Consider the following 144179-nt stretch of genomic DNA (forward strand, 5'->3'; position numbering starts at 1 on the left):
TACCCAACATAAAGTTTTATAACTCGGTGCCCCGCACACGCTGGCCTACCTCTTGTTTTGTCTCAGACCAAGTTAATGCAGTCTATGGACAAAAAGGATATAATTGACTTTAAACATGTGAGAATCAGGTGCTTTAGTCGCCTACAAAGTCTTGGATGGGGACCTATAAATAATATAGGTCAAAGTTTGCGAAAAACAAACGAGAAAATTGTTTTTTGTATAGGGACAATCCACCATGCGGAACCAGAATTGGGTGACCACACCGAAGCAAGACACGCCCCTGTGAGTCATAGAGCATGCACGACAGTGGTTAAAAAAACAGGTTGGTAAATTAACTAAGTAATGAACGCCATAACCTATACTTAATATCCATTTGCGTTGTTGGGTGAGTTCAAGGAATACTTTTGGGAGTTCAAAGGGGACTTTTGGGAGTTCAAGGGGTACTTTTGGGAGTTTAAGGGGTACTTTTGGGAGTTCAAGGGGTAATTTTGGGAGTTCAAGGGATACTTTTGGGAGTTCAAGGGGTACTTTTGGGAGTTCAAGGGGTACTTTTGGGAGTTCAAGGGGTACTTTTGGGAGTTCAAGGGGTACTTTTGGGAGTTCAGGGGTACTTTTGGATCCAGAATGATTTTAGGGGGCCGTAATTTTTCTAAGGAGTCCGGGAACTGGAAGGAAACCATCTCGTACTTTTTGGGTAAAGTTGGTTTTTCTAAGAAGTGTTTCGATTTCAGCCCCATGGATCTCATTAGTACCTGGGCCAAATTATTTTCTCAACGGGTCTAACATTAACAATATCTATCTGATAGTGAACAATATCTATCTGATAGAGAACAATATCTCATTAATAGTGAACAATATCTCCTTATAGTGAACAATATCTCATTCTTCATCTCATATGATCTCATGTAATCTTTGTCTGCGATTGCTTCACTCCTATTTTTATGTTTAGATTTTGGGAAAAACTTCTACGGTTACCACAGCGCTCCGGGATTACACGCAAAGTACACCAGGACAGCCAATGACATCGAAACATCTCTGGAGTGAGTAAAACCCATGTCATTGTCGCCTTGGTTTGGTTTTGAATCTTTATTCTCGGACAGACAAAGCCTTGATAGGTTATTCCTGGTAGTTTCGCATACTTGTAGAGGCTCTTGACACAGGGCCAGTTATCGAAATTGGCAGAGGGAAGTTTTTCGATTGTTGAAGTGTTGTTGCCGGGGAATTATTCCATTCACTAGGTGCCGCTGAATGGAGAGCAGTTCTAAGAATGCTTTGCTCAAGCGCACACCCCGAGAGTCGAACCAGCGCCGCGTAACCTTGAGCCAGGCGCGTAACCACTGAGCTAACGGGGCGGCCTATTAAGTGGTTAACCGGATTAACCCATAGATCATACGAATGGACTTGGTTGGTTTGAATCTTTATTGTCGGACTGACAAAGACTTTGATAGCTATAGGTCAGTGGTTCTTAAACTTTTTGAGACACGCCTCCCTCTTACAATTATTCTAAATTCATTTCCAGTTAAGTTGCATTAATGCGAAGGATGTAACTTTTTAGTAGATACCAAATGTTTAATTTGGAGAATAGTAGCAGATAATGCACATCTCAGATCGGCTTCACATTTAAGTTTATTTCTAGATTTTGTCTTTATGTCTACGAGAGTAGAAAAACCATTTTCGCACAAGTAGGCTAAGTGGATGAAAATGGAAGAAGTGTGCGTACAGCCACAGCACCCACACTCTTGTAAATGTGCACATATTTCTCCCAAAACTCTGTTAGTGGCATTGCTTCAAGGTTGTCCCTTGCAGTAGAATTTCATTTTAGCTTCAAGAATTCCTCTTGTAAATTGTCGGCAAGAATTTTCTCATTTAGACGAAAGGGATTCCTTGTCATCTGCCATTTTGGAAGTTTAGTGTCATTCAAGTCTGGAAAATAGCGTTCAAATTCTTGTTTCCAAAGTTGAAGGTGGCAGTCCACGTCGAACTTAAGCTCGCCCTTCAGTTCAATTTGGTTTTTCTCAAGGACAGTATCAAGGTTGGAAAATGAAGCTGCGATTACTTTTTGAACTCGACGATGCCACAGCCCCAGTTTTGCCATGATAGCCTGGATGGCATCATAATCTTTGATGCGATCAGTATTCTTGCCCTGAGGAGCAGATTTAAATTATTAAGGGCTTCGAAAATGTCCACGAGGTAGGCCAACTCGACGATGCCAAATTCCGAAAGACGCTTCTACAACTTCCGCCGACGACAATTGGCGAAAGCACTTTCTACTTGCAATCTTCGTTTTTTTTAAGAGTATTTCATACATTGGAAAAAAGCTAAAAGTTTACTTTCGAGGTCAAGGTTTTTTTTTTTCAACATGACGCTGCGAACGAGTTGGTCTCAAATTGTCGTTGCTCAGATTTTAAAAACATATGACGCATTGTGATACAACTTGGTTATTTACTATGACATCTATAAAGCCAAACTTCAGATAACTTTTGTCATACTTTCTCTTTTTCCCGCTCATTTTTTGTCAATAGAACTGATTAATTAAAAATAAACCTAATTAAATCAATGCTAAAATTAAAAAAATAGTTTACGCATGGTACTATAGTAGAATTGGGGATACTGTTGTACTTCTAGCCTTTGTCACTTGTTGGTCAGTCGTTGCCATAAAGTTACTATTACAACTAAAGCTCGAGGCTGCTGTGTCAGTAAGCCGTTGTGTTACGAGAGTTAAGGTGTCGCGCAAACATTTAGCGACGTCTAAAACATCACAAAGAATGCGAGATGTGACAACACGCCCTACAAACACTGTGCCACTGTAACACAAAGTTTCATCCTCAACAATCGACTGTCCAGCGTAGTTGTGAAGACATGTTTAGTCATAATTCATGCAGAGTTTTTCAATTTATTGCCCCCCCCCCCCCTTGTGAGCCTAACACGCCCCCCAGTTTAAGAACCACTGCTATAGGTTATTTCTGGCAGTTTCGCATACGGCACTCCTAGAAGCTTTGAACCACTGACCTAGGGCAGTTCCCGAGATTGGCAGAGTAAAATTTCGGATAGTTGTTGAAGTGTTCTTTTCTATGAATTAAGCTTAAATTAGGCTAGGCCTATTTAATAAGTTAGTAGCCTACATTTTTTCACATGATAAAGTTGCACTCTGTATCATACTTTTTGATGTTATTAAATTTTCAAACATTATTTTTCAACCGGAACTTATTTTGCAATTTATTTCGAAATTTCCGAACTTATTTCACAACTTCTCCGACTAGGCACAATTTTACTTTGGTTAGCTAAACTCTTTTGATTGGTGTAACATTTATACGCAGAGATTACTTTCATAAACTTGATGACAAATTGCAAGCGGAAAAAACGTCTCGGCAATTACACGAGCAAAAGAAAAGAAATGATGAAGTGGAAAAAAGTGTAGAGACTTGGAAAACTAAAAATCCCTCAGGAACAAGACGAAAATGTAAGTAGGCTTAGGGTATCTGGTAGAGTGTGTACGGTCGTTTGGTCGACAGGACGTTTGGTTGACAAGACATTTGGTCGACAGGACGTTAGGTAGACAGAACGATTCATTTTAGGGTTAGGGTTAGAGTTACGGTTAATTACCTAAAATGAATCGTTCTGTCGACCTAACGTCCTGTCGACCAAACGTCCAGTCGACCAAATGTCTGTCGACCAAACGTCCTGTCGACCAAATGATTGGGTACCCTGGTAGAGGTAGTTATAATATTTTAAACTGCAGTTTTACTGGCAACGAAACCAACGCGTAGTTAAGATATACTTGAATTTTTTAGACTTTTATTTCTAATGGTAGGCCTACCGTTATTTATTTGCAAAGTTTCCAGGTCATAATTTTTCAATTTTTAAACTACTGTATGACTAGTATCTTCTTGGTTTTGTCCAGATTAAAAAAATTTGTGTGTGAGGTAACTTTATCACTTATCCATCAAAGTTGATAGTTTATGTGGCAAATGAAAGATGTGTATTAATTTGAGACTTTTTTGTGTACTAAATTTGCTTAATTAAAAAAGTTGATAGTTTATCTCCCTAAAGTTCCGATACTCCCGTACTCTCGTGGTTTACTTTGCTTTTTTTTTACCTAGAAAGCAAAAATTGAGCAAATAAACAGTTGACTTGTCAGGAAGGGAATTGCAAGCTTGGAGTCTGGGCACTTCTGCATATAGCCTAATTGTAAAAGTTTTGAATTAGGCCTACTAATAAAACGTTTGTCGCCAATACGATAGGGTTTTTTGAAGCAAAGTTTTCGTTTTCCTCTGTAACAACAAAAACTTTTTTAATGAAACCTGATGAGATTTTTGCTTCAATAAAGCGAAATAAATTTAAACAACAAATTGAATCGAAGTAGGCTATAGGATATTTTCGCTTTTAATTTCTCTGTGAAAGATTGTGATTTCTCTTTGTGGATCAGAAACACGTTAGTTTATAGCCTAATTCATTTTTATCCAATATGGAATTTTTCATCTTTTTTTGTTCCCAAAAATATCTGTCAAAATTATTGGTAAAATTTATTTTCTTTTCAGTTTCAATAACTGAGCCTCCAAACCTCCGTCATCTTGCTCTTCTTCGTGATGAGTTAATGCATAAGGAGCATGAACTAGGTGATAAAGAAGTCAGCTCCATATCTGCAGAAAAACAACAACGTTCAACCCCATCTTCCAGCAAGAATGTTACTGTTCTTCCTCCAGATGATAACGCGCTGGCAATAGATGCAATTGATCTTAAAGACAACGACTGTAAAGAGGATACAAAATCTAAAGCGCAAATTTCAGATCAACAAGCGACTAACAAAGAAGTAAATAAACTTAGGTCTACTTTGCAATTAAAATTAAGCTACTTTGTGCCACGCAGTTTGGGCTATCGTGGAAATAACTTACATTATTTGAAAACCATTGTCGTTGAAACCTCACCAACAAATCTAATAGTAGGCCTACAGTTCGCTCTTCAAGCTGTGGACTACCGCTTGTATGCAATAGGACACTTGCTTGTTTGCTGACAAGGACTTTGAGAGGTCAAGTTGAGACAGATAGACTATCAATGACATTCCTGTAACCCCAAATAGTCAGGAGCATTGAAAGGATATTTTGGGCCCGGTACCAATTAGATCCTTCGGCCCCAAATCAAGTCATTTATAAAGAAACGCTCTATATCCAAAGAATATGCGGTGGTGTCTTAATGGCTCCGAGCCTCTAAAATTATTCCGAGCTCGGGTCTAAAGGTACCCCCTTGACCCCCCTGTCAACTCTACTAGACATTCCCGTGACCCCAAATAGGAAGGATAGTTGAGAGGATGATTTGGGTGCGGTTCCTTTTGCCCCACATCACGGGACTTCCAAGAAAAACACACTATGTCCAATGAATACGGGGTGGTTTCGCTATGTTTCGACCCACTTGGAAAGGTTAATACCATCTCCTAAAATAATTCAGGGTCCGGGTATAAAAGTAGCTATGCCCTGTCAATGCTACTGCAAATAGGTAAAACATCCATCAAGGAAATAAATAGCCCATAGTTTAAGAAAAAAATAAAAACAAAATACAAACAAATTTCTAGAATTCCTAGAAAGGTTTCTGGGCTGCAAAATCATCTCGTACAGGGTCCGAACATTTTCCCAAAGGACAACAATCAACAATGAGAAAGGACAACAATCAACAGCTGTTTTGTGACAATTTTGACTTAAAAATGTCTCACTTAATTGTGATAGGCTAAACTTAGGCTACCATTCAAGATTGATGAAAACCTTTATTGACAAACACTTTAGCAATGAAATAGCCTACTGTCCACTATCAATATTTAAAACCAGAATAAAAACAATCAATTGCTTGCTAAACCCCAAACAAATTATAGGCTATTTGGTACCAATAAGTGTAGCCTACTCAAGGTGCAAATCAGGTGCTATTGTTCTTTTTGTTTTAGAACAAGCAAGCTTCAATTCCTGTATTTAAATATCAAAGCAATGACTTGGTTTTCGACGCCGAATTGTACGCTCCAGATGGAAGGTGGAACTTGTTTGTAAAATAGACCTACCGGTATTATACAAACTACACTAGACCAAGATTAAACTTACAGTAGTTTATGTTACGCCACAATTCACACATAAACCCTTTTTACATGTGGCTTTTGTAACCTTAAACTAAATAAAAACAAAACTAGTAGTAAACCTATTTCCAAGGCTGCCATCGATCCTATGTAAGCTATTATTTTTTCAACATAGATTGAATAAAAAATGCTGCATTTTAAAGCAAATCCTTTTGTTGAGACGTGTTTTGCATTGCAGTGTACGAATGGCTCACAGGCTGCCTGACTTTGAAACGGCATTCAACGAAGCTAGAAAAGCAAAATACGTGAGGACTAAAGAAAAACGACCATTTGAAAGACACATGTCCATAAGCGAAGTTTTCAAATAAGGATCATATTGTGGTGTTTCTGAAGATAGAGAAACCTTTGTTCACACCAGAATACGAAAACAATCGGATACCTCGACCTTTCAAGTTTCTCAATGGATAGGCTATTTCTCATTGTAACATTTTTCGAATGACTTCTGACAACTCCATAAAATACTGAAATCTTTTTGTTCTCAATTTCATCTTATTTAAATGAATCCATATTTACAGATTCTGCTCCTTTTTGTAGAAAGTATTAGCCTATTAGCCTAGTGATATCAGAAAACAAAGTTTAAATACACTGATTTTGCACTGTTTGCATGTTAATTTCTGCTACTTAGTAATTTTGTATTCCAGCTTGTGTTCCGATGATGTTTGTTTTTGTACAAGAATTAAAGCTCTAAAATTCAATTTTGGTCAAATGGTCGTTTCACAATTCACATAACCTGCTCAATAGCGATTTCTAAGGTTCTAGAATCTAGAGCAGTGTTAGCCTACTCAATTTTTTCAATACACCGTATAGGCTACCGGCAGATGTTTTATTGTCATTCATTAGCAGCATACAGGTCACAAATTCCAAAAAAATGATAATAACATGTCTAATCTTGATTTTACAAGTTTACAATGAACAAGTTCACAGTTTTCACCAACATTGCATTAATGTTTTGTGGTTTTCTTGCTTTTATAACTCTTTGCGCTACTTCATAGAATGCATGTAAAGATTTGATATTTATATGAGAGTGTCTGTTTTTGTGCAGCTTTTATTTCGTTTCGTCTCAAAAAAATCTTTTGGCTTCCGTCTAATTTCTTTATGTTTTGAATATAATGTTTCTTTAAATTTGAAAGTTTCATTGAGTCATTGCTGGGTACAAACTACGCATTGCGGTTTCAGCCAGGCCAGGATTAAGGTCAAATGGGGCTCCTGTGCTAATGAATTTTATGGGGGCCCTTACCAGCTTACGTGGAGCGTAATGGAAGTAAGCTGGTTTCGCTTGCAGAGGAAACCGAGCCTTGCTTAGGTAAGTTAGATAACTTTGAAATAGCACGTGATCGATGATTAAATAAGCATGTGCAAATTAAGTCAACAATGTTTACGTTATAATGGATGCAAAATCACACACATTAAATCAACGAAACCGTGCAAGGGAAAACATTGTAGCAAGCGACCACTATTAGTAGGCTACTGCACACTACACTGCAAATTGCAATGAAAGGTTATTGTGAATTTCTATTCTAAACTGCTCTTTCATTCACTACTAACTACCAATAGGATTTAGAAAACTAACATAAAATTCAGTCGAACGACTTTTTTCTGGCTTTCTTTGCTGGAAGTCTGTAAGGATAGCATCAAAATTAAGAAGTCGCAGTTTATCACACTCTATGCTGAGAAGGCTCAGATTAGCCAACCGCTCTTGTGTCATTGTAGACCGAAGTACGTTTTTGATTCTTTTCAGCTTAGAGAATGATCTTTCTCCAGAACAGTTAGTGACCATCATACAAGAAAAAATACAAGAACCATATTTTATTTCACGTGAAGGGGGAGATATATTGATAAATGTGTTACTTTTTTTAGACAGAGGAGCCCCACTTTTCTTAATTTTTTTTCTTGAAAATTTTTTTCAGGAAAAATTTGTTATTTTATTTTATTTATTTCATTTTTAGGAAAAGTGGGGCCCTCTGTCTGCGGGGCCCCTGTGCTTTAGCACACCCTAGCACAATGGTTAATCCAGGCCTGGTTTCAGCACACTAGCATCATTTGTTGCAATCAGGGCTGTGTGAGCACCATCTTGCCACTTTCCCGAAATCTACTAGTGGGCCCCTATGTTTAGCGACAGCTCTTAAAGATAAGACAAGAAAGCTTTAGGTTATGGTGGCGAACTATTCCAATGTAGGGAAAAAACTCACATTTATCATTTCAGCAAAGAGTAAACAACTCTAAGATTTTCTTGAAAAAAAATAATAAAAACGCCAACAATACAATAGCGGTTTTTCGAAAAAGTTAGAGAAAGACCATAGTTTTAATAAAGCAAAATGTAGGCTATGAGATAAATGGACAACACAATGAAATGTTATGCATGCTCGAACGAATTGGAATTGACGACAAAGATCTAAGAATCATTCAAAATTTATATTACGAACAATCAGCTGCTATCAGGATTAATGATTCCTGCAGTGACTACAAGCCCATTCAGAAAGGAGTAGGACAAGGTTGTGTGCTATCACCCGACCTTTTCTCATTATACAATGAAATAATTTTAAGACATATTGAAGATGAAAGACGTATTAGTATTGGAGGAAACAACATTAACCACATACGATATGCTGACGACACTGTTTTGATAGCCTACTCGGACGTAAAACTGCAGAACATCTTAAATATTGTGTCTACGAAAAGCAAGATATTTGGCATGGAATTAAATAAAAAGAAAACAGAAACAATTGTCATAACAAAGAAAAAAGCAGCCGAAACTCCTATATGTAATTTAGCCTATCAGTTAATGGAACAATTCTTAAACAGGTCCAAAAATGCAAATACCTCGGTACAGTGGTGAATTGGAATGCAAGAGACGAAACACAGCTCAACATAAGAACAGCCCAAGCAAAAGCAAGCTTCCAACAAATGAAACCAATCTTTGCAATAAAAATATCTCCTTTAAGACAAGGTCTCTAGAGTTTTAAAATGCTACATTTATCCTGTTTTTCATTACAACTCTGAAACCTGGAATACCTCAACAAAAATGGCTGAAAAATTAATGCTTTTGAAATGTGGTGTTTCCGTAAAATGCAACGCACTTCATGGCTGGCAAACGCATTTCATGGCTGGCAAAGAAAACAAATAAAGAACTTTTACACCAAGTGAACCAAACCAGAACTCTGCTAAAAAGTATGAAAACCAGACAATATAAATTTCTCGACCATGTAATAAGAAAGCAAAAAGTGGAGCATCTCTCTTTAACTGGTAAAATTTTTGGAAAGCGGGCATCTGGCCGACAAAGACAAACACATCTGAAACAATTTAACGACAAGACAGAAACACTCATCCATGCAACATACTATAGGAATATTTGGTCTAATTATTCATCTGAGGCCGCCGATGGCTGGTTCAGGCAAGGCAATTGATGACGATGAAAGATGGACAGGGGTGCCGGGTAGGCTGGCGCAAAATCTCGAAAAAAATTTTTTTTTCTTTTAAATTTTTCGTCAGTTTGGAATATTGTTCCTTTTGGTAAATGTATCTCCTACACCAAATTTCACAAAAAAATATTAATGTTTGACCCTGGTTCACCTGGTTTGAATTTTTTCAAATTATCGAATTTTCGCTTATCCCTGAAACTGCTCACCCGCTATCTTCTAATGCACTCTAGCATCTTAATGGACACAATAAGAGGCAGTAACACAAACTTGTAGCAAGCTAAGTGGTTTAATTAGCAACTCCATGAACACTGACACATGTATTACTCTCAAAATGTCGAATTCTACCACATTTCAGACATGATTTTCTTTGTGCACTCTTCACGTAGTAAATATCTACTGCTTTCAGTTTCTCGAATCATTTGACGATGTTTATCGATTTTCACAGGCCAACAAAACTTTTTTTATATAAAGACATGTGAGAGTCATTTTAAGGTATTTCGAGGCCCCTGATTCTAAAAATGCACTAAGTTTTCTCGAATTGGCTTTAGTTTTTGAGTTATAGCAAAAATATTTTTTTCGCAATTTTGAGCCCCTATAGATTTAACGTCGTGTCGTTTACTACATAGACAAAACTGGAAGTAATCCCAGGCACATTTCTGAGTTGTATAAACGCTATTTGGAACCAATCACGTTGATTACAACCCAAACAAACAGCTATTTAACGTTTACTGGCCTAGTAACAATCAAAATATGATGTGAAGTAGCCTAAGCCTGAGGAAGTGAGGATACAAGATGTAGAATATATAACTTGCGTTTTGCATTAATATATTTGTTGATTTCAACAGTCTCAGACTTACTAAGTAAGCTACTAAGTACAAACAAAATGCATACATTGTTTTGCTTAACAACTAGACAAATAAACAAAACAAAGCTATCGATGAACAAACGCAACTCTTTATTATGATTGGCCTACTGAGCAACACCCATCAAGGTACGAAGGCCATTTATATAATTACAGAATACAAAGTTATGTTCTTCAGTAAAGTAGCTGCTTAGAGTTTTATCCTTGCTGCGGAAGAACGTAATCTTGGCCTTGGAGTCAAGAATGCCATGTTGATCGAGATGAGGAGCCAAGATTGCAGCTACCACTTTTGATAACTAAATCTTTAACTACTACAGTAGGTGGTAGAAATGGTTTTGAGAAAAAAACTTGACCTTGCTCCAAAACATTACTGAAGGTATTGAGGTTACTCTCAGTCATGCCCGTTTTCCTATTGTTTCAAGCAAATCACCACTTGAAACTAGAGAGGGCAAACAAAAAACAGAAATAGCAACGTCCATGCAATGACTGGCTTGCACACTCCATGTAAACATGATGTTCCAACTTCCTTCGAACATCCTCACCGTGCAGAAGTATCAATTTTCATGGTGATTCCACTGCTCTCTTTGTGCCATGGCACTCTGAACTTCTTAGCCTTGAGCCCAAAAACGGGTTTGAGTGCAATGTTTGCATACTTTAGGAGGAACCCAGGACTTATCTTGATCACCCAGCTTCATGTCAAAGTAATAATAATAATGCCTGTTTTTACATAGCGCTGTATCTATCGCAAAATGTGTTGGTCCTCTGCGTTGCCTCATGCAGCAAAATATATCTGGGTTGTTTGCAGGGGCGGCGCCAGCCAAAAATGAGTGGGGTGGACAAAAATATTTTGAGGTAATATGAACAAAAGAATAGAATGGGACCAAACGCTCCCATACATTTCCTCTGCGGTCCATAGAATTGCCAACTACGATCTTTATGTTAGCAAGCTTGTCGTTATTTTATGTCATGGAGCTGCTGCAATGATAGGCGGCCTCATAAAAATTTATTGGGTGGCCCCTTAAACAGAATTTTAAAAAACCTGGCTATTACCGGTACCTAATAATACCCATTGCCATAGGTTAAGAACAGAGATGTAGCCTACGTATACGCCGCAAATTCTACGCGCAAGTATGCGGCGTAGACTTTTTGTTTACGCTAACGCTTGCGGCCACATTTTTTTGGATAGTTGCGCTTGAGGCTACGCCGTAAAGTTTTCGCGGTTTTTTAGCGCATAGCGTCAACGCATAGGCTACTTTTTAATGTCTTTTTTTCGCTACAACACGCCAACACCTTCCAGCGCTGCAGTTGAAAGAACGTTTTCAATGGGCAAAGACATATTGGAACCAAAACACAGCAAAATATCTGATGAACACTTTCAGATGCTTGTGTTTCTTCGTGGAAATTCAAAATAAAACTTGTTTGTTTCGAGTGGTTTATACCGTGTGAATGTTTGGCACCTAGCAAACAAAATTAGTTTACGCTAATGTATGCGCTGACGCCGCCAACTTTTTTTACAAGTTACGTTGACGCATACGGCGCATGGTTTTTCAAACGTTTGCGTTAACGCTGACGGCGTCAATATTTTTTGTATGCGCGTACATTACTGGTTAAGAATCACTGCACTAAAGTTTTATTTTGCGCTCGCAGGTCAGTTGAAAAGCTTTCACCATTTTTGAGGACCAGTGTTGTCGGCAATGTCTCGCTTACTGCTGATCTGCACCAGATGTTCAAGTCTTTGTAATGATGGCAGGTCGCAGATAATAGTTTATTGTCTTATTTTGCTGTGGATACGTTCACAACTCACAAGATGCCACAGTCATGGGCAAAGTAGCAACAGTAGCAATAATTTGAAACAAATCGCTGTACAAATGATTTAAGATCGTTTTGTCCACCCAATTTCAAAAGTGAAGGCAGACACAACCACACGGTCCACTTTGGTGCTTTTCAATTTCTAGTTTCCACTTGTGACAATTAGCTGACCCCAAAAAAGAAGATCCTATTGCTGCCCAACCTGATTTTCATGGAAATTATAGAATTTGACTAAATATTCAACTTTAGGCAAATTTGATGGAGACATGTGCGTGTAATAAAATGCAGCTGCATTTGACATTAATTCACATGTTTGATCCGAGTAGCCTAACGCTTTTTAAGTTCATTCAGCATTCTGTCAAGGGATAAAGAAAAATCTCGTCTTAACTATTCTGTAATGGATTCAGATTCACTCCACGGAAGACTGTTGCAACCTATCAATAATATCTGACCATCTCGGAAATGGCTTGGTGGGTAGCGGCATCGCTTAGCCGGCGTAGTGGTTTCACTGGTAATTTGATTTCTATCCGCAAACAGCGATGTGTTGAAAACCAATTTGGTAAAATCTTCCTCTGAACGCAGTGAGTCAAATGCTCTTGTCAAGTCATTGATAGCAGCAACCCCAGTGGTGAGATCCATTTCTTCACTTTTTAAATAATCTGAAGCCTGTTTACTTAACGAAAAGCATTTATGAAGAATTAGACTAGCAGTAACAACTTCAGTTTGCTTGATGCGGAACAAACATCCAGTAGATACACCATTACCTTCGTTTGGCATTTGTTGGAACATTGACAGCAGTGCTGGATATAGGCTACATTAATAACAACATCCAGATCATCTGAACGTGCAGACCAATGAGACCATCTAGTAGCCTATCAGATAACGAGTGCAATGCAATTTTTCCAGACGTGATTCCATCCTTTTTAAAATGCTCTTTATACAAAAAAATGTCTCTTGAGAGAACAGTCCATAAAGTTGTAGATGTTACCAATTGTTTTGACTGTCGCTACGTTTTCAACACTGTGCCCAAGCGCAAGATTTAGTCGGTGTGCAAAACAATGAAAATATACCGATGGTTTGGCACCCGCTGCAATTAAGTGTTGCTGTGCACCTTCATCCTTGCCTGACATGTTGGTGGCCCCATCAAAACCTTTGCCTATTAGGTCTTACAAAGCTTGTGTCTCAGCTGTGATAAAAGCCATCACCTCAAAATGATAAAATTAGACTAGGCCTACAATCAATCAATACAATAGAGCGATAACCATGAAGATTCTTTATTTCTTCGTATGTCAATGCTGCAACAGTAATTCATAAGTAAGAAGTTGAAATTAATTTATGACGCAGTATCTAGGCCCCCCTAACCCCCTGCATACACCCCCCAAGTTTTCTCATCGGATCTCGACGAATTACAAAATTGACCATAAATAGAAGTGGGGTGGACATGTCCACCCCAGTCCCCCCCCGTGGCGCCGCTACTGGTTGTTTGTACAGCATCCTACTTGTCAAAGGCATATTTTATTAGCCTATATGCCATTTATTTAGCCTATAGACCAGAAAGAAACTTTTTGCAGCAAAGACTTGGCCTTAGCAAAGGCTTGGAATAAAACTTCATTTGTACAAGTATCCATTTCAGTAGGCCTACCTTTTCAATATAAAGCTGCATTCATAAACACATGACTTTCGGGATATTTTTCTTGTGATGTAGGCCTACTGATTCACAACTGTTTTCATTGAGTATTTATGTCTCCCTTACGTTAAACACAGTTCATTTCAACCTTTGCTTGCGTTTTGAACTTTCGTGCAATATGAACCAATTGAACTAGACAAGTGCAATTATGACATCATAATGGTAAACAGGGCTGAAAATAAGTAATTTGCTAATTGAAAGCTTTTGAGAAACGATTTCAAAAATATTTTCATTGTCGAATATCTCGAAAACTAGAGCCAATTCGAAAAAACTAAGTGCATTTTCGGAATCAGGGGCCCTGAAATACTCTAAAATGACTCTCATCTTTTGTGCCAAAATTTTTTTGTTGGTCTATGTTATAGATTCACTGACTGCAAAAAGGCTGTAAATCAACTAAAATGACACTAAAAGCATGCACTATTAGTGACTCTCAGACTTGGAGTAGGGTGAAGATGTTCCACGTGGAAGTTAACAGAGGAAGTGACGTCAAAATCACGTGGTCAAATTTTGAGAAATCCTCTCTTCAGATACTGCTAAACCACTTCGAAATTTACTAATTTTTCAGAAAAATTCAGAATTTCTCCTTGGGTGAACCAGGGTCAAAGGTCAAAACCCAACAAAAATTTTTGGTTTACAAATATCAGTGAGCAAAATGGAACATTATTCCAAACTGACAAAAATTTTAAAGAACATCAAGGAAAATGAGCCACCCTAGTGCCGGGCTTGTCCCATGTAAAATTTTGACGTTATAATCTTCTTTTGGTCACTTTTAAAGGGATACTAAAGGAAAAACCTGACTTGGCGATTTTGTATGTTCTTTGTGTTTAACTACCGGTACCATAAAACGATTTTCAATAAAATTTTGCCCCATTGCGGTCTGATCAGCATTCCGCGCGTACTTTTGTCAGAGCTTTCAAAACCAGAATGGGCCTGAGCAGCGAAGCGTGCGACTGTACAGTCTACGTCACAAAAGACGAGCAATCAGCTGATCACGCAACAGTTGTTACTGCCGGCGATTTAACTGTAGGCTATGTATGTAGGCTATGTACTGCACATCAAAACATCAGATTTCAACATCAAAACATCAGACAGTTTGCTCAAAACCTCAGATCTGATGTTAAACATCAGATGTGGTAACGTGGCTTTTGTTATTGCTGTTTTTTGTGACGTAGGCTATTCTCTAGCAGTGTTTGCACTTTTTGGTCATTTGGAAAAAAAATGAAAATGAATGAAGCATTAGACTTTGGGCCTTGCCAGCGCCATTGAAAACAAATTTTTTTCGGTAATTTTTTTTTGAAATGTATTCTTGAATGTTCAGTTTACGCATTTTAATGCTTAATTCCCGTTTGAAAATTTCATTTAGTATGCCTTTAAAGCATGTTTAGCTCAACAATGTTCTTTTTTTTTTCTTCTTTATCAAAATGCACACATTGTATGTAACCATGTCCATTGTATTGTAACCATGTATGTCCATTAATTGGTCACTTCGTACGTAACCAAATTCGTCAAATTAAAACTGGATGTGGGTAGAAGGTTTGGCTCCTCATTAATAACGTTGAAAAGCAACCAAGACTGTGCTCAAAATAAGTGTTTCAGCTGCGTGAAAAATGTAATGGCAGGCATCTGCTGCTCAGCACTTTTTGAAGAAGATTCTTTGCTGTATCTCTTCATGGTCCTAGCCATACTTTGCTTTTGTTGCACACCAGCGTTACTGAAAAGAGAAAAGCCGACCAAACGTTCTGTCAGATACCAAAAGTGGTTTTCAAATTTGCTAGCCATGGCTTGGCTGAATTGTCGAAATCTCCCAGATTTATGTTCTTCCTACATTAGTGTGCAACATTTTGTATAAATTCAAATCCTCGACAGGAGCTTGAAAGGGTAAAGCTGCTCTTGACGATGCCTTGACATAGAACAGGCATTGAAACTTAGCTAGGTCCACAATTTTCATCAGTTGAGACTGTGGAACATCTTCTTTCAACTGGTGCTGCAGCATGGCAATCTTAGTGGTGTAGAATGTAGATTACCTTCGCCATCCAGCGTGCATGATGGCTTGCACCAGATGCCTTCTTTCTAAATACCTTTCCGTGTGACAACACCCCCCTGCCATATCATCATCATCCGTGAGCTAATTAGGCTACCACAGAAACGTGCTTTTCCACAATAATGTAGAGGCTACAAAGTAAAAACAGGATACTTACCAAAAAAATGATAGTCAGCTCCAAAATTTCTTGATAAGCTTTTCTATTAATATCTTCGAGTAATGCAGCTTGAAAAAAGAAATGGTGTTTTCGCAGTTAGTCTTTTCCTTACTGCATTTTACTTCACACACTTGGAAGTCATGTTTTTCAAGGGAAGGCCAGCGGTCGAGAAGAACTTTAAAGGCTGCCTCATTTGGTGATTTTGTGGTGCTATACACCAAAGCAGCAGCCGCTCCACACAAAAGTTCCAGCACATGATGTCGACAAGCTATTTGCAATAGGCTACTTCCAAATGCTCTTTCCAGGCACACAGTTACTCCTTTATGAATTCCTGTGTTAACTGATGTTGCATCAAACACTAAACCGATGATTACTTGTCTATCAATATTAAACTTGTCCAAACTGTCCAGAATTACAGTATCTCATTTAGCTCTGCAGCTGTGCTATGACCATTATCTACTTTTTAAATGTTAAGCAGAATTTCGCTGTTTTCATGCGTTGCAGTCAAGAGAATGGCAATGACTTCTTGGGGTGCCATTGATGTGATGTGAGGGCTACAGCCTCTCACGAAATCGATTTCAAATAGAATATTAAGACTTTTGACTCATCCTTTGGTGCTGATGCAATGCAGACAGACTTCAAGCTTTTCAATAGCCGTGGCCGAGCAGCCGGCAGCCGTGGCCGAGTGGTTAGCGCGTTGGGCTCGCAGTCGAGAGCCTGCATGTTCGACTCCAGCCACTCGCACTTGCTGTTGTTTCTCTGGACAAGAAACTTTACGATAATTGCCTCTACCTAGTGATCGATTTCGAGTAATGGGTACTAGTACCAAATTTAAGTCATAAGTAAAGTAGACATAAGTAAGTAAAGTAACCGGAAACAGACATTGCTGTCGGCTGCAGCGTGGGTCAGGTGTATGTCGGAAGGCGTACGCCGATGCATAGCGCTCAAGTCCGCTTTCCCGCAATGCAGGATAAAGATAAACAAACAAACAAACAATACCGTACTTATAATGAATGGTTTCTTTTTCCAGTTTTGTATTTAAAGATAAAACGAGTGTCTTGTGTCATTTTCTGGACAAAAAGTCCTAACAGATAGCCTAAATATAATGTGCATTTTCTTCAAGACATAGGCTATCAGCTAAGTCTATAAATTTCTTATTCACCTAACCCGCAGAACCACCATCTACCACCTTGTGACTATAGCTACTAACTCCTCGTACAAAACCACAATACTTCACTATGGCCGCGAAATAGCTGTAAAATCAACTAAAATGACACTAAAAGCATGTACTAATAGTGACTCTCAGACTTGGAGCAGGGTAAAGATGTTCCACGTGGAAGTTAACAAAGGAAATAACGTCAAAATCACGTGGTCAAATTTTGGGAAATCCCCTGATCAGATATTGCTAAACCACTTTGAAATTGACTAATTTTTTGAAAAAATTCAGAATTTCTCCTTGGGTGAACCAGGGTCAAAGGTCAAAACCCAACAAAAATGTTTGGTTTGCAAATATCAGTAAGCAAAATGGAACATTATTCCAAACTGACAAAATTTTTAAAGAACATCAAGGAAAATGAGCCACCCTAATGCACACCCATTCAATCTCGGCATCAGTTGGAGATTGTTTTTGTTTGTATCCAGGCTTAGCCTACACCTGGTGGTTGAAGATTTAGATTAAGTGGACGGGAAGGCAAGGAAGCCAATCTTCATGTCCACCTTCAGGCATGCCTTAAAGTGTCCTGCCAAAGACACAGCCGCATGCTCAAGAGCGGTGTCGAACCAGCGCCCTTTCGATTGCCGTTCCAGCGCTCTCACCAGTCGGCTATGCAGCCGACAAAGTGTTGCAGTTCGAGATTGGTCGACAAAGGTCCACTTCAGGCTCTCATGCACAAACGTGGCAATGCCGTGTTTCCTGCTTAAGGTAGACCCGGCTGCGAAATTTTTTTTCCCACGACATTTCTGTCTCATTTACATATTTTGGTAAAAGTTTGTATTAAAACCGTGTGAATGCAACATTTTCTCGTTGGCACGGTTGGTTCAGTGGTTTCAATTTCATCGTCTGCCTTGTGATCGTGTCAAACTTTTTTTTTCTTTAATTTAATTTTTGCGCTGCACAAGAGCTTTTCAAAAAAAAGTAGGGTTAGAGAAAACTTATATTTAATTATCATTGCAAGATTTCATTGGCAAATAGTTATTTCGCAATCTGAATCAACCAATCTCTCAAAACACTTTCGGAAAATCTTACTTTTAGAGTGACTAGAATCAATGAGACAGAAATGTCGTGGGAAAAAAAATTTCGCGACCCGGCTAGCGTGTCTAGCCTATCTGCAGAGGTGCAGTGGGTCTCTTGGAGGAGGATGACGAGTGCCAGGTTGGTATGGGCAAGCTGCTCCACAACTTTGATCTTGCTTGTTGTGCAGCCTTCTATGTTGAGCTGCAGAATGGTGGGGCGTCTGAACTAGTCCATTGCCCTTTGCAGCTGTGCCGTCCGGGTGGAGGCTCTTGGTTGACAAGTTTCGTTTGGCATCTGCTTGGGTGCAGATGTTACTCACAGGATGGGGCACGAGGAACCACTTGTCGTCCATCCCGTTTGTCACATTAAGAACAGGAAAGCAGCTGATTCGATGACTGATAAAGTCTTTCGCTGCATACTGTCTGTAGTGGTATCTAGATTGCTATGGTGCTATTCTGTTTATATTATTTATAATTGTAGCTTACCGTGCTATTCTCGCAACAGACGAAATAAAAGTTTTTTCTCTCTCTTTGACTGTTCAGCGGCAACTAATGGATGGAATAGTTCCCCGGCAACAAGACTTCAACAATCGGAAACTTCACTCTGTCAATCTCGGTGACCGGGCCTGCGTCAGTGATTCAAAGCCTCTACAAGTATGCGAAACTGCCAGGATTAAGCTCTGCAAGAAGCTTTCCCAGTCCGAGGATAAAGATTCAATCAATCAATCTCTACCGTCAAGAAGTGCAGTATTTTTGTGAACTTGTCAATTTTTTTACTGCATCTCACAAAAGCAAAGCACCAATATTGGTGGCTGCTGGCTGGGCCTGCGTCAGTACTTCAAAGCACATGCAAGTAGTCTTGTTTGTTTGTTTGTTTGTTTATCTTTATCCTGCATTGCGGGAAAGCGGACTTGAGCGCTATGCATCGGTGTACGCCTTCCGACGTACACCTGACCCACGCTGCAGCCGACGGCAATGTCTGTTTCCGGTTGTCTACTCTATTTATGACTTAAATTTAGTACTACCCATTACTCGAAATCGATCACTGGGTAGAGGCAATTATCGTAAAGTTTCTTGCCCAGAGAAACAACAGCAAGTGCGTGTGGCTGGAGTCGAACACGCAGGCTCTCGACTGCGAGCCCAACGCGCTAACCACTCGGCCATTGCTGCCGATGTCTATAGTCTATAAGATACTGCCAGGATTAAGCTCTCAAGAAGCTTTCTATGTCCGAAGGGGTAGATTCCAGCAATAAATGTTGACCAGACATTTTCTATCTGGCAACCTCAACACGTTTTGTTTTGAAATCGCGCCAAATTCAATTCAATTCAATTTATTTTTCTTTGTCAGAATGCAATGATACTGTATTGTGAAAAAGAAATACAGTAACAAAACCAACAAAAGGTCATGGGTGGCTGGTTTGTCATGGGTGGCTGCAGCCTGCAATGTTGGAAATCTCTGCCCTTCTTCTTCTTCTTTCGTTTGAGACTAGATCAAATTTCAGGGCAGGTGGTGGAGAGCCAGGTGAGTGTAGCTTCGTCCAGCGTTGCTATACCATGCGCTCCATTTGGTGCCTTGTAGATGGGACATTCGAGAACGACATGGTCAGCAGTTTGTTCCTCTGCGCCGCATTCGCAGGCCGATGAAGGAGCCAGACCCCACTTGTGCATGTTGGAGTGGAAGCGACCGACTCCGGTTCGGATTCTGTTGAGCTTGACCCAAGTCGGCCGAGGAAGGTCCATACCAGGGGGGCGCGCCACCGGGTGGGGCATAAAACCATGTAGTTTGGTGTCGGTGGCGCACCATGCTGCATTCCAAGTGTCTTCCATGCAGTGTGCTGCGCTGATGGCACAATCGCTGAATGGTTGCAGTAATTCAACAGCAGCTGACACAAAGGAGTGTCTTGACTTTAGTTGCCGGGGAGATTCCTTAGGTGGGATGTTGAGTTTTGCATGGAGCAAGTGGTCAGGATCCCCCGCCCGGCGAGCCAGGTGTATAATGGCTCCCTTTCGGCGAAGCTCAGCAGGTTGTATGCCTGCAAGGATTGGTAAATACTCTGTTGGAGTTGGGCGCAGGCATCCAGTCACAATTCGCAATGCGTCGTTGATTGGGCTGTCGATGAGGCGGGTGTGGGCACTGCGGCACCAGGAAGGGGCGCAGTATTCAGCAGTGGAGTGAACCAAAGCCAGGGTTGCAGTGCGCAAGGTGTCAGCACTTGCGCCCCAAGTTGTGGCTGCCAAACGTCTCAGCAGGGCGACGCGAGATGTCAGCTTTTTGCGTAGTGACTGTAAATGGTGACGGTATGTGAGTGACCTGTCAAGTGTAACCCCAAGGTATATTGATTTTGGGCAGGGCGGCAGAATTTTGCCGTTAACGGTCACTTTCAAATCACGTTTTGCCTCCCTGTTGTTGAGATGGAAGGCTGCCGTCACAGTTTTACTTTCGCTGAGCTTCAGTTTCTATTGATGGAGGTATCCAGATATGGTCGTCATGTCTTGGCTCAACGTCGTTTGTAATGATTGCCAGTCTTTCGCAGAGTGCAAGATGGCCAAGTCATCAGCATATGCATATTTGTGAGATGTTGTTGATGGTAGGTCATGCGTATAGACGTTGAAAAGGAGGGGAGCCAAGACTGATCCCTGTGGGACACCGTTTTTGAGTCGCCGCAGTCTACTTGGTTTTCCGCTTCCGGTGGTAAGGGTAAAACTCCTGTTGTGGATGAGTTCCATGATCATTTTGACCATGTGCCTGTCAGGGAGTACGCGGAGTAGCTTGTAGACTAGGCCACGGTGCCAAACAGTGTCATAGGCTGCTGTTAGGTCGATAAAAACAGCCCCCGCTTTCTTTTTTGCCGAGAAACTCTCCTCAATATCCTGAGTTAGTAGTGTGACTTGGTCTACAGTTGACTTCCCGTGTCGGAATCCAGCTTGTTCGTTGGGGAGCAGTGGGTCGATTATTGGTTCGACACGGGCGTAGATCAGTCTCTTAAGGATCTTGAAAGGGATGCAGAGCAAGGAGATGGGGCGATAGCTCTTTGCATCGTCTAGTGGTTTGTTTGGCTTAGGGATCGCGACGACCAGAGATCTTCTCCATACTTTAGAAATCTTGAGGCGGCGCAGGCAGGACGACAGGAAATCGCATAACCAGGACTTTAGAACATAACCAGCGTGGATGATAAGCTCTGGACATATCCTATCTGGACCAGGGGCCTTACCAGGTTTTAGGTGCTTGAGGGCAGCATTGAATTCGCTCCGTGAGAAGGAGCTAGAAATGCTCTCCTGGTCAGGTGTGTTGATCTTCCAGAGCTTTGTCACTTCTTTGGTAACAAACCGATCGGAGGTACGATCACACGGCTTATATATCCCATTTTTTATTACCTGTGATGCGATCTCATTAGCAGGAATGGGACATTGTCGGGGTGATTGTCTTGATCGTCCCGTAAGGTTATTGAGTGTGCTCCACGCTGTACGGCTTGAGTGCGAGAGATCGGATGGTCTCTGTCCAGCGTTCTTTTCTTTTTGCATCGAGTCTTTCCAGAAGAGCCTTGGCGGCTGAGGGTGTTGTTTGACCATCTGAAGAGCTAACAAAAGATTGATAGAGGCGCTCGCACTCTGCATCCCAGCACGGAGTGTAGTTACTTCTACGACCGCGAGGGATGGCTTGTTTGGCACATGTTAAGATGGTGTTGCAAAAGTCCTGGTAGGCCTCGTCCACGTTGTGACAGTTAGGTGGAGGTAACTCATTTGTGAACTTGTTGGTAAGGAGGCTAAAGCGACTCCAGTCGGCTTCACGGAAGTTCCACCGCTTGACTGGTTCACTCGGAATTGGTGTCTTGAGCGGTATTGCGGTAATGAGAGAAGGTCGGTGTTGGGACCGAGGAAACTTCTGTAGCACACGTCTGTCCGGAAGCTGATTGTCGTTGCCAGTGCTAGCAAAGGCCATGTCTGGGTTTGTTCCAGTGCCCCATCGTCCGGATGTGAAGCTGGCTTCGTCTTTGGGGTTGTACAGTGGGGCATAGCTGTTATTTGATGCCCAGTTAGCCAGACATGCACCAGAAGGACTGGTGATGCGGTATCCCCAGTCGACGTGCTGGCAATTAAAATCGCCAGCATAGAGGCAGGGGTGGGGGTACACTGGGATGGCCGTCGGAGTGAATGGCGAGGGAGGTGGCTTGTAGATGTGTACGATTTTGTAGCTGTTGACGTCCACACTTAGCCATTCAATCTCTGAGTCTGAGGGGGATTGTTCAACCAGTCTCCAGTTCAGCTTCTCGTGGACAAACGTGGCTAGGCCGTGTGTCCTGCTTAGGATTGACCCAGCTAGTGAGTAATTTGGGATCACTAGCCTGTCTGCGCTGTGGCAGTGGGTCTCCTGGAGGATGATGACAACCCCATAAACATTGGCTCGTGAAAAACACGAGAAAGATACGTGTTTTTTTACCCCAGTTTCTCGTGTAAAACCCGTGTATGACACGGGTGTTTGCACAAACACAACCCGTGTTTTTCACGACTTCTAAACCCGTGTTTTACACGGCATCTAACCCGTGTTTTACACGGGTGTTTGCACAAACGCAACCCGTGTTTTTACACGACTTCTAAACCCGTGTTTTACACATCAAACCCGTATTTAATATGGCAATTTATTTGGTACCAAAATCACACATGCCAAAAAACACAGATATAACTGAAGACAGTACAGCTGTTTCACACATCATTAGTTGGGCGAACCGTGCTGGATGAAGATGTCCTTGCAACTGACTGTCTTCTTATTCTCTTTTCAGCTGATTTGAGGAATTCTTGCACAACAGCTTTAACATCGCCCATGGTTGCGTCTTTTGTGTAACTGTATGTTCGAACTGATGCTGTAAGCAAAAAAGAGTTAGTGCTTAGTCACAAAAGCAATAGGCTACCAATAGATATACACTATACAGAATTCTTCACGGATCAAATATATTAAAAATAGATTGCAACATACGTTCATTAAGCACTTAAGCAGGGTATACGTGCAAAATCTAAAGTTTAGGACACATACCATAAATTACAAAAATAAGTTTGCAATCTTTAATTGGACGCTTGGAACCGCGTTGACCCATCCAATTAAACTTCGTCATAAGCTTATCCGTAAATACTCCAAAAAGAAGTTGCTTTACGTTCTTTTTGTAGTCCGTCGAAAAATACCGACTAAAATAAGAAATCTGCAAAACAACATTTATCATATAAAACTTGGACTTCACGGTTATATTCCATAGAATAAACGTAGAGCGCACTCATATTGCAAGCTGTTAAATTTCATTGTTAACAGTCAGGGCCGTGGATTCAGAGCCGTAACAATGTTTATTGTTTAGCCAAAGGAGTCGGAGTTTTAAAAATTGCACTGACTCCTACCCCTATATAAAATTGAGGAATGCTCTACATTGCGAGGAATTTTAAAATTATCCATTGTCAGAGTGTCAAAAACTTTGGGAAATGTATATTTTGTTGTTTTGCTGCAAATCAATGAATCGTTGTTTTGCTGCAATCAATGCTGGTTGAAACTTTCAAGAAATTTGCAGCAGTACGACATTGCAAAACTGTTTTAAAGAGGGTGAAAATAACCAGTATTTCTTGTATGTCTATTCTATGAGGAGAGTCGGAGTTGTGATACCGATTCCACAGCCATGTTAACAGTAAAAAAAAATTACCAGTTTATTTTGAACAGTGCTGTTTCCCAGGTTGTGTTCAAGCTGATCAAAATCCTCCAGGCTGTTGATGGGAAAAGATGGAATGTCCGAAGGGGGTTCCTCTATTTGTTGAGCTGGGGCGCTTCTTTCGTTTGTCATTATTATATCCAATTATTCGTTGACAGAATTTAAAATTCCCTTAATTTCCAGTTGAGCAATTCGAATTCGTCGAACTGTGTGAAAAATAAATAGTTGCTTTAACATGATTTGGTGTTAGCAAAGGTACTTTGCTTTGACAATACAAAAAGAATAGCTCCCACGCTAGGGCAGTTGTGATTTAAGCAGCTGCCAAACAAGAAAAACGAGTGGTAAATAATACTGCCAATTAAGAACAATGCTCTTGTAGGGGCGCTCACGTGAGAGACTCAACAGATCTTCCAAAATTCGAGAAACTGAATTTTCAAAATGCGCTGCTTGTGAGTAAAGATGGGAGTTACGAAGGATAAAAAAGAGAGTAAACATAAATAAACGAAGTGAACAATTATAGCTAAAACTATATCATCACACCGATGCAGCTGAGCAATTGTTGAGCGAAGTTAATCGAACAAGTTTCAAGATTTTAATTTAACCAGGTGCAAACCTTCACTTTGCAGCGCAACAAATTCGTCACAAGATATGTTCTTGGTCACTTCAGGCGTAGTGTCGATTGCAACATTCAACTGATTGTCATCCAAGTGAAAATCAAGGATTGATTGTTCGCGCTCTGGACTTGATTGCTGTGGTGCCCTCACAGAGGAAGATTGTGGAAATTCCGGAACTTGTGGCAGTTGCTGCAAGGTTGTAGCAACCTCAGCTGCTCGTACAGGAGTAGAAACCTATGGAAGATTTAGTGACCGTCAGAGTGAACATTAACAAAATATATTTAGTGATATGCTTGGCTCCCTCTACACCCTCAAGTGTCGCAAACGAAAACAAACTGACAACTATGTTATTCAGGACTGTCCAATCTATCGCGTTCCAACTGGGGCACATGCTGGTCTCAAAATCCTGGATGACGACAGCATATTTAGGCAACGTTCGAAAAGTTCTGATTGAACACCTTAATCCGTGCTATTAACCTTAAAAATGAGATTGCAATATTTTTTTACAATCATACCACTTTTAGAAACCGCTCAATTTCCCTAAAAAACAACACCTAAAAATCGTCAAATTTTGGGATTATTATAATTAATAAGTGATTAAAGTATTTGTTTACTTACAGTAATGATATTTTCTGACTCCGGTGAGTCGCTTTCATCTGTATATGCAATCCTCATAGGCAACCGGCAATTCCTGCATTTATAATTTGAAAACAGTTACTTCAGCTAGATGTCATGCTTGCCCTTGCTTATTGGTACATTACCTACTGATATCTTGTCAACATCAACATATTTTGCATATATACAACCAATCATCATGCAATAAACGTAGAAATGCATGGGTGTAAGGTATCTTAAAGGATTAGCTTATATTTGCATCACGGTGTTGTCAGGTACAATGTAACAAGCCAAAATGTACTTACATTAGATACAATTGCCACGTTAGTGTAACTGTAACTTCAATGCAATAAGTTACTATAATGCGAAGTACTAGCATGCACCCATGTATTATAATTAAGTTAAGAAAGGGTAAAATTAGTTTTGAGCAGTTAAAATCAAAATGGAATGAACAAATATCAGGGAAAAATGAATGCATTGTTATACCGCTTTCTTCTTTTCGATTTAGGTTGTCTACTATCATTTACTTCTTCTTCACTAGCTGCTGTTGAAGCCAAATCAGAAGTATTTTCAGCATGTTGTAACTTTATCAGTGCTTTGGCCAAATCATCTGTTGCAAAATATTAACAGGTCATCTTCCGATAACAGTGATCAAGATTAGGAAAAACAATACACTGGAGAATAAGATCTCATGCATATTGCATATGGAATAATAACAATCTGCTAAAGCGGTTAAATGGAAATTACACACCTTTTTACAGTAATATTCATACCCAAATTTTTGTTGAACATGCTCAAAGAATGCCCCAAATTCAACGTAATTTTTCAAAGTTTTCTGGGGGAGGACTCCCAGATCCCCCGCCGCTGGGTGTCGCCTTCGGCAATTACGCTGCCAGGCTTCGCCCGCCGACCGTCAAACCACCCGTCCTCCCCTTTCAAAATACCTAGCTACGCTACTGAATTGTATCATTGTCATTGGGACCCACAAAGCATATTCCGCACAGGGCCCAAAATACCCTAAGACCGGCACTGTACTGGGGCGTTTCTTTCGTTTGTCATCATTACTGCATAAGCGTAGCCAGGGGGCGAAAGGGGCCATGCCCCCCCCCAAATTTTCAAAGTTTGGATTCCGAAGTTGAACCCTTTGTTGAAAATATAATATAATTTGTATAAATTTAAATCGTTTTCCAAGACATCTGGCTATTAACACCCCCAGGATTTGTTTTAGACACACAGAAAGACACCGATAAATTTTGCAAATCGTAAATCGGGCAAAGTTTACGCGATTTACGCTTCTTTAAACTAATCTGTGGAAGCAATTTCAGAATCGCTTACTCTGTTGGGTTTTTGTGTAGCTGAGTTTTTTGTGTTCTCTAATTTTAGCCGCAGTTTTTGCCCATTCGTGTGTAACAGCTACCTTTAATAAGTTAATAGCTGTTTATCTGCCTATAAATTTCATAAATTATTACCCTGAAAGTGTTTCCAGAAAGCGCTATAATCCATAATTTGAGTGTAATTTTGCAAATTTTTTACGGGGGAGCATGGCCCCGGACCCCCTAGAATATGCGTGCTTTTGGCACGCTCTAACCCCCCGCCAGCCTTATTGCTTCCCTCGCTTAAACAAAATATATTTAGTGATATGCTTGGCTCACTCTACACCTACAAGTGTCGCACACAAAAACAAACTGACGACTATGTTATTCTGGACTGTCCAATGTATCGCGCTCCAACTGGGGCACATGCTGGTCTCGAAGTATTTTCAGCATGTTGTAACTTTATCAGTGCTTTAGCCAAATTATGTGTTGCAAAATGTTAACATGTCATCTTCCCATAACAGTGATCAAGCTTAGTAAAAACGATACACTGAAAAATAAGATCTCACGCATATTGCATATGGAATAATAACAACCTGCTAAAGCGGTTAAATGGAAATTACATACCAAAAAATTGACAGCTAATTAAGACAAGCAGCTGTGCTGCAACAGAAACAACAGAGCAAACATAAATTTTGTTGCACAAAACTCCATATATTGGAAAACATATTATATACATATTAGGCAGATCGATTTTATGCTTTTTTTGGAATATTAAAGTGAATAATGTACCGGTAGTTAGATTTAGCTGAAAAACTCACTTCTGTGAAATATCAGCCATACCGGATGAGAAACGGCTTGCGGAAATTGATTTGAATTTTTTTCGATTTATGAAAGAAAATTGCATTACCGCTAGATGGCGCAAAACCAACTTCGAAAATGGCTGCTTATTTTTCGTTTAAACTGCTTTGACTCAATCCTTCGGGAACTCAAAATGAAAACTTTTATGTTCAGGCGTACTCTTCGAAGTAAAAAATTAATAAAAATGAAACAAATATTCAGTATACGCGAACTACAGTAAGTGAAAGTTGGTTAGCTAAGCCACAGCTCGGACTGCAATTCGTCGTAGGAGTGACGATAATGACCTTAAGACGGAAACGGCCGGCGCATATTTCTACTGAGAGCTTTGGCAACAATCGTTTTGTGACGATTTTCGAAACCGTAGGAAACTTGCGAAGCTTCCGAAACCAGTTTTACGCATCTCTCCACACTTTGCGAATGTGAGGTACATCAGAAATGTTCAGTTTCCGATCGTTGTCAACGAATGATTGAAGGTCCTAATTTGAAACTTCCTGTGTCAGTAGTGGGTTTGGGCTTTCAAGATCGCTGATATTTACTAACTCTTGCCACTCGTTTGCATTCCAGTTGACTAACGGATTTTTTTTTGCTGCCCTGTGCTCGCTAGAAAAATACAAAAATAAGTTAGCGACTGCTACAATTTTTACTATCGACGCCAAGAAAAAAACAGTTCAGATTTTGCTGCTGTGTTTAATTTTTCGCCCATAACTTTGGTTTCTGCTTTGGCTCGATCCAGTTTGGGCTTATTCATAATAATGTGACGGAGATCAATTTCCGGTCTCAAAAGATGTTTTATGTCATGTAATAATGCATTGCCAAGCGATGATACAGTCACTCCTCTCTAAACGGAAAAAAGGAAATTTTACGATGCTGTATTCGCAGGCCGGCACTCTTGCTTGTTCTAAAATAAAACATGATGACATTTAAAAAAAGTAACTTATGGTAATAATAAATCTGTGATACAAATCAAATGTTACCGGCCTAAATTATAAACATTCAAACATCAGGGATTTATGGCAAACAAAGGTAAAATAGTTTCGGTATATAAATTTTTAGGTTACTTATACTCTTTGTGCACTGAGCTTATTAAATAACATCAATATGATGCACGTGTTGATTTTTTCATTGTGGTACCAATTCATATGTAGCCTATCACTTTCAATCGACTAAATAAATCGTGCTTACCTTGTCTGACGCCGAACTTGACGTGCTTGAGCTACTTATCCATTCGGGTAATTCTGATGGTCCAGGTATGTCGCCTTCCTCCTTGTGGAAGTCATGGGGAAGTTTTTGTAACCGTTTTTCATTATTTTGTGCTTTTGAAACTGCTGATCGATCAACCAATAACACTTGAAAGATAGCCTACCTTTAGGACCAATTTTTAGCGTTTGATCCATCAGATAAGCTCTTTCTTCCAATGGAATTTTGGCATTTGCAGAGAATACACAGAGAATGTGCTCTTTCTTGCAATCAAAAAGCTTGCAGTTGACTCGAGTATCCCTGCGACCCTGCATGCCACAACTTCCAGCGAACAAATACATTCCCAGATTAGCTTTTGCTCGGCCTTTTGCGTGTATGCAGTTTATATTCTTAACCAATTTCAATAAATCTTTAATTTTTCTGTTGATCGCTTTGTCAGAAATCAAACATAGGCGATGATTTAGCTTACTGCCTGCCAGATACTAATTAAATCCTCGCTGATGCGCAAAACAATACCCCAAATATTTCTTTTAATTTTAGCAGTGTTAAGGTGGTAATAATATTGAATTAGTTGTTGAAAGTGCTAGGCTCCGTTTTGGCAAGCTCGCAAGGGCCTCCTCCATGATGCTGTTCACTTTGTCGTGTTAAACACGGATTTTCTTTTGGCATGTTTTAATAAGAGTTTGTAAACAAGAAAGTTTATCACAAAGGCTACTAGCTGAAATTAAATAAAATTTAAAAAAAACTTTATATAGATCACAGGCCTTAAAACTCGTGTTTTTTTCCGGCAGCCATCGTGGCCTACCGAGAGCTCCTTCTCGGCGGCCATATCTGCGTGCTTGGAGGCCAAAATACAATAACGATAGCACAAGTAAATAGCATTAAACTTGCAACAATGTTAAAATGATCACTTAGCGTTGTTGCAGTCTGGGCGACGTCCTGCAAAATAATAGAATCGTTGTACCACGCATTAAATGCTTTATCGGGATTGTAATCCGGCATTGCGGGACCATCTAACGACCCTAAATTGTTTTAACTGCTCGCAGCTCAGTAAATTGTTTCAACTGCATACCGCCTTTCATAAAACCTGATCATTTATTCCGTTATGATGTCACCATTGAGGGTGTGAAGTCACTAACCCACAGCGTTTTCAACTATGAAGACACGTGTTTTACCCACGGATGTCAACTAACCTAGTTCTCCTTTTTAACAACGATTCAATGTCCGACAACATTGAATCGATATAAAAACAACAATATTGCCAGCCGATGTAAATTAGCAGTTCAGATTAACACTTGGTTAAAATAAACATCGGGAATTGCAAACAAGACTTACAGCGCTGGTGATCGCAGCTGGATATATTCAATACAGTACAACAGTAGTGACTATGATGCGCTGACCTAATTCTGCGCCACTCTTTGATACTACATATTTTCGACATTTAATCCACGATCATTCTATTGCGAAATTAAATAATTGGCTAGAAGAAACCGGCGGCCAAACTTGGCCGACGAAGGAGATAGCACAGGCGGTCATTCAAGCACTACTTAGCGGCCATGGCCGCGATGGCCGCCGGCTGCTTTAAGGCTTGGATCAACTGATTCACTGGCTTGTCAAATCATTGCTCATAACGATCTATTATTATATTCATAAGAAGCACATCTCCAATGATGTATATAATGATAAGCTGATTAGGCTACTCAATCTAATGAATAGCCTAAGTATATAGAGACGCGTCAGGCTTATAACAAGCACTAGGCCTACAGTCTATCACTGAATTAAGTGCTTAATTTGCATTCGAGCTAAACAACAACTTTTTCACTGTTCAGGTCTCCTATTCTTATAAAATTCCGCTAACTTACTGTGATTAGGTAGGCCTACATCATCTATAAAGTATGGAGAAAGTCATCGCGCGTTTGCGGCTGTTATGACGACTTCCGCTAACGGCGCTACATATTAGCGCTTTTTAAAGAAAACGCGGGGAGCAACTTTTAAGAATTTAATCGTATTTCCGGAAGCGATCGTTGCACTTTACTTATTTTTTTTTACTTGCGAAAGATGTTTTTCACTTATTGGCAACTACCGGTACTTTATTATATTCCATATCAAATTTTAAAATCAACCTGCCCTAATACATATACATGTTGATTGTTGAATGAAACAACCTTGACACTTGGCAATGTAAGTTAGTAAGAGAAAATCATAAGGCCAGTGAATTCCAACTCTTAAGTCACCATAATTATATATATGTATAATATAGCCGGCCATTGGGTACTCTACTGGCAAAACCCTACCTCTGATTGTTTCCAACTTTTATTTAGGTACCATATGTATTATAACTTAATGGGTAGTATAAATTAATATTAATGTTTACCTGTTTTGTACATAATTCGTACATGATACTTTTTCCAATTTGGATTGACATCTGAATTTTGTAGGCATAACTGGCGAACCTTGTAACCGGGAAGCTCAGGCCAATAACATTCCAAAACATCATTATCATGAAATATCCATTTCTCTAGGACAAGATCAACTTCACCTCTTGATATAAAGTCTACGACTGCAAATGCTCTCAGTCATAGTCTTCATATTTTTAATCTACAGTAGCACAAAATAGACTGGACTTACTTAACATAGACAGTAAAGTATTTTCAATCAGTGTTGTTTCTCAAGACTGCACATTAAATGATAGGCTAATCGAGTAAAACTATTCATACAATAGAAATAAATGCACTGTCTACACTCTACAGCAAGCCCTGTAGCCTGTAGGTAGGTACCATACTTCGATAGATGACCAACAACAGGCACAGCTTTTCGCTACCTTTCTGAACAGCACTGCAGTGTTACCAGATTTTTTGAAAAAAAAGAGCCCAAAAATGCGCCAAAGCGATTTAAAAGTAGCCCAATTTGCCGCCGCGACGTTGATTATCGAGCGACGAAGGCGCAAGCTTTCTAGGGGGTTTTGGGGCATGCCCCCAAGAGTCATGGACAAAGCAACATCTTTGTCCATCATGCTGATTGTGTAGATACAAAATGCATACACTGTTACAACATACAAGAAGTAGAATGTTCAATATTGAATCAAGCATTGTTCAATAGAAAAAAACTTAGACAGGACAACGCTATACAGACTTCATACAAATTCCTATTTTCAAATTCAAGATACAAATGGTTCCATAGTAGATGCTAATTGCTAACGCATAGCATAAGCCCGTCAACTCAGATGAACTACTAAGAACCAAGACCCGACAAAATTCTATCATCAACTGCTGAAGCTTCATTTTCATAAATAGAGCTGTCATACTTCAGCACTGATGACCGGGGATCAAACAGCATTTTTCCAATTGTTGCAGCAGAGTTCTGATCCTCAAAATCGCTGACAAAAGTTGAAGTCCCATACGATTTCGCAGTTTGGTTTTGATTGCAGAAACTCTCAAAAAGGCTCGCTCAACCAATGCATTGCTGATTGGTATACATTGTTAGTGCCAATTGAGCAACTTCTCTAAATTTATACTCCCCTGCACTGCAGCATTTCTAAACTCGTACACCTTGGTACAAAAAGTAGCCTACAAGCTACAACAGTCTATCATTGTTTTTTCATCATACCAGGAAGACCAGTTTACATTCAGTAAATTTCTCCACTGACATTCAATTTTTCCAACTTTAATTTATAGCTTACACACCAATAAAAGCTTCAAAAATTATGGCACTAAACCAAGATCATAACTATAATTTCCGATATTCGATACAAGTGCAATTTCGCTTTCGCCATTCAGTCCTTCCGTTTTCCCGGATGAAAATGAATACAGCATTAATGTAACAACAGTCAAAGCTGCTCATGGTCAGCGGTAAAATCAATCCTCATGCCGAATCATAAAAATAACGTAGTTTTTTCCGTAACAAACCAAAAATTTACCAACATTTTCAAAGGCTTGTGGGATTCTACCAATTATTCAATTCTGCCAACTCAAAATTCACTGCCAAATAACTTAAAATTCTGCCAAATTTAAGCGCCGTATCGCGCCAAATAAGAGACTGAAAGTAGCCCAAAAAAGCGCAAGTCGCAAACCAACATTTTTTGGCGCCAAGCCCAACTAAAAGTACCCCAATTGCAGATAAATCGCCCAATCTGACAACACTGCAGCACTGCACCATTTCGGTATGTTCACCGCGATTCGTGCACAATCTTTTGGTAAAAAGAAAGATTGAACCTTTTATCTTCAGGCGCTTTTCGGTAGATTTAAATCAGTTAATGATTTCTAAATATAAATGGAAGATTAATTAACACAAACCTTGTAGCCTACTTAACAGTCACTCTAGAACAGGGGTGGGGAACCTTTTTAGTATTGCGAGCCACATAAAATGAGAAATAACACAGGCGGGCCACTAAAAATTTCGAAATGTTATTTACAGATAAAAAATGTAGCGAAGAAGACAATGATTTATTTCACTTTCACAGTTAGTAGAATGGCTGAAAGTTTTTATTTTTGGTGAGTCGTGTGATGTCTGCTGACACAGAAGATGTTGCAACTCTTAACTGCATCTCCACGTTTTTATCAGTCAGTCTGGAGCGAAGACGACTTTTTGTTAGATTCAATTTGGAAAAAAAACTGCTCGCAACGGTAGGTGCTTCCAATCCAAACAGACACATATTTCAAATCATATTTCCGCATGACTGGAAAATCATCAGCATTTATGTAGCGTTGATAAAAGTTCAGCAGTGGAATGTTTTGGTACATCGCTTTCAACGTACCGTCACTCTGGATCTCTACTATTTCATGTTGCAAGTTACTAGGAACATCAGTTGCAATCACATTGAAAGGAGAGACAAAAATATCAAACTCCATTTCTTTACTCTTTATGTCCAAAAATCTTGCATTAAATGTCTCCATAAGATTGACACATTCATGGGCATATTTGGCTGTTGCATATTTGGCTGTAGAAGGCTTTTGCTCTTGCAAGATAGGGAAATGTGCGGTGTCATTGTTTTCAAGTTGCACTTTCCACAGATGTAGTTTAGCTTCAAATGAGTTCACTTTTGCAAACAAGAAGTTCAAAAGCTGACTCGGTCCCTGCAACTTGAAGAAATTTTGACATTAACAACGGTAAAAAAATTTTGACGCGGGCCACATGGAACAGTCACGCGGGCCGCATTCGGCCCGCGGGCCGCAGGTTCCCCACCCCTGCTCTAGAAAGTCCTCTCCTAAGCTGATAAGCAAATACTTAGTGAAATTCTGTGCCATTTTTTTATGTCACAGACTCACAGGGATATTTAATCAGGTGACCGCTGGTAACCGCGATATAAGGTTTACGAATAATAAAGGGGAGAAATTCGGTTTTAATGAAAATTACATAATACTGTATTTCTGAGTTGCACAATTCCTATTGTAAAGATATTAACATAAAACATAACAAATAGCCTACTAGAGTTGAAAATTTATTTTAAATGAGAGAAACAAGATGAAACAAACTTGCTACTGCACAAATGCCTGCAGTTAGCATGCTTCCTTGATTACTTCTGCACTCCTTTTGTCACGTGTACTCCGCGAGGCAGTACTCTGTTTTATTCGTATCATTTCATTCTGGCAGGCTAGCGAACAACAGCTTCTTTTGTTCTAGTTCTAGTGTTGAGTTTAACAATCTTACGTTGTGTATTTTGTTGCAGAAATTGCGATTCGATCATTTTTCTTTTGTTAATACATTTAAGAAAAATAACCGTCTTTGTTCATGATCGAATCGCAATAGGATAAGGTTAATTTAAAGAAATTTGTGGAATGGTGGTGATAACATGCGCCTTTCCCAACTGTAATTTTGAAACAGCCGACGTGCCCGAAGCGGTTGCTTGTGTGGTGCTGCAAAGTCACACGTACAGTCATGCTGCTACGACGCGCAACGCTCCAGCGCCCGTAAACCTTGGCCCGAAGCTAAATCGACCTACTGTAGATATTGGAGTTTCTCCAGAAGAATGGAGCGTGTTCACCAGAAGATGGAAGGCTTTTAAAGAAGGTTGCAGCATTCCTGATGAAGCAGCTTCAGTCCAGTTATTTCAATGTACCGGCCAAGCCCTAGGGGACAGCCTTCTCCAAGCTGACGCTGAGACAGTGAGCAAACCTGTAGATGAACTTTTGCTTGCAATGCGACAACTGGCCGTTATACCTGTCGCCACAGGGGTGTTACGGTCGGAGTTTATGGCGATGCACCAAATGCGCGACGAAAAATTTCGCGCTTTTGCAGCTCGTGCTCGAGGAAAAGCGGATATATGTGCGTTCACTACGAAATGTTCCTGCGGGCTGAAAGTTAGTTATACAGATCACATGATCCGCGACACACTACTCAGTGGAATTTCGGACAGTGAGATTCGTCGCGAAATGATGGGAATGGACAAAGTATTGTCGATTCCCATCAACGATATCATCGCCCTTGTCGAGATTAAAGAAATGGCTCGCAATGCGGTACCATCTCATGACGTTTCGGCAGTGTCGACGTTCAAGCGCAAGAAAAGCCAAAGCCCTATTCCAAGAGACCGTGGACACATCCAGGCAGCACCTTCCTCTCCCAATTGGTCACAAAAAACTCACTGCCCTAAATGCAATAGATTATTCAATCGTTACAGAGAAGGCCCCAGAGGTTGGAACACTACGCCTTATTCCCTTTGTCTCGAATGCTTTCGGTCATCTCGTCATAAAAACAAATGGGGCGCTCCTCCTAAAGATGCATCAGTCGGAGCACTCTGTGTAGCACCTACTGTACCTCAAATAGGCACATTTGCCTCAACACAAACTGACATCGCAGCCCGAGACCCAATGTTCTCAACAATTCGTGGTCCTCACCACACATTCCAAAAAGGGCATTGGACACCATCCCGCATGCGAGAACATCCCACAGTTCGGGTAGACATATCTATGGATGACTCATGTCATCAAGGCAGGTACACTAGCGTGATAGCACAAGTAACAGCAATCGCAGATACTGGTGCCCAAATAAATGTATGGTCACTGAAGAACTTTGTGCAATCCGGCTTTGGACAAGAGACCCTTGTACCCGCACCAAACCTAATAGCTGCAAATCGCTCTACTATTTCCATTACAGGAGCATTTCGTGCCATCATTCGGGGTACAGCGCACGGCTGCAATGTTGAACGTCGGTGCATGATTTACATCAGTCCAGACGTTGACAAGTTATACTTATCTCATGACACACTATTGCATTTAGGTGCCCTATCCCCGAAGTTCCCAACTCTAGGGGAACATCAGATCAAGCAAGAAATGGCGCACAATCTTATCGAACCAGAAATCAACGTCGTCAGACTTGTCAACGGTGGATGCACAGTACCCAGCAAGCAACTGGAGTCGTGCACTTGCCCTCAACGTGGTGCAGTTCCAGCTCCCCCAACCAAGCTTCCGTTCCCATGCACACCTGAAAACAATGACAAGATGGCAAACTGGCTACTCCAGAGGTACGCCGCATCCACTTTCAACACTTGCCCGCACCGCGCGCTACATTGTATGGCTGGTCCTCCCATAGAAATACATGTTGACCCCAACGCGAAACCAGTGGCCGTTCATACACCAGCGTCTATCCCCTTGCATTGGCAAGAAAAAGTACACGCTGATCTCCTCCGCGACGAGGCTCTGGGAATCCTTGAAAAAGTCCCCCACGGCGAACCCACCACATGGTGTCATCGCATGGTTATCACACGCAAAAATGATGGCTCACCACGCCGTACTGTCGACCTGTCCCCCTTAAACAAATTCTGCCAGAGAGAAACCTTCGCCTCCGAAGCTCCATTCCAGCTGTCCCGTCGTGTCCCCGGAAACACTTGGAAATCGGTGACTGACGCATGGAACGGCTATCACAGTGTTCCACTGCGTCCTTCTGATCGGCATCTCACAACTTTCATCACTCCCTTTGGAAGATGGCGCTACACTAGGGCACCGCAAGGATTCCTATCCTCTGGGGATGGCTACAATCGCCGTTTCAATACCATATTAACCGATTTTGTGCGCAAAGAACGCTGTGTCGACGACACAGTGTTCTATGATAGCCAACTGGAGGAACATTGGTGGCGAACCATAAAATTCCTCACTTTAGTGGGACGGGCGGGCATTGTCCTTAACCCGGACAAGTTTCAATTTGCCCAACGCACCGTAGATTTCGCTGGATTCCGTATCTCAGAAGCAATGGTCGAGCCCCTCCCTAAATACTTGCTCGCCATCCAAGAATTTCCAGTCCCGAATAATATCACAGACATACGCAGCTGGTTCGGATTAATCAACCAAGTAGGAAACTATGCTCAACTGCGTGACCTAATGGCACCGTTCAAGCCGTTCCTTAGCCCAAAGCATAAGTTCGAATGGTCTCAGGAGCTGGATTCCGCATTTGCCGCCTCCAAATCGGCAATCGTTGATGCTATTCGCCATGGGGTAGAAATCTTTGACCCCTGCCGTCGAACATGTTTGCGCCCTGACTGGTCCAACAAAGGCATCGGATATTTCCTTCTCCAAAAACATTGCGTATGTGCTTCCACTATACCGGACTGCTGCTCATCAGGTTGGAAAGTGACTCTTGCAGGATCCCGATTCCTCTCATCGGCCGAACGACGTTATGCTCCCATAGAAGGCGAAGCCCTAGCAGTTGCGTGGGGCCTAGAACAGACAAAGTATTTTACGCAAGGCTGTGATAATTTGGTTATTGTAACGGATCATAAGCCATTGGTAAAAATATTCGGTGACCGTACGTTGGACGAAATCACTAACACTCGCCTGTTTCGTTTAAAACAGCGTACACTAATGTGGCGCTTTGATATCGCACACTTACCTGGCACAACCAACTGCGCAGCCGATGCTGCCTCACGTCACCCAGTATCATGCGATCTCATTGCTGTAGCGTCGTGTGCAGAAAATAATGTAGCAGAAATGGCGCTGGTTACTGCCATACAGGCAGATGCCGCCCATGCCTTTTGCTTGCAATGGCCTGAAATCGTTCGGGAAACAGCCGCCGATCCAAACCTTAGCAAGTTAATGGTAGCTATTGAAACGGGATTCACCTTTCCCAACACCGGCGACATTCGCCCATATCTCCCCTATCGTGACGGGTTCTTTGTTGAAGACGACGTTATTCTATATCATGATCGTATTGTTGTACCACCATCGCTTAGGCCTAGAGTACTCTCAACGTTGCATGCTGGTCATCAAGGTGTGTCTGCCATGGAACGCCGGGCACGTGCTATAGTATTTTGGCCCGGTATGACTAATGATATCCATGCTATTCGTGACTCGTGTACTTCATGTAATCGTAATGCTCCATCTCAAGCAGCTCCTCCCCCGACGCCATGTGATCCCCCAGCTACACCATTTGAGAAAATTTTTGCAGATTATTTTGACTATGGGGGCCGTCACTTTTTGGTCATTGGGGACAGATTCTCTGGGTGGTCGGATGTATTTGCCACGCCATCAGGATCGAGTGCCGCAGGAGCAGCTGCTTTGACTCAACTCTTGCGCTCGTACTTTGCCACGTTTGGTGTTCCTGAGGAAATATCTACAGATGGGGGTCCCGAATTTACGGCTGCCGTCACTGAACTCTTTCTTAAAAATTGGGGTGTGCAGCACCGCATATCGTCATCTTACTTCCCTCAATCTAATGGTCGAGCTGAGGTGGCTGTCAAAACTGTAAAACGCTTGCTCATGACTAATGTGAGCCCAAACGGAGACCTGAACAACGATTCCTTCTTACGTGCATTGTTACAGTTGCGAAACACACCTGATCCTGACTGTGACATCTCTCCAGCAGAGATCGTGTTCGGTCACCCTCTGCGCGACGCATTCGGTTTTGTAAACCGCCTAGTCAAGTTCTCCAATCGTCACATTCGTCGTACATGGCGGGATACATGGAAGGCAAAGGAAGACGCCCTTCGCCTGCGAGCTGGTCGAACCGATAAGGCGCTGTTTCAGCATACTCGTCCTTTACGTACCTTACAATGTGGAAAACGCGTATTTATCCAAAACCAAAACGGCAACTATCCTCGAAAATGGGACAAAGTGGGAATGGTTGTCGAAACGTTGCCGCATGACAAATATGTAGTGAAAGTTGACGGGTCGGGCAGAATCACAAAACGGAATCGACGTTTCTTGCGAGTAATTCCACATACTAAAGCATGTGCCGATCCCATCCCTCCTCAACCAAACATCATTGCTCACCCACAGAGCCTCCCATCATCTTCTTTTGCCCAGCCTCCTGAAACGGACTACTGCCCTCCCCACCCTCCGCATCACGAAATAGGCCCTAGCCCAGAAATTGGAGAATCTCCGATGTTGCTTCTCGATGCAGATCACAGTCCGCCCGCACTCACCTGCCCGACACCAGCCTCAAGCCCGAAGCTTTGTGAGCCACAGCACTCACCTGAACCTCCAAAGCAGCCGCTACCTTTCGATTCAGTGGAACCAACCGAACCTACAAGTGGAGTCCCTCACATTGAAAAATCGCCTGTTTTGCGCCGTTCCACGCGGTCCCGACGGCCGGCATTGGATTTAGACGCATCCTCTGGTCAATGGGTAATCAAGGGGTCGAGCTCGTAAGTCTACAGTTTCGCCTTACGAGCTGGGGGGGATGCACAAATGCCTGCAGTTAGCATGCTTCCTTGATTACTTCTGCACTCCTTTTGTCACGTGTACTCCGCGAGGCAGTACTCTGTTTTATTCGTATCATTTCATTCTGGCAGGCTAGCGAACAACAGCTTCTTTTGTTCTAGTTCTAGTGTTGAGTTTAACAATCTTACGTTGTGTATTTTGTTGCAGAAATTGCGATTCGATCATTTTTCTTTTGTTAATACATTTAAGAAAAATAACCGTCTTTGTTCAGCTACTAGCGTGAAAAAAACACGTGTATAACACGTTAAAAACACGTGAGTGTACAGAAAAAAAGTAAATATGCAACTGCAGAGATTTTTTAAAGATATTAACATAAAACGCATCAAATACCCTACTAGAGTTGAAAAATTACTTTAAACAAGAAAAACAACATGAAACAAACCTGCTTCTGGCGTGTAAAAAACACGTGTATAACACGATAAAAACACGTGAGTATACAAAAAAAGTGAATATGCAACTGCCGAATTTTTTTAAAGATATTAACATAAAACACATCAAATAGCCTACTAGAGTTGAAATATTACTTTAAACGAGAGAAACAAGATAAAACAAACTTGGTACTGGCGTGTAAAAACACGTGTATAACACGTTAAAAACACGTGAGTATACAAAAAAAAGTGAATGTGCAACTGCAGAGATTTTTTAAAGATATTAACATAAAACGCATCAAATAGAAAATAGCCTACTAGAATTTAAAAATTACTTTAAACGAGAAAAACAAGATGAAACGAACTTGCTACTGGCGTGTAAAAAACACGTGTATAACACGTTAAAAACACGTGAGTATGCAGAAAAAAATGAATACGCAATTGGAGAATTTTTTTAAACATATTAACATAAAACGTATCAAAAAGCCTACTAGAGTTGAAAAATTATTTTAAACGAGAAAAACAAGATGAAACAAACTTGGTACTGGCGTGTAGAAAACACGTGAGTATGCATAAAAAAATGGATACGCAATTGGAGAAATTTTTTAAAAGTATTAACATAAAACGTATCAAATAGCCTACTAGAGTAGAAAAATTATTTTAAATGAGAAAAACAAGATGAAACAAACTTGGTACTGGCGTGTAAAAAACACGTGTATAACACGTTAAAAACACGTGAGTATGCAGAAAAAAATGAGTATGCAATTGGAGAGATTTTTTAAAGATATTAACATAATACGTATCAAATAGCCTACTAGAGTTGAAAAATTATTTTAAACGAAAAAAACAAGATGAAACAAACTTGGTACTGGCGTGTAAAAAACACGTGTATAACACGTTAAAAACACGTGAGTATGCAGAAACAAGTGAATATGCAACTGCAGAAATTTTTCAAAGATATTAACATAAAACGTATCAATTGATATTCTAGAGTTGAAAAACTTACTTCAAATATGATATAAAGCATTATTGCAATTGATGACATGTGCAAAAAAACTCGTGTTAATCACGTGTTAAAGAGGTGTAAAAAGAATGTACCCCAGTATTACACGAGTTCCCCCAGAAATTCACGTGTTTTTCACGAGCCAATGTTTATGGGGAAAGGCCTTTTGTTGTTGAGCTACTCTTTGTACGACATCGATTTTAGCAGTCGTAAGGCCTTCAACGTTAAGCTGTAGAATGTTGGGACTTTTTCTGGCTTCTTTCTTCGTTCTCTGGGGCCGAGGGTTTATCCTTTTACCACCCCAGAGACGCCCTGATGTGTCTCTGTTTGTTGTCATTAGCCTGTTTTGTGCAGTTACCAGGACTCACCGCGAGGAGGTTGACAACTTGAGTCTTCTTCACTACCTGTTGCAACGTGACTGCTGTCTGTACAGCCAAATTGCCAGAGTAGCTTTTTTGCCGTTTGAAAAGAATGGTCTCTTCAATGATCCAAAAGTATTTTAGTTTGTAATACTTTACGGACCCTTTCTGTTGTCTCTGCTTCTAAAAACTTCTAAAACCAGCCACGCAGCACATTGCAGATAAATTTGCTCAAATCAAGCGGCGCTGGTTCGACTCTCGGGGTGTTCGCTTGAGCAACGCACATTAAGAACTGCTCTCCATTCAGCGGCATCTAATGGATGGAATAGTTCCCCGGCAACAAGACTTCAACAATCGGAAACTTCACTAGCTGTTAATCTCGGTGACCGGGCCTGCGTCAGTGATTCAAAGCCCCTACAAGTATGCGAAACTGCCAGGAATAAGCTCTGCAAGAAGCTTTCCCTGTCCGAGGATAAAGATTCAATCAATCAATTGTGAGAATTCTAGCAGAAATTCTGTTTTCAAAAGTAGCTTGTGTGGCAAGGAGTTTGATGCGGATGCAACCTAGTTCGTACCCTGAACAGTTCATACCCTCAGTTCGTACCCTGAAAAGATCGAGAGAAAAAATAAAAAAAAAGCCGAAGTCGCTGATCGCAGTTTCCGCAAACAAACAAAAACTCTTAGGATCATTACCCGAAATTTTAAAATGTTTGCGAAAACTCCGATCAACCCTAACCCTTTTAAAATGTTTGCGGAAACTGCGGAAAAACGGTTCTATTTTTTCTCTCGATCTTTTCAGTTTGTTTGTTTGCGGAAACTCCGATAAGCGACTTCGGCTTTTTTTAATTTTTTTCTCTCGATCGGTTCCTAACCCTAACCCCTTTTAAAATGTTTGCGGAAACTGCGATCAGCGACTTCGGCAAACTCTCCTAACCCCTTTTAAAATGTTTGCGGAAACTGCGATCAGCGACTTCGGCAAACTCTTAGGATCATTACCAGAAATTTAAAAATGTTTGCGGAAACTGCGGAAAAACTGAAACTGCGATCAGCGACTTCGGCTTTGTTTTATTTTTTCTCTCAATCTTTTCAGTTTGTTTGTTTGCCGATCAGTGACTTCGGCTATTTTTAATTTTTTCTTCTCAATCTTTTCCTAACCCTAACCCCTTTAAAATGTTTGCTGAAACTGCGATCAGGACTTCGGCAAATTCTTAGGATCATTACCGGAAATTTTAAAATGTTTGCGAAAAAACGGAAACTCCGATCAGCGACTTCGACTTTGTTCTATTTTTTTCTCTCGATCTTTTCAGTTTGTTTGTTTGCGAAAACTGCGATCAACGACTTCGGCTTTGTGCTATTTTTTCTCTCGATCTTTTCAGGGGGAAAATTAAAAAAATTTGTGGAAACTGCGATCAGCGACTTCGGCTTTTATTAATTTTTTCTCTTGATCTTTTCAGGGTACGAACTGTTCAGGGTGCAAAGATTTGCATCTGATATTGTGTTGTGTAGGCTAGGACAGTGGCGTAGCCAGAAAAAAAATTTGGGGGGGGCCAAATATTTGATGAATTGAAGAGAACGACAAAGTGTTTGATTTAAGACATCGCCACTTGATGTGCAGTGGCGTATCCTGGTGGATTAAGCAAGGGAAGCAATAAAGCTGGCGGGGGGTTAGAGCGTGCCGAAGGCACGCGTATTCTAGGGGGGTCCGGGGGCATGCTCCCCCGGAAAATTTTTGCAAAATTACACTCAAATAATGGATTATAGCGCTTTCTGGAAACACTTTTAGAGTAATATTTGTATGAAATTTATAGCAGATAAACAGCTATTAACTTATTTAAAAGTAGCTGTTACACACGAACGGGCAAAAACTGCGGCTAAAATTAGAGAACACAAAAAACTCAGCTACACAAAAACCCAACAGAGTAAGCGATTCTGAAATTGCTTCCACAGATTAGTTAAAAGAAGCATAAATCGCGTAAACTTTGCGCGATTTACGATTTGCAAAATTTATTGGTGTCTTTTTGTGTGTCTAAAACAAGTCCTGGGGGTTGTTAATAGCCAGATGTCTTGGAAAACGATATAAATTTATACAAATTATATTATATTTTCAACAAAGAGTTCAACTTCGGAATCCAAACTTTGAAAATTTGGGGGGGGCCATGGCCCCTTTTGCCCCCCCTGGCTACGCCTATGGGCTAGGATATGCATCATATGATGAGACCTCTTTATTTATTGATGCAAACTCTGCAAAAAAAGCTTAAAACTATTTTTGTTGTGGAGAGTTCGGTTTGTCTTCACGATTCTGTAAAATGTTTGTTTTTACAAGATGGCCTCCACAAATGTTTCCTCACCGATTTGTCTTTAGCTGTTCTCAATATCATTTTTGTGTTATCATAATAATAGCTAATAAATACAGTGGAGTTGCTTTGTTCTGGTTAGCCTAATTATGATTCTTGTATAAATTTATCAGTTATGATGTCGCTTGTTGAGTCAGCAGAACTAAAATAATGCAAAAGTTTCAGAACAAATAAAAATCTGTCATAGCTATGTTTTTTACATAGACTCCTTAAGTAAAGGACTGGAAACTGACGATCTCGGGGTTTTTAACTTGAGTCTGAATGATTAACTTGAGTCCTGGCTTAAATGACTTCTAGAGAAGCTAGAAACACTATCTTGGATTTCATATTAGGGTTTTTGAGGATGGCGAGTTCAATAGTGTTATTTTCAACACCGTTTGAGGTCATTTTCAAGGTCAAAATATTATATTTTGAGGTCAAATTACAGAATTTTGGTCATTTTTGCCCAGTTTTGCGTCTAAATCGTAAAGCAAAACTGTTTCAAAGAAGTCTGTGACGAAATATGCTATTACATAAACATCATATGTATTTCTCAACACTGTGGCTATTATCTAAAAGAGTCAATGATTACAATATAATACACAAATTGACAATACATAACAAGATGACACTATAATAGACAATGTCTATCACTAGTTGGAAAGCTTTTCTTGCCCCCTGAGGCATCCCAAAGGCTTTTCTTTGTTACTTACATTGAGGACATAAGCTTTCAATTGAATGTTAGCTAAAGTAGTACAAGCAGCATTATACTACTAGCTAAAGGTGCATCTACAAAGGATAACAACTCAGCAAAATGAAACCAGCAACGCATTTCAGTCTTGCCATGCAAATTACAGCTTTGATTTCAATAAATTGTTACGTCACAAAGGCTTGGAACCGCAATGTTTTGCTAGGGCATATGAAATCACCAAAATATTTCCAAAAATAAATAAAAAGAACTTCAAAGAACTTACGCAGTGTAGAGAAAATATCTTACACAATAGATGCGGTAGGTGCACAATATCATATTTCGTCACAGACTTCTTTGAAACAGTTTTGCTTTACGATTTAGACGCAAAAGTGGGCGAAAATGACCAAAATTCTGTAATTTGACCTTAAAATATGATATTTTGACCTTGAAAATGACCTCAGGTATTGTTGAAAGTAACACTATTGAACTTGCCATCCTCAAAAACCCTAATATAGAATCCAAGATTGTGTTTCTAGCTTCTCTAGAAGTCATTTAAGCCAGGACTCAAGTTAATCATTCGGACTCAAGTTACAAACCCCGAGCATGGGAGGCTCCAGTCCTTTACTTAAGGAGTCTATGGTTTTTTATATCTGTTTTCACTTGATTTGAATGTTGCTCAAGTTGCAAAGGTTGATTTAATATTTGTCTTTATACCGTAGTCCTTCAACTGCTTTTTATGAGACAAAAGATGGCCACGAATGAACCCTTTGGTTTTCTTTTGCGGAAGAGCAAAAGCGATCTCAGCTTGGACAGAATTGGAATGTCTATTCACAGAAAGGAATGTCTCATTTCGGTACTAAAGGATATTATTGTCGTGGTTGACAAAATGGATACAGACAAGTTTGGTCATTCTAGAGCAGCAGAAAATGAAGTTCAACTTCTGGATGGTAATGCAGATAAAAGGTTAGGAAAACATTAGCATGATGATTTATAAAAACACTTTACTATGGGTAAAAAGCAATGGGTTGCAATTAGAGATGTAAAAAAACGTTTTTTTTTGTTTTTAAAAAAAGGAGCTCGTTTTATCGTTTTTTTGTAGGGTGTGGCACTGTGGCTGGTGCCGTTATGTTATTCAAATCAGCTTTTCTTTTAGCATACTCTGTGGATGGGTGATACAAACTCACCTGCAAAATTTCAGCTGATTTCGACAACATTTAGGTGTAGCACACGGGATTTAAAGATTGCGCAATCACACGGCACCGAAAATAGTTAAAAATCGCTTGTTTTTTAAACATTTTTCAATAATACAAGCATATTTTCAACTATAAAATGTATTATTGGCCTATGTCAAATAGGGTGGTCCTTAGTTGTACACTAAAAAAAATTATTTTGGAAAATTGTTGGTCTGACCCTGCCAAAATGTTCCTTTTGGTTAAAAAACACCATGTGTAAAATTTCATTGATATTGATTAATGTTTAGAGGTGGCTCAATGGATCCGAAATTCCACCCAGATGAGGTAATGAGGTATACTGTAGAACACATATATATATAAGTATTTCCATAGTTGCTCTTTGCCCAACGCCCGCATGCCTGTGTCCCCCCATTTTATTGTGTTCCTTAACAGTGGATATTAGGTGCTCAATGCTCATCGGCAGGGGTGTCATGATGACAAATATCACTTGTTGTTGCCCAGTAAGGTCTGCTTCATGCTTCATTGGATGTTAGAGAACTTTTTACGGTGGTCAGCAACAACTCTCAATGCAAACTGCAGTTGCTCCTCGTCCTTTGTGAGAGGGCCAGAGAAATCCTTAACTAAGGCAACGCCACGTTCAACATGGTCATTGGTGACAGCCAATGTGCTGATGAAGCTTTTTGCAGCAATGAAGCTAGGCTGTGATCATTCCACTGAGCTGCCGGATATTCAAGGAAACCAACCAAAAGCCCAAGTTCTTGAAAAGAAGTGTTGAATTCCTAATCGTAAAGTCGATTACAGTCTTCTCTTGAATGAGTCTTAAGTCGATAGTTGCACGCTTAAATGGCTCTTCTTCCGCTTCTTTCTCTTTCTTAGCCACAACCATCTTGCCCAAGCCATTGTCCAAAACGTCATCAAACAACGCCAAGCCAACCAACTGCTCAGAAAGGAACCACAGTTGGGTTGCAATCTTTTTCACTGTAGCGTTGGATATGTCAGCATTAATCGTTTGATACTTCTGCAATTGCTTCATCAGCTTTAGGTCCTTTCTTGGGGCCTGCCCTTTACAACAATGCTCGCTGTTTCCCATGCTTCAACGACATCAACGTAGATGTGGGAAAAGAATATGCAGAGTTTCTGCAATCCTCATTGCTGGCATGCTGTCAATTTAAACTGTGAAAGAATAATCCAGACTTTGAAAGTGTAGATCACTTTTGCCATCCATTGGTGCATGGCTCCGGGAGCTACAAAGTGGATGCCTTGAGGAATGACAGCTCAAAGAAAAATAATGGCCAGCTCCAGTAGTTCTATGTAGTCATCTCTTGGCTGAGTGACTTTCACAGCCGTCTCCAAGACCTTCACCATCTCATTGTGGATGTCAACCACAGCATTGGCTGTATAATCATCAGTTGACGAGTCTTCAAATGCAGTCTGGTCAATAAACTGCCATCTTGTTTTGAAGTGCTTGAACAAGAGAACGTCAGGAGCTGATGAAGTCCCCATGGCTTCAGAAAAGGCTAAAGCAGCAATCAGAAGCATCCAGAGGACCAAATTACACTTTATTTAATCGCTTTAGAACAAACTGGGACAGTATTACAAATCAGGCTTTTGCGGAATTGAATGTTTTCAATTGGAATGATGTTAATAATGCAGAGTTTTTATATGACTGTAAAGCACAACCAATTGAAACAGCTACCTCTATGATGGCTGCAAATACGAGATTTCGGTGCAGGGATGACTAATTGACTACAGAGATATGTTGCATCTTTCATTGAAATACGCTGGCTCAAACTTAGTGGAACTTGATAATTACACGATGCTAAAGCTTGGTGCACTCTATAAGGCACGGTGGATGGGGCATGAGTTTTGTAAGCAATTAAGATTGTTCTTTTTGAAAACAAGATTAGAACTGAATTGAAAAAAAAATGTAATTTTGTTATCATCACAATTTTTAAAGTTGAAACGATTTGTAAATTTCATAGTGTTTGTGTATGTGCCATGGTGGTTTACTTGTCAAATTGCAGTTGATGCACCTTACAATGACCTGGAAACTAATAAGTAAATTTTTCGCATATAGAGATGTTGATGAAGAAATTTCCACTATCGCAATCGCTTCATTTGCAAAGCATCACTGGTACCTTGTAACAGAAGATTTGATACCATTTCCCCTGTTTAGTTCAAAGGTTAACTTGTCCTCAAAGAAAAAAATTGCAACAAAACTTTAAGAGATTTGATAAAGGTACAAAATTTATCAACCGAATTGGTTTCGCTGCTGAAAAAGGTTATGGAAAACCCCAGTTTCTCAAGGAGGTATCATCGTCATCTTCTTTAGATCAATTTGTCGGCACTGCTTCATGGATGTTTTTTTATTTGTTTAAAATTGATACAGCATTCCTTGAACTACCTGTTGAAAGTTGGGAGTCTGATGCTTCTTATCAACAAAGCGGCTGCATAGCCGAGTGGTGAGAGCCCTGGAACGGCAGTCGAATGGGCGTGGGCGCCGGTTTGACACCACTCAAGAGCATGCGGCTGTGTCTTTGGCAGGACACTTAAAGGCATGCCTGAAGGTGGACATGAAGATTGGCTTCCTTGCCTTCCCGTCCACTTAATCTAAATCTTCATCCACCAGGTGTAAGCCTGGATACGACAAAAAGTATAAAAAGCTATTATCAACAGTGAATGTTTCAAATGAAACTGCTGAAAGAGGAGTGAAGCTTGCTTCTGATTTCTTACATCACTCCAAAACTGAAGAAAAGTATCAGAACATTCTCCAAGTTGTTGAAAACGATCGAAAGGTTCTTCCTAACCAGCGTGAACGTTCCTCTGGGGACAGTTTAAAAACCTGGTTTCTGTATACATCATAAACATTGTTGCTATGCTAATGTGTATTATGTTTTAACTGTGTTTGTGTAGTACTGTGTCTGTATGAAATGACAAATTTTCAAAAATCAAAGTTTTTTGTTGCTCCGACGAAAAAAAATACCAAAAGTTTATGGAAATTAGGAGAAAAAGCAAATAAATTATCACAATAATACCCAAATATTATAATGCAAACAATACTTACTTTGACATAGGCCAATAATACATTTTATAGTTGAAAATATGCTTGTATCATTGAAAAATGCTAAAAAAATAAGCGATTTTTGACTATTTTTGATGCCGTGTGATTGCGCAATCTTTAAATCCCATGTGCTACACCTAAATGTTGTCGAAATCAGCTGAAATTTTGCAGGTGAGTTTGTATCACCCATCCACAGAGTATACCAAAAGAAGAGCTGATTTAGTAAAGTATTTAATTTTTGGTAGGCACCAGCCACACCCTAATGTGTATTGTATTTAATATTGGTTTTAACTGTGTTTGTGTAGTACTGTGTCTGTATGAAATGATAAATTTTCAAAAATCAAAGTTTTTCGTTGCTTCGACGAAAAAAGAATACCAAAAATTTATGGAAATTAGGAGAAAAAGCAAATAAATTATCACAATAATACCCAAATATTATAATGCAAACAATACTTACTTTGACATAGGCCAATAATACATTTTATAGTTGAAAATATGCTTGTATTATTGAAAAATGCTAAAAAAACAAGCGATTTTTGACTATTTTTGGTGGCGTGTGATTGCACAATCTTTAAATCCCGTGTGCTACACCTAAATGTCGAAATCAGCTGAAATTTTGCAGGTGAGTTTGTATCACCCATCCACAGAGTATACCAAAAGAAGAGCTGGTTTAGTAAAGTATTTAATTTTTGGTAGGCACCAGCCACACCCTAATATGCAGCAATTAGGGTAAACTCATTGCAATACTGCAATAGCGTCTCTTTCAACAACAGTATCATAACTTGTATAAACTATAACTTACTTCAAATCAGACCATATGTCTGGTAGGCTATATTTTTTCATTGCAATTTTGTAGATCTCAAGTCTCAACACACAAGCCATAAAGATTTCTCATCATCTCAAATAGTAGTAACACTGTCCTATGGTTAGCACATCTCAAGTATAGTCTATTATTTGGTCCAGCCAGTTGTTAAATGCAGTACCACACTCGTGTACAGTTTCGAAGCCACCTGGGATTCTGGTTAATGGGCATGTTAGGACCAGGTGCTCAGTGTCCTGTTTCTCTGCTTCACAATGTGAGCATTCAAATGTCTCAAATAATATTGAATCAAAACTACATCAGATTTTTGTTTGTTTCATTAAATTTGTTCTTGTTCCCAAATAAAATATGTTTTCATCTTTGACGTTTGTTTTGTATCTTTATCCTGCATTGCGGGAATATGGGTAAAACATTATATATACTTGTCAGGAAAAGTATAATGAAGCATTTATTCACCATGTGAACACTGAGCAGTGCTGAAAAACTCCACTTTAAAGGGAAAATTTCTTCATTCAGGGTTGGTATTTACTAACAATAGTCAACATGGGTGGTGGGCATTTGAAAGGAACATTAACCTTTTCTGACAAATGCACTTACTTTTGACAGCTAAAAATGTCAGTGATAAGATCACACATTATCTGCAAGTAGCATCAATGACAAAGTGTCTAAGACCTTACATCACACGAAAGGAATATACTTCTGTTTCAACACTTATAAAGCATAGCCTATACATCTTTGCTAAGCTATCAGTTAAAAAACATGTTTAAACAATCGTTGCTAAGCTATCAGTTAAAAAACATGTTTAAACAAGCTATTGGCAATAGCTTGCATTAGTAAATTACCACAAACAAGATAATGTGTGTTCTGAATACTGCTATCTTGTTTTTACCAAAATTTGATCAACCCATTGAGTGTGTACAAGCATAGGCGCCGACTTTTATTTTTGCACGGGGTGGCGGATAGCACAATATGGTAACCTAAAAACTTTCAAACTGCATGTTTTTGTTTGATTTTTACTAAGCGTGTTTCGTAGATGCAATTGTTTTTTCACACCTGATTTGTAGCTTGATAATTTACAAAGCAACTTTAAAACAAAGTCTAAATTATCTCGGACGAACTCTCAAAAGCAAACAGATAACTTTATTTGAATCTCAACATGTACTCAGACTTCAACATAAACTAGCAACGTAAACGCCCACATAACTGCGCACTAAAACGATTGAACTTATTATTGGAACTCGAGTTTTGAAATGACGCAACGCTGTCAGGAAAGTGTATTTAACAGCAGCCAATCAAGAGATCATGGAAAAGGCGTAAGGCAAAATGCGAAACACAAGGTACAAACTTAAAAGGCAAGTTCTTAAACGAATTAAAAGTTTAAAGGCACGTTTCCAATGTTACAGTATGTCGTGAATTTTATTGTTACGTTGCTGCTCTGACACTTAACATTTGGCAAAAGTATTTTTGCGAACAGCAGCTCTGTCAATCCAATTGTTAATCAACTGGTCAAGTTGTAACCGTGAAGCTTCAGTTTGATAAACATTTAAAATTAGGATGTGGTTCAATCGCTGTTGCGTCATGGTAGATCGCAAGTAGGCTTTTATGCGCCTGAGTGCACTAAACGATCGCTCCGCCTCGCAGGTGGTGGAAGGCAACGATAAGTATATTTTCACAATGCAGACCACGTTTGGAAGCATTAATGAAATTGTTTCATTGCTTGCAAATAGATCAAGCAGTTGCGACATAGTTGAAACAAAAATCTGTTTTTGCTGTTGAAAACTTTCCAGCTGTTGCAATTCCAGACGCAGAAGCGTTGGGTTTATGTCATCTTTATATGTGGCAGTGACATTTTCAAAAGCCGCTCTGTTCTCTTCCGATGCTTGATCCTTGGCAAGCAGAACTGTTTCCATGTCATTGATCGTTTTCATGTCCTGCTGTGAATAACGTGACAAAAGTGAAGAAGAACACTGTTTAAATACGTCTAAATAAATGCTTTGGTAGTAAGCATCTACGGTAGAAAAAAACGGTTGCTGTTGCTGGTCATCGAAAGATCTTGCAGTACGTCTACCACGGCCACGCGGCAAAGATGGCAACTGCAAACCCATATCAACAGCTGATTTTTTACATGCGTCGATCAACGCAGATGCCTCACTTTCTGTTGTTGCATTCCAAGAAACTGTTGATGATACGGCTTCCAATAATTCACGTACCTTTCCGACATTGATCCCGCGTTTCTGAACAGCGATATGTACAGGGCTTAAAATAAGCAAAAGCTTTTGCAGGACACGCAAGGAAAAGTAAACGTCAAAATTCTCCATGGATAAAACATGGCTAATGGCATTGTTTCGAGTGACAGCATCCATGCCATCTTCTTTCGATGCTGTGTCAAGCCAATCTAGTATGACCTCATACTGGTCAAGAAAAGCATTTACGGCTGGGAGCTGCATTACCCAGCGTGTGGTACAGAGAAGGCGCAATGAAGGCGAGGAAGAAGATTCATTTATCTTCATGAAATCATTAAATTTCGCTAGTCTTTTCGGAGATGCTTTTATAAAATTAACAACAGCACCTAACACTGATATTGCATGCAGTCCTTGTTTAGTGGATTTGAAGCAATCTTGTGCGATCAGATTTACTTGATGACCTGCGCAATGCAAATAAAGCATAGCTGGGCGAGTTTCTTTAAAGCGAGCTTGCACACCTGAAAGTCTTCCTGCCATGGCAGCAGCTCCATCATACCCTTGACCTCGACAGAGGGAAAGGTCAAGGCCAAGAAAAGTCAATCCATCAGATATTAGCTTATGAAGAGTCGCCGCATCAGTGCATGGACACTCGATTAAACCGAGAAGTGATTCATGAACTTTCCATTTTTCATCTGTATACCGAACACATTAACAAAGTTGTTCTTTAGTAGTAACATCGGTTGTTTCATCGGCCATGATACAATAATACTTTGCTTGTTTGACATTAGCAGTTTCATTACGAAGCACGTTGTGAGCAAGCATTTCCAAAATTTCGTTGCATATTTCATGGCTTAACCATTTGTACCGTTGACAGTTGAGCCACTCCGCTACATTTGAATTGTATTCTCCCAGGAGTTTCATTAATTCGCAAAAATTTGAGCGATTGTCAGTGTGACCACGAACAGCAATGCCTTGCCGACCAAGAAACAAAAGACAATTGAATACTGCTTTGATAGCATCACGATTTTGTTGCATTTTTTTACATGTCTTTTCGGATAAAGCAATTGTCGGCTGCATTGCCGAGTGGTGAGAGCAATGGAACGGCAATCGAAAGGGCGCCGGTTCGACACCGCTCATGAGCATTCAGCTGTGTCTTTGGCAGGACACTTAAAGGCATGCTTGAAGGTGGACATGAAGATTGGCTTCCTTGCCTTCCCGTCCACTTAATCTAAATCTTCAACCACCAGGTGTAAACCTGGATACGACAAACAAACAAACAGCTTGGAGACCTTGCTCAGAGACTAATTTCGCTTGTGTGCTATCCTTGTGAATACCACTATCCCTATGTTTTTTGATACCTTGTTTTTCTTTCTTCCAGTTACCATACCCAGTTTCTGTTCAAACTTTTACAGAGTTCTGAATTAATGGAGTTAACGACGCCACATTTACTTTGTTGTGCGAAATTGCTCATTTGCAAATCGGACAGAATGCTCTATCTTTGCATCTATCGTATTCTAGCCACGGGAATTCGCTCTCCCACGATTTTTGATAGCTTCTCCCTTCAACAGCGATTATCCTGCTCGTGCTCGGTTCTTCTACCTCCCTGATCGTGCTAATGCCTTCTGGCAGTGGCACACTTTCGTTTCGTTCAGGCGTTTGGTCACTTTCATGCTGGCTGAAATCCTGACTAGACGCAACAAAAAATGACTCAATGGAGGGCTGCAATTTTGAACGCTTTTTCGGTTGCATCTTTAAGCTGAATAAAACTGGAATGTCGGCGAAAACTTTTACTGGACGACTTTTCGTAATTTTTTCTATGATGTAACAAGCAACTCCTATGTTAGGCCAATAAATTCCCGCATCAGACTTTTACAAGACGGCTTTTTCGTAATTTTTTCTATGATGTAACAAGCAACTCCTATGTCAGGCCAATAAACTCCCGCATCAGACTTTTACAAGACGAGTTTTCGTAATTTTTTCTATGATGTAACAAGCAACTCCTATGTCAGACCAATAAATTCCCGCCTCACAGTTTGTCACGCATTGACACGCAATATTATTGCATTAAGTAGATAACAAAGTAGAAATTAAAGCATGAAGTAGATGACAGTACACTCCAATTGAAATCGGAAAATAATTCAAAATGCAAAATCTTGATTAATTGAAAAAGGTTGCTTTCATTATTGGAAATTGGCAGGGGGTGTAGCCTTCCTCGAATAGAATTATGCAGTCTTCGAAATTAGCCTCGGCAATCGGCAATTGCCGAGGTGATTGCCGAGGCAGATGCATGAATGGCACATTGGCCTCGGCAATAAACATGCCGAGGCCACACGAGCGCTTGTAAGGACCACAAGATTACAAAAACAACCCTAATTTTCTTAGACCACACCAGACTAGGAGGTTGATTCAATCTTACTAATTGCTTGATGTTTTTATTTGGGTTACTTTCTACTTCGCCGGCGCTTAGACACGTGCTCAGCTGGGAGAATTGAATCTTTTATAGAAATATCACCCTATTTGCATTGATTCAACGCCAGTAGACGTCAAATTATTGTAAGCATTTACTCCTTATCGCGCTTCGCCTTCCGTTATCTCGTCCAGCTGTATCAGAAACGATCGTGCCGCTTTCACAACGAACCACACAGCATCAACAGACGTCGAATACATGTAAGTAATAGGTTAACGCGTTAACCTTTATAGGGAGCTTTGTTAATTGCGGTTTGTGATAGATGTCTGGTTGCGTAACAACAACAAGTGCAATTTTATGCGCTGACAATGCTCATGTGAACTATACAAAAAGTTTGCAACTTGATACTGGCTTAATTGTTACGCAATAAGTTATTCTTTCATCGAATGCTTGTTCTTTACCAGTGTCATTGCCAATATAAATCATGGTAAAGGAAGATACAGTTAAAAAGTGGAACTTACTTGCTATAGGTTATGAAACAGAGGGTACAGAAGGAAAAGTTAGTGTAGTATTTTGCAAAATTTGTAAAGAATTTTATGACGGAAACAAATCGGAATTAGAAAAGCTACGGGGCCCAGTTAAAAAAGTAGTATGATACAAAATTGGATAAATGGTACTTCGGCAGTAAAGAAAAGTAATGCTTCCGATCATATGACATCACGCGTTCATGAACGGGCAGTTTTGCGTCTTCAAGCTTAAGCTTCAAGCGTCTAAGAAATAACGTCGTCGTCATTTCTTATTGGGCATTGTTGTTACACAATACAACCGGTCGGGAAAATTAAATCGATTTGTGCTGACTCGAACGTTGAATCAAACCAAAATTAACATACCCCCCTCCGTGAGTTTCAAGTGCAAGGTCTTCATCTCTCCCTCCTGTCACTGACACTATTTCAGGCAGATTTTTTTGAGCACTGAGTTTGTACGCGAATAACTTTGTTTCAGAAATCGGAACAAATCTATGGAATTTTAGTGTTCCTTTTATTGTCTTTGCCAACGAGAATCTTTTTTTCAATTTTTCTTTGCAAGCTTCATACCGGTCAGGCTTGACATTGAAAAATTGAATTCCTTGTATGTTAGCGTTGCAAAATGTCATAATTGACTCGGTAGTAAGGATAGCATCACTGTAAGGCCTTTGCAAACTTGCCTTGGTCAAGAGGCGCTTCACTGTCCCCCTATACCATCACATGCACTCTTTCCATGCGAAGTAGCAAAAAAGTACCATTCTGCCCTGATGCCAAAATCTTTGACATGATTACATAAACTGATGAAATTTGACTTGATCTTGTATTGGCCAGCACAGCCGTCTGTAAAATAATATATTTTTTCAAGTTCAGGAAATTCAGCTTTCAAATAATCAATAAATACTTGTAAAAAAGCATAAACTGTGTAGGTGTTGTGTTCCATGATATCGCTTATGATGCATACATTTCTGTGTTCAAGTGATCCATCTGCCAGTCAACGATATGCAATAAACGGATGTAAAGTGGCCTGCCTATTATCCCAGTGGAAGCTTTGCACTTCATCTTGTACTACATATGAGTAATTTTCTGCAAAGTCACCTTGAACAATGATTTCAGTTTTCGGTTTTATGGTTGTCTTCAAATTGTTCATATACTTATGTTGTGCCTTAGCAGTGTAACTATGTCTTGTCAATTTCATAATCTGATATGAAAGCTTTTCTGTGAATTCAGTTTTTGATTCAACTAATGTGATCAATTGAGCCCGATCTGTACTAATCCATTGCTGGTATGTTACATCTTCTGGTATTTCATCACAGCTAAGGAGATGCTGCATAAGCACATCTTGTCCAGGACACTCTTTGCAACTTCCCATCATACATGCTTCATTCTCTGTTGAACACACACAAACTGCCTTCAAGTCATCTAATGAACATTTCAAACAAGATTCAACCATTAATTTAGGATTTTGGTGATACACACATACACATACTGAATGTGTACCAGTTGCACCGGCAAGTACACACCATTGTGGTCTCAGTTTGGCAAAGGTAGAGAATCCAATCTTTTCTTCTAGATGCAACTCTTTCCATGAAGCATAGAGTTCCTTCAAATTTGATAGTACTAAACGCTTTTGGTGATTTTCCTTTAGGCCATCTTTATTTCGATTAGTTATTGTGTCTTTTATACCAGGGCACATAGGCGTCGATTTTTTCTTACAAGAGAGGAATTCTTGGTGGGCGAGAGTTTTCAAGCAGATTTTATTGAATGTGTATGTTCGCAAATTCGCAATGGTTAGTGTTTCTCACAAAGACTGCGTTTAGCGTCGCTACAGCAATTAAGCTGTTATAGCAATGCTGCCACAGCAAATTTGGAAAAAGCACAAGATTTAATAAAAAAAAGCACAAGATTTGGATACAAAAAAAGCACAAGATTGCAAAATTGAATCTTTGCGACCCATTTTGTGCCAATTTGAAGAATAACATGACTCTGAAATCAACAGTTTAGAGAAGATGCTTACTAATCACTGTTTTCTTTCGATTTGTGGTCTTTAATTTAATATCACAAAAGGCTACATAATCAGTTTTGTCTTCTTGTATCGAACTTTTAAAATCAGGATCATTCAACCATTGACGATTAAAAGGCTGTTTATACCACTTTTTCGTTTTGGGGCTTGGTGAATGATTGTCACTATTTGATGCTGATGTTTAAGGTAGGCTACTCTTTTCGCTGCTCTTGTTATCTAGTATCGAGCAACACAACCTCTGAGTCTGACGACGAGCACATACGTACTCTCTTCAGATAAACTTTTAGCTAATCTTGTCAGGCTTGATAACTCAATGAGTAAAATTGGTCAATATGACTAAGTACGGTACCAGAAACCTAGTTACCAAAACCTTTTAGTTCCAGTCCTTAATTCTCTACCAAATTCAAACCATTAACTAATAAAACTTTTCTGCTTTTAGTGAACCACCCAGCAAACTGTCACTGCTTTAAAAGCGAAATCGATATTTGATTAAAAAAATGAGGCTGGTACACTGTTTGTTGTGTTGAGCAACAGGACTATAGAAATTCAAACCATGGTAGCATTAGCAACGATTAATTTGACTTTGATCAAAAAACACAAGATTTAGCCAAAAATTGATCGGAAAGCACAAGAACACAAGATCAAAAGTAAAAACACAAGAGCTTGTGCTAAAACACAAGTAGTGGCACCATTGTTTGATAGGTTTGATGTTTGCTTTCTTGCGCCTTTGACTTTGCTTCATGTTTAACTTTTCAATAATGAAATAACATCACACGGTGCTCCAATTGGGTCTGCTACTATTCGGCGAGTCCGATTCGGCGAGTCCGATTCGACTAGTCCGATTCGGCGAGTTCCCTATTCGGCGAGAGCCCTTTTCGGCGAGTGCCCTATTCGGCGAGTTTTTGAAATTTTTGAAAGGAAATTATCGGGTACCATAGCCTAATTATAATTGCCGTTTTTACATCGTTTTAACGTCGCTAAACGTTGAAATCGTGCAGAAAGGAATAAAAATAAAATGTTTGAACTATTAAATTAAAATTCGTCATGTCAGTTCAGTTGTTTTTATTTCTGACCATCATATGAAAAACAATACACGTCAACATAGCAAAGGTAGAAGCGACAAAACGCGAACGTTAAAACGTGCTTGAATTTGTCATGTCAGTTCAGTTGTTTTTCTTTCTGATCATGATATCAAAAACAATACACGTCAACATAGCAAAGGTGTAGAAAAAGGTAGAAGCGACAAAACGCAAACGTTAAAACGTGCTTGAATTCGTCATGTCAGTTCAGTTGTTTTTCTTTCTGATCATGATATCAAAAACAATACACGTCAACATGGCAAAGGTGTAGAAAAAGGTAGAAGCGACAAAACGCGAACGTTAAAACGTGCTTGTGACCGAAGCAAGTTATTGAGTTGAAAGAAATTTGGCACGGTTGCAACACTTTCAGAAAAATTTAAGATATGAAGGAAAAATAAAACAAAGAAAATGTTACAAAAAAAAAATAAAATAGATCATGTTTATGTCTATAAGTTAGTACTTTTGAATAGTTAAAATGATTAGTTTGGACCAACAAATGTGTGGCCTACAGCTTGGATTAAAAGGAAATTATCGGGTACCGTAGCCTAGTTATCCCGACCAGCAAAAATTTGTTCCAAGAACACAGTTCATTTTTACATTGTAGTAACAGAATGAAAAGGCTAAACAAATGTGTGGCCTATCGTGTTAACGTCGCTAAACGTTGAAATCGTGTAGAAAAGGGAGCTTTTGCTGACTAGGATACTTTGAAACTGAGAAACATTCACAGAAGCCCTACGATTTGTTCCAAGAACCCATTTAGCATAACATTTCATTTGTACATTGATTCAACGTCTGAATACATTATCTTAAAAATGCAACGTATCGTAGGGCTTCTGTGAATGTTTCTTAGTTTCAACGTATCCTAGTCAGCAAAAGCACCCTTTTCTACACGATTTCAACGTTTAGCGACGTTAAAACGATAAGCCACACATTTGGTTAGCCTTTTTATTCTGTTACTACAATGTAACCTACCGATTCGAGGAAACGAAAAATGGCGTACACACAAACTTTTGGGATCATTATTGTGCAGCACTGCCGATGTCAAATCCCGCTGCAATTTAGGCAATGTCGCTTTCAGATCACACTGGAAACTATGGAGCAAGAGATCGAGAATCCCATTACAGTTGCGACTAAGATTGTACAACGCGTACTGCATCCCAATTATGATCTACAACTGTAATAGCTGGTCTGTTACCAAAGCAAGTCTTGAAAGATTGGATGCCTGTCATCGAAGACATTTACGTGTCATAACTGGTCATACTTGGCCAAACAGTCTTATCTCGAACAAAAATCTCTACAAAATATGCAACAGTGAACCATTGTCTTGCAAGATCTCCACCATGAGATGGAACATGTTTGGACACATTCTGAGACTTCACCAGGACTCACCTCCTCAGAAAGCCCTTGAATTTGCAATAATTGGCAGCAAAAAGTACCAAGGCCGAACCGGACGTCACCGTACCAATTTATTACAACTGCTGAGATTTGACATCAGAAGAGCTGGCCTGGGATCCTTGCTCAGCACACCACATCTCCATCGATTGCAAAACATCGCAAAGGACAAAACAGAATGGAGATCCTATCAACCTTGTTGAAAGACTGATCGAAGCCAGCGGATGCCAAACGATTTGGCTACACTGGCGGCGGAGACAGTTACAATAATAATAATACTACAATGTAAAAATGAACTGTTAGGCTAACTGGGTTCTTGGAACAAATTTTTGCTGGTCGGGATAACTAGGCTACGGTAGCCTACCCGATAATTTCTATTCAATCTAAGCTGTAGGAGTGTAGGTCACACATTTGTTGATCCAAACTATTCATTTTAACCATAGGCGCCTAAGCCGTGGGGGGCAGGCCTCCGCGCATATTTCCGCGTGGGAGCAACTTTTTATGCGGCATTGATACATAAAACAATAGATGAACTAGTGATCGGCAGCAGGAAAACATTTTTAAATGCAAACCGCAACAGCTTCGCAGTAAATAATCACTAGAACGAGTAGCGATGCTACAATCCCACCCCAGACAAAAAAATCTGTCAGTTTTACGTTGATTTAACGTCTGCAGACGTTGAATCAATGTAAAAATGACTAATTTTGCTGCCTGTGACATAGCAAAAATCTACCATTTTGCGTCGATTCAATGTCATCAGATGTTGAATGCACCCAAAAACAACATAATTTGCTACGTTGACGCAGCGTGCGTTTAACTGCGCTTGCAAACTGCCTGGCTGTCGCTTTCGAAAGTCGAAACCTCTGCAGAGAATTGTTGCGGCAGTGAATCGGTTGCTGTGAAAATGAACTTGAAGTCTCGGCCCGAGGAAACCACTAACCAACGTAACAAGGGCTGGTACAAACCGCATTGCGCACAGTCGCACAAGCGGCATAATCAACACAACAACGGACTCGCGCAAACTGCATGGCGCACACACGTCCGTTGCCATAGAAACCCGATCAAAGGCGGGGAATATGCGCATCTTTTGCTTCATCTGCAACACGAAAACGGGCGTATTACAGCGAATTGAAACTTGAAAGCTGGTCAGCCATAAGTTGCGATATTGTAGTGAAAAGGGAGCAATGTCAAGTCGAAAACTTAATCAAACGTCTCTCTGTAACTATTTTTCAAGGGTTGTTTACGGATGTCAGCAACTTTTAAATTTATTAAAGGTGACGTGCTGTTGAATTGATGTAAACATGAATGATTTTGCTTTCAACAGGTATATTTTCAAGCATATGATCAAGTTAGTATTTTCATTCCATTTACAGTATACCTTTTAGTAAACCTTTTCGTCTCTTGTTTCATGCTAATAAATCTAGTTCGTTGCTAAACTTTATGTTGCGCTTAGCTTAAAGAGTCGCAGTCCATCAACCGCTAGCCAACGCAGACGCATAGCATGTGTTTTGGTCGAGCTTTGTTTATAATAATTAACGGTAGGTCGAACGTAGCGATAACTCCGAGTGTGGCAATAAAAGCAATCCTAGTGTGACGACATAATTACGTCATCCATCTGCGTGACATTTCGCTGAATTTACGTTGCTGCTGATGAAACACGCTTTCGCCCCCATGGCCAAAAAAATAGTTAGGCGCCTATGATTTTAACTATTCAAAAGTACTAACTTATAGACAAAAACATTATTTTTTTTGTAACATTTTCTTTGTTTTATTTTTCCTTCATATCTTAAATTTTTCTGAAGGTGATGCAACCTTGCCAAATTTCTTTCAACTCAATAACTTACTTCGGTCACAAGCACGTTTTAACGTTTGCGTTTTGTCGCTTCTACCTTTTTCTACACCTTTGCTATGTTGACGTGAATTGTTTTTGATATCATGATCAGAAATAAAAACAACTGAACTGACATGACGAATTTTAATTTAATAGTTCAAACATTTTATTTTTATTCCTTTCTGCACGATTTCAACGTTTAGCGACGTTAAAACGATGTAAAAACGGCAATTGCAATTAGGCTACGGTACCCGATAATTTCCTTTCAAAAATTTCAAAAACTCGCCGAAAAAGGCTCTCGCCGAATAGGGAACTCGCCGAATCGGACTAGTCGAATCGGACTCGCCGAAACGGGCCATTCCGGCTCCAATTGATACCCAGCAATAAGTTTGTGAGGAAAGATTTGTAAAAAGCGATTGTTTCAGTATCATACGTCTTTAATTTGTATCGGTTATTTTATTGTCATGTTTATTGTCATGTCATATTCATATTCCCTTACGCTGACCCGGAACAGAGGTTTGATTGTGACGTAACGAAAGTGAGACCATTCGGAGAAAAGATCAAGCGTGGCTTTCTCTCACCAGGAATTGCCAGCGTGTGGCAGTTGCGGTACACACTGCATTGTTGTTGTATGGCATTTTTTTCAATGCTGCGTTGTTGCAGAATTGCTTTATTCTGTCGGATACCTAGCGAGAGACATAGCGTAAAACAAGAAGTTGCGCTGCAGTTGGTTGGATAATTCAGTGTTAAACAAAAACGGAACTAATTGTAACGAACACTTCATAAGTGTCGTGAAAACAGGGTGGGCGAAACATATTGTGCCCACCCTTGTTTCACGGCAGGGTGAGCGCCGCCCACCCTATTTCGACGCCTATGCCAGGGCACATATGACTATTATCATCATTTTGGTAGACGACGTGACAGTATGTGTTTGCCCGCCAAGCTATTTTGAAAACTCGGCGCCTATGGATAACGATATACCTTATCAGACTGACCATGCTATAACAGTATGGCGAAATCGATTTCTGATTATTAAAAATGAAGCTCGGCCACCCCCACTAGTGGGGAACAAACCGACAATGGATTATGATGATGATGATGAAGCTGGTACACTGTTGTTGCAAGAGCAGCAAGACTTATTCTACAATATAAGGTTTTTAAAAGCTAACCGGATTTTATGAAAATTTCACAGATATCGTCCTCTTTGAATGAAAACTATGGCTAAACTAAAAATATTACCTCTCCCATTTTTTCATATGTTATAGAGATGGTATCAAGGAATATTTTTCATGTAGACAAGTTTTTTGTATCACGTGATCCACAGGGTTAAAGTCAAGGTCAAAGCAAAGGTCAAAAGGTCATTACCCCCAAACATGCTTATTTTTGAAAATTAACCACAGAAATGAAATCCTTGACCAATTTCCTGCAAAATGACACCAATTTCACTAAAATACACCCATTGGTTGCTGAGAAATGGCATTTTGAAATAAGCCGGGTACCCCATTTTCCCCCAAAATACGAAATTTCACAGGGTTATATCTCCAAAACCACCAGCCGGATTTTGATAAAATTTATGCGTTTTTGCCCAAAACCTAACCACAAACCAAATTTGATGTAAATCGGTGATGGTGGTGTTAACAGCACTGGGTGAATTGAGCTGGAATGACCCTATATCCAGAAATCCAGGCCATGTGGTGCATAAGTAGCTGAAATACACCCACAAACTACAAATTTGATACCAATTTGTTTTCTCAGCAACATTATTAACCATGCAGTAATAACAAGCTAAAAGTATAACTGACCCCCTCCCCCGTCCATGTTTTGCATGAAACCACAAAGATTTAAGCAGGCCTGTAGCGATGCTTGTTCAGTAATCTTATTTAAGCTGTTTTGGCCTGTCTAACACTAACCTTTCGCTATAGCACTGCATATGTTGGTGTTGGTAGTAAACGCAATGCCAAATCTTTCACTTTTGGCAAAAATAAAGTATTTTTGTTATCATATACTGTATCTCAAAAAATTGATGTGATAGTAAAAATCTGAGTTCAGGTTCGGATTCAGCACCCCAAAATTACCTGAAATCAGTTTTCAAAGTCCAAACCGCAGAAAAAAAACCTTTTTTGTATACCAGTGTTATCATATATATTGCATTGCTCTAACGCATATTGTTCGCCTTTTGAAGTATTTTGTTCCAATTTTTTGACTTTCAGACAAGAAGATAATCTTCCTGGTTTTCAAGGAATAAAAACACATGATACTGCATCAACCAGCACAGCGTCTCAAAATGATTTCGATCGTCAGAAACTGGTGGAAGTAAGCTGTTTAGTGCTTGCTGAGTACATGATTTTAGTTGCTTGTTTGTTATTATGGTATATTGTTAGCAAAAGGAGAACTTGTCAACTGCACAAGGTACAGGCAAAAGTAGCGACTACAACACAAACAGAAAACACGACGCCTACCAATTATGAAGTCAGCACAGTTCGTGCTGGTACTTTCGGAAGTTTAAGTTCAACCGTTAACATCCTTAAGGAAATTGAATTACATTTTCAAATTCAAATGCGGTGTGCAAGCAGTACAAAAGAAACGCAACATCAATATTCAATAGTGTCCATGGTCGGAGAATCTTGCAGAAAGTTTCTAGTTTCTCCAAGAACGTTCCCGGTCAGGTTCTCCTTCTTGTGGCTTACAAGACTTATTATTTTGGCTGGTTTGGACCGTCAACATATATGTTATTTGTATGTAGTAAATTTTGAATGAATTTCGTTTACACTCTGTTTATGAAACTGTTGTCAGATGTCAGACTGAGAGTCTTTAAGCGTAATAATAAACACATTTTTATTGCTTTTTAAATAATAGTGTAAAACTTGTACAGTGAAATTCTAAGGATTATTTTATTTATTAACAAGAATTTGATTCCTTTATAAGTGGGTAAGTGAAACATGCTTTCCAAGTTAATGACATGTCAAAATTTATAGTGTATTCAGTATATCAGAGTGTACTGTATACAGTGCCCGCAAATGAAATGTTTACATAACTTGCGCAAATAAAATGTTGTTATGAAGATTCGCGTACAGTATTTTGTTGTTCTATCTCGCGCAGAACCTTTACATTTCGATTGCCTTATTTTTATGTTTTTAGTGAGACCTTTGTGAGTGTGCCAATGTCAAACTTTGGCCACTTTTTTGATTGTGCGATTGAATTAAATTTGTAAAAAGCCTTCATTATGTTTACTTACAGAGGGCACCACTTTGTGTGTTCTAACCAGGGCTATGGAATCGGAGGGATTTTGGCCTTGTCCGGAATCATTAAAAAAATAGGCTGTCTCCGGCTTCTTACAAAACAATGAACAATAAACTTTTTGTTTGCAATCTTTTTTCAAAATATTGTTTCTTGTTCTCCCTATTGTGCTCTAAATCTTTCCCAGGAAATGGAAGTGTTTGTTCTTGTCAGATTTAGTAAAAGTTGTCGTTTTAATTTCGATTACAACTTGAATGTAATTAAATTAAAAAAAAAAATTGGCAATCCTCAAAAATCTGGCAACACTGATGTCGGAATCGGCCAGTTATCAAACGAGGTGTCGGAGTCGTACATTCTTGCCCAACTCCTCAGCCCTAATTCTAACCAAAGATCATCTTTCTTTCTTCCGCCATGCAATTTTTCTGCGAATGAAAAGTTGTGATTCTAGAACAAATTAACAAACCTGGGACCATTCCCCCTTTCTTTTGATACAAGATGGCAGATGTCGTTGTAAAATTCTTGATTTGTTTTTTGCAGTCTCGCCGGTACAAGCAGAAGTATCTGAACATAAGCAAAGATTATCAAAAAATACTACATGAAAACACTCAATTGTTAGCTCATCTTAATGAGAGGATTTCGGGCGGTGTAAGTATTTTTCTAGATTAGTACATTTAAGAGTAGGTAGTGTGGCTAGTTGGGGCATTCTAGAAGTTTTAGTCAAAAAATTTCATACTCTGGTGCCTGGTGCTTAAAAATCTATAGTTGACAACCCATTTATTTTTGCTTGATTAGGAGATTATTTACCCTCGAACAGAGAAAACTTTTAAAAGCTTGATCCTGACAGTTTCACACTCTTCGAGAGGCTTTGACCAAGGGCCCATCACCGAGATGGGCAAAATAAAGATTTCGTTTTTCTGATTAATGTTTTTATTAACCGAAGTATTTCATCCACTGGACTAGATGCTCCTGCATGGAAAGTTGTTCTTGAAGTACGCTGCTCAAGCGCACATTCCCAAAGTCAAACTAGCACCTCTTGATCACGCCATTTATTTGTTCACAATTTTCACTCTGACTTTTCTCTAGCTGACCGAGATGAATCTTCGATGGCAAAAGTTTAACCAGAAAAGAGATATCCAAGTTAAAAAATATTTAAAAGAAATTGAGGAATTACAAGTGCAAATAAGAAACTCTACAGATTCAAGGGGAGTAATCACTTTTACAGAAGCACAACAGGTAGTTTTTTTTTCAAACTGTATTTTGCACATGTAATTCTACCAGTATTTCATCCACTGGACTAGATGCTCCTGCATGGAAAGTTGTTCTTGAAGTACGCTGCTCAAGCGCACATTCCCAAAGTCAAACTAGCACCTCTTGATCACGCCATTTATTTGTTCACAATTTATTGAGAGTTTTACCAGCTGAGCTATAGGGATTTCTTTTTTGATTCCGGGAAGCTCAATAAATTTATCTCAATTTTTTGTAATGTTGTACTTGATTAAGCTTTGTTTTGTGATAGAAGGTTACACCAGTGGCGGCTCGTGGTCTCAAAACATGGGGGGGGGGCTGCATCAACCAGTAGGCTAACCTACTGGTTGATATAAGTAGGCTAACCTACTGGTGTATAAGTAGTACATAAGTACACAAGTAGGCTAACCTACTGGTGTATATAAATAATTATAAACCTGTACCGGACTGGGTTACAAATGCACTGAGTTAGGGTTAGTAGCACAGTGTACAGTAACATGTTCTTTTAATTGGCTGTCGTTTAATGTTTTTATCATTTAAAGTAAACTTTTGATAATGGCTTGAATTTGGTTAAGTTTAGGTGGCCACCAGATGGAGCTAGTACTATTATGGGACTTGGTATTAACTTAGTTGGTTAGATCTATGCTTGTGCTTTCCAACGATAGCAAATTTGTTGAAATTGAACAACAAATGAATAAATGGGAGACAATTTCCATCAGGTGATTTTCAGTGCATTTCCACCCGTACTTCCTCCTTTATAATAGTCCATTCCAACCAGTGTGACGTATCATGACGTCATCATCCAGAGGGCGAATTGTGAAAGAGCACCAATAATTACAGTATTTGGCTTTACTTCACATCAAAACTAGTCTGTCTCAGTGACTTCTCAAAACACAGATCAAGTAAAGTAACCTACGATCCCTTCACCTAATCACCGATAGCTTACACACGCTTACCCTAAAGATTTACGAGAACCAAAGTTGGAATCCCTGACCAGGGTCTGTTCTATTTGCAGTCCCTGCAGCGCTTGTTCAGTAATGCTAGAAAACTTTTTTCTGAAAAACCTACGTCATAAAAAAAAGAACAAGCAACACCGGACCTGCAAAATTTGCAGACCCAGAGTTGCCAATTAATTTTTGATGTTATTTTGAGTGAAAATAGTCATAGTTAATTTTGACAAATACACTTCTTTTGTTAATTGCATACAGTAGTTCTTTACAAACCACCAACATCAAGTCTGTGATTGTAATTACTTCCAATACAGTAGTAGCTCTTAACCCACACAGCAAATCCATTGAACCAACATAAAAAATAACAGATTTGCTGTCTGGGAAGTCCAATTGCTTTGTCCAAAAAAAAACAAGTTTTGGATTAAATTCATTTTAATATTTGTTGAGATTATTCATTGTATTTTTATCAGAACATAGTTTCAATAACCAAGTAGTGGTCAAACACGTAACACAAAATTGGGCTTGTGGTATCTGAAATGGAAAAAAAAGTTGGGCTCATCATGATAGTGTATTAACATAGGCCACAGTATTAGGCTATTCATATATTTTTTTGAAATGCTGTTGAAAGAAGTATTATATTATTCTGTACTATAAAATGTTTATTGTGGAACTGCTAATTTTAAGACATAAGTTTTCCTTACTATAAAGTAAAGAACAAAATTCTTGAATTTTAGATGGCAACAGTTTTTGTTTGCAATCTGTATACAAAATATTGTGTCTTGCTCTCTGTGTTGCGCTCTAAAACTATATATATTATATCAGTAACATAGAAGTGTTTGTTCTTGTCAGTTCTTGTGCAATTTTCCATTTCGATTTTGATCACAACATAAAACAAAATTAAATTAAATTTTAGAAGAGGACAAAAATTAAAAAGATCTGGCAACACTGAAGCGGAGTCGGCCTGTTATGAACTGAGAAGTCGAAATCGTATATTTTTCGCCCGACTCCACAGCCCTGCTTGAAGGAGACATTTATAACCAATAGTATTATATATCATATCCAGGCCTTAAAACTCGCATTTTTTTCCGGCAGCCATCGTGGCCTGCCGGGAGCTCCGTTTCGGCGGCCAAATCTGCGCGCTTGGAGGCCAAAATACAAATAACGATAGAATTAAACTTGCTACAATGCTATAATGATTACTTAGCGTTTGTTAAAGTCTGGGCGACGTCCTCCAATAGAATCGTTGTACCACGCAATAACTGCTTTATCGGGATTGTAATCCGGTATTGCGGGACCATCGAACGGCACTAAATTGTTTCAGCTGCTCAGTAAATTGTTCAACTGCATTACCGTTTACCGAATACCGCCTTTCTTACAATCTGACCATTTATACCGTTATGATGTCACCATTAAGGGTGTGAAGTCACTAACCCATAGCGGAAACATTTCTCAACTATGAAGACACGTGTTTTCCCCTTGCATGTCAACCTAGTTCTCCTTTTTAACAATGATTCAATGCCCGACAACAACATTGCATCAAACATAAAAACGACAATATTGCCAGCCGATGTAAATTAGCACTTCGGATTAAGACTTTGTCAAAATAAACATCGGGGAATTACAGTACAAACAAGACTTAGTCAAACAGGCAAATGCGCGAAGGTTTTTTAGAAAATTATTCTAGAATCTAGATCATTAAATAAGCGGAAAAATCGTATTGTTTTTGTTCAATTATGTTCGTCTAGTACTGCTCTAGAATCGTGCACAAAATTGCAAACCTGCGACCTGTGGTTTCGCATCACGGCAATTAACGACTCGCGTCGGTTGTCGGCTGCATAGCCGAGTGGTGAGAGCCCTGGAACGGGCGCCGGTTCGACACCGCTCAAGAGCATGCAGCTGTGTCTTTAGCAGGACACTTAAAGGCATGCCTGAAGGTGGACATGAAGATTGGCTTTCTTGCTTTCTCGTCCACTTAATCTAAATCTTCAACCATCAGGTGTAAGCCTGGATACGACAAACAACAACAAACAAACAAAAGACTCGCGCATTCGCCCTCAATGAATGAATGCGCGTCGCGCGTTGGCGTAATGCGCTCACGCATTTGCGAATGCGCGGGTACAGCTGTTGCATATATCCATATATCCAGATCAAAGAGACTCCTGATGGCGATCCTCAACCGGACAGCGTCCGTAGGAAGTCTGATTGTGATCTCGGTAAGAATACTTTTCCTTTTGGTTTGGTTGTTCTTCTGGTACAAACTAAGTTGAACTACCACAAGATATATAGGATAATTTGCTTTTTATTCCGACGGAATAAAGACAGTTTCAGACGTTTCATCATCTTATATATCTTGTGATAGTTGAGCTTAGTTTGCACCAGAAGAACGTATATTGTTATTTATCACTAGTTGTTACGTTTTTTGTTCCAATGACACAATCTAAATGTGAAGGATGCTGTCTTATTGTTTATTGTTTTGGCTGTTCGATTTTTTCAAGCAGATTTTGTTGGAATGCAAAAATGGGGCGGGCAATTTAACGTATTAGAGAACAGCTACACGCCCAGTCAAGCCGGTGCAAGAGAGAAGCCCAATTACGGATCCAAGGGATGCGATGCCAGGAAATTCAATGTTCAAAATAAATGTATGACATAGTCCAATTTGAAGTTCTTATGTTGCAGATCGCGATTTCGGATATTGAACCCTCTTCAGTATAACTTTATAAACAGCGTAGTACAGTAAAATTTACAGCAGTTCACTTTAGAAGATTACTAAAATTGTTATGTGTTTGCCAAGAAACAAATTAGTCTGCGAAATTAGTCTGTAAGCAGTCATAATGACAATTTTTATGCAAATTATGAAGGTAATTAGGCCATGCATTATAAAAGCAAAGTGACAAACATTAGGTTTGATTTTTTTGGATTTGAAATTTCTTACTTATTGAAAAACAAGAAGCCAAGTTTGTTTCGCTGAATGTTATTAAACAAGCAGAGCATTTCTAGCTGATGAGTTTTTGATCTCTAACTAACAGTAACTTCATAGTTTAAAATCTTTTTTTTTGCATTTAGTTATTACTTTTGCAATATATTACATAGTTACTCGGAAAACTTCTAGATTTATTTTTGTACGTATTTTAATTAATATTTAAGAACACCCCATTTTCATCATATCACCTCCTGTACGTCTGAATCTTAGCCTGGATCATTAATTATTTGACAAGTCTATCTCAACATCCCCCACCCTTCATGACTTCCTTCAACTCAGCAATGTTCAACGTGTTGCTGTTTTTATTGTATTCACAAGTCTTGGACGTGTACACGACATTCTGGTACGGTCAACTTCACGCGAGCCGACAGTTGGTCGCGGTCGATTTATCGTTGAGACATCACACCGCGAAACTACTTGGTGTAAACTCTATCTATGCCGTTCGTTGAGCATTTTTTGTCTTGAGTTTTGTTTAGCTGTTTTTGTTGACCATTGTTCTCATCACACTTTTTTCACTGGACACTTGTTGTGACAAAAAAATTACCCAATATTTAAACAAAAACTACAAGCTACGAACAACAATTTTCAGTGCCATACCATGGCTACCTAAAGATACGGCCTGGTTTGTTACATTTTGCAGAAATTTCCAGTTTTTGCCAACTTTGGGCGACTGTTTAAAATAGATGAATTTTTTCGCCTTCTTTACTGTTTTCCCCAGATGACACAATAGGTTTTAACATCATCAGATATTGAAAAACAAAGGCAATTTGATTCGAAGATTTTAGTCAAACTGTTAATTTTTCAATAACAGTCTGATTGAGCGTTTTTCAACTTATTTTTTCTCATTTGCTACTGCTTCTCCAAGCCAGCAAAAAGCATTTATATCATTAAGAGAGAGCAAAAAGTAAAAACATCTCAGAAAATGTCAGTCAAACACTTGCAGTAGCGGTAATCAAAATCTGCAAAATGTGACAAATCAGGCCGCATCTCCAGGTGGCCATGGCCATACATAGAAAGTACTGCAGATTACTTTGAAGCAAACATAGTAATGTAAATGTAAACGTGATAGGCAGTATTGTTTGAAACAAAAGTATCTAAAAAAAAGATTTGATTTTATCAAAACTTCCCTATATTTCGTTATAACATTCACACCAATTCATTCAATTGTATTGTGATTGTGACTCATCTTACTTCCAGTTGTAGGTTAGCTTTTTGTTTGTTCGTAGCTTGTATTTTCCTCTTCCAAATGTATTGAATCACACTTTTGCGTTACAAGTGTTTGTTGAAAATAAATGCGTCAAGAATTCAACATTGATATACAAAAATATCAATACTTGGCAAGATATGCCCATTGCCCAATGGATGAAATAGAATTTATCCCAAGTAGTCTCGAGACTGGATTAGCTGGCAGCAAAATGTCCCTGCGATAGGTCGACCGTGATCAAATGTCAAGTTTGCTGCGCCACAGTGTCGTGTACCTGTCCAAGATTTTATGAGATGTATACATTGAAAACAACAGTGTGTTGAACAAACAAGTTATGCCAAATGAATGAAATATGCTCTATGTAAAATAGTCTTGCTGTGAAATGTCCCTGCGACAGGTTGGCCGCACCACAATGTCTCGCGTGAAGTCGGTTGCGCTAGAATGTCATCTTCCCGTCTTGGACGACCCCGCCTGATACGTTATTCTGTTTCATGTATTTATAATTCTTTTGCACAGCACAAGGAGAAATATCTTCCGGGTCTCTGAGGAAAGATGCTAAGCGCCGTAGATGGCTTAACCATGGTATTTATCGCTTTCTTGTTTTGTTATATGTTGGTTTATTTTGATCCATACGCATGTCCCTCGTTTGTGCAAATGCTGATTTGTGTCAAACATCAAATGCTTAGGTTTGCCGGAACCAGCCACTTCTTTGAGAAACTTTTTCTAATGATTTTTTCCACAAAATTGACATCTAACTCTTTAATAACGTTACTTTTTATTGCAATACCGAATAAGCTGATTGAAGACATAGCTAAAATATGGTTATGTGAAAAATATGTAAATATGTTTAGTTTACAATAAAAGCAAAATACTTTTCAATCTTTGCATATTTTGCTTTAATTTTTTCTGAAGGATAAGTTCTTTTTTAACAATGGTGTTTACAGTTTTGTAGTTTTAACCATCATACCAGTGGTCAAGCAGCGTGTTCTTCAATTGCAATGAACCAATCTTAATTTCTTTACGTTATTTAGCGTGTCGCATCATTGAAGAAAAGCTGAGCACCAACGAACACAAATTTATGAGGCATGGCTTGCGACTGGAACCTCAGGAAATTGATAAGTTGGACCATGGCTGTAAGTGATAATATAATCATTATTATGGTGGCTAATGGTAAAAAAGTTTATCTGAAAGCGCATCTTGTCTTGACAGATTGAAGTTTTTGCCTGTTTGAAAAATATTCCATGCGCTTGATGATGTTATAGGGATAGAAAATTATCTTTGACGCGTGTTGCTTCATTGCAAACGGTGAGAACCGAAGCTTGAAATTAATAGTTATATGTTTTGTTTGTCCCAATATTTGCAGATTTAGCTTTTAAACATTTTTCTTTGAGCAATTTTCCACATTTTCTTGCATGGTTGCTGAAGCTATGATGGCTCTTTCTGCGGGGTCACGTGACTAACCATTGGAATCTTTACGTTTTGTGGTTTGGCTGATTTTTTACTAAATTGCTTCCTTCCACCGACCATCTCTTCTCTCTAACCTAACTCAATGCAACACAGCATTTCTCAAACTTAACCTTAGTCTCTCTCTGTCGCCATTCACTTCAAAAACCATTGAGTTGTTGGCCCAGTACTTATTTCCTGCAACACATGCCATACCCCCTCAACTTCCCAAAGCAGATGTTGTAACATCCATCAATTCCGCCACCACTATCAGCATCATCTCCCTAACTTTCCATCACTCATCCATCGCTTCTTTTCTGAGTTTTTTTTATGTCTTTTATGGTTGCTTATGTCGGCTGCATAGCTAACTGGTGAGAGCCCTGATACGACACTCGAAAGCGCGCCGGTTCGACACAGCTAATGAGTATGCAGCTGTGTTTTCGGCAACACACTTAAATACAATACATGCCTGAAGGTAGATACAAGGATTGACTTCTTTCCCGTGCACTAAATCTAAACCTTTAACTACCTGGCGTAAGCCTGGATACAAAAAAAGGTCAAAGCTTCAAACACTCTTTCACTTTGTTTCTGTTGGAATGTTTTTTGTATCTTGTAATTATTTTTCTTAGTTATTACGTTCTTTAGAAAAGGCATTTCTTTTCAAAAAGTTCAATTCATTGTGCAATTTTTAGCTAAATACAGTAATTTATTTTACACCGGTTCGGTGCAAGTTTGCGTCAATAAAAAGTCTCCATAATTGCCAATTTTCTGCCATCTGTCGCAGTTCTTGGCTGTGCTTTGTAAGAGATCGAACCCTTCGCATGAAAGTTTGTGCTGGTCTTCCTTGGTTTCATTTGCCTGTGATTAATTGATAACAGGAGGATGTCATCATAAACTGAGTTTGTTGACCATGCCATATTCTATTTATAGTTTCGGTAGAGAGTTTGCTTTCTTGTACCAAAGACAGGCAAGACACAACAATACAATAGGGTTGAGCATTATAACAATATATTTTACATACTTACAAATAAAATAGTCGGCTGCATTGCTAAAAATAGTCGGCTGCATTGCCAAGTGGTGAGAGCCCTGGAACGACGTTCGAAAGGGCGCCGGTTCGACACCGTTTAAGAGCATGCGGCTGTGTCTTTGGCAAGACACTTAAAGGCACGCCTGAAAGTGGTCACGAAGATTGGCTTCCTTGCCTTCCCGTCCACTTAATCTAAATCTTCAATCACCGGGCGTAAGCCTGGATACGACAAACAAAAAACAAACTTACAAATAGTTTTAACAATCGAACGTTTTCGGCTTAACTTAAGCCCTCATCAGGAATCTGAAAATATTTATAAAAATGCAATAAATTTCAACTTCTTAAAGGTAGCACCAGAGAAGTTGACGTTTATTGAAGCAGGAGAGTTCTTCCTACAGCACCACATAACAAGACTTTGTGAATATGTTCAGTCTATAAAATTTCCAAATACGCATTTCACTGCCGATTGACTCAAACGTGCCTTGTTGAAGTTTTCAGAAGGTTCCATCAAATTAAAAAGATATTTATTTTGAAAAATAATTCCATTGTTTTCTTTGATGACATTTCCTTTTTATTCGATTTAGTTCGCAGCTCAGTGGAGAAGAAAGTGATGCACGCCTTGGAAATTTGGAAGAATAGGGAAGGCAAGGGAGCTACTGCAGACAAGCTGTTGGATATACTGGAAGATGTTGGCCGCAAGGACATCAAGGAGACCATCCAAGAGATTTTTGATTCCGCTCCCGAAGAGGGATGGTGCTAGCAGAGAGGACGGAGTGATCTTTTGCGGTTTTGGTTAACAGAAGAGTCAAACATTTTACTCTACTAAAATCAAAGCTAACTGACATGACAGCCAACAAACTCATATCATGCAGTGAAAGATATACTCGCGTGTCTACTCGCGTGTTGTGTACAGACAAACAATATGCCGGTTTCTCTTTTTATCGGCGTGTCTTACGCTGCAGTTTACGCCTTTATGCCCAGTTTTTTATGAAAATTATTTGTGAATTTAGTGGTGGGGTGGCTTAGCAGATCAGGCGCTCGCTTTCTAATAACGCAAACCTGGTTCGACTCCCGGCTTAGCCTGGTTGTTGCACCGCTTACCCAAAATGTAATAAATTAAGTGGATGTCGTAACCAAAAAGTGGCCGAAAAAAAGAAACTGGCAACCCTACTTTCGTTATACCGAAGGTTGAGGGTGATGGGATCTTTAGCTTCTCATTCGCCAAAGCTCCGTAACTGAGTCTGGGACCTTTACTCTACTTGTGAATTACATTGTTTCTGTGAGGCGGCATCTTCTGCTTCAATTCTCCATTGTTTCTCTCCGACTAAGACTTGAATTGCTTTGCGATGGTGAACCGTTGTGTGATGTTTAACTCTTCCTGACTTCTTACGTGATTTTATTGTGATTTAATTCGAAAGGTCGCATCTAGAATATTCTATTGACGCGTCATTGGTCCTATTGTGTTTTTTTATCGTGTGCTGAATTACTTTCATTGTATCAATGAATATTTACGTCAAATATCAACGATGTTTTTCAATGTATTTTGCACTATTAATTAGTTTTATTTCGACTTATCACAACAACTCATACTGTTGCAATCCGTTTCCACTCAATCTATTCTGCTGTTTTCATTAGCCTCTTCGCCATTTGTACTTAAATTGATATAAAACGGGGCACTTATGTTTTACCCCAAGATGCACCTTTTACGTACGACAAGATCACCTGTTCTGTAACTTACCAGGTTTCTCTTTTGATCGGTGCCTGATATTTTGTTTTTCTCAAATTGCATGATTTACATAAAAATATAACCGAGCCACTTGTTTGCATTGTGCCTCGCAGCAAACTCTTCTTGTTGCAATGTCTTTCTGTCGAGTTATGTGCCGTGGGTGCCCGTACGTTGTTATAGTATAAAAAGATGGTTACCAATTACTTAAACCCAACTACTATCAAGCAATCAGGAGGCAGCAAAACGCGTCTTAACTCTAGCGATGTCAATTTGAAAAGAAATTCTGAAGTAGTCGCAAGATGACGTCACGGAACTAATTGATCAACAATCGATGAAAATTGAAGATTTAACGTTTGCAAGCAAAGGATTGGAAATGAAGGGGAATCCGTAACAACCTTGTTATTTCCATTTACCTGTATCACCAGCTGTAGCTACTTTAAAACTCCGCTTACTCACTGATGCCGTCAGCGGCCTGTTTCGTTTCTTAATACCTATAAGCTGTGGGCGCCATTTCATTGTTTTGGTTGGAATCAGTGTATACAGTTTTCGAATCTTGAAAAGTAATATTTTGCTTACTTCTTCTTCAACGGTAGGCTACTTTTTCCATTTTTTATGCTTTTTGGTTTCCTGTCAAGAATTAACTGCGCCAGGCTTATTTCTATTGCAAGGTGCGTTTTTATTCATGTCAAGTTGCCATTCCCTGTCTCATTCCAAGTGCCAATGATTGTGATGGCACATTGACCATACGGTCGCAAGTCAATACCTGAAGTTTTCAAGTCGCTTTCCAAAAGTTATAAACCTCATTTTTGCTTCATAACATTTAAAGTATCTTCATTTTCAACGCTTCTTGGTGTACTTTGCTATCCTGTCCACTTTATCTTCAAACTGCCTGGTTTGACCTAGTTAGCAAAACTTTCTCTTTTTGCATCGTTTCTATATAGGGCCACAGGAAAAAGAGAAGGGAACGTTTGCTAGTTTGGAAGCCTGAGTACGATGTAAAATAGTTTATCAATTAAAAAAATAAACTGCAAAAGCGCGAAACTTCATTTGCTCAACATTGTTTTTCACTTGTAGCCTAGTAGCCAACTTATGCAATTTCTAAATTTTCATTGTAATTTTTTCCTAATTGTAATTTTGTTTTTGAGCCAAGGATATAGATTATAGATATCTCTGTTTTGAGTTGTTGACCAGAGTCTACATCACGTGTTGAAACTCCATTAATATTTTGTGTAGGTTTTATTGGTGTGTTTTGTACGTCGGCAAATACTTTGTTCCAGCTGTAAATCCTATCTTGTGGAGCAGTGGATGACTTAGTGCGTTGCGTTGTGTTAAATACAATTTTGATAAAAACATCATGTCTTTCGTTAGTAAGCCCAGTCAAACTACCGAGGGCAGCACTATTCTGCATCGTCGTTTCAACCATGCCTGTTCCCTGAGACAATGAAATGAATCATCGATGGTTGAGTTCACTGCTTTTGTAGTTGTAGACCTACCACGCTTTATTGACAACTTTTTTTGCTGCAGTGGATGAAACCGTCTGAAGGCGATTTTCATGAGTGTCTGCTCAACATTGCAAGGATCTCTGTTCAACTCCCGTCGTAACTGTTTAAGCGAAACGTTTACAAAAATTATTTTTCTTATTTTTAGTCTATCCTATGAAGCCTTTTGGCTCTGTGTTGCTCTCCCAACTTTCCACTTTTATAGAGAGAAAGAAACCTTTTATTTTGTCTGTTGCGAAAAATAGTATAGCCTACGGTACAAATATAAACCGGTACAAATATATGCAGAGATGTAGCCTACGTATACGCCGCAAATTCTACGCCGTAGACTTTTTGTTTACGCTAACGCTTACGGCCATATTTTTTTGGATAGTTGTTGCTTTAGGCTACGCCGTAAAGTTTTCGCGGTTTTTTAGCGCATAGCGTCAACGTATACTTTTTAATGTATTTTTTCGCCACAACACGCCAATACCTTCCAGCGCTGCAGTTGAAAGAATGTTTTCAATGGGCAAAGACATATTGAAACCAAAACGCAGCAAAATGTCAGATAAACACTTTCAGATGCTTGTGTTTCTTTGTGGAAATTCAAAATAAAGCTTGTTTGTTTCGAGTGGTTTATACCGTGTGAATGTTTGGCACCAAGCAAACAAAATGAGTTTACGCTAGTGTATGCGCTGACGCCGCCATTTCTTTTACAAGTTACGTTGACGCATACGGCGTATGGTTTTTCAAACGTTTGCGTTTACGCTGACGGCGTCAATATTTTTGTATACGCGCAGGCCTACATCACTGAATATATTCAACAACAGACAGGAAGCAGCCAAAGACTAACTTATATTAGTCATCGAGTCAGCTGCTTCCCGTGTTTTTAATATAGCATCGTCGACTAAATGAAAAAGTGCCTGTACCATGGCAACTTTGTCTCAAACTTGACCAAAACTGCTGAGTTGAGTAAGCGTAGGCTAATTAACAAAATAAACGTAAAACATTGGCAGGAAAAACTTTTCTTCCAAAAAATATATGTGTTGCAGCCAACGTAAGTTTGAAAGCTTTTTTGCACAAATTAATTTTTATTGATGAAAATTTTCATCCAATTTAAGGTTATATTGGGTATTCGAAGCGTAGTTTCTTTAGATTACATTGATATTTTCCGTTTGTTTCCAGTGTGTTATTTTGTCCTATTTGTCTGAATAGGAATCAATCGGACAAAGCTTGAAGTTTATACGGAACAATCAATCAGCTGATTATTCATCAAAACATGAAGAAGACACAACAAAAATACATGCAAATTTTAGGTTTTACAGTCAAACTTCGATACTATGCCACCTTGCTATTATGCCACCCTCGCTACTATACACTTTTGACGTCACCAGCTAAATTCAATAGAAAATATATTTACTATGCCACCCCTTACCCTCGCTAGTAGCCTATGCCACATGAGAGTACAGCATTACTGTATTAACGAAACAATTAACGTACGAACGAAACGATTAAACGGTTGTAAAACGGCAAAAGTATATGTATGTGCATGTAATGTGTTCTCTCAAGTTATCTACTGTAGCTCAGCCCAAACCTATGAGGAATCATCAGCTGGCGCATGTTCTTTCGGCGAATTTCGCACACCTCGTTGTCTAGCTAGCCGATCGCATCACACTGGGCTTTCCGCTTCTCTGCTGCATGAACTTCCAGACAGTGCTCCATGCCCGCTGGGCATCCTCGAACGAATCGATTTCCTCCTCAACAGTTATCTCATCATCTTCGCTTTCAACCGGCTCCTCGCTGCGCAACATTTCCTTCGCAATTTCATCCAGTGTGAAAGATCCACCAGTCTCGAGGCGCTCATCAGCTTCAAGAAAGTCAGACAGCTCGATCTCTTTGTTCTGGTGCATCTTTTCCTCAGCAGGCAGAGCTTCCCAGATCTCGAGCAGACTAACATCATCTGGCTCAGATTGGATTTCCTCGTATCGTACAACACATTGTGGCATTACATGGTCACGTCACAAGGCTGTTTTTCCAAACTCTCGCTACTATACCTTATTCCCTCGGTCCCAAAGGGTGGCATAGTATTAGTATCGAAGTTTGACTGTATTTGTGATGAGGAGATAGCAAAACGACCTTACGGTCTACTAGTCAGTTGCGACCAGAGAAAGAACAATTTGAGTTATGAAACGATTCAGCAATTTAACCAAATCAGTTGTTGCACTTAAATTAGCAAAGTTTCAGGTATTTTTGATTATATTGTAGCCTATTGCTTCATCGCAATGACAATGGCGTGCCCCGTAAAAGTCAAAACTTTTGTGAAATATCAAAAGTCTTCCACAGAACGCTGCTTTTGCGAAGAACACCGTTTGAAAAAACATGCCATACATTGAGAATAATGATGTCTGCAAAGCTGGAAACTAGTAGGCCTACACAATTTTGTTTTTGAATAGGTGGCAGTAAAGAGTTTGAAAAACACAAGTTTGCTTTTTTTCTTATTTTGCATCGATCTCTCACCTTTCGCCGATAATAATATCGTGCTTCAGATGCAGTTGGGAAGTAGCCCGTTTGACAAACTACAAGCACTGGCAGGTCTCTCAGAAGTTCAAGCTGTTTCCTATGTTTAATAATTGTTTTTTAAATGTAGCTAAACAACTTCAACCAGCCTCAAGTTGTGTAACTTTTGCGTAGACCCAATCATAATTTGAGTGGAGTTGAATTCAAAGGTTTAGCAAAATGTAAAACCCATTCTTAATTAATTAATCAATTGATCATTCTTAATCAATTGAATGAACAGTTCCCTATCGTACGGTATAACTACATGAAGTATAACATTGGCTTATTTTATTTAAATTTTAAACAGTTGTTGATGCGTTGTATTGGATTAGTAGCCTATAGTGAAAGATTTCTAAAATATGAAGCTAATGTCTTCATCTTCACTTGTAGACTATTTAGCTGAAAAGTAGATGTAAAGTTTTAAGCTTTGAGAAAGCAGTTGATTAACTAGTGTAAAAAAAGTTTAAAGAAAGCAGTTAGTTTAAAAAAGATTATTATAGCTAAATCTAGGCTAGCCGATATGCTGAAGAACAAAGCAGATGCCCAAGTTGTCAGGACAACAAAGTAACAGCTAAAAAGTGAAAGATTCTGACCTAACTGAAATCAAGTTTAACTTTGCTTCAAAATACGGTATCTTACTTTCTGCATGTTAGGTGAAGAAAGCACAATTTTGATCAAAATTGCGATATTTCTTCGACACGATGGAATACGCTTAAAGTCTACTAACTGTTTACTTAACTGTTTATGCGAGAGTTATTTTACTGCTTTCAGGCGAAGGGGTTGTACTTCCTGCGTGATTGTTATAAAATTAATTTTCTTAATCTAGCTTGGTAGCCTACAAGTTGAGACCACCACTATTACAATGTCTACAGGTGTTTACCACGAACAGTTTGACAAAGCCGGGAAAAAGGAAGGGTTGCAAATATGGAGAATAGAGGTAAGTTAATCAAAAAATAGAGACAAAAATTTAGATACCAAACTCATGTTTAGTAAACGTTTCAAAAACTATACTGTCTGCATTTTCAGTGTTATAAATTAATTTAAATTAGATTAACCTGCAGTTCTGACCATTTTGCTCATTTTTAATGGCGAAAACTTTTCTTCTATGTTTTCTTTACATTATAGAAAAAATCAACCAAAGAATTTTGATAGTTTTTTTCAATAGGGTCGGGCATCATTGTTCATTGGTTCACGTTTACCATTCTCTCGTTTTAATGATTAATCTGCTATGTGCGGCCTGTCTTGATTGTGCAAACACACAAGAAAAAAGAATCCAACACCTCGACTATATAATGCTTTGTCACTAATTTAGTTCACGACTAATACATTCAACTCATTGTGTATTTAACGTCCATCATGTCTGGAGCTTTAAGTGCAACTTAAGCAGGCGGCTCTTAATAAAATGTAGCCTATACTTCGACCAGTGCAATTATCTTCGGGTACGATGTCTATTCCATATGTAGGCCTACGCATTTATTGTTTCAAAAAATCTGCACAAGAAACACTCTCAACACGTTACTAACACAACTAGCCTAGATAAAGCCATAATAATAGGATAGCAGAACAAGTACGTAGACTAATGAAAATCAACCAGGTTGGGAAACTTATATAATTTATTGATGGGGCTTTTGCCACCGTAAAGGCGACTACTTCAGTATCTTGAAAAACACAAGCAAATGAAAATAAAAAAATTAATTAATCAGTGAAATTTACTGTAAAAACCATTTAAAACAACAACTTCCTAACAGTTGTAAGCTGCATAAGATCCATTTCGCAACATCAACAAGAATAGAAGCCTCGCTAAATGCTGTGAAACCAATACACAAAATAATAAAATATACTAAGGATACACAAGTAGCAGTCGATATAAAGTACATTGCTTTGTTAGATGTTATGAAAACCCTATGATCATTAGACCAAACACTCAAACAGCCTTCAGATAAATTCTCACTAACATCAGACATCAACGATTTCCACTTCATTGGGCAAAGTGAAGGAAATTATCATTTGACATTTTCGCTTCAGTTGTCTGTGTTTTAGAAATGTAGTTTAGTTTCCTATGTTACTAATATACTTGTCATTGCATTGCGTGGCCATTTTTCTTTTCGATACTATAGCTCTAACGTATCCAAGGTTTTTACTTTTGTTTACCCTTGCCAATGATTCAAAGATAAATTTTGCTCCATCAGCTACTTTTGCATCAGAATTTAGATATTTGTCATCCAGTTAAATGTCCTGTTTTAGTGAATTTACTTTCTTGTTAAATTACATTCATTCCCAGTCGTGAAGTCTTGATATGGCTGATACAGTGTTTTCTATTTCGTCACAGGCATTCAACAACGAGATATAAAACTAAATGTCAATAGTGTTTAATTATGATTTTTTTTAGAATATGGAAGTTGTACCTATTCCACCAAAGACATATGGAAACTTTTTTACCGGTGATTCCTATATTATTCTGCAGGTAAAATCCGATGTTTAGTTTCAACAGAATCGGTAAAAAGATTCATAAGTAGACCAAGTTTTTATGTAACAAAACTGTTTATTGTATTCACAGAAGTTCGTTGCAATTTAACTTGTTCAACGCATTTGTTGGTCGTGCATACTTTTTGTGCTTGGTAACATTAATTCTATAGGTTTGTCCCTTTTAAAGTGTCATGCTAATCTACATATGGCCAGTATCTTTGTACACTAACTTGTTTGCGGCTTGTGTATTTATACCTTAATTTGTTGTGTATGTTTCGTTATACAAAGCACAGGGTATACTCGGCTAGCAAGTTACTAATTTACGTCTTACTGTACCACCGGTGCAATTGTCGTAATGTTTGCCAGCTGCTTGATATCCTTTCAATTACTTAGCAAAGATGACGGATGAAAAGATGATTATCATGACGTCACCCATCAATATTATACAAAACAATATAGGCTGTAGGTTAGGCCGTCTCGTAATATAAGATAGGGTAACATTACTGGTTCAACCACGTACAGTAAGCTACGTAGTTGCTTTTTTGCACTGGTTTCACCAATACGTAATTGGCCTGTTCTTTCATACTTTGCGAAGTCGCTCCTCTGTGTCATATACATTTTTGGTGAAGATGCTCAAATCGTTTATTGCAGTGTAATTACTCGAACACCATCTGAAACGCTATTTCAGCTGGACAACAAAAAAATTGAACCATGCCTTCAGCAAGCTTAACTAACAGTTATTTATTTGAGTAGTGCGCTGTTAGCACACAACTCGCTGTTAGCACTCAACTGTATGACATCACTAAACCTGGTTTCGACCCCTCCATCTGGTTAAAGCTTTTTTAGAAAATGATAACAATATTTGGTTGTTTCTTGAAAGGTTATTGTCTCGATTTTCACTGAGAGCAAACGTCTACGTTTCGACAAAACTCTACATACTGGAGCTTGGACACAAAGGTTTACGTCCTTAATTTGATGTCCACAGTTTGACACTGACAGCAGTCTGAAATTTAAGAGATACATACAAGTCCTAAAATCAGGGTGTGGTTTATTTTTTATTTTTTGGCACTGGTCTATGACGTTTCTTTGTAGACAAAGAGATTTGGAAGCGGACATTCTTGGAACCTCCATTTTTGGCTCGGAGAAGAGTCAAGCCAAGACGAAAGAGGCAAGGAACAAATTATGCCTTTGTGTATTTTGTTGCTCAATAACGTTGTTATGATGTTTTATAACCCAATCAAATCAACACATTCTTTCCAACAGAAGAAAACAATAAAACGTTATTCATGTTGCAATGATAAAACCTTTTTTTCTATATGACTGTAACGTCTGTAAGCACAACTATTTTAACCTAAATAGTTGCAAGAGATGGTGATTTTTTCGTCTCAAAACAACTTCAGTCTTCAACATCAAATTTAACGTTTAAGCGAATGAAATGAACACTTTTAAATAAAAGGAATCCACTCTGGTGGATCCCTTTGTAAAGCGTATCAGTTCATTCTTTTCTAAACTAAAATTATCTTGCTTATTGTATCAATGAATTGAATTATTTATAAGATACTTCATCAGTATACAACAACAGGAAGAAGACCAAGTAAAAACAAACTAAGGTGTGGATTATTAGCCTACCTTTGTTAAAATTATGGCTTCAATTCTAAACCGATCTACAGGATCTACATGTAAATTCGCTTCTTGTAACGCTTGATCAAGGCATACTTAAAATAAATGTAGGTTTTCTTGATCTTTCAATGAATTTAAAACCAATGATCAACTATCCGTACAGGAGCTGCTGCTATGCTTGCTGTGCAGTTGGACGACTATCTTGGTGGGGACCCTGTGCAATATCGTGAAGTCCAGGGAAACGAGTCGGAGATGTTCAAAGGCTATTTCAAAAATGGAGTTGTGTAGGTTGCTTTACCATTTTGTTGTGAAACTATATCAGAAATTTTCACAAACGCGATTTCCGTTGTTCCTGAATTTTTCTTTTCAACAGAATAAATTTAACAAAACAAAAAGTAGCCTACAACTTGTGTTAAATACATGCGTGCCCTACGCTTTGATTCCAACAAAGCAGATTTTACTAAGACTATTTCAATTTAAATTATATAGCATTATTTCATATTATTAAGACCATTTTCCTCAGTTTCGGAAAGCCGGTGAAGTGTAACTAGGATTAGCTTGCATAGGCTACATCATAGACTTCCTTCACTAAAGATTGATTCTTTTATAATTAAAAACAATGTTTTTCTAGTTTTCCAAAGAACTTATCACTTGTGTAACAACTTCGATTTTTCACAAAGTAAAATTATTTCAAACAGGCCTGTGTAAAATAAATGCTATTTTGAAAAATTGGTAAAGTGTTTCATTTATTTAAGCGTCATACGCTTCAATGAAGCATGCTCACAAGTCATTGATATTCATGCTCATTACTCACGAGGGTTAGTTGTAAAAGTAAGGCAAAGTCAATGAAAACCTAATCGGAGTTTAACATCTATTTCTTCATCATCTTCATCTAACATCTTTTTTTTTGGTGATATGTTTTTATAATGCTACTAAATAATCTTTCTTCAGCTACAAGAAAGGAGGCGTCGCTTCCGGTTTCTCTCACGTCGAGACCAACCAGTATGACGTCAGAAGACTCCTCCACGTCAAAGGGAAGAAGAGAGTGACTGCTACGGAAGTTGATCTAGCTTGGTCTTCTTTTAACGAAGGAGACGTTTTCCTCGTTGACCTTGGAAAGGTGATCTTGCAATGGAACGGGCCGGAAAGCAATAGGCTGGAACGATTAAAGGTATCTCTTATTTAATACCAGTAGTTTATATTTCTTTAATAAGCAGACAGACCAGAAGAACAGAACTCAGTGCTATGACACAAAACTGATATGAACATAATTCGAGAACAGAACTCCATACCAAGCAGAGAATATTTTTCCAAATAAAATCACAGTTGTATAAAACACACAAATGGCCTGCATCACTTTTGGTAAGATCATAGGAAGAATCTTGTGGAGAAGCCAAAAAAAAACGTACTAAGGGTTGGAAGTTTTGAAGGTGCCCACCGAGAGTAATTGCAATAGGCTGTTTTTTAACAATAGTGATTGTATTTGCTTAAGTTACGGTTTACATGTCACTGTCAGCATTGTCACACGGCAGCACAAAAGACAAGGTAAAAGAAACACATCCACGAATGACGCATCACCAATTCACCCATAATAGTACACTTTACTTGTAACCATTATGGGCACACCTGTTAGTCACACATTAAAATTCTTGGGCTCTAGAAAAAATTTATACGCTACACTGCAGAAATATCAATATACTGTAGCAAAAAGAGTTCCTACTGCAAAGCAGAGCTGTAACCTAAGTAAGCTATAGGCTACAATACATGTGTGTCTTAAGTAATTTAAATTATAATCGAACAGTGGGTTTCACAATAATGGGATCGGTGGGCGGCTTTTTAAAATACATGTTTGAAATGATTCGTTCTCAATTAAGTAGACTACAGTTTCAAATTAATTTTGGAATCTTTTACAAGAATCACTTGATGCTTTTGACTTTTATCAAATTGGACGAGTAGCTCCATTGATGGTTAAACATTGGTGATAAATTCATTGATCTTCGCTTTGGCATTTACAGGGAACCATGCTAGCAAAGGACATCCGGGATCGGGAGCGAGGAGGAAGAGCTCAAGTGCTCGTCGTTGATGGAGAAAATGAAAAGAGAGACGCTAAAGGATTTGCTGTGAGTTAAAAAAATGAACACATTCATCTTTCCAGATTAAATTTCTGTTTGCGTCATAATTAACCGCCATGATGGGTGTTCGGAGAAATCAAACTTTCTACACTATGATTGCACTTAAGACTTTTAAAGAAGACACACTCAATCAAACAGGGAAGTCTCCGACCTTTTACCGTTTGTTTATCTTTGACTAGCGTTACGAAGCAGGGTTGCCAGGTAATCCTGGAGGATCTTGGAGAGTATTAGTCTGAAATTCGGACATTTTATGACAAGTGATAAAAACTGTTTTATATCTAGTCCAGCACTTCACTGATTTTACAGGAAACTAAATATTGGCACAAATAAATGTCCAAATGATTTACTGGCTGTCGGACACAGCATATAAAATTAGGCCAATTTATTATTGTTTGTCCCAATTGTAGGCCACATGGCAACCCTGTTACGAGGGTATAAGTAACTACAGCAGCCATTTTTGAAGTTGAGTCTTTATCATCCTGTTTCTGTCTGGGTAAACTTTTTCTGTTGAAAGGTATGACTTACTCCCAAGAATTAAACTTTTTCTCGTTGCTCTAAATCTAAAAAAACGTGAAGGTTGGTCTGATTCATAGTTTTTTTGTACCGATTTTATTTAGAAATTTAGCAGTGAAGAAATATAAACCGGTATCTTCGCCTGCATTATCAAAAGTTCTTTAAATTTAATTTTGGTGAGAAAAAGCTTTCAAGTTTCATAAGGCTAGAAGTATTGATTAATACAACTGTATTTCGACATGTCATATTGCATCATATTTATGACATCATTTCATCTTTCAGGCTCTGGTTAAGTTACTAGGAAACAAACCAGCCAAGATAAACCCAGCGACTCCTGATGTTGGTTCCACGCGCGCAGCTCTCAGCCAACTCAAGTTATTCCAGTGAGTTTTTTTTACACTTTTATAACTATCTAGTGTAAATGCCACTATAAATCCTTTTCACTAAGGTCTTCCGAGTTTGAAATTATCTTTTTTACGATAGGCTAAGCATAAGCACACCCCAAGCACCAAAATACTTATTTGTTACGGACAAATAAAAGAAATAAATTTTAGCAGTAAAAGGATAACGTTAAATACACAAACTAGAAAACTAGTTTCACTCTGCAAGTTAAAATCAAATCAGGGTAGTTTATAAAAAGTACATTAGCACATTTATTCTATACAAGTGTGTATTATTAGAAGGTTGAATTTTCAATAGGTTTTGTTCGAAGCTAGCACTCATTGTGAAGGAATAGGTATCGTCTTATCACTTATTAACAGCAAGGTGTTTTTTACCTGTGGAATGTGAAACGCTTTCTTTGCCTCGATAAAACGTTTTCGTGTATAGAAACAATGCAATTGGCAAACGTGCACCTCCTTGACGCCTGTGAAATCCTTTTGCTAGTCAACAGTTCAAAGTTAATTATTAAATCATGCGCTAATAAATTATGTACCGGTAACCCTCGTAGGCTGCAAGCAGTTAAGATAACCGATGAGCTTTGTCATTGTCTTGACATTAATCAACGTTGATATGTTGAAAATGTAATGATTGTGAATTGTTGCTAAACGAGCCGTCGATTTTTAATTGAGAAGGTTGTTTTTGCTGAGGTGGTGTATTTTCTATTTATCTTTTGCTTACTCAAGACGCAATAAAAAACACACGCGAAGATTTGCCAATTCTTTTTCGTCGTGGGTCACACTCACACCGCCGTAGCCCAGAGCATCACGCAAGGTCTTGCTCTGTCGTTGAAGTCGGCTAAATCATGTGCAGAGCATCTTACTTTTCGGACAGAGCATTCGAGGAGATGTTGCATCGTTTGATCCTGTCCACATTTACAACTTGTGCTTTCCAAGGAATACTCCCAGTGTTGCATCAACGTCTTACTTACAGCATCTTCCAATTATTCAGAAAAACAAACAAGGAAAAAATGCGCAAAATTTTCAAAATTCTTTTTTTTAAAACTTGTTGTTTTAGCCTTATGTGTATTTCTCTTCCTTGGTATCATTATTCATTTTGTATCTTAGCGTCGTTTATAAATTCAATTAGTGGCATCTATGGAACCAATTAGTGATCATTAAAATGCCACGATTTGTGTAAACAATAATTAACATTTCTGTTTGGTCGTAGTATTAGTGCAGATGCATAATCCCAGCAGGTGGGGCTTGTTGTAAGTTGTGTTGTTCTTGGCCGTTTGTGTCATTTGATAAATCTAATGCGTAACCACAAGGCAATCGCATTGTGTTGCTTCTACATAAAAATATGCATTTCAAACCTTACACTTCTGCAAACAACTCACTTGTCGAAACTCGGAAGGTTATTGAGATATGACTGCACCGCTTCGTTGGTTGGTTTTCATATTGTACATTAATTCAACATAACATGACATTAAGTTGATAGTGGATATAATTGAAGCTCAATGTTTGGTTATTGTTTGAATAATTTGCGACTGTTTGTTCAGTGAATGGCAGAACAGCTCACAGCCAGACAGTAAATCAACCGTTTTTTACATTGAATCAACGTCTGCAGACGTTAATCAAATGTAAAAAATGGTTGATTTGATGTTTAGAGGATGCAGGGTGAATAGGTAATTTGTTGTAAACCACATGGTTAGCACAATTAATCTTTAGTCATCAATTCAACGTTAATCAACGTTTAAAACGATGTACCGGTGCTTTAGGGTTTAAAACGATGTACCGGTTCGCCAAAAGAGGAACATTTCAAATCTTATGCAATTTTCCAATTTAAAACATACAACAACAATGAAGTGCTACAAGCGCATTGAATTATTTGAAACACGAGAATTTTTATGAGCTTAAGACGAAAAAAAAAACACGAATGAAGCTTAAAGGCGACTGAAATGCATTTGCAATGATTTGTCTGTTATTTGAGCAGGTGACTTGTGACATAGTTATCAGGGTGAAGACATCATTCTCATCTTGACAATTGTTAGGGTGACTAGGGTCTACTCTCACTGATGTTAGGAGATACCAGGAAAAAAAGCGATCTTTCAGGTCCTGCACCCGATCTATACTCTTAACACCTTTGATGTAAAAAATGTCTGAAGTTCACTGCTTTACTTAGCCATGCTAAGTTAAAAAATTAGGAAATTTTCAAAATTGTTTTATAGATTTTTAAATAGACATTTAATAGAGAGTTTACTTGTTGTACCACAAGCGTGCAAAGCCAAGTAACACTGTCAGATCCAGTATGTTTATTTTGAACATACAAAAACTAGGTGAAACAAACGAACGATTTTGCCACATAATTTTTCCCTCGCCAAGAATAACAGTAACAAATTTTGGACATTTATCACAAAGCTTTTGAAATTTTAGTTTTTAAACAACACATTACGCAGTTATTCAACTGGTTTATATTATTTTAAGCAAGAAACCTTTAAAATAGACAACAGTTTATCAGGAACACTTTGTAACTATAGCTACGGTTACCAGTCGAGCAGCTTTTTACCCAAGTCGATAACCTTTTGGCGACATTTGGCCGCCATTCACAATAATTTCACATGAGAATTGTTATCGTCAAACTGGCCAAGCTTTTCTTGTAATCCGCAGCTAACGAGTCTCAGAACTAGTTTGACCTTTAAAGCTTTTTCTTCAACTAAAAAATAGAACAAATTGTAATCTCTGGTAACATCATGAATAAATCACACCTCACTCAAATACATCATCTTGATGTTGCTGTGATGCAATATTACATCCAAAAATTAATCCAAATGCTCATGTTACTTTAAAAACAAAACAAACAGATGCAGTAAGATTTATTGTTTCGTGTAATTTTCTTTTGCTTTTAAATTGATTTAGCGTGATTTTGATGCCTAAAGTTTGATATCTCATTGCAAAACTGTCATAACGCTTTCTTCTTATCTTTGCATTTAATCTTGGATTCGTATTCTTTAAAACACTTTTTACAAAAGTTTTGATAATGCAGAGGAACGTCATGAATTTCAGGCTTAAGCAAACCAGAAAAAAATAACGTCTGTAAATGTTGAATCAATGTAGAAATGACCAGTTTTTCGAGCTCGATATTGTTCGCACAGTAAAGATATTTCTCAACCCTCTCAACAGCAACTCTTCATTCATCTCTGGAGTAGCTTTCAAGTGTTTACTTATCCGTTTTCTTACTTTTAAATATGAGGTTTTTCCATAACAAAAATTCAACACTTCATTACGTTTTTGTGACATTCGACTGCATTATTCTCACACCACTTCAAACGTTTTTTAGACAGTACTGCAGATAAATTTTTATGAATTGATAACGACAACTGCTGTTCAACTTCTTGCAATTAGACGGCATTGGGTCTACCAGTAAACTTGGTCGACAGTAAAACGAATACTCTAAGACAGGGGTCACCAAACTTTTTTCTCTGAGAGCCGGATTGCTGGTAGATTAACAGCTGCGGCCGGATGCAAATTGCGAAACGATATACAACTATTTAGAATCTCCATCGACTTGAATTGAGCACAATAAATAACAAAGTCAGGGGTGGAATAGCAAAGTTGTGATGAAAATCGAAATGTTGCTGGAAAAGTTATCCCCTGCTGTGATACACTACAGGGCCTCGTGCTCTTGAAAAAAACATTACATATTTCCAAGTTTGGCCTAAGCTGTCCCCATTTGTGGTGGCCTAATGATAAAAACAGAACACCAACATGTAGGCTGCCTGGTGGAAAAATATACAAATTATTTCCGCAGGACGTGGCGGGCCGTTTTCGGCCCGCGGGCCGTAGTTTAGTGACCCCTGCTCTAAGAAATGTTGAGTTGTTCACTTTCTGAGTAGATTTTTTATTTTGAGGGCTAGTGCTGTAATAAGATATTTTATTACAGCAGAGCCACGAGTCATGCACAAGTGGATTAGAAAAATATGTAGGTCGACTGTTAGGAAATGTCACTCAACTTGACTCGGTGTTCATGTTGCGGCAAAGATAGATTTCTCCATCTGCCTCCACGGAATCTTTCGTTTTTGATAATTTGAATTGACCAACGAACGTTACATGTCAACAAACTTGAACTACTGAGATAATAGACAATCTGTTTTGACCTGACTGATTCAGATAAACGTGATGCGTTCAGGTAGAAAAATCAGCATTTTAACATGGATTTAACGTTTGTATGAGTTGAATCAATGCAAAAAATGATGGCCTTTGTGAAATGGGCGGTTTGTTCGGGTATAGACAAACAAAGCGTTAGCACATGCGAGTAAAACATAGTGGTCTATTCAAAACACAATGGTTATAACAATGTTTGCTTTAGTTGAAGGTACTTGGTATAAGCTTAGGCTCTAATTCAACCATAAACCTGTTTCAATCTACGTCTATTCAACATCACTTTAGATCAAAATTGCAACTTCAGTGTTTGGTTTTGAATCGCACATTAGCTGGTTGAATTGTTCACCGGCTCTTGGTAGGTCGGTTGCTTTTCTTCTTCCACGTTACAACAAAACAGATGTATTAGTGCTTACATATGAGCGACTGTTCTCCAAATCTTACTTACATTACTGATAACAACGTAAACTGAACATTGTCTTGTTATACCATGTCCCACCACAGCATTTCATATAGCAAGGAATGGATCCAGTCGGCTAATAATGTGGTGGTATCATAAATGTGATGCAAATGAATTAAACCTTTTTGCTTTAACAAAAAAGAGATCTGAAATTCTGTTTAGTTTGAGCAAGCCAACTTATCGTAGTTTAAAGATACCTAAGATCTTATCTCAGTGACAAATTCAAAAGTAAAAATTATTACTACAAGAATTATGACTGACAAATACTCCAGCAAAGTGCTTGAAATGCCCTTCAGCTTCTTCTAACATAGTTAAGTGCTGCTATTCGCTATCTCAGGCCATAACACTGTGGCAAGCTCTTTTTAAAACATCTTCCTGCTGGCTGTAACCCAGTAAATGTAAATGAAGTCTCCTGAAGGGAGAATTGAGAAAGCCAAGATGGGAATTTAAAAATTTGATCTACTATTTTAACTATCCCTGATTTCAACGTGTAAGCATTTTCTTTTTTTGCATTGTGTTTGGCCTTTAAAGCATGGTAAGGTAAGTTTTGGTATTGCATGCTATTAGTAAAAGAGATGTACACGTTTTGTCGTCAAAATACATCTTTGCATTGTTTCATTTCGTCTCAGAGATAAAAGATGGCTCGCATTCACCTTGTTATACGTGATTGAACAAAGAAAGTAATATGCAACATCTTTGGTTCAAAACATCTTGTTCTGTGTTCGCGCATGCATTTGCACAAAACGAACGTGAAATTACGTTTTCCCATTGTGCAAAAGTGATAGGTATCAAAATTTTGTTGTTGGTGGCAAATATATGACATTTGCACATTAGTTGATCTTCTGCAGATGTCACAAATCCATTGTTGCTATGTAGTGCGTCTACGTGGGTTATGTCTTCGTGTTTGTGATAAACATAATTGAAGCGGTTGCACCCTTTCAAGCAGTAGTTGCTTGCCCAGATTGACAAAAACGTTGTGAGTCAGAAAGACGAGGAATCTATGTGAAAGGACGTAAACTTTGTACATGCGGTGTATAAATCCTGTAAAAAGCAGTATAAATAATTAACCTGTCTTTGAGAACGGCACTGACTATTTTATGCCTCTTTTAACTTCCATTGAAAACCGGCCTTAGTTTACACAATAATTCTCTGAAGCCCCAGCGGCCTTCGCTTGTCTTGGAAGGATAGGCCCATCAACTGTCTCTCATCATTGCCCGGGCATATATTTACACAATTTTTAACCCACACAGCAAATCAATCATTTTTACATTGATTCAACGTCTGAAGACGCTGAATCAATGTAAAAACGATTGATTTGTTGTCTGGAAAATGGTCTTTACTCACCGTTGGTCTTGAAACACCGAACAATGGAATAAAGTAAATTTGAATTGGAACTGCTGACAATCAGAAAAGTCCATCACAATGTTGTTGGTGGTAGTTTCAACCCTGTTCGCAATAGACGTTGAAAGAGTGTGAAGAGTTAGCTCTTTTTAGATGTGAAGTAGCCTATACATCCCGGTTCGGTTATAGGAATCATTTTGTTTACCTCGTGTTTCTTAGTGGAAAAAACATCCAAAAAATTTAAAGAGTTTTACCTTAAATCTCATTTGAAGCAAAATTGGTTGAGGCTTTACGTTTTGACTTTGATCAATCCACTGTGAAATGATGAGGTTTTTAGTTAAAAAAATATTCAAAAAACATCATTAACTTTTTCAGCGTTTCTGATGTTTCCGGTCAACTTACAGTTCAAGAAATTGCAACAAAACCGCTTACTCAAGACCTACTCAACCATGACGTGAGTTAATGACGTCACGTTTTGTTATCCGTTTGATCTATTGAAAAATTTGACTTCTGAATTAAAATCAAAATTTTATAATTTTGAGTAAGCTAAAATTGTGTCGTTTAATGGTGTAAGCATCTTTCCATATGTGTAGTTCTGTTCACAACCTAGTTGATTTGCTTGTAGTAGTCCGTACTTAATTGCTTCATGCGTGATTGGTCAAAGCGTTGCAAATATTTAACCACTATTTTCTAAAAAGCTCTTTTGTAACTTCAACATTACCACAACGATCAATCGTTTATTGTTTTCACTAAATTTACAAAGTTCTTATTAGTCCTGTTTTTGTTTGTTACTGAAGTAGTTCTTGAACTGAAATCGCCAATTTACGAAAAATAAGAATAAAATCCTCATCAAGAGATATTGAGATGATCTTTCCTTATAGTTTCTTTCAAGCAATTTAAATTAATATTTTTCCGATTTTATTTGTACATAAACTTGTACAGTTTCAATCACTTTATAAAAAAAGTGAACAGTAAACATTCTGGATATCCAGATTATTGAGAAAAATCATTTATTTTCTAACTTTACTTTGCTTGTAGGATTGCTACATCTTGGATCAAGGAGGCAGCAAGATCTTTGTCTGGAAAGGAAAGAAGGCAAGCAAGGAAGAAAGGTCTGGAGCCATGAACCGTGCAGAGGTGAATATGCTGCTATAGATCACCGAGGATGTTGAAAACATAAGTTGGGAACTTTAACTTTAGACCAACCCAAAGCAAAAATGCACATTCAAAACGAAAAAAACGAAAAGAAAGTTTGCCTATGCCTGTGCAGACCAAATATGCACACAAACACTATAAGTATACATTAACTAACATACAGTATACTTGTGAAAATCCACGTACAAAAACTTTAACAACAACTCCTTTAAAATATCTGTGCACCAATAAAGGTACCAGAAACTGTTACCAAAAGTATCTCCGAGGCCCCGTATCAATGCTACTGTATTTAAATATACAGTCCCCTGGGTTAGTTTTGATATCTTATAAATTTCTTTAAAATGCTGATCAAGTTTAATAACAATAGTAATCAGAATAATTGCTGTTTTAAATAATAATGAATGAAGTAGAAATCGATGACTAGAAGCTAAAAAACAATCAATTTCAATTCGACTTGTTTCTAGGGTTATATACAAGCGAAAGGGTACCCCTCGAACACCCAAGTCGAGACCGTACCGGATGGGGGAGAGTCAGCCATGTTCAAACAGCTTTTTAAGGGCTGGAAATCAAAAGGAGAGGTTGTGGGCCGAGGATCAACATACACAAGAGGGCGCATTGGTGAGAATTTTTTATTTAATTTGTTTATTTATTTTAGTTAAATATTTTACACATTTATCACCTTGTAGGCTACTAGTCTTAGGTTTATTGCTCATTAGTTTGTTTATTCATATTGCAATTTATCATTGTTGATATTATCTGTGTTGATAATGTCCAGAATGATAAATTATAGTATGTTGTATCATTGTTGATTATTATCATTGTTTATCATTGTATCATTTTTTCAATTTATATTGTTGACCGATCACACCATTACCGGAAAATGCCTTGACTTTGTTCATTATTTTGGGATTTGAAGACTAACCACGTTGGTTCAGTGTTGGTTTGTGAGTACCTGCAACTTGATTAAGTAGCAGGACCATAAGGCAGATGGTCAGGGTCACAACTTACGTGCAGCAGATCTAATGAGATGATCTTTTTTATTTCTTTTATTTCTACGCTTTTGATTTTTTTTTACTTTGTTTACTTGCCCAAAATAAAAAGACCCTATTGCTTTTATTACCACGTTTGACATTCGTGTAAGTGATTTGAAGCAAAAAATATATCAATAAGTACCTGCACTACTATTATTATCATTCCTCGGTTTCCTATCACTTGTTTCCCCACCTTGTAAGGGTTGAATGTTAGACCTGCAGAAGATAGTATTTCTAGATATCTTGGACATAAATTCCCTAAAACAAACAGAGTGATTGAAACCAGGTTTTTTGGTATTGCATTAGATGACCTCCGCTGACTTGAAATACGCCTTACAACTTAGAACATAATTCTGCTTTTAATTACAACCTTTTCTTTTTGATTGTCACTGTAGTTTTTCTGTTAATTATTCAATCTCTCCAAAAAGGAACAATGTCTTACTTGCTAATCTGATCTATACAGTAAGAACAAGTATTATTTCTAAAGTATGTCTAGGATATTTTAACGTTGATCTGACACCTTGCAGTATGTTATTGATGTAAAAAGATAAACCTGTGAAAAAATTATACATGGCTTTGGCTGCTACTTCAAATTAGGAAGATTTTCTTTCCCGCCGGTTGTAGCCATGGCAACCACATAGTAGCCATAAATATTTTATTTAAACCGGATTTCGAGTCCAGATTTTCAAGGTCGACTTAATGAAAATGAACCGGTCAAACCGTTTTTCTTGTTGCATTGATTCAAAAGACAAATATCGAAGCAGCGAGAAGAAAAACAGATTTTTTATTTTCGATTGACGTCTGGTTTCGTGAATATTCGTACATGTTTGTGCAAGTCGCATTTTTAACGGTATCTCTCCTGTCATAATCGAGTTGCTTTGACGAAAAACTATTTCTTTAAACCAACATAAACAAGAAACTGTAGTAGATATTTTCCCCCATAGTGATATTTCAAATAAGCTATAACTAGTTTTACTTTTCTAGTTATAACTAGTATATAACTAGTTATAACTAGCTATAACTAGTTTTACTTTTCTAAACTTCTTTTTAATTTCTTTAAATAAACAACAAAAAGTTTTGTTTTGTTACTTTCTAGCACATTTCAGTTATGTGGCAACAACAAAATCTTTACTTATTGATACACGCTTTTATGCTTTATGATACATTGTATGCCATAAAACTGCCAATGTTAGTCAAACCAACATCACTTGTTCAGTCCAAGTCATAGAAAAGTCTAACTTTACCGCAAACGTGCTTTTTAGTCTGAATCAAACTGGACTAGCAATATTCTAATTAATACTGTTGATCAGTTGGTATTCAGTTAACGGTTAACTAATTTCTAACATTCAACTCTTGTTTATAGTAGGCTACAGTATTACTTACCACAATAAACAATACAAAATTGTAGACTATCTACTAATTTATGGTGTGCACATCAAATATTTAATCACTCATAAGTTTTTGTTACCAAAGAAAAAAGACTCTTGTGTATGGCCGAACACGTTTGTAGCTTATAGTTTATGTTCAATTTTAATCCATTATGTTAAATGCCGTGTGGTTGCTTGGTTGTATATGTCTGTGGCTGAAGAAAGTAACCTCTTTACCAAAATTGTAAAGAAAAAAGAAAAAAAAAAATACTATCAACTTTGCATTTGCAAAGGAGAGATTTGTATGATTTATAGATTGTTAGAAGTTGATTTGTTAAAATTCAATAACCCAACAACAATCGATTTAAACTTTGCTATTGTTTATCAAATATGGTATAACTTATGCGTAGTGTGGAGCAAGCTATTCACAAGAAAGAAAAACTAGTATTTTATCGATTATTAATTTCATGGAATTTTGACGCTTCTTTTGTGTGTTCGTGGCTACGCTTTGAACGGTTTCTTCTTGAAATTGTGACATCACAAAACAAACCTTGGGTGTGGTGACCGATTATGCCCAAATATGGTCATGTCAAGCGCCCTCAGTGGCTTTTCAAGAATTGCATCACTGCCTGTCCATAAGTACATCACCTGATATGCAAGGAGAAATTTTTTGAGGCATAGAAAAGTTTTAACAAATATTTAATTAACTATTTGAAAAGCTTGGCCTTTTGAACATTAGAATTATATTGTGTACAGGCCTAAACCGGAACAAAGTTACTTACATTCGAAAAGAAATCTGTCCCTTTCAACAGGAGAATATAGTTTGTAAAAAATCAAACTTTAAAGGGTTATAAGGTTACAGCTTGCATTGCATCGTTTGTATGTTAAATTTCTAGCTATCAAAATATGTTCTTTGTGCATCACTCATCAGTCCTTCTTCTCTTGACATTATGAAAAGAGTCGTTTTTGCTGAGAAGGGTTTGCCAACATGTTGAACATATCATTTCTATCTTAAAAAACATTAACTATTAGCACTTCTATTGAGAATTTAATGTTCCAGTCCCCTTTCTAGAACAATAAAAATTGAGGATTTTCAGGTCAGAACCATTAGGCCCATCGAACATCGCTGAGAATCTCAAACAAAAAGATTGTTCTCGGCATGTAGTTGATCCATTAGCTCGTTGTGCCCATGCTTTTTCATTGTTATTGCCTTGAAGCAATTAACAAGACAACGTGTTTTGCAATTAAGGCTGTTATCAATCTCAAACACAGGCTTCCTTAATGGTTTGCAAATGTGTCATCACATATGATTCAAAATCACTTTCTTGTATTGCGACACTCTGTTCCTTGTAATTGACATATCCGTGAATAAAGTGATCTCCAAATCAACAAAAGGTTTTCCTGAACACAAATAGAACAATTTCAGCTTGAGCATTGCTCAGCAACGTTTTTTGTTATGCAAAATCCGCCCTACACTAGCTATGATGCAATAAATAAAATTAAAATAACTCTTTTTAATGCTAAGACTATCTAGCCGACTTAGATATAATATTAATACCCAATACAGTATCTTATCTAAATTTCTTGTCCATTGCCCTCTGCAGCTGTGCCGTCCGGGTGGAAACTCTTAGTTGACAAGTTTCATTTGGCATCTGCGTGGGTGCAGATGTTACTCACAGGATGGGACACGGGAAGCCACTCGTCGTCCATCTAAATTTAACGTTTTAAAACGATAATTCAGTATATGACCACAGTCACAGATTCATTAATCCTGATACTCTTTGTTTTGCAGCCAGTGTCACCCACGTGAAGTTCGATGCTACCACTATGCATACGCAACCCAAGCTTGCTGCGCAGCACAGAATGGTGGATGATGGAACAGGAGAGGTTGAGGTAAGCCGGGGTTCGACTCTCACCATTGGCAGTAAAATATATTTTTTTAATTTTATACGTTTCTGATTTTTGTCGAATTTTATTAATTTAAAAAAACTATATTGAAGCTTGAAATGTTCGACTTTCGTTTTAGATCTGGCGGATCGAAAACAATGAATTAGTTGCAGTAGACAAGGACACTTACGGACAGTTCTATGGTGGCGATTGCTATATTATCCTTTACACTTACTTGTACAACAACAAAAAGGCATACATCATCTATTACTGGCAGGTAAGTAATGTGGTTGATGTTGGAACGGGAATGTACAGTAACTGCACATTGAACGACAAGTTTTTACAGGTCATTTTTTAATCGAAACTTAAATGCGGTTTTATTGGAAGCCTATTCTTAAAGCTGAATCGTTTTGTTGTTTGTCACAATAGTTTTTATGAGATCAAAATGTAGCTGCAGCTTGGAGACGGAAAGAATCAGTCTAAAGTGTACACTTGATCTTTTACGACATGCGGCCGAGCTGTGTTTCTGCAAACACATACAGTGTGTTAACCTTGATATTTTATGCACATAAAAGATATTTACTTGAGTTCGTGGGTGCCGGTATCTGTTTAAGTTGAGATAGTCAACTTAAGTACAGCGACCCCGCCTGACCAATATTGTTACACGTTTTCAGACACCCAATAAATTTACACGCTTACAAAACCGTTTCTGGTGCTTGGCAACTATTATTTCTCAAGCCAATCGGTTGAAGGTTGCGTTGCTGACGTAACTATAGTTGACTTGGCAGAATGATGCTTTCAGTAACCTACCATCCAGTACAAGCAGACCAAAATAGCTTTGACAGAAAATAGAAGCTGAATATATTGTATGCTTGTGATTTTTTTCGAGAACGTTTTTGTTTCAAATCAAGTGCATAAAAAAAATTATAGGGTAAGGTTTGCTTCACAGATCGTTCTATCAATATAGTGTAGGATTGAATGTGCAATTATTTCTTTTCAGAGAAAAGTGTAACTACAAAATACAAATCATGAGCTCCAAGTATGTTTAGTTATGATATAAATTTGACGTGTGTGAATTGTCAGGGACGACATGCCACTCAAGACGAAATTGCGGCGTCTGCTTTCCACGCTGTGGCATTAGACGACAAATACGATGGTGCCCCAGTGCAAGTGAGGGTTGTCATGGGCAAGGAACCCAAACACTTCATGGCTATCTTCAAAGGCAAGATGATCATTTACGAGGTCAGTAATCATCACCGAATTTCTAAGAGCTTTGCTGCTTAAGATAAATGTTCTTCTGTAAAGGGAACTGTACGTTTTTCCCTTCAGCCAGCTTAATTGTGTATATGTTGTAGTGTAGGTGAAAGAATTAAAATAATTTTCACTGAATAAAATAGATAAATGAATAAAAAATATCATTAACCTCTCAATTGCATGTAGCTCCTCCACACAAAGTGAATATTACATGACTTTTGACTCTTTTTTATATTTTTGAAAGATAATGTCCAAAAAGACATTTTTAACTGCAGACAGATGCCAATGTTTCGATCTTACGGATCTCTTCAGCACAATCTTCAGTGAGATGAAAGTAGATTGAAAAAATAAAAAAGAGTCAAAAGTCATGTAATTTTAACTTTGTGTGGAGCTACAATCATGTACCAAAGGGGTTACTGATACTTTTTATTCAATTGTTGATTTATGCATATCAGTTTGTATTCTTTGTAGATCTTTTTCTTGTGTTATAGGCAAATCCAATAGATGTTTGCCGGTACACCTCTCATTTTCTTTGAAAGATAAAATAAACTTTTCTTTCTTATTATTCCTGAACTGTCATTGTTAGTTTTAGACGCGTTTATGCTTTTATCTAAGTTGTCTTCAAATTAAATTAGACCAGTTTAAAAGTTTTCGATTGTAAATCGTAGATTGAATAAAAAAGTCTGTGATCTTTACAGTGAAACTGGTTTGTTAGTTTTGTGCATTTCATTTGCCGCTTTCTCTTCAACTCCATGGATCATGGATCATATGATCTCCATGGATCATACTTATGATCTTCAAATACTCCATGGATCATATTTATGATCTATGGATCATATTTACTCCATGGATCATGGATCATATTTACTTCATGGATCATATTATACTCCATGGATCATATTTATGATCTTCAAAGTTACAATAACAACTCCAATGATAATTGTTTAAGAATCATTTGTTTATTTCAGGGTGGTACATCTCGAGCCAACCCGGAACCAGTGGAGGAACCCTTGATCAGACTCTTCCAAGTCCGAGGAACTAATGAGTTCAACACAAAAGCTGTGGAAGTGAAAGCTACGTAAGTATACAAACAAACAAACATTTCATACACTCTTGTCCATACCCATCATCACCATCAACAATTGGTCCTATACACGCTGTACCGGTTGTTCATGATCGTGGTGATCATAGATACCATCTAATAATAAGTTGTGTTAGTTAGGAAGCTTTAAAGATACTGCAGATAGTTGAACACCTTTAAAATACATTACAAACGCTTCATGCATTGAAACTTATTTTCAACTAAATTTTTTCTTGTTGGTTAATCCTCCATATCAATTAATATACAATGTAAATATCTATGTTAGTGAAAATCCTACATATCATATTTAATTTAATGTATTATATCTTTATCAGTTTAATATATTTCATTAAATTTTGTAGAGGAGCATCTCTCAACTCCAATGACGTCTTTCTCTTCAAGACACCAAGGGAGTTGTACATGTGGTGCGGCAAAGGATGCAGTGGAGATGAAAGAGAAATGGCCAAAGATGTTGCTAAAGTCATCTCAAACAGGCAAGTGATGGAAAAAAAAACATTTTTTTATTTTTTTAAGTTCTTGTATTACATGCAAATCACGGCGGGTTGCTAAAATGTCGTTGAAATGTGATATTAACATTATGCAAAAATCACACTTACTCAAATCGATAAGCTTGCTTAACAGATAAAGATGCGATGCATATTTATTTTGTGCAATTTCTGTTACACGGGAAATAAATATTTCTAGCTAACACTGGTGTGCTAAATCTGCAGAGTCAAGACCTCAAATGTACATTTCCACAGTGATGTACGCGCATACAAAAAATATTGACGCCGTCAGCGTAAACGTTCGAAAAATCATACGCCGTTTGCGTCAACGTAACTTGTAAAAAAAGTTGGTGGCGTCAGCGTCAGCGCATACACCAGCGTAAGCTCATTTTGTTTGCTTGGTGCCAAACATTCACACGGTGTAAACTACTCGAAACAAACAAGTTTTATTTTGAATTTCCACAAAGAAACACAAGCATCTGAAAGTGTTCATCTGACATTTTGCTGTGTTTTGGTTTCAATATGTCTTTGCCCATTGAAAACATTCTTTCAACTGCAGGCCTGCAGCGCTGGAAGGTATTGGCGTGTTGTGGCGACAAAAAGACATTAAAAAGTAGCCTATACGTTGACGCTATGCGCTAATAAACCGCAAAAACTTTACGACATAGCCTCAAGCGACAACTATTCAAAAAATGTGGCCGTAAGCGTTAACGTAAACAAAAAGTCTACGCCGCAAGTCTACGGCGTATACGTACATCTCTGCATTTCGAATAGGTTTGTGAATTACCTGCATTGAAATGAAGACGTTGACAAAATTGACAAGGCATTGCGTTATTTTGCACTAAGGGTTTTCTTGAGAAATCTTCGGCTTGGTAGTTTCATGGTTTGATATTGAGGTACAACTAACAAACAAAAGAAACAAGCGGTCTTTTTTGATAAGAAATCAGTTTTATAATTTCAAACAAATAAGATAGTTTTTTCAATCTTTTCCTTTATTTTTCTAACAAGTTGATGATATTTATTTTTGTTTGTTTTTATTTTTAGAGATCTGGATACTGTGTCTGAAGGAAGTGAGCCCCAATTGTTTTGGGTCGCACTAGGAGGTAAAGTCCCATATGCTGATTCAGTGACACTACAAGAAGACGATAGCGATTTTGATGGACGCCTCTTCGAGTGTAGCAACGCGAGTGGTAACTTCAAGTGTGAACAAATTGAAGACTTTACTCAAGACGATTTGGATGAAGATGATGTCATGCTTCTGGATGCGTCATCGGAGGTACAGTGAAGGAAGATAGTTTTTGATTCCTACCAACTTAAAGCTTTGCCTTCTTTCACTCCCGTTGTGAAACATATTGCGACTTACATCCTATACAACAAATAACAGGAAGCAATGAAAGGGCATGTAGTTTTCGAGTTAGCTTCTCCCAACTATTTGGCATCTCCTTGTGTGTTTTGTCAAAGCACAGCCGCGTGCTCTTGAGTGGTATCGAACCGACGTCCTTTCGATCGTCGCCCAGACGCTTTCACCGCTCTCACGCAGCCCATCATGAAATCATGTAAAGCTCGTGTCAAACCGTTGCTACCACAGCAAACACGCCGGATCAGGCACTGGTCGTTTGTATCTCCATATTTTGTAAATATATTATTTTGTTGAACTTACATTTATTTTCGGTTCCTGGTGGATTGTTGGTCAACCCTCACGTCGTGTGTGAATGATTTTTTTTGTTGGTTGTTGAATTTTTGCTATTTAGTTTTTTATTATTCCTCCCTTATATGTTTCTATATACTCTATGATCTTCAATCTTGGAAGAGATATTCTTCTTCGTCATATGAGCTGTTCTTCTGGACTATATGTTTGGGCATGATGTCATCAGCCACTCGACAGTCTCGTCATCCGGGGCTTTCAGTCCAAGCACTCCATGTGGTGGTTGATGGATTGGGCAGTCATGGACGACATGATCTACTGTCTGGTCTGTGGCGCCACACTCGCATCCCGGTGAGGGAGCCAGGCCCCATTTGCACATGTCTGAACGAAAGCGACCGACGCCGGTTCGTAGGCGGTTAAGCCGGACCCACGCAAGTCTTGCGAGGGACATTCCCGGAGGGTGGGGATCGACGTCGGGTAGGAAATCACGGAGTCGGGAGGTGTTGTTTTGCCACTCCATGTTCCATGTGTAGTTCGTCCAGTGTGCCGCACTTATTCCAAGATCTTCAACGTTGTTCAGAAGCTGTCGTGCGGCGGGCACAAATGGGCGCCTTGATTTCAGTCGCTGCTGTCCTCCAGGTAGGCGCTGGAATGTACTGTGGAGGAGGTGGTCGGGGTCCAGTGCGCGACGAGCAAGGGAAATCATGGCTCCTTTACGGCGAAGCTCAGCAGGTTGGATGCTTGCAAGGATGGGAAGGCAGTCCGTTGGAGTGGGACGCAGGCATCCAGTCACAGTGCGTAGTGCGTCATTGATGGCGGTGTCAATGTGGCGGGTGTGAGAGCTGTGACACCACACTGGTGCGCAGTACTCAGCGGTAGAATGGACGAGGGCCAAGGTAGCTGTGCGAAGGGTTTTCGCATCAGCTCCCCAGCCGGAACCCGCCAGCCGCCTAAGCAAGCCCGCCCGGAAGAGATATATAGAAGATATACAGATCAAATTGCAATCTGATCTTAATCTTGAAGATAACTTTTATTTTGGTGATCCTGATCTAAGATTATTTTATTTTTGTGTGATCTTGATCTTGAAAATCATTAAGATCAAGATCACTTTAGAATTTAAGTTTACCTACTACTGTAGATAGAGGCATTTTTTAGAACTCGTTTTATGCAAAGTAACTGTCAAAGCAAAGACCAGTTTTAAATGTTTCAAAAGTTGAGAGTGGCGATTCATTATCATCATCATAATCCATCGTCGGTTTGTCCCCCACTAGTAGGGGTGGCCGGTTGTTTCCGCGCAGCAATTGTTTTAATCCCTTTTCTCCATTTCACCCTGTTCCTTGCATCTTCCTCCGTCAGTCCGACTTTTTTAAATTCATCCTTCACTTGTTGTTTCCACATTCTTCTTGGACGACCGGGTTTCCTCTTCCCATCCACCTTTAGATTTAGTGCCTTTCTAAGAAAATTTCCTTCCTCCCTCCTTATCACATGTCCATACCATCTTACTCCATTTGCCCTTGCCAGTTGGTCTATGGTCTCTCATCATCTCTCGATTCTGAAAAAAATTGGACTGCAGTCGACTTTAGTCATGTTAAGTGTTTTTTTTTTGCAGGAAATGAGCCAGACCCAGAATTGTTTTGAGCAAATACATAAAATGTGAAAACAAAGGCCGCTTCTTTTATCTATAGTTTTTGTTTTTCATTTTGTTTGGAGCGCTTTGTCTGACCTCAAACCTCTGAACTGTTTTACTAGCAGACAACAGTACCAAGGTTGCCAGATGGGCAAATGGTGCAATAAATACTAATGCAATTGATTGATTGAGGGAATTCGTATCCTCTGTTCGGTGAACGTCGAAACTAATTGGTAACACGAATAAAAGCTTCCTTTACAAACTAGAGAAAATTTTTGTGAAAAATGGTGTAGTTTGTAGTTTAAAGACTTCGTTTAAAAAATAAAGTAAAAGCAAAAAATTGATTAAGATATTTTGTGACTCTTTCAATATTTTAATAACCCTCGGCCTTTGGCGTGACGTTGCAATCTTGCTTAAACTACGACAACGATTGATAATAGCAATGTTTACTGACTTGAAACAATTCTTAGGCCAGCGCTTGATTGATTGAAAGCAAAGTGCAATACCAACTGCCTTTAACGAGGTTGCTTACGAGGAAAATTTTATTTTTTGCAACCTCATATCAACGACTGCATTTTTTCAAGTACAAAAAAGAAATGATCTTGATCTTCATTATCACGTATTCTTAGTGATGTTGATTTTCAAGATCACCAAAACATGATCTTTCCCATCTCTGGCATAGTATTAAGTTGAACCTAATATCAAAACATTTTTGACTGAATAAGTAGCCTATTGTAGGCCACTGATAAACAGAACTGTAAATTTTTTCCATTTATATGATTAAATTAGCACCGTGAAGATGTGTTTCAATTGTTTGGCCATCGCAGTAAAATCATAAATTACACGGATAATATTTTTAAACGTAACTAACCTTTGATTCCTTTTTTATCATTTGATTATTTTTTCCAGATCTACTTATGGATAGGAAAAGGAGCAAACAAGCAAGAGAAAGATGAAGCAAAAGTGACAGCTATCAACTATTTGAGGACGGATCCCACTGGATCAAGAGACCCCCACACATCCCTAATCACAGTGAAGCAAGGGTTCGAACCCCCAACCTTCACAGGATGGTTTGGAGCTTGGGACCCTGCCAAGTGGAGTGTAAGTTATTAAGTTGATTCTTCAAAATTAAAAAAAAAGTCAGCGAAATGGCCCTAACATTTGACTTCATTAGGCCTACTAGATCAATAATTGTTTTGTTTTTTTAAGTCTTTAGATATTTTTTAATGTTCAAAACTTGTAATCTTGGGCTTTTCCGATTTGTTTGACAACAACTAAAATTTAAAAAAAAAGCATTATGTTGCCTAAAAGAATTTGCCTACTTTTTTGAAACGTCATTTTTTTCCTTTTCTTCCCATTTTTTTCAAACTTCGTAAGCATAGTACTGATGACAGCGCTGACGAGAAGACTACCTTAACACGACAATTATAACTTCAGCTTTCAATTAGAAATCTTTTTTGCTCTAGGACAATAAATCTTATGAAGACTTGAAGAAAGAGCTGGGAGGTGACGAGGATCTTTTTGAGTCTGTTCTCGCTTCTGCGGTCCCAGCTCGCTCTCTTCCCACTGCTAAAACGAATTCAGTAAACGGACCTAGAACAGGAACGAGCTACACTCTGGAGCAACTAAAGGTTGAAAGTGAGGACCTTCCTCCAGATGTGGATCCATCTTGCAGAGAAGTAAGTTTTCTTAAGAGTGTGTAGGCCTGTTATGTTTTTATCTGTGTTGAGTCAACCCGAGATAAATTTTAGGTTGTAATTTGCAGTCTACTTAAGAGTCCCCTACAAGTCCGCAGTTGTGAACTGAGCATATGGCAGTTGAGCAAGTGACAACTGATCTAGCAACATTTCAGCAAGTGGCTGGAAGTCGGAAAATAATGAAACTGAACAAGCCGAAACTTGGCATGTCAGCAAATTCAGTTCAGCAAGCGATGCTAGGTGGAAATCTCATTTGCTGACTTAGACAGCAGCTGAAATGTACTTGCTGAGTTGTCGCATGCCGAGTGGTCCGACGACCCTTTTATAAGCTCAGTTGTTCCAGTTTAACAACAGCGTTTATTTTCAGGAGCATCTTAGTGACGCCGATTTCCAAGTCACTTTTGGCATGAGTCGTCTTGATTTTCATTCCAAGCCAGCGTGGAAAAAGTCCTCACTCAAAAAGCAGTTCGGGCTTTTCTAAAGAAAGATGGTTGATCACGTGATAGGAGGTTGTTCGATAGTTCTCACGCTCGTAAATGACACCTCGTGTCATGATAGCATTCATAGAAATTATTCTGTCCACGACAAAACAAAATTCCCAACACTTGTAATCTGTTGCAAACTGTGTAAATATCAGCTACAAAATCTTCGTGCGTTAATACTGTTTGTGTTTATATGTTTGGCCTTTTATGTTGTTTCCATTCCCAGGGTCTACAAACAACTTTAGGCCTATCACAATGGTTGGTAGCCTATGCAGGCCTATGCGAGCTCACCTCATGAAAACAACAAATTCTGATTCGTTGTATTTTGCTGTTTTACCCAAAGTTATTTATAAAAAAATGCCAATTGCATAAGCAACTTCCACCATAATAATGACTGTGAACTTAATAACTTTATGTGAAATCATCAACTGTGAAAAAGCATCTCTTTGAGACCTTCATGAAGGCTCGCAAATTGTAAAATAGAATGTTTTTGTGTATTTTGTTCTGGAGCAAAAGTACTTAGCGAGAATTCACGCAGTCGTTGCGTTTTGTTAAAATTTACTAATTTTTTTGTGCTGGTTTAAAAACAATTGACGCATTAGAAAATTCCTCTTTTATGATTGCGTTCAAAAGTATAATTTATTTTAAATGGTGTATTTTTGTAATTTTACCCAACGTATCTGTATTGGATGTCACTTGTATGCAAATTACTGTAGATTGTTTTCCTTTTATTTTAAAAATAGGAAAGTATGTCGTAAAAGATTGTGTATATATCAAAATTAAGTTAATTTTGGGGGATTTTTCCACAGCTAATAATCATTGCAATATTTTCTTTTTTATTCCATAAAAATTTTTCCAAATTGTACGCTATGAAGTTTGTCATACTATGAAAAATAGCATCAAACCTACTGTATGTATACTAAGACAAATTCAAAGATCATTCAACAAAGACTAAAGAAAGTGTATTTCAATCGAAATCTCCAATTTTATATCGAACTCATCATAAATTGAAGTTTATGAGCAAATCAAATTTTTCACAACTTTGTGAAAACTCACCTTCAAGTAATAGATTGTTGATTAATTATGACGTACAGGTTACTATTTGTCTATTGTGTCGTTATAATTACTTCACGTCATCAATTGTCACGTGATGCAGACTGATGATAGGCTACGATTGGTTGAGAATGTTTGCGATACCGCGATCAATAATAATGCATATCTTATCTAGCGTCATAACTTTTGGGTATTTGACCTTAGTCAATAAGATAGCTTTGAGGTTAGACCAAAGGCTCCAAAGCTTTTTGACAGTTAGAGAGCTTGCGAATCTGCGGCATTTCAATTTGAAACAATTACAACAATAGGTTTGATTCACAAATATCAAGCTGGATTGTTTATTTGCTGGAGAACTTCGCACCAACAAAACTATGATTCATTATGTCCATGGGTGACTTTAACTGTCCAGGGTTTAAGCACTACTTTTGCTTCATCCAAGTTTGTGTCACGTAATTATATCAAAGATTTAGCGGTCGGGAAGACAAGGAAGCCAACACTTTGGACACTAACTCTTGTGAGTACAAGTGAAACTTCATGGCAACAAAATCTATGTTTCTCGGCAGCCGTTGTGGTTAGCGAATCGCAATTGCTCGCTGTACTAGTGAGTGCTCAGCCTTGTGCTGATATCCAGAAAGAAGGCTCCCTTCTTCACAACAAAATCTATATTGTATTTTAAGTCGCATAAAACACTGCTCAGATACAGTAAGTTCATATTAAAACAACAAACGACATATTTCATAAGCAATAAGAGAAACCTGAAGTAGAAAAGAAAACAAATAATAGGTTTCAATGTTAAAAAAATTGACAAGAAGTAAATTGTTAGGCTAAAACATGCAGAAAATATCATAGACTACCAATATCATATATTATCCCTCCAACACTTAAAAACAAGTAATTTTTACGGTTTCAACTGCGCTGACAACTAAAGTAACTTGACAGATCATGATATGACAATTGCATTACTTTGCCTACGTTTAGATGGGAAAGTATTATTTAAATACAGTTTACTTTTTTACATGTTTAGATTGATCAACCTTCTTGGAACACAAAGGACGAACATCATGGTTTAGGTAGAAAATATTTCAAAATTGCATTTAGAAAACCGCATTTCAATGAAATACTCAGATGGAAAAACAATAAAAATCATATTTTTAGATATTTTTTTTAAATTGTCGTCCAACCAACACAAAGTATTGAGCAACACAACTTGTTGCAAATTTGAAACATTAGGCTATAAAGGGTTAATTGAACGTATTTTTGTTTCGTTTTTCTTTTCATAAATATTCATTGTACTCCACAAAGTCATGCACTTTTCCAAATTTTTTTATTGCATTTATGTGACATAGGGCGCTATGGGTTGTGGCATAACTTTAATATTTTGTAGATTATTTAAAAAAATCCAATTTCAAAATCGCAATACTCATATCATCGTGTTATTGTAGCGCCAGTTACATTTCGTTACCGTTTGTGATGATTGTCACAACATTTTGCAAACAAAATCACGAAGACTCAACTGGTACTTTTCTTCTTTGTTGTAATGACGCGTTTAATAATGCCGTCGTTGTATAGATGTTTCTTTACCGTTGCAAGGCGAAAAAAAAACAAAAAAATTCTTGCTAAATTGCGATGCGATAGTTGTTGATAATGTTGTCGAAATGTATGACTTTCAGTATTTTTTTTAATCAGCAGTGACGCAATGTTTCACAGTGACCATTACTCTGGTGGTGAATAGAAGATAAAAACTAAGTTAGTCAACACTATAGTCTATCATTCAAATAAATTGACACAAAAAGAACTTGTAATCGTACAGAACAAAACATATAATCCCAGGCATTTCTAGACACAAAAAGTCATAGCACTGCATAGAAATGAGCAAAATAGCAATGTTATGAATATGAATTCACAACCATACCAATTCACAGTTCGCATTTTAAGTCGCCTTTTACACCACGTGTTTATTGCAAACTCGACAAAAATTCAACTTTAAATGATAACCTATTGTATTTTAAGACACATCCTTGATATCATTTATATTTAATAGTGAATAAGTTTAATGTAAATAGTTAGCAAAATTTGTCAGACTACATGACAACATACTAGCAGGAAAATCCAACTTTATTACATCGGTTCACGTCTGCACACGTTGAATATAGACGAGTTTCGCTGGCTGGGGTACACCAGTCTGATTTCCTTGCATCGCAGAATCCAAACAATCCGAAAACAACATGCCGGAGTGCAACTGAACAGTTACCCTGACAGGAAAATCGGTCATTTTTACATTGATTCAACGTCTGCTGTGGTTGAATCAATGTAAAAATGGCGGATTTTGCTGTCCTGGTAAAATTGAATAAACATATCAGAAAGTTCACTGGTTCACGCTTAAAAGCTTTCGCCATGCTATTGATGTTTGTGTTGGTATGCCATTCAAATAGAATTTATTGATTGGAGTTTATTTCTCTTTATATTGCCTTCAAAATATTTTTTTGGCTCGCTGAACCAAATACTTAGTATAGAATGGACAACTCACGTAAACGAAAGGTTTAGATATTAGAGATTATTACTTAATTTACCACAAGTTAATAATTTATGTAAACCAACCCAGTCAATTATAATTAAGAGCTAACGAAGCAACAAAAGGAGGAAACGTTTTTTTTTGTTCTTCCCAAAACAATTTATTTTTATGACTAGATTCCTTCGACGTATCGCCGCAAATATATTACGCAATCGTCTGGTCATCATTACGTTATCGTGACGTTGTTATCGATCTTGTTTCTTTTGTGTTTGTACGACGACGTCAGAGTCTGGCCTTGGACGGCAATGGACAGACACTGCGCTGCAAACCGTAAGCATAGTTAAGAATTGATAAAAACCCATCAGTGGGGTTCAAAGACCCATGGAAGTCCGTTAAAAGTCTTTAAGGAGATGGCTGCGTTAATTTTAAGAAAAGTACTAGATTTATACACTTTTAGTGATCATAAAATGTTTTCACTTAAGGTTCTTTTTAGAAGTTAAAAACTAAAAGCTTTATAATTCTTTAAAAAGTCTATGACTGCAAAAACCCTTGAGAACTATTGGTTCACGAGTATAAGTCCCATTGTACACATACCAATGAACACACTAGGTGGAACTAAACGAACTATCAGAAACAATGTTCAACGTCAAACGCAATTGTTAAGGTGAAGAAATTGAAGTAAACAAAATCACTGTTATAAAAAGGTATCAATGGGATGGCCAGAAAGTGTTTATTCAAATAGAAAGAAAACTAAACCATATTCGTTAGAACATTGATTTCTAACCGGGAATAAATTCCTCGACAAGATTTCAGACGAGGAATCTTTACTTTATACTTTAAGTTTTTCGCTATCACATTTAAGTATTTTTTAAAGTTGACATCATTTCTTTCAATTTATGATATCAAGCTTTGTCCATTATCTAAGTTTCCGAAACGGGTTGATTTTATTTACTTGTTATGTTTAATCGTTCGTTTGCATTTAAACTGAAGAATCCTCGTGTAACTGTTCTATCTTAATAACATAGAGAAATCACAACAAGGTGAAAAGACATCAGCGTATATTTCATCACTAATACATTTCTTTTGGCCTCTTTTCCTTTTCTTGGATCCAACTATTTCACTTTTTGCATATTTACGCCAGCAATGAAAAGTAAAATAATTTTGAAAGCATAAAAAAACAGCTTATAATTTTTCACAATTCACTCACATCCATTTATGGCGTGAACGCTCCTAGATCTTTTTTCTCGCATCGATACGCAAGGTCGCTTGCCAGATGTGGGCACTCTACCCAGTGGTGACATCTTGCGGATACTTTTTGGAGATGTTTTGGCAGTTTTTCTGTTGGAATATTAAATTTTGAAGAACATTATCACATTATACTACTGTAACTAGCAAGCAACAACATTTAATTTTTAACAAAATATCTTGAATTTAATCCAATCTATATTCTTCACAGGTTTTTCAAAGTTTGAATATATTTAGCTTAGATTTAGCCTAGATTAGCCTAGCTAAGATTTAAATGCCGTTGAAATGTGGTTTCTTCTTACAGTGCAAAGGTTGTCACGCCTCTGCCACAAGACAAACAAAGGTGGGCTAACTCAAACTAGACTCTCTTGAACAACATCATCAAACAACAGACAAGATTTTTTGGCCATGTTATGAGGAAGGAAAAATTAGAACATGCTGTTTTTCTTAGAAAGGTCAAAAGAAAATGAGCTCGTGGAAAACAGCGCTTCATTTATCTCAATAACCTCAAGAATCATCTTCACATTACAACCACAACTATTTTTAATGCAGTTAAATACCGGGGTAACTGAAAAGAACTATGCATGGAAGCCTAAGCCTGGAACATGCATGGTACACAAAGAAGATGATACAATGCTCTAGATCAGCAGATCAAACAATACGAACACGAATACGTCACCTTTCCCCAACAATCAATGGCCCAATGACGGGGACACTGCAAATCTTTGAGTGATTGCTTAACCGAAATGGCTTGAACGGCTGTGTGGATTTTGTCATTTCTTTATTCATCTGTTCAATTGAAGAACAAGATTTTCGAAGAAGAAATGAGTAAATGACATCAACAGATACTTGGATAGCCTATTTTATATAAAATAAAATCACCTTCCCAAGTTGGCTATTCACAAAAATAGGTAAAAACTCCTCTTGGAAATCGCAATAATTAATCTTGCAGATTGTTTATATTTTGAGTCAATTTATGCGTCATTTTTTGCGTGACGTGTTTGCATCACACTTTCCGTCAATTTACCAATAAGTTCAATTCAGCCTCACTCGCTTTCTATAACCAGTGAGAGCACAACACACACTGATTGTCAACGCTAAATACAACGTACATAAATACTGTGTTGTAGGCCAGTGCTACTCAAACGCCGGTACGCGTACCGGTGCCGGTACGCGAGCACTTGGCTGCTGGTACGCGGTCAGGTAGGAGAAATTGTAAATCGAGTAATTTGTTTTATGTTGATCAGAACGTCTATATAATAATTTTTAGGCAACGATAATGTTCAATCTGCTTACCCAGCTATAGACTGTTTGGTGGCCCGCTACTACGACGACTTCCAGTTAGGTCACAAAGAAATGTTATTTTGTAATAGTTATCCATTAATTCAATGCAAGGAAAAAATGCTTCACTTTTTGCAACAGCAGATAAAATTGACAGCATGCAACGAAAGCTGAAAGCATGGAAGATTCGAGTCTCAAATAATTGTGACGACATGTTTCCTAAGTTAGCTACTGTTATTGACGATGCTGGAGACAATTTGGACGTAAAATGTGTTCAAGATACTGCCACAGAATATTTGTCAAATTTGGTGGAACGTATTCAACATTATTTTCCGGAACAAAAAGATCCACGAAGAGGAAATGAATAGATTCGAAACCCATTTGCACCAACTGTAAACGTAGAAGAGTTAAATATAAGTGCCGATAAGATAAATTAATTATTGGATCTATCTGCTGATAAAGGTTTGCGAAAATCTTTTGAATCTAACTCCCTTGCAAGCCACTGGGTCAAAATAAAAGCAGAATATTCGAGACTGCGTACCATGGCTATTAAAACACTGCTTCCATTCCCTTCTACATAATATCTATGTGAAGCCGGCTTTTCTACCATGAGCTGTTTAAAGAGAAAACACAGAAACGCGTTGGATATGCATGCTCCTCTTTGAGCAGCAATGTCTTCCATTGAACCGCAATTGAATAAGCTGGTTGCAAATAAGCAAGCGCACACTTCGCATCAAAATTTGAAAGATCATTAATAAAAGCGTTTTTTTACTTGTTTTTTTTGTATTTGTTACAAAAGTAATAATGACTTTACTCTTGTCTTTTTTTCGCAAATTGACCGGGACGCCAAGTGATGGAAAGTGCTCAGCCAGTACACGGCATAAAAATGTTTGAGTAGCACTGTTGTAGGCTATGCATATATATGTAACACTATTTTGTTGTATTTTAATATTGAGTAAGATGTTTATTTTGGTGAGGTTACCTTTTGGGCACCTTCTCCGCATAAAAAATTATCCTTTATCGGTTTGGCCGCTGTGAACTCCGAGCTTGGCTTTTGAACCTTCTTATAACTACACAGCACTGCCGAATTACCTTGCAATAAAGCAAAAACAGCAAAATACTGTTTTATCTCGTTGCACGAATCACATTGCAACTTCTAAGCATACGGTATATGCTACATCATAAGTCCAATGAAAAAAGCAGGTAACAACGCAGTGGAACAACTTAACAAGCAAGGAATAAGACATGGACCTATTCTAGGTTACTATAGTACCCATCAAGGCCATCATAACGTGACGTCATCAAAGCTATGACAACGTGATGTCAATATATTTTTTAACAGTAGTCACTGATGGTTAATAGACAGTGTTGCTCGTGATTGAAATTGCTCAACCTATTTCCAATGGACCAGTTGAATAGAGTTTGCTAAGCTCGTAAATCGCCACAAAACGGCTTGGTTCATTGCATGACTAACTTATATGCAGTTGTCTCGGGCCGTAATATCATAAAAGACGGAAAAAGGGACTTAGTGCTAGGTGTGAAGAAGGGACTTAGTCCTATTGTGTAACTCTCAGAAGGTATCGTTGTTTGCCGTAAGTTGAAACCTATCAGATTATCTTCTTATGATCTCACAATTCTTTCCCAACTAGAGTTTTGAATGATATTGAGCCTTAAAGCGACATAGGCCTACTACCTTTCAAAGAGAGTTTGCAGAAAAAAGAAAAGCAATGAGAGCAAGAGTAGGCCTACTACCTGCTGGGATCACAATATTGCTGCTGCCATTCTTTGGCAAACATTTTTCAATCTTGCTTCTGCTGTACAATATAGGTCCTGAGTGACAAGTCTCGCTGTAATAGAGTACTGGAGGGGGTGTGAGAATCTTGCGACAAGGACGAGTAAATTTAGCAGGTACCGGTATAGTTACTTTGTCATTCACAACCTGTTGCGGTTGAGGAACCTGTACCAATGCAAGTTTTGTGAATTAATTGATGCGTGTAGGCTAAATCATGTTTTTCAAAAAAAGGTAGTCTGAAGGTTTCCTTTGAAAATGTAGCCTACACAGTCCATCGTACACTTTGGTTAGGAAAAATTAACTTTCACCTATAGAGTTATTGTTTTTATTGTAACAAACTTACAGTATATCTAGTAGTCTGATATTCGTGTTTATTTTTACAACAGTCGTACTTTTACAATTTTCGAGTAGCGTCCTTTTTAATAAAAAGTAACCTAAAATTTTTACTATGAAAGTCCCTTTGAATTCTCGCAAATATGCGACTTCTTTAATGTGATTTTGACATTAATAATAATTATCCAGATGAAAAGATTGCATACTAATATACATATTTTTATGTGCTGACGATCAAAATGGTACAATGTGACAGCCTGTTAGCTAGGCCTACCATATTTTTATCGCCTAAAAAGAGGACGCGTTTCGCCAGCAAGTAGAATTTTACGCTTGAAGAATCTTTTACATGTTTTTAGATCATTATACAGTATACGCCTACGTAACAAAAGTTACCAAAAAAAAGCAAGAAAACAGAACTGAACGTTTAACTTATTTTTTTTTTAAATTTCTACTGCTTCCTTAAGACAACAAATGATTTTATATTTTTAAAAGTCAGTAAAAAGTGAAAAAAGAGCTATTTTTAAAACAGTTTCAGTCAGACAGCAATGATCGCAAAAATCTGCAAAATGTGACAAATCAGGCACGACGTCCAGGTAGCCAAGCCTTAACCTTTTTCAACAAGGAATGGTCAGCCTTAACGAAATTGTTAAATTATTTGCAAGAAATATGATTAAAACAGTAGGCTGCACATAACCGATAAGATGCTAAAAACGGCGTAAACTAAAAAGCTGTTCCTTTCCTTGCAAACCTGTAGTGTAAGCCTATCTATGCCACGATTTCTTTTACTGTAGCTTATAGGTGTTAACAGTTAGCCTATACACAATTGCACTTTTATTAGAGATTCGTTTCGATTTGTTTCAAATAACAAACGAGCTAAACTCAGTTGGCACCGCAATCAACAACGTCTACAAGCGTTGTATCAATATAAAACGTATGATGGTAAAAGAATATTTTTTGTGAAAGTGTGAGCATGGCCTTTAAAATGTCGTTTAATATCTTACAGTAAACCAAGCAATGAACGTTCAACAACAGCTCCATAAAATGCACCAATTTCTTGTAGAATTTATAGGCTAAATCAGCATGTTACATTGGTATACAAAATGTTTAGAAAACAAATAGCCTACAAGCCGTCGCTGAAACGTCAATCAAGCAATATAATTCCGTTGAAAATATAAGCATGAAAACCCAAACTGTCAAAAAAGAGGACATTTGAACATTTTTTAGTGTCCTCGGAGGACAATTAATTTTTCTCAGAAAAAGAGAACAAATCCTCTTAAAAAAGGACATATGGTAGCCCTACTGTTAGCTTGTTACTGCTGTGATTTAATTGTTAAGCTTTTCAATCTAACCTTGCCCGGTTTTGAAGTCTCGGTCTTCAATTTAGTCATAAGAGGAGATGATATACTGAGCCTTAGAGCAGCCTGCAGCTTGTACCCTGCATATCCACTAACTCTGAGCTCCCTGAATCGTCGCATCAGAATGTAAGTATATGACTTTCTGCAACCATTATAGTGAAGTTCAAAGGACGAATAGACATGCTAGAGTAGGTAGGCCTAGGGTTATGCTTAGGTAGGTATAGAAGTTGGTTAACAACATTCAAATGCTTAAATGTCTTCCATTTTTGTTGTTGTTACATTCCAAGTCTCTTTTGATTGGTGATTATACTCTTGATGAACTGAATGGAAAAACGCTAGTACCAAACCCTATGTGAAAATCAAAAGCTGTGTTAGCAATTGGCTTACATCTTCTGTTCGGCTACCAATCATAAAAATCAATATGGGACTATTACAAGTGTGGCTATCAAAATTGGCTGTGTCTCTTTAAAACAAAATTGCAGTTACGAAAATCAAATTCAAATAAATCGCAAACAGTTTTTCCAATAGGTAGCCTCGGCTACTGTTGATGGCCGTAGCCTAATTATTATAGTAGCCTACAAGGTGTTGATAAAGTCCTGTTACAATTGGCTTGATAACAACATATTAAAATTGTAACAAGACTTTATGAGCACCATGTACTGTATAAGTGTATAATGTAAAATAGCCTATTGCATTAAACCGTAACCTACGTCACCATTAAAATCAACAACAGCTTATCAGCTTTAATTAGTAAAGTATTTTTACAAGTTTGAAGTAATACAAAAACGTGGAACTTTGGAGAAAGTAAATGAAATACAATAATTTTCAACTAATTTATTCATTAACATGTATCCAACTTCCTGAAAGAGCAATTACTTGTTGCAGTGAGACTTGTGCTCAGATGTAAAATTTCGTCAAGGCCATTTGCGAAATTAACAATACTTCATCAATATTTCCAAAAGTTCTTACCGGTAAGATTCCATATGCTGCTGATGGCGCAAATACGGCCTAAACTCATAAGGAATGTCTTGAATGCCGCTAAATGGGAGTAAAATTTTAGACGTTTGCTTGACCGTTGGATCGGACATGGAGCAAAATCCTAAGCGGCCGTTAGGCACCGCGCCGGAGCAGCCTCTAATAACTCGTTGCGGGGACAAAATTGAGGACGACGATTTTGCGGTGGCGATACATCTGGAGCTTCTGTCGTAAAAAAGGTCATACTTATTTTTTACGCTCGCAAAGCAACTTTATAAACATTTAAAAATATAAGAGTATGATAACCTCATCAGAATTTAGAAATTTTGAAAGTATTTGAAGCTGCGGTTTGCGCTTGAGCAACGTATTTGTAAGGGTAGACACTTAAACATAAGAAACTTTTGTAAGACAAATCAATCATTGGACCAATCAGAATTACAGGAACGGCGTTTCAACCAATATATTTCCGATATAAAGTAAACTAAGTTTCGTCTTCCACAGCTTGGCGTAGAAGATTCCAACCCTAACCATAACTCTTATTTCCTTTGTAATTACCAACCAAAGTTCAAAGTAGAACTCTTTGGCTAAATGCTAGAAGGGTCGCAATTGGACGATAGTCACTTGAACATGTTTTGATTGGTTGGTAGTGTCTTACAGGGAATTGTTATGTTTAAGTGGTTACCCATTTGAAGGACTGCTCTCCTTTCAGCGGCACCGAGTAATTGATAATTCAAGGGCAAACATTTCAATAACAATCGAAAACTTCACTCTGTCAATCTCGTTGACCGGTCTGCGTAAATGGGTAAAAGCCTCTACAAGTGTGCTAAACTGCCACAACTAAGTTTTTCAAAGAAGGTTTCTCATCCCGAGGATAGAAATTCAAACAATCAATCAATTTATGCACAAAGTTTTAGATTTCTGATTCTGCATCGCTCTTTTTGTTGATCTTGATGATGTCGGTAAGGCAAAGAAATAAACCGACAGACGTGGGGCAACACTAAACTAAAGCTTCACAACAATTGGATTACTCTGCTCACTTGCTTCGTCTGACCATCATGCTGCTTGTATTGGGTCTCGTTGTTTTGTTGCAGCATTTTGGGGATGAATATGCGGAAACAGACCTTCCTTGAAGGTGTGCTCTAACTTTCATATGAATCATTTTAGAATCCGATGAATGAAGAAAGCTATAAAAAAAAGAAGAGAGAAAAAAACAGAAATAAAAAAGAATTAAGAGGACAGTTAAAACTAAAAATGAAAAAAACAAAAAAACAAATCAGTGGAACAACAAGAAGGTCACAGCCAATATCAAAATAAGTTCAGTGAATAACAATAACACAAGACAACTTGTCTTGGCAAAACCCAGATAACAAATAAACCTGATCGATTAATTGGTTGAACGTTATTCCATGGACCTTATGTGTTCTTTATTGTAAGACTACGTATGATTTAAAACGAAGATTTATACAGTAGTTAGAAAAAGAAATCGTTGCTATTTAGATTAATCAACATAGCTTGGATGCCATATAGGACATATAGGTCTTGTTTATTGATAGAGGGAAACTTTATCTTCGGACTGAGAAAGCTTCTTTGAGAGATTAATCCCGACAGTTCAGTTCATACCTGCGAATGCCTTGAACCAGTTATTGAGATCGACGGAGTCCAGCTTCTGCTTATTGTTGAAGTGTTGTTATGCAAAATTATTCCATCTACTAGGCTAGGTGCTGTTGTTTCATGACTCCACGTCGATAGTTTAATAGATTTACACTCGGTTGTACCACGAAGAAATTGCAACGATTTTTCAATTCTCGGATCGTGCACTTGAACAATACACTTTACAAATGCCTCTCCCTTTAGCAATACCTAGTGGAATGAACGAGCTACAAGCATCAAACGGAACAACAAAAACTTCGATCTGTCAATTTTAATGGTTATATACCAAGGTCAGAGATGGAAACAGGCCCGGATTTAGGGGGGGGCAGAGGGGGCAGTTGCCCCGGGCCCCCCGACTTTTGAAGGGCCCCCCTATGTGGAAAAAATGTGATTTTGTGTTATTTTTTCCTTTTGGCCTTTAAAGTTTCTGAAAAATGCTGTGCAGTACTGGACTGATGCTACTGAAGACGTAGAGGTGGTTTTTCGCGCCGTAGGCGCGAAAACTTTTTTTGCACGGGGCCCCCCGATCTAAAAGTGCCCCGGGCCCCCCATCAGCTAAATCCGGCCCTGGATGGAAAGCCTCTAAAATAATGCAAAACCGTCAGGATCCAGCTACTAGAGACAGTCTCAACACTAAAATGTAGGTCAGGCAATCAATTAGCAATTGAATTTTAATTTGCTGCACTTTTATAACTGGAAATGGGTTTTACAGTAGCCATCGCGTTTGAATGAAATAAAACGGAAGAATTTTGATGATTAGAGAAGCTTTTAGGCTACTTCTAATGAGTCTGAACCTGTAAGGCTTGATAGAGGCGCAATCCAGGTCCATTTCATCTTCATGAAGTTCATCACAAACATCCCAACTTGTTAGTTTTGCCGTCTGTGTTGCAATGTTTCATACAATTGTTATAGTTAAATTTTGGTAGGTATGCACAAATTTCATTTTGCCCAGGACAATTTTCGTGAAATTACTTAAGTCGCTGATATTATTGAATTACAGTTTTGGGCCAGCGACCGATTGTTTGTAACTATATGATATTAGGCAACTAAAGTGTTATTGGAATATTCACTGTCACGCAAAGCATGGCTCGAAGTGTTTTTATTCATGGCTAAATGACAAACTAAATTGAGAAGTAGTATCGCAATGCACTTCTCTGTTTTACGAATTAGTACAGTAGAACTCGGTTAATCCGGATTCGGTTAATCCGGATCTTCGCCTAATCCGGATGAAACTGGAAGTACAAATGATTTGTAATCTTTTTCTTAAGAAACAGCTTCGGATTATCCGGATTATTTAATCCGGATCTTCGCCTATTCCGGACAAAAGTTGTGCTTTCTCTATCGCTTTATCCGGATTTTCCCGACAGTTTTGCCATTTTATGCAAAAACGTAACGTGGCTTATTGCGAGAAATTTCTTATCTATTGTTCCGTTAATGTGACGCAATAAATTATTGCGGATTTCTTCTTTTCATGAACAGTAATCCCTCCTAACGCAAAATTCGTGCGCAAATGCCCAAACTCGTACTGTTAAACTTGAAAAGATGTCGGTGGAATTTTCGGCAGGATGTCGGTGATGTTTTTCCAATAGAAGACTTTGTTTGATTTTTTGTAAGTTTTCCAAAGAAACTCGTCTTCCGTAACTGTTTTCAAAAGTTTTGAGTGACTACAGATTATTCCGACACGCATGTCTGAAGATATAACTTTTGCCAGTGTGTTCTTGCGTTAGACGCAGAGTCTACAAATACAATCGTTTTACATGCATTGGCTACTGCATTTCAAAAGAATTCTATCGCTAATATGGTGATCGCGCGTCTCGGAATTGACAGATGACCACACTAATGCGTTCAATTTCGGTGATTTTTACCGATACCCTTCTATCTAGGTAACGTCAGGCTTGATAAAAACCGTCATCGGTTAATCCGGATCTTCGCCTAATCCGGATGGAATCGCCGGTCAAATCGAATCCGGATTAACCGAGTTCTACTGTAGTTAATACAATAACAGGCAAGGATTAGCACAAAGAGCCACATGGACCAGTTTCTATAAAGTCGAAAACGACTGTAATTTTTCGAGTCTGTCTTTCAAAGCAAGTATCCTGCAAAGGGAGATGGGTTGGCACAAAAGTTTTAATTGAAGTAGTAATTGACTAAATTAAAAAACACGAGATTAGAATTTCCACCTTATAAGCCTGAGGTTTTTCAGGATAGAGAATAAATATTCTAAGAGAATAGAGAATAAATATTCTCTATAGATATATAAAGACATATAAAGTTTATGTCAGGTTAAGAAATCACATTTAGTCTTTATACCTGACATAAACTTGACAATTTTTAACAAAAAGGGTTTGAAAGTGATGAGGTCTCTTCGTTTGCCAGTTGTCCAGAACATCAAAAAAATGGCTAATTTCTTGTAGTAGTTTTTAAAAAAGGCTAAAATTATTGGTTTCGGGATCCCAACTCTTGCCTGAGTTACAGATCTCTGTCTACATTCTATAAGGTCAAACTTGTCGAAGGTTCTTCCTTTCAACCAATCAGTAAAATATACTATAGTTACAAAACAATGTTTGTACGGCTTGCCACCTTTTGAACTATAGAAATTAGGAAATACTTTGGGATCGAAATTTGGATAAATGCATTCGCGCATAATATTAACAGAGTGACCTATGTACACGTATAGGCTACAGTAGGCTATATGCAAAAATAATGAGATAGGCAATACAACGTAGGCTATTAGAAAACAACTGCACTCCCAGCAAGCTGGTGCTAGAGAGAAGCCTAATTCCGGGTGCATAAGATGCACTGCTTGGTAATTATCTATTCCAGGAAAATGTACGACGAATTAAAATCCAACACGATAAATAGGTTTAATTTATATTTGTAGTACATTTTCTTTGACCTGTATTCGTATATACCTACTGGCACACTTCAAAGGCATTCCACTTACTGCTTTAGATCCATTACAACTATGTGGTGAAAAAGCATCATATACGGTTTGAGTTAAGAGTGTTGGATCGTCCCAGTTTGGCGTTGTGGTTTTGCTAGGGCAAGAGATGGGCCCAGAAGAGTTCTTTGCTTCAGGCAACATTATAAGATTCAGAGTTAGGATTGTCTTATTAAAGGCGATATCCACTGTTTTTGGTAGTTACCTAGTCGCAACAGGTATTCTACAAAAAACAAACTAATTTATAGTCTCGTAAAAACAAGACATTTTTTAATCATGAAAACATAAGTTTTAAACAGACAGACGTTTGTTTTAATTAGATATATCTTATTTAACGCAACTTCAATTCAGAAAAACTTCTAGTAAGTGAAACACTATCCCAAGCATATTCTCTTTTTGGAGTTGTTTATTTACTGATCCATATTCCATATCACATGATATCAGTAAATGCATTGTTGATGAAATCAGCGTTAGTGTGTAAACCAGAGCCGTGCAATCAGAGGAATTTCGGCGAGTCCGGAGTCTGAGTGGGTGAGCTATGATCCGAAAAATCGTATATTTTTCACTCTACTCCACAGCCATGTAGTAGCCTAAACTAGCCTCAATTTCTTATACATTTCACGTTTCGAGCATTTTTTAATTTTAAAAGTCAAAGTTAGGATTTTGTAAAAAACGGGGGTGGAATTGACTTCAATATGTTATTGAAAAAAGTTTTTTTTATGAAATTTAAAGGAGATGACACTGCTCAAGTGGTCATGACTGATATATGTAGTGATAAAAGGAGCATGTTCATTTTTTACTCCAGCAAGAATTGGACAGATTTTGTTTTGCAAACACGAGTTAATTGTTAACTAGCTAACACTATTGTAACAAATTTACTACCGGCATTGAAAGTACCGGATCACTTTTTTTCTAGGCCATTACAAATGTGTGCCCACACTTAGTCATTTTTTGGCCAATTTTGCTCAAAATCCTGGTCAATATGATGTACACCTAGTGATAACGGTAAAAGTTGGCATTTTTAGGATCGAGTAGCCTACTGTAGGCTAAGTTCTAAACATAGTGACGTTACACGCCTTAAAGCGGAGTTGTGATGAGCACCTTGGCTGGACTACTACTGCTACTGGTCTAAGCGAAATGCGGTTTCTGTTGAAAATTGAGGATGCATTTACACAATTAGCCAAACGCATCAGTGCATTTGCATATAGCAGTGGCGTTGAGGGGGTTTCAGGGGGTACTTTTAGACCTTGATCCAAGGTAATTTTAGGGATCTGTAACATTTCCAAAGAGCCCAGGAACTTAAAGAAACAATCGCGTATTCGTTGGATATGGTGCGTTTTTAGAAATGTCTTGATTCGGGGCCCGAGGATTTCATTGACACCGGGCCCAAATTATCCTCTCAACGGCCCTTTTGAATAGTATTTGTGTGGTAAAGCTAAAAGTTTGGAACAGACACAAGAAAGGAGATACGTTCATGTCCTGAATTACCTAGCACTAACCAATCACTTAGCTTTGCATTTCCAGCATGCATTCATTAAACTTACAAAATAGCCTATCCTACAGCGATCACCGGCGCTTATCAAAACCAAAAATACTTCTTTACGATACGTTTTAAACGCAAACTTCCTTGCCTTCATTGCATTTCGAAACACAATGCAGTAATTTTGTATCGTTGTGAATTCATAACAAGTGCCAGTTATTCACACCCATGATTGTTCAGCATAGAAATGTTTTGAACAGCATTGATGTGGTCAGCATCAGTTCTTGGACAAAAGCTAATACTGTATATTGTACACAATTGTAGCCTGTTTTGACAAGAAATGTTTCAAACAACCCTACATTAAAATATACACCTCGATGACTTAACTTTAATCTGCTACTATTAGGCAATACTGATTTCTGCAATGCACTATGCAAAATCTAACCTTTATACTAAATTTGCAAAGACAAAATATGACTAGCTGAAATTGATATTAATCTTCTGGCTGGCACTTGGTAGCACTTTATGTTGTGATGTGTTGGAAATTTGTGACGCCAGAAAGGTATTTTTGACGTCATAGGTATGATCTACTTGTAGAAGCTCTTTCTATATGAATTCTGTTTCTGTACAGTACTAAATTTACGAACATATTTATTTCTACATGCGTTTTCAGCTTTCATAGATTCATAGATTCATAGATTATTCATAGATTCTGTGATTCAGCTGAAAGAACTTTCATACAAATGACACACTGAGGTTTTTAAATGCCATTGGAAAAGATGGCGACAAAATCCATATTTGACATAGGATTCCAAATAGCCTCGCTTTTTTGCCATAGCGCAGTAGCTGGTTAATGTTAATCAGAACAAAGCAATCTAAAAGTAGGCTACTAAAATAAACTTTACAAAGTTATATTATTGTAGTGCGGTTGAAACCTTCAACGTTGCCTTCAACCGCACTGCAATATATAACTTTGTAAAGTTTATTTTGTATGTTATTCGCTCTGAGGATGTGCAATTGTGCATTGTCGTAATGCGCGAAACGTTAGTGAAGCAATAAATTAACCTGTTTGTTGTTACTTTACATCCACTTTCATCAGATGAACGTTGCAACTAATGCTAGAAACGATAATTGTCCTAATGAACACCCAAGTTTTTCAGTATTCAACTTCTAACAAGCTACTGATGTGAAGCATTAAGATATTCTGTAATGTTCGCATTTATGTTGTTACAAGCGCGTTTCTCGCTTTGCATTCTTCACAGTCACAAACATATGCGTCCCTCTCAGCACTTTGCAGTGCTTATAGTTATCTACTTCAAAACTTCGTTTTAAAATAATTCCAAATATTTTTGTCTGAACAGTTGCAAGCCTAATTAATTCATTAGTTTCTCAATTTATCAATTCAGGTATAATTATTAGCTTATGTTTGCCTAATTAAACTTTTGATAATTTTCGTTCCAGTGATAGGCAAATTAGTGTACACAGCGGCCTTTTATTGACATCACTGTTGCAAGAAGATGCAATGTTTGTCTAATGTTGAAAATCATTTACTATTTAAAGAGCAATTGAGCTGATCTCTCTTTGTCAATGATAAACATTTGTGGGATAGGGCACCTTTTATAAACTGATTGCTACAACTTGAAAATGGATAACAGAGCTTACGGTTAGACGCAAATTTAAAAAGTAAGGACTTTGTTTTTAAGTTTCAAGACTTGAATTGAGATCAAGAACCACATTACTGTATTTGTCACAAAAGAGAGATTTTCCGAAGGTCAAAGTTTTGTAAACCTGTGGCAATCCACGTATTCAGCGATAGTGTAGGCTATAACAGGCATAGCCAAATGGCGGATCGCGATCCGGTTCCTGATCTTTTCAACTTTTTTTGTGGATCTTTCCAGTTGGCTCTGAAAAAAATTTCAAAGTATTTATTTTAAAGTTTGCTTAAATTTTTTTTTTAGTCTATAAGGCCTATATTTATTTTTAAGGCTTTTATAAGGGATTCATAGTATGAATCCCTGGCTTTTATAAACAAACTGTACAAACGTAGAGACTATTTTGAGAGCGCCATCTTGTTTCCTGTACACAGCACTTTTAGAAAACTATCGACATGGCAAGTAACAGTAAAAAGCGTAAAATTGATGCAGAGAACAGACAGTTCAACACTGCCTGGACTGAGGAATACTTGTTTGTACTCAACCCAAGCAATCATCCTAAATGCTTATTGTGTGATACGACGTTGAGTTTAATCAAAAGTCAAAACATCAAACGACATTTTCTTTCTTATCACAAAGAACTTAATGTGGATTTTATCCGCCTGGTTCTTGTGCCAGAAAAAGAAAAATTGCCCCGCTTGCCAACAGCTACAATTCACAGCAGAAATGCCTGTCAGCAATGCCTTGTTTTAGATGTAGCCTACACAAATAATTGCATGTTTTTTGTATGATACAAAAGGAAAAATGCACATCTTCAGGTCTTTGTGGATCTCTAAGTTGTCAGATTTGGCGGTAGTGGATCATGGCCGAAATTATTTAGCCATCGCTGGTGTATAACCTTTTGGTTGATGACAAATAGCCTATCCATCCGTTTAAAAAGTATACTTTTGCATGCAAAGATGCTTTGACTGAACAATTTCAGCACTTACTCCAACTTAAAAAAGGCAACTGGAGCAGCTAGTTCATAAACATAACTTTTCGGTTATCAGTTGTTACGATTTTCCTGGAAATGTGCATGAAGCGAGCAATGGGGATGACTAGACCTGAACGTTAAACTTTCGGTTTCAGTTTTCAGTCAGTCGTACAATGGATTAGGTCTACTAGCATGTAGGCTACGATTGTCCCCTGTGAATCGGCAGGCATGGCTGCGGTATCCTATCGGGTCATACCAAACATTTTTTAAAAGTGTTGGTGATCTTGTTCATGCTCAGCAGTTAGTAAAGAAATTAGTACATCTATTTGAATAAGCTGATTTTTATTTGAATAAGCTTAACTGAAGATGATCTAGCTGTTAGCTAATCGAAATCGAGTTTTTATCTGTTTATGATTGAACTGACTCGTGTGAAAATAAATTCGTTTGTATTACAAGACATGTAACCGAGTCATTCCTATCAAGCATTGTAGTATTGACAACTGTCAGGAGATATTTCATTTTCTTGCGTTCATCAAACGTTACAAAATTTCAGGTAATACCGCATTTATCCGTGTATAAGCCGCAAAATTTTGCACTAAATCTTGCCCAAAAAGGTTGGGGTGCGACTTATAAACGAGGGTGCGACTAATACACAAGGTTCTGACAAACGAATGCTACAGATCACGCGTTAGCGCTGCTATTAAGCGTTTGTATTTTGCGTGCGAGGATTGCGAGCATCGCATTAACATGCTCACTGCACAGCATGCATGTGAATTTTAACGTGAGCATCTCGCAATTGCGCATATTTGGCATCAGTGAAGATGAAAACGAGTTTGAAGGCTTTTAAAATTTTAATTGTTATTTTTCAAAAAATTTGCTAAAAAAAATTTTACACCAATGTTTGAGCCAAATTTTGGGGTGCGACCTATACACGAATGCGACTTATACAGTACACGGATAAATACGGTAGTTTAGTTTTGTCGCTCATGAAATCGGATTGCTTGTTATTGTCACCGTTTCATAAACAACAATGTAGCCAATCTCGTACAACGTTATTCTGAACGTGCAGGCCTATTATGTCTGTTTTTTTAGGAGCTTGCATAATTATGTCTTATAGTGCATGTTGCAGTTGCATACAAGTGAACTTGTTGAATTGTTCTCTTTTGATTCATATGGCCACGACAGTAGGATACGACATTACAAAACAAATTTATAAAAAAACTCTATGAAACTTGAATAATTTGTTCAACTAGCGCTGCTTGGTTGAAGTGTCGTCAATTTTAGGTCACTCTTGCTATAGTCTAGCTACTGCAATCAGGCCCGGATTTAGGGGGGGGCAGAGGGGGCAGGTGCCCCGGGCCCCCCGACTTTTGAAGGGCCACCCTACGCGGAAAAAATGTGATTTTGTGTTATTTTTTCTTCCTTTCAGCCTTTGAAGTTTGTGCAAAATGCTGTGCAGTGCTGGATTGATGCTACTGTAGACGCAGAGGTGATTATTCGCGCCGTAGGCGTGAAAATTTTTTTTGCAGGGGGGCCCCCTGATCTAAAAGTGCCCCGGGCCCCCCATCAGCTAAATCCGGCCCTGACTGCAATATATATGCTACTGTTATAGCTACTACAAGGCTATTTAAGGCCAAGATGCCTTAAATAGCCTTGTTTTGTGTCATTGCCTCTGCTACTCCATCATTGCATTCAGTTCAAAGGGTTGTCATACTGTAGTTGTTTTTCTGAGTCTGAGTGCTTTGTCTAAAATCACCAACTGATATGCATAGCCTAATAAGTTTAATAACAAACCTTTTGTGCACAATGAATTTTTGAGAGTATTGAATTTTCGCATCTACACTTCGCTTAGGTTAGGTTAACCACATAGCCAGTAGTAGGCTACCCCTACAGTGTATGTAGGCCTATGAGCTAAGACTTCTGTTTACATTTAACAGTTCGGAGGCATAGCATTAAAAGTTAAAATCAGAGTCAAAATAGGTATTTGTTTCAGCAGCAATGTTTTAGTTTTAAGCATATAGGCTTATTATTCGTCGGAAACCTATTAAGTTACTTGTCTTTTTACTTGGTTCAGAGCCAAGTCACGATTTTAGAAGTTTGCAACAAATCAGCTTCAGGAAAGCTTTCTCAAAAGCAAAGTTAATGAGTTGCTAGTAGCCTACGTTGCAGTGCAGTACAGACAACTTAATTTGGCTTGATGGCTGCTCTGTTTCCATCATATGTCATAAAAAAGCGATACGAACTTTTTACGTCAAACCTTGAACAAAGGCTAAATAAGCTACCGTACTTTCTTTCAATTATATTGCCATGATGCTTATTTAACGACACTACCGGTAACTTACTGGTTTCTCTGTGATTAATTTAAAAGTTAGTAAAATTCATGGTCGCAGATGAATCAGTTTTGTCGAATTCGTTTACAAGTTTGCAGCTGTGTAGCCTACATTACCTCATTGCGCCGTTGACCGATAGAGTTCTACAACTTTAATTACGCTTATTCAAAATTAGTGATGTTTACAAGCAGGCTACGGTAGCAGTAGCCAACTGCAAAATTTGTGTTAAGAAGGCCATGAAAGGTTGACAAAATATGCTGATTTAGCCAAAAGGGCTAATGGAGCGCCAGGTCTAGGATATAAAGTATTCGTTTCGATAAACTTTAATAATTAAACAGATAGGTTTGTATTGGGAGCTATTGACATACCACATGATCTTATTTTCTTATCTTTCTCTACCACCCATAATACGCCAGATAGGCTTTTGTCGTTAACCCACATGGCGTGGATGACGGATTTGACACTCCCTCCTTCCTCGAAAGCATAATATGATAGCCTACTTGAGCTGCCTGTAATTTTGATTGAAATGTTACTTTTTTATACTGTACTTCTAATCCTAAGCAAAAACAGCAGGTTATTGCAACAAAAAATGAACCAGCTTCAATTGAAAGCATGTCATGGGTGCAGTGCCGGTCTTAGGGTATTTCGGGCCCTGTGCCGAATATGCTTTGCGGGCCCCAATGACAATGATCCAATTCAGTAGCGTAGCTAGGTACTTTGAAAGGAGAGTGGAGGGTTGACGGCCGGCGAAGCCTGACGGCGTGTTTGCCAAAATCGACACCCAGCAATGGGGGAGTCTGGGGGGCCTCCCCCAGAAAAATTTGAAAAATTACTTTGAATTTGGTGCATTCTGAGAGCATGTTCAACAAAAATACCGGTAGGCTACTTGCTTGTGAATCGAATTGAGTTTTCTCCATTGGAAATGACAAAAATTACTGCATTTTCTGATAGGGACAGTAGCCTACAGTACATTACAGTATGATCTACAATCCCTAATTTTCTGAGTAAATTGCGGGCCTCCTAATTTGAGGGCCCTGTGCCATCGCACGGTTTGCACACTCCAAAGACCAGCACTGATGAGTGATTTTAAGTTGGGCATTATGTGTCGTCAAATCCTGCTCCGAAAGTATTTAATATTTCTCAAGGAATAAAACTGCATTTTGAAAAGCTTACACGAATTCCCAAGGTTTTAAGATAATACGTCATCAATTGGGTGAATCTTACTTTTCCAGGAAGTCCAAGAATTGAAAACAAAATGTAAGTGTGAGTATCCAACAGGAAACTACTGCTGCCGAGGAAACAGGTCGTTGAAAAACGAGCAAAGAGAAAGAAAGAGTCTAACATAGAGGAGTAGTGAGAGAAAATGATGAAGTAGTGTAGAAACTGAATTGCCACAGTGGCAAGTCATTATCACACAGCCGGTTATTCATTTTGAAGCTACATTCTGAAGCGGTACGTGGTTGCTTGTTGGTAAATATTAAAACAAGTATATTCATGATCAGTCAGCTGAAACCAAATGGGTGTTTACTTTAGCTGAACAGTGTATTATAAAAGGCATATTTTGCTACTTTAAATTACCCGTGTGTTCACTGTTCATGACAATATTTACACTCTGATTCTATTCAGGCGCATGCCAATACGTAGGCTATTTCTAGAAATTAATAAACTACAATTTCTTACAGCTGTTTACACCTAACCTGTAGCCAAACAGCAATATTTTATCAAGCTAGGTCAAGAGCTTAGGAAAGTTGAAAATGTCTGTCATATCCCAGTCAACTCCTGAAAGTCAAAATAAGTTCGATGGCTTGAACTTGGCCCAACGAAAAGCCAAACTTCGTGAAGCAGCAAAAAAATACACCAACGATCCTGCGGACATGGATATCATCTTCTCAGATCACAGTAGTGATGACAGTGATATTGATATGGATTGGCTCGAAGGCGTGAGTAACCTATATTTATATTTTGTGGTCATTATGGCTGTCATTGCACCAATTTTGTCTTGTGCCTCCACAAGGAGAGAGTTCCACCTTTGTCCGTCGTTGCTAAATCTTTGTACTTCGCTTGAAAAAACGCATGCTTTTGAATTGAGCTATTAGGACCAGTGGTGGATCCAGGGGAGGGGGGCGATCTTTCACTCCTAAAACACAGTAAAGTAACTTTATTCATAGTGTATATTTGCAAGGCGGATAAATGTAGATCTACACATCACTGTGTTTGTTGAAATCTCCACCCTCCCCCTAGGCTACTTGTTGGATCCGTCCTTAATTTGGACTGAAATTACTCTGTTTTTAAACATAAAAAGTGTTTTTGTTGAGATGTTATTTTTTGCAAATCTGATGAAGTGTTAGCCTATTTGCTGCAAACCTGGCTGAGAACAATTCTGCTGGGTAAAGGCGGAAGGTCTATTCCAGAAATAGAAAAGTTTTGTGCCTGCCAGTTAGCAGCCAATCAAAGCTTTTGTTTTGAATGAAGGTAAATCGAAGGCAATGCACAGTTTAACGGAAGTATACCGCCGAAGGTGAGAGTTCCTGTGTAACGCAAAGTATAACACTCCTTCACACCAGCATTACAACGTTTACTGTATTTTACGGTATTATCACGTTTATTTCAGGGACTAAACGATTTTTTTTAACAAAAAATGGTTCCATTTTTTGTGGTTGAGCATAAAGCTAAACCACATATTCGGGCTTGTCTCGCGTGTGTGACTTAGGCTAACGGCAAGGCAACGTTCTGTACAATTAAACTTACAATATGAACAATCTTCCCAGACAGCAAAATCAGTCATTTTTACATTGTTTTGATTTATTGTCCGCAGACGTTGAATCAATGTAAAAATGACGGATTTGTTGCCTAGGTTTGAGGTCACGTGATAGCTATGTACTTCATATAAGGAGGGCTGCACGTTTCATAAATGCCAAACTACAAATACACTATAAGGTGTTAAAGAATATATGTCCGTTCTTGAAATGGCAAAACACAGATGGGCGGAAATCAGCATGTTGGCATTAGTCATGTCCCAGTGTATAAACATATAGGCTATCTTTTATGCTTTTCGTGATAGGCATTACCATCTTGTATAAACTGAAATGTGGTTTTGGCCATTTGCAAATATGTTTTTGAGAATTCGAAAGAACACTCAAACAATGCGGTCTTTTAGAAACATAGGCTATGGATTCATGATGGGCTTACTCAAACCATGCAAGACGTTTCAAACACATAATTGCGTATAAGCGTACTTTATAATTCAGTGCTAATTTAGTCCATTTGATAGCCTACTTGATGTTACTTCTGTACCCAATGTTCAATTACAAAACACACATTTACTGAAATGCGATATCCCATCATATGTCAACGCCATTGTCTAAATTCAACGTTCTCCAGATTATCATGTTTGTTTGTAAATCTTCAGGTTCCGTTTTTCTGTTTCAACATGCGCATACAACAAACCATACGTCACTGATTGATTGCTGGCAAGCTTTCGTGTTATGACGACTCGCCTAAGCGACATACGTTTTTCTACAAGCCTTTTCTACTAGTAAACTTAGTGGTGCAGTAACTGGGAAGTACTACAGTTCGTTCATGCAAGAATTGGGTAGCCTACTGTAACGCTTTGTGACATTTTGAAACACACACTCCTACTGTTGAGATTGCTAGTAACTGTTTTATACATGAAACTAAAGATACGTAATTATTTTAACATTTGTCTCGAACAAGTTCGCTTGGCTATAATAATCGGTTGCTCGAAATTGTTCTATAGGTCAAAATGAAGTAGCAAGTGTTTAAAATTTTAAATGATTCAAGTTTGTTTATCAAGAGGTAATTTCTTGCTTGTTCATATGATTTGTTTACACTACTTCATAAAAAATGCAACATTGCACTAAAACCAGTTTATGGGCTTAAGGAAAGTTAAGGCTTAGAAGTTCGTAGGACCATGACCGATAGAGAGCTGTGATATCACTGCGACAATTGATCCTTTTGCATGACAAACATGTTCGAATGGAATCGGATGATCTAAAATGCGGAAAAAATTCAAGGTCTTCAATGTCGCCCACCTTAGTTGTCGATTTATTTTGAATAAAAACTTGAGGCTTGCCATTTTAACCAATTCAGAACTCTTTTAGAGGGCGCCCGTTTATAAATTCAAAAGTTGGCAAATAAGCACCACCCTGTAGTGTATCCTACAGCTATGAATACAATTTAAATTCTAATTTATACAGTTTAGCTATAGCCAATCCTTGTAGTATGGCCATGTTAGCTCACAGCATAAGTTTTACACCAATTTTCAAAGAAAGTATGCTCAAAATACAACAAATATCTTAAATGAACAGTTAATCCGACTACATAGTGGACTTATATTCTCTATTGTTTTCAAAATAACACATTTAAAGCGTGTTATTTTAAAGCGAATATTTTAATTCATATTATATTCATTAAACATAACGATGGTATAACTTATTTCAGAGAAAAAGTGTTAAAGCTCTGTTACAAAACAAAAGACAAAGGCTATCCCCTCCAAAAGAAACAAAGAGAAAACCGCCAACTGAGTCACCTAAGAAAGAGCGCATAGAGACAAAACGACCTGTTATTCAACAGAAACCTAAAGATATTTCCGTAAATCAGGCGAAGAAAACTCCAGAGAAGGTCGGAAATGTAGCTGCAATGTTTGAAACTAAAGCTGTCAAAAGTAACAAACCTTTTAAATCAAAAGAATTTGAAGAGGATAGCAGTCGCAGTAAGGTCAATGAAATCAAGTCTGCGGATAATCCCTCTGGATCTCCAAAAAGGTCTCATGTCAAGCAACGGGGACGAATTCCGTTTGATATGAAAGGTGATAGCCATACGGAAAAAGAGTCTTCTGAGCCCCGCAAAGTCGGCTCAATGTTGTCAATGTGGGAAAATAAGAAAGAGAAACAACAAAATGGATATGATGCTCTTCATGATGACGCTTTCTCAACTAATACTATGGGGAGATTGAAAGGTGCAAAGGCTTTGTTTGAAAACATGTCAAAGTCAGGCAGTGTGCCGAGTCGTTCTTTTAAAAGTAAACTTGAATCCCCTAAGAAAGCTGCAGCTCCTGTCAATGATGTGAGAAGCATGTTTGAAAATAAGGTCAAGCAAGAAGACGTTACAAGAAGCCCATCTTTGAAACGTCCACAACGGCCCGTTTTGCCAAAACGTGATGCTTCAGATGACAGAAAAACACTTTCTCCAGCTAAACAGCCTTTGAAGTCACCTGCCAAGCCACGCCCAGTTATTCCTGTCAAACCACCTGTTCTTTCTCCGAAATCCACACAGAGACGTCGAGAATATTCGGAAGCAGACTCCTTGGAAGGTATTTTTTCCAACGAGGAACTGTCCGATGTGTCTAGTTTATCATTCTCATCTTCATCTGAGGATGAAGATGTTAAAGTCAAGACGCGTACAAACGTCACAAAGAAGCTGCTGAAGAAAAAAACACGCCAAGGGAATGAGAACGAGCAAAAGAAGGCAGAAAAGAGGTTAGTTTAAATTTGTTTCAACTACTGCACACTACAGATGTCACAGTTGTATGTTACATTTCCATATTGATTTGCATATTAGTTGGCAGTCTTAGTAGTTGTCAATGTATCAGGCGATCACAGCAATAGATAGACACTGTGTTTCGGTGAAAATCTGTTTGAAGTGTCCTCTATCTTCCCCTATAACGATGTTTCTCAAACTTATTTTAGCTGCAGCCTGAAATTCTCTTATATTTTTGTTAAAATTACGTTCATGGCCGATATGTAATTTTAGCCTTGCTCTCAGTTTCCCTGTAATTCCCTTGCAATCAAAGGCTTCAGGGCCCAACTTTAATTCTGGTTTGAAAACCACTGCTCTATACTATAATATGTTGTACAAGGCATAATTTATCTTATACCTTTGTAATCATTGGTATTGGTTAATTTGATAAAGTGTTTTATTGTTTTTGCACTGATTTTGTCATTTGATAGGCACATGACCAAATTCCTTCCCTTCAACCCGATGCTGATTTGAAACATGAGTTGCGGGGAGGTAGGCTACGTGAACAACTGCCCCCTCCCCCTAGATCCTCTACTGTTGCTGAGAGATTTTATAAACAGTATTAATAGGCTACAGTTTTCATATCTCACCTTCGCGCAGTTACAACAGTTTCCTTGCCCGGTGTAACATAATGGTCTGCTGATAAATTATTATTTGATTTCTTTACAGAGTTATGTCTCCTGATAAATCATCCGATGGGAATCTGGAGGAAAGCATTGTAGTTGTTGTTGATACTCTTGCAGAAGACAAAAATAACTCTGTCAACGAAGAAAGGTGATTCTGAATGTTATCGATCTTTGTATTAATATTATTCATACTTCCTACATGCATTATTGCGACTTCTCGCGATGAAAATGATTCGTCATAATTAAGTATATAAACTTACATAGAGTAACGTAAATACTGTAAACAACTAAACATGATAACAGTCTTTCTTTATAAAGGCTTGAATGTCATGTTGTGTTCTTACAGACATAAACAAAAACAAATACAGAATAAAGTCAAAGGGTAAACCTACTAAAGGTACAACCTTACACTTACACACTCCTAAAATGACCTGTGCAGTGACGCAATGCATAGTGGAAACAAATGTACAAGAATGTAAATTAGGGCATGGTGCACAACGTTTAATATTTTGAAATATGAACACGAACAGTGGCAGATATGAGGGTGGAAGGGCGATTGGATCGATCGCCTCTCCCCCACTAAAACACAGAAAAATAGCTTCATTTAGGGTATTTTCAAGATTGGAGTAATTTAAATCTTACACCATAAACGGACTGGTAAAGCGGCGATCGAATACCTTGGTGGCAAGAATTCGGTGCGATACTGACGAGCCCAGCCTCATGGGCGAAACACGGTGTCTAGCCTATCGCTGTTAATTCTTGCTACAATCGGCTGCCGAGAAACCATAGTGTTTTGTTGAAATTGTCTCTCCCCCCTAAGGCTACTTGTTGAATATGTCTCTGACCACGAATCACTAAATTCGAACGTCTGTACCAAAACTCTGGGAGGTGTCACGGCAAATGACGAAGAATAACTGAACATGTTGAAATGACGTTAAATAAAGTAAAGAAAACCACAACACATTTATTTATTCAGACGCACAAATGATAAATAAGAAATACAAAAAATAAAGCGAATGCCATCGACTTGATAAAGTCCTCCAAGGGAAATGTAAATAGGCTATGACTCCCTAACTGTCCACAAAACTGTATAATTTGATTTATTCAAATGGAAATATTAAAATTAAGTTGTTGTAGCAGCATGGTACAAGATATTGTCGAAGTTGACAAACCGAAACGTCGTCCTTCAAACGAAGAAAACGCGCCAGAGAATGACCCTACTCCAGAACATGAAGATGCTTCCAAAGATGAAGCCGATCCAGAAGGTGACGATGCTTCAGAAGTTAAAGCCGATAAAGATGATGGTCTGCCCAACGATAAAGCCAATCTACCAAATAAAGGTGCTCTTAAAGATGAAGTCGATCTAGAAGATTCTTCCAAAGATGAGGCAGATCCAGTAGGTGAAAATGCTCCAGAAGTTAAAGCCGATAAAGAAGATGAAGATCCTCTCAACAATAGAGTCGATTCACAAGATGAAGGTCCTCCTAAGGAAGAAGCCAATCTAGAAAATGAAAGTGCTCCCAAAGAAGAAGTCGATCTAGAAGATAAAAATGCTCCCGAAGTTGAAGCAGATAAAGAAGATGAAAGTCCTTCAGAAGATGAAGCAAATCCAGAAGATGAAAATGCTTCCGAAGTCGAAACCGATAAAGAAGATGAAAGTCCTCCCAAAGATGAAACCGATGCAGAAGATAAAAATGCACCTAAAGTTGAAGCCGATAATGAAGATAAAGGTCCTTCCAAAGATGAAGCCAATCCAGAAGATGAAAGTGCTTCCGAAGTTGAAGCCGATCCAGAAGATAAAAATGCTTCCGAAGTTGAAGCCAATCCAGAAGATGAAGAGCGAAGTTCTGGTGAAAAAGCAATAGATCAAAAGTGAGCAAGTTTTTCTGTATATTTTGAAAATTGTTGACAACGTTATCGGAGCTGTTTTTGGGGACCAAACACTTTGTGAAGTTTTCTACCTTGAATAAGAATCTCGACATTGCCCTTTTCATGTTCCATCTTTTTGTTTTTATGGTAAATTGTAAGAACATTTTGTTCATGTGCATGGTACACCCGCTCCTTTATCACTTGCATCATTAGTTAACAATCAAGTGCCAGACTGTAGATTGTTTGCTCTATGCTAGACTCTGAATGAAAACTAAGTTGCCGTAATATTTTTGTTCTGTGCTGTGGCGCTGAGTGCTAAAGAATACACTCTTGCGCCCAAAATATCTCCTACGAATTTAAAGCTAAAAACAATGGCGTAATTCAGTTCCAAATTTTGGAAATGCAAATTGAAGTAAACTAAATACTGAATAGTATACTATTATATGTTGTGTTTTCGTAACTTCCATTTCTATATTTATTACTTTATCCAATATCGTGTTCACAAAGAAGATAGCCTACTATAGTCCGATGAGCTGGGTTGCAGTGTTTAGTTTGCCAGCAATGGTAAATACCAGTGCATACACTAACATACTTTGCCATAGTATCATACTCAGTAGTTTTAGTGACTGGATGTGAATTAAGGGTTTGCAGGCTAGTAGGCTACAAGTAGGCCTATTGGATACTGGCAGAGATAACCTTCAAAAGAGTTGTAGTTTGCGAGTAGATCTTGTCGCAATCAGTGAAACTAACTCAACTGCATTGATCGCATTACAATGGTACAAGTTTAAATAGGCTGCCAAAAATTAATTTGTTTGAGCTGTAAAAAACTATCTTGAATATTAGGCTACAGTATTTTGTTTTGTAGCATCTTGCAACCCGCTGATGTAAGTGAAGACCCAGAGGTGACAAAACCGAAGGAGGACGCTGTTGAAATGGAGGAGGCAACATCACAAAAAAACTTGGAAAATCAAAGGTAATTAAACAATATTTTGGTCGGATATAAAGTGTACACAACCATGAAGAACTGATAGGACAACTTGTTCTAAAAATGTTTTTTATGTAACAAATTAAAATGTACCAATAAACAATCTCTAACAATTTTCAAATTCTTGCAACACTCGAACTATCCAGCAATAAAACCTTGTTTATTTTATTGAGTTCCATTAAGGGGATTTCCTGACTAAGAAGCAGCAGGCCAGGGATTCTTCATCAAGTATCAATTCAGTATTTTTTTTATTAAGAATGCATGAAAAATCAGCAACCTTGCTTATTTTTTCAAACATTTTGAAATGTTTTGATTTGACCATAATGTATTGCTACTTATCATTAGTAACGAACTAGTCTTCAGTATGTCAAACACTACATGTCTAGAAGTCCGTCTTTCACTCTATGATATTGTATTCAAAACCTATGCGTGTAATTGCTTTCATTGTGTCTTCTCAAGATCATCAGGTCATGACGAAGACGATCCCCTCAATCCTCAGAAAGATGATGTTCCGAGTGAGGATTGTGTTGATGATGCTGAAGAAGCCTCATTAGAAGAAGAAACAGAAGCCATTTCGAATGAGGATTGTGTTGACGACTATAAAGAAGCCTCATCAGAAGAACAACAAGCGAAAGATTCAGAGTAAATATTTCCTTATTCAGTCGTTTCTTTCAATTAGAAAGTTTGAGCTTGTAACTCTTGGGTCAAGCTCAATTTCGGTAGCCACATTTGCGATTGTGTGAATTCACAGGGAGTTGTCTTCCCACAAAGTTTGTCTCTCAGTCTCGACATTTTTATTGTTTGAAGATCTACAGTTGATGAAGATCAGAAAATTGAAAAATCTTTGGAAGATCAAATGGATGTGGTTCCGGATGATGAGTTAAATGAAGAACAGGAGAAGGAAACTTCAGAAAATGAAGTAAAAGATGAAACGTAAATGATTGATGTTGTTCATCTATCTAAACAGTTAGGCTTACATTGCTGTCGCCTTTAAGACGTAGGCCTACTGTACTTTCGTGATTTTTATGACATAAATGATGTTCATCAACCAGTAATGAGTAATGAGGCTTGCAGGTGTTATCTCTGTGTATTATTGGACGATTTTTTTCGCAAGTACCACAACTCATGCGTGGCTTGTTTCTCTCAGCCATTCAACGTAATAATGAGATGGGTGACTGGCATCTCGCTTGTTTCTGATTTTTTTTTTTTTTTTACAGAAATCCGCAGATTGAGAAACCAGCTCCTTACGCGGAGAATGAGAATGAAAACAAATTGGATAATGAAAGTACTTCCAAAGAAGAAAACGAAGACTTTGACACAGAAGTACACAAAAATAGGTATTGCGTTATTCGGTTTGTTTAGTGGTAGACTAAGCTGTCTTCCAATTTGCATTTTTGCAAGTTATGCTGCACAAACATAATGTGCATTTTGTCATATTTCTTGCAATTATACTAACAATATAACAATGTAGGTAACAACAATGTAATAACAATATTGGTAACTTAAGTAAAAACAACATGGACTTGTTTATTTTCATTCACAGTAAATATTCCATGACAAGAATTCAAGCAAGACTGCCAATTATTTTGCAGCGGAAAAGTTTCAGCACTACCTGTGCGAAATATTAAACACACCCTTTCAATATGAACTGATCATTATTTCACTGCAGCTAATAATTAGTTATAAAAAGCTTTATCTCTGTCTGCAAAAAGTTAATTCTTACATTGTTTGAAAGTCTCGACGTTGAAAAGATGAAAATAAAGGCGATTTTTGCTGACTGGGTATTGTTATATAATGCTGCGTTTATTTGACTTTGCTGGATGATATTCTTGACGATGTACAACAAAAATTCTTTTCATGAGTTTTATGCCTTTGTACGTGTATAGTAAATGTACGTTGCGTACGGTATGTTACTATAAACGAAATTTCAAAAGATTCATTGAAGATTTCAACATTTGATTTTGTGAAAGATCTTCATTTGAATCGTACAATGAATCCGAAGACCAGGAAGATGAAAAAGTTCCTGATATCGAGACAAAAGATGCCAATTCTGATGGAGATGAGAGACAAGAAGGGTAAATTTTATTGTCAACTCTGTGAAGTTTTTCCTTTAGATTGAAAAGGACAAAACAACAAGAATAATTAGGCTACCATATTTGTATGGAATATAAAGTTGAAGCCAAGTGTAGCTTATACGGGTATGATATCATCGCTTTTAGTAACCTTTAAAAGGTAGAAGTGTTGGTTGGATGTCAGTTTGACACCTACCGAATGCACACGACTGTGTATTAACAAGTCAATTAATGACGTTACTGAAACCCAGTCAGCAAATCAATCCCTTTTTACATTAATTCAACGTCTGCAGACGTTGAATCAATGTAAAAAGTGATTGATTTGCTGGCTGGGAAGAGAATGCAAAGTTTGATATCCATGCCTTCATGTCCACTTAAATTTAAATCTTCAACTACAAGCGATAGCTTGGATATGAGAAAAATCAATTTGGGTTGATGATCATTCATATCTTCCAGCCAGTTGTTGTAGTTTTTTCTTGTCACATTTATAAGTCGTCCATAGAATCGCATGTGAGCTAAAAAAATGTCATTTTTTGCATTGCTTCAAGGTTGATAGACTTGCAGCGATGTCAAAATGGCTACTTTCATTGACTGGGATGACGCAAACCTTAAGGTAGTTGGCTATCAACCGAAGGCCCGTGAAAGTTTTCGACATTGCAGCTTGATTTATACATTGTGTAAAAACCTCATTATAGCACAAACTGTCGTCAGCTAAATTTTGACACTTTTACAGAGATTCGAACGATGTGGATGGAATTAATTCTCTAGAAGATAAGGAGGAAAGCTCTTTGGATTGTGAACAAACTATTGATGAAAAATTATCTTGTTCTGATGCTGAGGAAGAAAAGAAAACGTAAATTTGCTAAAAAAAACTACCCCACTCTTTTTTTTTATAAAATAAAAGAAAAAACAACACAGATTGAAAGTTTATGCGGAGTTAAATGTTCCACTATTTATTAACTTTAGACCACATCAGGGATCACCAAGTGGTGGGCGCATGCGCCTTTAACGCTGTTATACTCGTTATGAAAATAATTTGCTACTCTACGGCTTGAAATGTAAAAATGAAAAAATGACTAGAACAATAAATGTGATACACAAAAAAGAATGTAAAAAATCGAAAAACTGAAAGAGTTTGTTGGTGATATAAACCATCAAGATTTATCTTTTGGCTTATCTTGCTTCTTTTTAAGTTTCGAAAAAGTTGTAGACAGGATTTAGAGAAACTAGAATTGGGCCAGAATAGATTTAACGGAAACTTGTATAGAGCCTGTGAAAAACTTTATGGCATAGATTAGAATATATTTAATTACTTCCATAATCTTTGTATGGTACATTTTCGGTTACAGAGTTGTTTTTTAACTAAATTTGAACTTTAATTTTTGAACGCCGAATATCAAAATAAAGTTTTTCTTTTGAATGGACAAATTTCTTGTAAACGTAAGATATCTTTATTTACTGTGCATCTTGTTCTAGTTCTCTTCTGGCAGACGAAGAATCCACATCTCCAAAAAGTGAAGTAGATGCCACACCTGATCAATCTCTTCCTCTGGAAGAAGTAATTTCTGATTCCAAAAGTGACGAAGATTAAGAAGTGGACCCAAAGCTGAGACGTCATCAAGCTTGTTGAAAGACACAGTTCTCAACTTCACGCCAGGGAAGTTAATCAACCATCAGAACATCATAACCCATCAGAAGAGTTAATTCAAACGTTTTCAGGGGGAAAGTTTGGCTAGCAAAACTGAATTTTTAATTACATATCTTGCAAAGAGTTAACCAATCTAATTACATAGCCTATCATCCAAAGAGTTAACCAATCCGCGATTCGGTGTTTTTTTGTCGTTCCCAGGCTTACTACGCCCAGTGGTAGAAGCTTTAGATGAAGTGGACGGCATGGAAAGGAAGCCGATTTTTGTGTCCACTTTCAAGCATGCCTTTAAGTGTCCTGCCAAAGACATTGTGCAATGTGCATGCTCTTGAGCGGCGTCGAACAGGTGTCCTTTAAGTGCTTATCAAGGCTTTTACCATTAGACATTTGTGAACACAATAGGCTAAGTGTTGGACCAATAGCCTACCCCCAAGCCTTATTTCCTAGATAGCCTACATAGCCTTTACTTGTGGAAACCGCTAAGATTAACGTTTTGGCTTATACCTGGAACAACCACAACCTATGTGGTATCTGCCTAATTTCAACAAGCAGCCTACTTCCATTTTGAAGTTTTTGATCGAACAGTTTGAAGCTCCTGCTGAAATAAAGCCCTGGAGATAGATTTTGTATTTTGTGTTTACAACACAAATTGACGCGAAATTAGCACTTACAAGCGTTTTGTATTTGCGAGTGCATACAATCCACTTTATTGCTAACATGAATCATGTTTGTTCGCAGGGATAAAATGCCTTTTTGACTAAGCCATAAAGAATGAAATACCGTTTTCAGTGTTGCCAGTTTTATTTGTATGATTATTGTTTGGTTTATCTTCTGATTACACCTTTGATGATAAAAATGTCAGATAAACGTGTGCAGTATTTGTAAAATAACGTAAATTCTTCATGTTTGTACTTTTATGTGTGCGTGCAATTGTGTACCGCGTAAGCGATAAATTATTAGTAGCCTAAAGATATAGCCCACACATTTAGCCTACATTTGTTTCCATATACCGGTACTGTAATAGCCTATTTAGCTTATTTTATGGATTTGCTTTTCTATCAACCTTCCAAAGTCGTAAGGTATCTGCAATAAATAAAGAGTTTTTAAGTTGCCGCTTTATTGATGGTAGCCTGGAATACTGCTATGATAAAAAGTGATTTCATTAGTTAGTAGGCTACTTGAATTTGCTCTGCTTAATATTACAGTGGCATTTTTGTATTGTAAGCTATGAACATTGAGCAGTCTACGTTTTGTTGTAGCCTATCATACCACATGAATTGTGCGGTTAAGTGTTGTTTTTGCTTTGTTAAAAAATAAGTTTGTTTTTTTATTTATTCTGTACCACATCAAACATGGACCCTTTCTAATACCAACATGTGTTAGCCTACCCTTCATACAGTATTGTTAATGTTTTAGCGTCACAAACGAATGTCAAACACGATAGGAAGGCAGGTGGCCTATCTGGATTGAAAATATACTTCTTTCTACGGTAAAATGAAGGACACTTTCATCAGAAGAGTAGGCTATAGCTAAAATATCACTGAACATTGCATTTTTTGGCAAAACAGGTTTGTCACAATTTGTAGCTTTGAGTTTTACGCTAGAAACTTGATTGGACCTTCATTTACCGCTGTCATGGTCCAACGCGATGGCCTAGGCCTACTTGTCTTCAAAAGTTCAGTTGTATCATATTGATACGTTGAATACTGAAAAGTTTGGGTGTTCATCAGGACAATTATCGTTTCTAGCACTAGTTGCTACGTTCATCTGATGAAATTGAAAGTAAAATTAACAACAAACAAGATGGTTTATTGCTTCACTGACGTTTCGCGCACCATGACAATGCGCATCCTCAGAGCGAATAACATACAAAATAAAATTTCACCAGGTTATATACTGCAGTGCGATTGAAGGCAAGAAAAAATAAAATAAAACACGCTCACACATTATTGGCCAATTTTTTAAAATATTGCGTGTTTTATTTTATTTTTTCTTGCCTTCAATCGCACTGCAGTATATAACCTGGTGAAATTTTATTTTGTATGTTATTCGCTCTGAGGATGCGCATTGTCATGGTGCGCGAAACGTCAGTGAAGCAATAAACCATCTTGTTTGTTGTTAATTTTACTTTCAATTTCATCAGATGAACGTAGCAACTAGTGCTAGAAACGATATTGATACGTTTGTAGTGAGGCTTATTCATGAATGCAGTAGGACATTTCGGCGCTGGTACGGTTGGGCGCAGGACGTTTTGGTGCAGGTAAATATGTGTTGTTCATACTGACGCAAAGTTATAACCGTCAAATAGAATATTGCATACAGGTACATTTATTACATTTCAGCGACATTTGGTTTCACCAGCACGGTAAACTTTATTATTACAGCAATTCACAAGTTGGCTAGAGATCTCATGCAATCCAATAAGTTATGTAGGCCTATCATAGCACATCAGCATGAAACGTTTTCTTAAAAATGCCAAGATATCCTGAACAGATCAATTGACCATACCTATTTTCAATAACGCGTTTTAATTTCAGTTCAAAATCTTTCTTCAACTTTCATGCAACTATTACGTAGAGTTCAAAATCGAATTATATTGAAACGTCTAATCTCGACTAAGTTTCTTTACGTTGTGCTCATGCACTAGTTGATATATTGTATGTTTAACTTATATATTGAACGATGTGTTTGTTTATTTACTTGTTAGCGCTTTCATTCATAAACCAGTTTTAATCTCTTCGTAAATGGTATTTTTCCTGTAACCTTAATCGAGTTTGTTATTGTTACACTCCTAAAGATTTGGAATACAATTTCACGAATGAAAGAAGTTGATTTTAATACCAATGTTTGCCGAATATTTTCGAAATTCAAACCTTAAGAAGTCCAACCGTGTGATTCTCGTCAACCTTGTGAAATTTCATGAATTGATATGCAATTAATGCATGAACCTCGGGCTCCATCTATCGGTGGTTTTGAAAGCACACATACATGTTTGGATTATGTGCCTTTTTCCGTGTATTTTGTGGGCCAACTATAGGCCTACATAGTGTCAAAATTTATTGTTCTGCATTCATCCTTAAAAGTAGAAGTTAATTCTTTAACAACAAACTGAAAAATATCTTTTCCACTATTAAACCCCTTGGGTTTTAGTATAAATGTTTCAACGAAAATAAAATACTAGTAATGATTTTTAATCGGTAGCCTAGCTATGTAACTGACCTAAATTTTAACATCACTTGTTTTAAATTTATGGATCGAAACACAGCAACTTGTACAAATTATCCGGGCTAATTGTGCCCTGATCCGATTTTGATAACAAAGATACCAGACAAGTATAGCCTACGTTGTTTAGAAGGCCCTGGTCTATTCTATAGTCCTAACACGCGATATCCAATTAAAGTTTACAAAACTGTAGGTAGGCTAACCACAGTCCACAAGCAAAAGTGCCTCTCACTTAGCTGTGGTTGACTTCTGACACAAAACTCACATAGCCTACAAATAGAAGTTTTAAACTGTGCTTTTGAAGTTCGTTCTCTTAAGTCACAGTGCTTTATGTCCGTCCCAATAGCTCAGCTGGTTAAGTGCTCAACTTTGTACACGAAGAAACAGCAACAGTGGCGTTAAATTGCCTCTCGGGGAGTGCGCTTGAGCAACGCATTTCAAGGACAGCTCTTCACTCAGCCGCATTAAGTCGGTGAAATACTACACATACAACAATACTTTGACAAGCGGAAACTTCCCTGTGCCAATATCGATAACCACGCCTGCGTCAGTGGTTTAAAGCCTCTACAATGAGGTACATTCTAAAAGTAGGCGAAATTACCAGGATCAAGTTCAAAGCAGCTTTTTGAGTCCAAGGATGAGTAGTTATCGTGACGTAGTTAGTTATTAACAATAGTGACGTAAGAATTCATTATAATTGTTATTAACATGAAGCTGATTTGCGTTTGATTGCTCAGACTGCAGTGGTCGGGAACCTTTTTGAGTAAAAGAGCCATTAAAGCTACATTTTTGGAAATACATTTCCGTGAGATCCATAGGTTATACTTAGGGATGGTAGAAGTAGGGGATTGCTCACTAAAAAAAAAGTTCGACAACTGGAGGGTTATAGTGTTATGACAAAATTTGGTGCAAATACAGCTTGACGTCTACCGCCTTATGTCGCATACTAAGGTGCAGTGTATGTGACCTGCCTGCGTGTGTACAAAGTGTGTATGCCAAAATATTAGCATGAAAATACGTGATAGGCTATCATGTTTATTTAATATTATTCTAGTCATAATAATGCAGCGATAGATTCAGGGCCGGATTTAGACCATGAAAGGCCCTAAGCTATTCCATTTGTGAGGCCCCTCCCTATTTTTAAACTTAGAATTTCTCTCTAAACAACATCACATGTCATCGTTTAATGTTAAAAATATGAGTGCATTAATCTCTTCGTTCTTTTCATTTTCCACATTCATGGGTGCAAATTTTTAATTAAAAGATTAAAATTTAGTTAAGGCAGTTTTGCTTTTAATTTCCTTGATCAAACAACCGTTACAATAACTATAAAGTTTATTTACGAGGACATAAGAAATAGTTACAGCTATCAAATAGAGTGGAAGACTAGGCTACCAAATTTTTTTTCTAGCTTTTGTCAAAGTAAAATCATGCAAAAGTTCATCAAAATTTAGCCTATCTGTTTAAGTTCGTCACTTTCAATGCA

At 38.1% G+C, this 144179-nt stretch overlaps 5 protein-coding genes and 1 pseudogene across 6 annotated transcripts; 3 read left to right on the forward strand and 3 right to left on the reverse strand.

The window, feature by feature from the left end:
• Window positions 1–23027: 23027 nt before the first annotated feature.
• On the reverse strand, window positions 23028–31305 carry LOC145779413 (uncharacterized). 2 transcript variants are annotated; one of them, XM_082591002.1, is made up of 7 exons: window positions 30978–31305; window positions 25719–25842; window positions 25236–25308; window positions 24617–24851; window positions 23998–24209; window positions 23349–23511; window positions 23028–23178 (listed from the first exon to the last, which is right to left on the reverse strand). In XM_082591002.1, the coding sequence occupies exons 1-5, from the start codon at window positions 30988–30990 to the stop codon at window positions 24148–24150; spliced, it is 507 nt and encodes a 168-aa protein (XP_082447128.1). In that variant the 5' UTR covers window positions 30991–31305; the 3' UTR covers window positions 23028–23178; window positions 23349–23511; window positions 23998–24147. The 2 variants fall into 2 exon arrangements, with proteins under 2 accessions (XP_082447128.1, XP_082447136.1); XM_082591010.1 differs by lacking the exon at window positions 25719–25842.
• Window positions 31306–44751: 13446 nt separating this feature from the next.
• LOC145781484 (uncharacterized) lies at window positions 44752–75670 on the forward strand. Its single transcript, XM_082593231.1, has 9 exons — window positions 44752–44966; window positions 62724–62826; window positions 64288–64395; window positions 64834–64983; window positions 68092–68158; window positions 68444–68584; window positions 70646–70711; window positions 71161–71262; window positions 73184–75670. Exons 1-9 carry the CDS (start codon window positions 44752–44754, stop codon window positions 73357–73359), a joined length of 1128 nt encoding a protein of 375 aa, XP_082449357.1. The 3' UTR covers window positions 73360–75670.
• On the reverse strand, window positions 50520–55560 carry LOC145774896 (zinc finger MYM-type protein 1-like; annotated as a pseudogene).
• A 3466-nt stretch (window positions 75671–79136) lies between the features above and the next one.
• Window positions 79137–106384, forward strand: LOC145783528 (villin-1-like). Its single transcript, XM_082595420.1, has 19 exons — window positions 79137–79296; window positions 80749–80823; window positions 81918–81993; window positions 82609–82729; window positions 83397–83616; window positions 84461–84565; window positions 85373–85473; window positions 91805–91883; window positions 92468–92566; window positions 93049–93202; window positions 96775–96875; window positions 97009–97146; window positions 97953–98111; window positions 99092–99201; window positions 99567–99698; window positions 100755–100986; window positions 103892–104083; window positions 104449–104661; window positions 105047–106384. Exons 1-19 carry the CDS (start codon window positions 79222–79224, stop codon window positions 105158–105160), a joined length of 2496 nt encoding a protein of 831 aa, XP_082451546.1. The 5' UTR covers window positions 79137–79221; the 3' UTR covers window positions 105161–106384.
• Window positions 106385–106946: 562 nt separating this feature from the next.
• Window positions 106947–120507, reverse strand: LOC145778390 (uncharacterized). The gene is made up of 10 exons (XM_082589870.1): window positions 120302–120507; window positions 118152–118237; window positions 116745–116891; window positions 115702–115932; window positions 114727–114874; window positions 113005–113209; window positions 112235–112344; window positions 110651–110760; window positions 109934–110064; window positions 106947–109042 (listed from the first exon to the last, which is right to left on the reverse strand). The coding sequence occupies exons 1-10, from the start codon at window positions 120440–120442 to the stop codon at window positions 108972–108974; spliced, it is 1380 nt and encodes a 459-aa protein (XP_082445996.1). The 5' UTR covers window positions 120443–120507; the 3' UTR covers window positions 106947–108971.
• A 7980-nt stretch (window positions 120508–128487) lies between these two features.
• On the forward strand, window positions 128488–142292 carry LOC145778697 (uncharacterized). The gene is made up of 11 exons (XM_082590288.1): window positions 128488–128673; window positions 131195–132231; window positions 132941–133045; window positions 134035–134769; window positions 135632–135739; window positions 136211–136393; window positions 136559–136684; window positions 136969–137088; window positions 137722–137826; window positions 138557–138676; window positions 139300–142292. Exons 1-11 carry the CDS (start codon window positions 128488–128490, stop codon window positions 139412–139414), a joined length of 2940 nt encoding a protein of 979 aa, XP_082446414.1. The 3' UTR covers window positions 139415–142292.
• Window positions 142293–144179: the final 1887 nt, after the last annotated feature.

This window comes from Aplidium turbinatum, chromosome 1 (assembly GCF_918807975.1).
Source record: "Aplidium turbinatum chromosome 1, kaAplTurb1.1, whole genome shotgun sequence".
NCBI lineage: Eukaryota > Metazoa > Chordata > Ascidiacea > Aplousobranchia > Polyclinidae > Aplidium > Aplidium turbinatum.

Coding starts and splice junctions, on each gene's coding strand:
- LOC145778697 (XM_082590288.1), top strand. CDS start 128,488: ATGTCTGTCATATCCCAGTCAACTCCTGAAAGTCAAAATAAGTTCGAT. Junction 134,770..135,631: donor GAAAAAGCAATAGATCAAAA/GTGAGCAAGTTT, acceptor TTTGTTTTGTAG/CATCTTGCAACCCGCTGATG. Junction 138,677..139,299: donor GCTGAGGAAGAAAAGAAAAC/GTAAATTTGCTA, acceptor ATCTTGTTCTAG/TTCTCTTCTGGCAGACGAAG.
- LOC145779413 (XM_082591002.1), bottom strand. Junction 25,309..25,718: donor AAATCGAAAAGAAGAAAGCG/GTATAACAATGC, acceptor TTATAAATGCAG/GAATTGCCGGTTGCCTATGA. Junction 24,852..25,235: donor AGTCAGAAAATATCATTACT/GTAAGTAAACAA, acceptor AATCTTCCATAG/GTTTCTACTCCTGTACGAGC.
- LOC145783528 (XM_082595420.1), top strand. CDS start 79,222: ATGTCTACAGGTGTTTACCACGAACAGTTTGACAAAGCCGGGAAAAAG. Junction 96,876..97,008: donor ATGGAACAGGAGAGGTTGAG/GTAAGCCGGGGT, acceptor CTTTCGTTTTAG/ATCTGGCGGATCGAAAACAA. Junction 99,699..100,754: donor GCTAAAGTCATCTCAAACAG/GCAAGTGATGGA, acceptor TTTTATTTTTAG/AGATCTGGATACTGTGTCTG.
- LOC145781484 (XM_082593231.1), top strand. CDS start 44,752: ATGGCCACGAATGAACCCTTTGGTTTTCTTTTGCGGAAGAGCAAAAGC. Junction 44,967..62,723: donor GATGGTAATGCAGATAAAAG/GTTAGGAAAACA, acceptor TTTGACTTTCAG/ACAAGAAGATAATCTTCCTG. Junction 68,159..68,443: donor GAAGTCTGATTGTGATCTCG/GTAAGAATACTT, acceptor TTTTTCAAGCAG/ATTTTGTTGGAATGCAAAAA.
- LOC145778390 (XM_082589870.1), bottom strand. CDS start 120,442: ATGTTGCCTGAAGCAAAGAACTCTTCTGGGCCCATCTCTTGCCCTAGC. Junction 110,761..112,234: donor GCGGAGAAGGTGCCCAAAAG/GTAACCTCACCA, acceptor TCAATTGAACAG/ATGAATAAAGAAATGACAAA. Junction 109,043..109,933: donor CGTTCACGCCATAAATGGAT/GTGAGTGAATTG, acceptor TTTGCAGCGCAG/TGTCTGTCCATTGCCGTCCA.